The sequence below is a fragment of the Saccoglossus kowalevskii genome, chromosome 6 (assembly GCF_978046115.1).
Source record: "Saccoglossus kowalevskii chromosome 6, keSacKowa6.1, whole genome shotgun sequence".
NCBI classification, from domain to species: domain Eukaryota; kingdom Metazoa; phylum Hemichordata; class Enteropneusta; family Harrimaniidae; genus Saccoglossus; species Saccoglossus kowalevskii.
Window position 1 is genome coordinate 39,243,897 of NC_140646.1, and position 144,179 is coordinate 39,388,075.

Consider the following 144,179-nt stretch of genomic DNA (forward strand, 5'->3'; position numbering starts at 1 on the left):
ATTCCTTGTACACCTAATTCAGTTCTCATTTGTCCAGCAGCAGACATTTCACTTGTATCTTCACCTGTAGTTCAAATAAAAATACAAATTATATTCACTGCCCTCAGATTATACATGGTCATACATCAATGATTTTTTTGATTTTTAATGTTAAACGTTCAACTTGGGACAATCTGAGATTATGTTACATGGTCACTGAACCCCCTCCCCACCACTACCACCACCACCAACATCAAAGGACAATAACAGATTTGAGTTGAGTGATGGATAAATCCTACCGGGTAATATATTGACATAATGCCAATAGATGAAATATTCTTTTGCACAGTATAGCACATGACATGATTCCACCATTGTTTATTTTGTATTTTTCACCTTGTAAAGTGCCAAAGTTGTTATTTCATATTGTGTTCGATGAGACATACAACACACTTAAAAACATTGTTTACATGAAATTTGAATTTGTACTGTGTGGTGAATATGGTGCTTTAAATCTAATATATAGAGCCAAGTGACTGCATATATAACAGAAAAACAAAACCAAGTTGGCTTGGAAACAGAATCATCAACACCGTCACACTAATTGACATGTGCACATCACAAAACTTCAAGTTGCAACTTGTATAACATTTTGGTAATTTAAATATTTGAGTTGGGAAAAATATATTTTCTAAGAACATTTTTAGTTTTATGTAATATTGGCAATAAGTTTTATTTTCTTTATTTGACTAATATCAGAGGTACATTACTTGTGGTTTGCAACTACGGTGACATGATACCAAGATCCTGTTTCAATCTTGCTCTCGCATAAGCGTTCCAACTCAGAAAAATGCGAATGTGCATTCCTGAGGTAACTGGGATGTCCAGGTGGATCAAAATAGCTGCTCATGATATGAAGGAATACGATAACTATATTTTCTGTACATTTTCAATATATTACATTTTTTCACTATGAATGTGGTATTACATGTTTTATTGATTATTACAAACCGGCTATGTCATGTCAGAAGGTCGTAGCATCAGTCTCGCTATCTACGAGATGAGACTTGAATGGGATCTTGGCATGATGTCACCATACAGTACGATGCACGTTGCAAACTCCAAGTAATGTACCTCTGCTAATATCAACATTTGGATTTATATTTTATTAAAATCATACACACCTACAGCTGATGATCTCACAGCAAATAGTTTATTTTCCAATTCCAGTCCAAATATTTCTGATAATTCATCTTGTATACATTTTTTGGCGATATCTGTCATTTCAACAATTTCAAATTGTCCACTACATCTATTGTAGTTTCGTAAACAAAAAATATTAAATAAATATATAAATTTAAAAATTTCTGACAGACCTCAAAGCACAATTTAGTATACAGATAGGGTTAGACAAAAGTGTAGCAACAACCAAATAAATAGAATAAATAAATATGACATGAAATAAATTAAAACCTACATTTGACAAGCAACTTCCAAATCTCCTTTTTTCAATCCATGAGAAACATTTTCAATTTCTTCCAGCAATTTCTGTAATTTGTCAAACTCCTGAAAAGCCATATTACTATTTTAAAGTCACTGCTTCTAATTTCAACAACAACGAGCAGTAGTAACAGTTCTACTGCCTCAACAACATACAAAATAAAATACATGTATGTACAACATGATACAGAGTTGATAAAAGGCAGTGGTTAAAATAATAATAAATTTAGGAAGCAATCAATTTCTGTATTGCAATAATATCACATTATAATAGCATAGAATGTTAGATTTGCCATTGTCATTTTAACTACAAATTCAGACAAATGACTCTGAACTATACATGTATTGTGGAAGTTACACACATTAAATTCAGTTGTGTGATAACAGAATTGTTACATTAACAGTCGGCCATGTTGAATCTGTTTCAAAAAAAATTGCCCATGCATGCCTGAATGGGGATTGATTAGTATCACATCTCTTGTACTGAACAGTATCCTTACCTGTATATGTTTTTCAAATGCTGTCATGGTAACACAGATACCATTAGGTACTGAGAACTGCAATTAAATAGAATTAAGTAACTGTAAATGTAAAAGTTTTTGACCAGCGCAACAAGTATCAAAGATAATTAATTTCAACCAACTGGCTATGAATAAAAATTGATCAATTTAAATTTCTTTATTTTTTTAACTTCACATAATATTTGTCAAGAAAATGATCAAATGGTACAAAAACACAAAATAAAATAATTAATTTGAGTTAATTGAAATCAAAATCAATCAATTCTTAATGTTTCATAAACAAAATGCTAATTTGTTAGCCTCTAAACAAATTTGCAAATATATTGCTGAAAGGGTTGCTCATACATTATGCCTAAAAGTGGTCACTAACCTAGGTGGCTTTATTTAGAGGTGGTCACTAACTAGGTGGTCTTTATTAAGAGGTGGTCACTAACTTGGTGGTCTTTATTTAGAGGTGGTCACTAACTTGGTGGTCTTTATTTAGAGGTGGTCACTAACTTGGTGGTCTTTATTTAGAGGTAGTCACTAACTTGGTGGTCTATATTTAGAGGTAGACACTAACGAGATGATCTTTATTGAGAGGTAGTCACTAACTAGATGGTCTTTATTTAGAGGTAGTCACTAACTTGGTCTATATTTAGAGGTAGTCACTAACTAGATGGTCTTTATTTAGAGGTAGTCACTAACTTGGTCTATATTTAGAGGTAGTCACTAACTTGGTGGTCTATATTTAGAGGTAGTCACTAACTAGATGGTCTATATTTAGAGGTAGTCACTAACTTGGTGGTCTATATTTAGAGGTAGTCACTAACTTTGTGGTCTATATTTAGAGGTAGTCACTAACTTGGTGGTCTATATTTAGAGGTAGTCACTAACTAGATGGTCTTTATTTAGAGGTAGTCACTAACTAGATGGTCTTTATTTAGAGGTAGTCACTAACTTGGTGGTCTATATTTAGAGGTAGTCACTAACTTGGTGGTCTATATTTAGAGGTAGTCACTAACTTGGTGGTCTATATTTAGAGGTAGTCACTAACTTGGTGGTCTATATTTAAAGGTAGTCACTAACTTGGTGGTCTATATTTAGAGGTAGTCACTAACTAGGTGGTCTTTATTTAGAGGTAATCACTAACTAGGTGGTCTTTATTTAGAAGTAGTTACTAACTAGGTGGTCTTTATTTAGAGGTAGTCACTAACTTGGTGGTCTTTATTTAGAGGTAGTCACTAACTAGGTGGTCTTTATTTAGAGGTAATCACTAACTAATTGGTCTTTATTTAGAGGTAGTCACTAACTAGATGGTCTTTATTTAGAGAGGGGTGGCAAGGGGGGTAGCTGGTACAGTTTTACGGGAAATAAAAAGGGCTTTTTACAATTTACAAGGAAAAAAAGACGTTTTTACAGTGTACAGTCAAAATTGAATTTTGCAGTAAATTGTGTCATCTAGTCGTTTTACAGTTTCCTGGAATATTCTTTACGACTTTTTTTTTTTTTATGTAAATTCTTGTACGTACCGAGAAAAATGACACATGTTTACAGTGTACGAAAAAAATATTTGATTGATTATGTTGTATGTCTAGCCTGTGATTACAGGATTAGGAAATTTATTTTTTCTATTTACGTTGTACGAACAAAAAAATATTGCAATTACGTTGAACGAAAATAACCCTTGCCCCCCCCCCCTTTTAGAGGTAGTCACTAACTAGGTGGTCTTTATTTAGATGTAGTCACTAACTAGATGGTCTTTATTTAGAGGTAGTCACTAACTAGGTGGTCTTTATTTAGATGTAGTCACTAACTAGGTGGTCTTTATTTAGATGTAGTTACTAACTAGATGGTCTTTATTTAGAGGTAGTCACTAACTTGGTGGTCTTTATTTAGAGGTAGTCACTAACTTGGTGGTCTACATTTAGAGGTAGTCACTAACTAGATGGTCTTTATTTAGAGGTAGTCACTAACTAGGTGGTCTACATTTAGAGGTAGTCACTAACTAGCCTAGGTGGTCTTTATTTAGAGGTAGTCACTAACTAGCCTAGGTGGTCTTTTTTTAGAGGTAGTCACGAACACAGGTTTGACTGTAGGTGGTGGGTGTTTCAAAGCAACCAGGTTATATGTCTATTGTCTATTGCAACCACCAAGAAAACATATTTTAGAACAAACATCCATGACTGCTCATAACAACCAAGTTATATGCTTAGCACCCCTACATTGCTGCTTACAGCTATGTTTTACCTTGTTACTTGTGATTCTCTGTAGTTGACTTAATACTGCTAGTTGAGATCCTTTACCTCCTACTGCATGACTATTTTGACAGTCAAGTGAAGCCAATGGTAAAACCAGTTTGTCCTCATCATATTGTCTTTTCTGATCTACAATGGAAAAATATGAATTTGTTATGAGTAGTCATAATATCGTTTATCTTCAGTACCAGTCATCACCTGAGATTGAATTTTATGTTACTGGTTAATTTGTCTTGTTTTTTTAATTTATATTTTTATTCTGACATTGTCAATAAATAAATTAATTGTTCACTTCATGGAAATCTTTTTTATTTTTCTACAATTTTGAAAAAAAACAACCTTACCTGTAGGTAAAGGAGCAGGTCGAGTGACTGGACAACCATCACGGTATCTATATACAGTATTGAGATACAGCATTTCAACAATGTATAGTTATGTAGAATGCACAGTGCACATGTCTCACAATGTATAGTTATGTAGAATGCACAGTGCACATGTCTCACAATGTATAGTTATGTAGAATGCACAGTGCACATGTCTCACAATGTATAGATATGTAGAATGCACAGTGCACATGTCTCACAATGTATAGTTTATGTAGAATGCACAGTGCACATGTCTCACAATGTATAGTTATGCAGAATGCACATTGCACATGTCTCACAATGTATAGTTATGTAGAATGCACAGTGCACATGTCTCACAATGTATAGTTATGTAGAAGGCAGTAAGTGCACATGTCTCACAATGTATAGTTATGTAGAATGCACATTGCACATGTCTCACAATGTATAGTTATGTAGAATGCACAGTGCACATGTCTCACAATGTATAGTTATGTAGAAGGCACAGTGCACATGTCTCACAATGTATAGTTATGTAGAATGCACAGTGCACATGTCTCACAATGTATAGTTGTGTAGAATGCACAGTGCACATGTCTCACAATGTATAGTTATGTAGAATGCACAGTGCACATGTCTTACAATGTATAGTTATGTAGAATGCACATTGCACATGTCTCACAATGTATAGTTATGTAGAATGCACAGTGCACATGTCTCACAATGTATAGTTATGTAGAATGCACAGTGCACATGTCTCACAATGTATAGTTATGTAGAATGCACAGTGCACATGTCAACAATGTATAGTTATGTAGAATGCACAGTGCACATGTCTCATAATGTATAGTTATGTAGAATGCACAGTGCACATGTCTCACAATGTATAGTTATGTAGAATGCACAGTGCACATGTCTCACAATGTATAGTTATGTAGAATATACAGTGCACATGTCTCACAATGTATAGTTATGTAGAATGCACAGTGCACATGTCTCACAATGTATAGTTATGTAGAAGGCACAGTGCACATGTCTCACAATGTATAGTTATGTAGAATGCACAGTGCACATGTCTCACAATGTATAGTTATGTAGAATGCACAGTGCACATGTCTCACAATGTATAGTTATGTAGAATGCACAGTGCACATGTCTCACAATGTATAGTTATGTAGAATGCACAGTGCACATGTCTCACAATGTATAGTTATGTAGAATGCACAGTGCACATGTCTCACAATGTATAGTTATGTAGAATGCACAGTGCACATGTCTCACAATGTATAGTTATGTAGAATGCACAGTGCACATGTATCACAATGTATAGTTATGTAGAATGCACAGTGCACATGTCTCACAATGTATAGTTATGTAGAATGCACAGTGCACATGTCTCACAATGTATAGTTATGTAGAATGCACAGTGCACATGTCTCACAATGTATAGTTATGTAGAATGCACAGTGCACATGTCTCACAATGTATAGTTATGTAGAAGGCACAGTGCACATGTCTCACAATGTATAGTTATGTAGAATGCACAGTGCACATGTCTCACAATGTATAGTTATGTAGAATGCACAGTGCACATGTCTCACAATGTATAGTTATGTAGAATGCACAGTGCACATGTCAACAATGTATAGTTATGTAGAATGCACAGTGCACATGTCTCACAATGTATAGTTATGTAGAATGCACAGTGCACATGTCTCACAATGTATAGTTATGTAGAATGCACAGTGCACATGTCTCACAATGTATAGTTATGTAGAATGCACAGTGCACATGTCAACAATGTATAGTTATGTAGAATGCACAGTGCACATGTCTCACAATGTATAGTTATGTAGAATGCACAGTGCACATGTCTCACAATGTATAGTTATGTAGAATGCACAGTGCACATGTCTCACAATGTATAGTTATGTAGAATGCACAGTGCACATGTCTCACAATGTATAGTTATGTAGAATGCACAGTGCACATGTATCACAATGTATGGTTATGTAGAATGCACTGTGCACATGTCTCACAATATATAGTTATGTAGAATGCACAGTGCACATGTCTCACAATGTATAGTTATGTAGAATGCACAGTGCACATGTCTCACAATGTATAGTTATGTAGAATGCACAGTGCACATGTCTCACAATGTATAGATATGTAGAATGCACAGTGCACATGTCTCACAATGTATAGTTATGTAGAATGCACAGTGCACATGTCTCACAATGTATAGTTATGTAGAATGCACTGTGCACATGTCTCACAATGTATGGTTATGTAGAATGCACTGTGCACATGTCTCACAATGTATAGTTATGTAGAATGCACAGTGCACATGTCTCACAATGTACAGTTATGTAGAATGCACATTGCACATGTCTCACAATGTATAGTTATGTAGAATGCACAGTGCACATGTCTCACAATGTATAGTTATGTAGAAGGCACAGTGCACATGTCTCACAATGTATAGTTATGTAGAATGCACATTGCACATATCTCACAATGTATAGTTATGTAGAATGCACAGTGCACATGTCTCACAATGTATAGTTATGTAGAATGCACAGTGCACATGTCTCACAATGTATAGTTATGTAGAATGCACAGTGCACATGTCTCACAATGTATAGTTATGTAGAATGCACAGTGCACATGTCTCACAATGTATAGTTATGTAGAATGCACAGTGCACATGTCTCACAATGTATAGTTATGTAGAATGCACAGTGCACATGTCTCACAATGTATAGTTATGTAGAATGCACAGTGCACATGTCTCACAATGTATAGTTATGTAGAATGCACAGTGCACATGTCTCACAATGTATGGTTATGTAGAATGCACAGTGCACATGTCTCACAATGTATAGTTATGTAGAATGCACAGTGCACATGTCTCACAATGTATAGTTATGTAGAATGCACAGTGCACATGTCTCACAATGTATAGTTATGTAGAATGCACAGTGCACATGTCTCACAATGTATAATTATGTAGAATGCACAGTGCACATGTCTCACAATGTATAGTTATGTAGAATGCACAGTGCACATGTCTCACAATGTATAGTTATGTAGAATGCACAGTGCACATGTCTCACAATGTATAGTTATGTAGAATGCACAGTGCACATGTCTCACAATGTATAGTTATGTAGAATGCACAGTACACATGTCTCACAATGTATAGTTATGTAGAATGCACAGTGCACATGTCTCACAATGTATAGTTATGTAGAATGCACAGTGCACATGTCTCACAATGTATAGTTATGTAGAATGCACAGTGCACATGTCTCACAATGTATAGTTATGTAGAATGCACAGTGCACATGTCTCACAATGTTGTTTAATTTTACAGTACAGTAGTTATGAATAGCATATATACAAAATTCAAAGTTTGTAGTTGGGTTTTCCAAAAGAAACAAAAATGGCCACAGACAGATAGACAGACGGACAGACGGATGGCCAGATAACCGGCATCGCACCAGCCTATAAATGCTCATATGATGTTGGGCTAGAAACTCAATTAATAATTTTTGGCATTAAGGATCTGAAATGGTTAGATAATTGTATGTGTTTTATGTTTGTGTAAGCCAAGGAACATGAGTGATGAAAGTATATATATATAGACATACCTATACTGAAATTCACTGATACCCCAACCTTTGACCCCATTCAATGTAAAATGACACATTCTTTCATGAACAACAGCATCCCATTCAAGACCACAATAAAATACTGCACTGTTGTACACTTCTGTTCTCAGATAATAAACAGTGCCACCTAAAGCAGAAGGATCAAGCATTATAATAGAATGTGACAAATAGTAGAAGATATGAGTATCTATAACCAAAGTGATAATAATACTGTAAATAAGCATACACAGCAAAATGATCATGAAAAAACAAATTATTGGGCCATGAGTTTTTAACATTCTGTGGTAAAAAGCAAGGAGATAACAAGCTAATACTTTTATAGTTTAATATGTGATGGTTAGTTGACACTGACCTACACAACTAGTCTTAATTTTAAAAATTGATTAATACTACTCTTTCCATTTCATTTTAGACATAAACTAATTAAGTTTACATAATTATGGGCTCTTGTCTGTCATTCATTATTATTTATTATTTCAACAATTATTTCATGGTTATTAATTTCATAATCATTGAGGCAATGACAAATAGGTTTACAAAGATACTGTTCAAATATGTTATACACACCTTTCAAAATGAGTTGATGTGGTAGGGTGACCAAACCAAATGGCAGGTGTCTATTAAACTAGAAATGTCAGTAGCTAACTACAAATTACAGTTACCTATAGCTACAAATGGCAACTGTCTAACTATTAATGGTTGTTGCCTAACTATTAATGGTTGTTGCCTAACTATTAATGGTTGTTGCCTAACTATTAATGGTTGTTGCCTAACTATTAATGGTGGTTGCCTAACTATTAATGGTTGTTGCCTAACTAATAATTGTAGTTGCCTAACTACAAATGATTGTTGCCTAACTTCTAATGGTTGTTGCCTAACTACTAATAGCAATTGCCTAACTAATAATTGTAGTTGTCTAACTACAAATGATTGTTGCCTAACTACACACTGTAATATGTCTAACCACACATACCATAACCCTATTGAAATAGACTTATCACTTACCTGCAACAAAACTTAGTTTATACTGCCTCGGTGGATTGCCATCTTCACCTAACTCAGCAATTGGCATATCTATTGATGATACCAGTATTTTACAACCATTGGGTTTAAATATGTAACCAATACCAAGACTACAACAAAATATACATAATTGGTAACATACAAATCAGCCAAATTTGGATAATAGTATCCAATAAGTGTATAGGATTATTATTTCAAGATGAGTAACATGTCCAATGTATCTTGTAAAGGATTCCTATAGAACTTAAAGTACCCCAATATGATAAACTGGCCCAAAGTTACTGTAGTGATTCCTACCTCTACTTTGATCAATGCTACTCAATTAATACCAGTGTTATATTACTTAATAGTTTAATATTAATGTGAATAAAAAACATGATTACTTACTATGATGTTGTGTCTGGAAATGATACAACACCCACATGAAATGTACTACCGTCTTCCATATAACCCATCTGTACTGCATATCGATGGAAATATTGCCAGCCTCGTACACCTGAAAAATGAATGCTAACTTTGTGTAGTTCTTCTTCCACTGACTTTACATTAACCTGCTCGTAATTTAGTGGGTACCATCAATACCAATCTGATTAAAATCTGATGTAGTGTACGGGCTTTAATTATTTTGGCCATAAACTTATTTTAATTTTATTTTTTATTACTTTTGTTATTAATGCCCTTTTATTTTATTTTTATTTTATTGAATAAAATTAAAATAAGTTTATAGCCAAAATAATTAAAGCCTGTACACTACATCAGATTTTAATCAGATTGCCTCAATACTTACACTTAATAAGCAGTTTTGCTGCAATAACCAATCACAATTTATATTTCTCGTTTCTTTGTATTAGTAGTATGTGTGTTTTTTGGACTGCCTTGTCTGTTTGGAAGTCTTATATATAAATTATATATTATATAAATTTGATTACTGATATTTGGAAAACAATAATCAAAGACCCGGTTTTATGGTTTTAGACAGTCAAACTTGATGCATTTTAGAGGGGATGGGTGCTTAGCCAAATCTTACACATGATACACCTTAACTAAAATTGTCATTTGCATAGTTTTTTAAGTGGGGTGCTCAGCTAAGCTCCACCCCTTGAGACACATGATTTGGAAGCTGAGTACCATTGGCGATGAGTCAGATGAGTAGAGTAAAACCTCATTGTCTGCTTACCATAAGTATGGTCTCTAAGCCCTCTTAACATAACATAGTGCTCATCATGGCCTTCAATGTAGATCTTTCCTTCAATCTGACCCCATTGTTCATAATGAGTTTGATGTGTTCTGTGTATCATACAGAAGAAATACAGGAAAGTACAGGATATTATTATCATACACTGTTAATGCAGGAACTGTATGTTGACTCTAGAAGTTACTATACAGTATGATTCCTTTACCAATTAGTTATTTACATGCCATGATAAAAGTTAGGACAAACTTTCTATCTATTGCTGCATTATAAGGATCAACCATCAAATGAAAAGTCAAATCTCTCATGTACAATACGTAATAAATGTGTAATTGAATCTCTTGTGTACAACATGCAATTATTTTTTTCTAATTACAACCCAGAAACTTCACGACAAAGCCCAAACATGTCTGTGCCATTCTGTAACCAATTTATATTTGTGTCCAAAAAGTATCATCTGAGATTATACTACTAGTATTCCAAATATGAATAAGGCTAGTCCTATTTCGGTAAGAGAGAGCAGGATATCTAAATTCATGCAGACACATTTATAAACAATGATGGCAGACTCGGAAATCTCAGTTTTAGGTGACAATTCACTTTTATCATGCCACAGCTATAGCTGACTATTGTGTTTCAGGACTCAAGCAGTGGCCACTGCATGATAAAAGCAAATTAAACACCAGGCTGATATCATCAATAAAAAGATATCAATGTACCTACGTGTAAGTCAATGTACTTAAATAAAAGAGTTAGCTGGGTTCTAATAAATAATGCCACTTTTGCTTACAGTTTTAACTTGTCAAAAAATTCTCGTGACCAATTTTCTCTTGCAATTGAATCAGCCAACAGCATGGGATGTAATTCAGTGTCAAAATCAAATGGCGCTGTATAAGCCTTCCACCTTGACATCACAGAAAACAAAAAAAATTACATGAGATATTAACAACCACATATTAAGACCAACAACTTGACAACAACCATTTTATTTACATCACATGGCCTATTTTAAATCACATAACACTTTATTAGCAATCCAATTAGATGTATCATATCACATGACACTTTATTAGCAATTCAATTGGTCTGTATCATATTACATGACACTTTATTAGCAATCCAATTGGTCTGTATCATATCACATGACACTTTATTAGCAATCCAATTGGTCTGTATCATATCACATGACACTTTATTAGCAATCCAATTGGTCTGTATCATATCACATGACACTTTATTAGCAATCCAATTGGTCTGTATTATATCACATGACACTTTATTAGCAATCCAATTGGTCTGTATCATATCACATGACACTTTATTAGCAATCCAATTGGTCTGTATCATATCACATGACACTTTATTAGCAATCCAATTGGTCTGTATCATATCACATGACACTTTATTAGCAATCCAATTGGTCTGTATCATATCACATGACACTTTATTAGCAATCCAATTGGTCTGTATCATATCACATGACACTTTATTAGCAATTCAATTGGTCTGTATCATATCACATGACACTTTATTAGCAATCCAATTGGTCTGTATCATATCACATGACACTTTATTAGCAATCCAATTGGTCTGTATCATATCACATGACACTTTATTAGCAATTCAATTGGTCTGTATAATATCACATGACACTTTATTAGCAATCCAATTGGTCTGTATCATATCACATGACACTTTATTAGCAATCCAATTGGTCTGTATCATATCACATGACACTTTATTAGCAATCCAATTGGTCTGTATCATATCACATGACACTTTATTAGCAATCCAATTGGTCTGTATCATATCACATGACACTTTATTAGCAATCCAATTGGTCTGTATCATATCACATGACACTTTATTAGCAATCCAATTGGTCTGTATCATATCACATGACACTTTATTAGCAATCCAATTGGTCTGTATCATATCACATGACACTTTATTAGCAATCCAATTGGTCTGTATCATATCACATGACACTATTAGCAATCCAATTGGATGTATCATATTACATGACACTTTATTAGCAATCCAATTAGATGTATCATATTACATGACACTTTATTAGCAATTCAATTGGTCTGTATCATATCACATGACACTTTCTCAGCAATCCAATTGGCCTGCATTATATCACATGACACTTCATTACATACTTACAAAAATGAAAACTTTACATGTACCAAATCACTGTCTTCAGTTTGATCACTCCATGTATTTCGGATACCAAGTCTAATAATATCAGTAAAATGCAACAATTAATAAACAAATACATCATATAGGTCACACAGTTTTAACATATAAACATCATAATATATATAAGGTAACATAAAGTATTACAAAAAGTTTATTTAATTTCAATCTTTTCATTCATTTGGTCTTTTTGGCATGAACAATAAATGTTAATTTCACTTGGAAACCAAATAATGGCCTACTTGTCATTCAAGACAATGTATTAGTTGCCCCAACTGCTATGTCAGATTGGAAGTTCTCTGTTGAACCATTAATTTTCAGGCTAGTTTAGCATGCAACATTTTCATGTGTGCGTACAGATGGTTTAAAGAAATTGCCACCCCCCCACCCCCCCCCCCCCCCCATTGTCAATAGATACTTATTTTACTGATTGGTGGAATTACAACACAATCAGGTATCTTATTTGCATAATAAGGAGCAGATCATCGTGTTCTAAAATCTTCAATCTTCACTCCTCAAGAACTAGTCATTCAGGGACGAATAATTAAATCTAGCACTGACTTCCCAAAACTAATATCATAGCAATCTAATTAACCACTTAATAAAGAAAACACAAAAAAATCATGAACAAGTTTTCCTGGTAGTTAAATTTCACTGAAATCCCAAAATAACTCATGAGAACATGCAAACCATTATGTTTTGCCTTAAACAAAATCTGTGAAAATGTCTCTGATAAACAGTTAGAAGACTTGTAAAACATAAAATGGCCACCAGTCAGCCATTTTAATTCATATCATGAAACAAAATAATGTACAAGAGCAATCTATCTTGTGTAATGTTCATGCCAAGTTTAATAAAATCAACCAAGGCATGTGCAAAGTCCTCATTAATCTACTGGTTGAATGTCGTTATCTGCAATGGTGCTTCAAATTAGATATTTATGCATTTTTAATTAGGTTACATGACCATATATGGTCATAAATCATGTATATCAGATGTAGTGTGCAATGTCTTCAATAAAGCACTGGTTGAAGTGTCCATCTGCAATAATGCTCCAGATATGATTTTATACAGATACATGTTCAGACAGACAGACACTTGTAACCCTCATTACGTGCCGAGGGATAATAAAAACAATAAAATAAAATTACTTAATAGTTTTGATAAGTGACCATTTTCTAAAAATAAAAATTCAAGTGTATTTTAAACAAGATACTGTCCGTATTGTATTTTTTAAGCCTTTTCCTGGTTTGGTCAGTTTGTCAGTTGATACAAAACATTACCTGCAAAGTCCATTGTAAGTAATTTTCCATATCTTCATGGCTTCTACAGGTTTTATTTCCAAACCAAGAGCATTATATCCTTCATTCAAGTTATTGCACACCATACTATCAGGGTGTTGAGCTAGCTGCAAGCTACCAATTCCTGGTATATCAATCAGAAACCAAATTTCCACAATATTGTTGTGTCTGCGTGCTATTCGTAATACCAACCCAGTTCCTGTATCGCTGAAACCATTGAAATATATTGAGTCCATAGCCTAGGGATTGAAAAAACAGCATAAGATCTAAATAAATTATGTTTCTGGTCAGCACCCCACCAAAAAAAGTGAAATATTTCAGCAAAAAACATTTTTGAAAAAAAGTTCATAAAGTAAAGCAAAGCTCATCTCAAATGTCCCATGCAAGCATTGTCACCATACATTTAATCTACCAGTACAATAGCAACTACCGGTAAGTTGATTTGTTGTCTGGAAATCCAGAGGTCAAAATTTTGGCCTGTTCACATATCCCAGGCAGGCAGTTTTTAACAGGGACAGGTAAATGTAGAAATCTGAAATAACACTTGGAATAAAAACATCAAGTTTTTACTAACTGTATTCCTGAGTTGGTAATGTCTAAGAAATTGTTTTTAAGACCTATACAATAATTATACATCAAGAATGACAATTTTATTTTAAACAAGGTTTTAAATTATCTTGCTTGGGACAGGTATATTATCAACCGAGACAACACTTTTATACCAATGGAAGGCAATTTTAATTTTTAATTTCAACACCTGAAATCTCAATTAAATGATCTGATGGTCTAATCTATCAATTAAATGATCTGATGGTCTAATCTATCAATTAAATGATCTGATGGTCTAATCTATCAATTAAATGATCTGATGGTCTAATCTATCAATTAAATGATCTGATGGTCTAATCTATCAATTAAATGATCTGATGGTCTAATCTATCAATTAAATGATCTGATGGTCTAATCTATCAATTAAATGATCTGATGGTCTAATCTATCAATTAAATGATCTGATGGTCTAATCTATCAATTAAATGATCTGATGGTCTAATCTATCAATTAAATGATCTGATGGTCTAATCTATCGATTAAATGATCTGATGGTCTAATCTATCGATTAAATGATCTGATGGTCTAATCTATCGATTAAATGATCTGATGGTCTAATCTATCGATTAAATGATCTGATGGTCTAATCTATCGATTAAATGATCTGATGGTCTAATCTATCGATTAAATGATCTGATGGTCTAATCTATCGATTAAATGATCTGATGGTCTAATCTATCGATTAAATGATCTGATGGTCTAATCTATCGATTAAATGATCTGATGGTCTAATCTATCGATTAAATGATCTGATGGTCTAATCTATCGATTAAATGATCTGATGGTCTAATCTATCGATTAAATGATCTGATGGTCTAATCTATCGATTAAATGATCTGATGGTCTAATCTATCGATTAAATGATCTGATGGTCTAATCTATCGATTAAATGATCTGATGGTCTAATCTATCGATTAAATGATCTGATGGTCTAATCTATCGATTAAATGATCTGATGGTCTAATCTATCGATTAAATGATCTGATGGTCTAATCTATCGATTAAATGATCTGATGGTCTAATCTATCAATTAAATGATCTGATGGTCTAATCTATCAATTAAATGATCTGATGGTCTAATCTATCAATTAAATGATCTGATGGTCTAATCTATCAATTAAATGATCTGATGGTCTAATCTATCAATTAAATGATCTGATGGTCTAATCTATGAATTAAATGGTCTGATGGTCTAATCTATGAATTAAATGGTCTGATGGTCTAATCTATCAATTAAATGATCTGATGGTCTAATCTATCAATTAAATGATCTGATGGTCTAATCTATCAATTAAATGATCTGATGGTCTAATCTATCAATTAAATGATCTGATGGTCTAATCTATCAATTAAATGATCTGATGGTCTAATCTATCAATTAAATGATCTGATGGTCTAATCTATCAATTAAATGATCTGATGGTCTAATCTATCAATTAAATGATCTGATGGTCTAATCTATCAATTAAATGATCTGATGGTCTAATCTATCAATTAAATGATCTGATGGTCTAATCTATCAATTAAATGATCTGATGGTCTAATCTATCGATTAAATGATCTGATGGTCTAATCTATCGATTAAATGATCTGATGGTCTAATCTATCGATTAAATGATCTGATGGTCTAATCTATCGATTAAATGATCTGATGGTCTAATCTATCAATTAAATGATCTGATGGTCTAATCTATCAATTAAATGATCTGATGGTCTAATCTATCAATTAAATGATCTGATGGTCTAATCTATCGATTAAATGATCTGATGGTCTAATCTATCGATTAAATGATCTGATGGTCTAATCTATCGATTAAATGATCTGATGGTCTAATCTATCAATTAAATGATCTGATGGTCTAATCTATCAATTAAATGATCTGATGGTCTAATCTATCAATTAAATGATCTGATGGTCTAATCTATCAATTAAATGATCTGATGGTCTAATCTATCAATTAAATGATCTGATGGTCTAATCTATCAATTAAATGATCTGATGGTCTAATCTATCAATTAAATGATCTGATGGTCTAATCTATCAATTAAATGATCTGATGGTCTAATCTATCAATTAAATGATCTGATGGTCTAATCTATCAATTAAATGATCTGATGGTCTAATCTATCAATTAAATGATCTGATGGTCTAATCTATCAATTAAATGATCTGATGGTCTAATCTATCAATTAAATGATCTGATGGTCTAATCTATCAATTAAATGATCTGATGGTCTAATCTATCAATTAAATGATCTGATGGTCTAATCTATCGATTAAATGATCTGATGGTCTAATCTATCGATTAAATGATCTGATGGTCTAATCTATCGATTAAATGATCTGATGGTCTAATCTATCGATTAAATGATCTGATGATCTAATCTATCAATTAAATGATCTGATGGTCTAATCTATCAATTAAATGATCTGATGGTCTAATCTATCAATTAAATGATCTGATGGTCTAATCTATCAATTAAATGATCTGATGGTCTAATCTATCAATTAAATGATCTGATGGTCTAATCTATCAATTAAATGATCTGATGGTCTAATCTATCAATTAAATGATCTGATGGTCTAATCTATCGATTAAATGATCTGATGGTCTAATCTATCGATTAAATGATCTGATGGTCTAATCTATCAATTAAATGATCTGATGGTCTAATCTATCAATTAAATGATCTGATGGTCTAATCTATCAATTAAATGATCTGATGGTCTAATCTATCAATTAAATGATCTGATGGTCTAATCTATCAATTAAATGATCTGATGGTCTAATCTATCAATTAAATGATCTGATGGTCTAATCTATCAATTAAATGATCTGATGGTCTAATCTATCAATTAAATGATCTGATGGTCTAATCTATCAATTAAATGATCTGATGGTCTAATCTATCAATTAAATGATCTGATGGTCTAATCTATCAATTAAATGATCTGATGGTCTAATCTATCAATTAAATGATCTGATGGTCTAATCTATCAATTAAATGATCTGATGGTCTAATCTATCGATTAAATGATCTGATGGTCTAATCTATCGATTAAATGATCTGATGGTCTAATCTATCGATTAAATGATCTGATGGTCTAATCTATCGATTAAATGATCTGATGATCTAATCTATCGATTAAATGATCTGATGGTCTAATCTATCAATTAAATGATCTGATGGTCTAATCTATCAATTAAATGATCTGATGGTCTAATCTATCAATTAAATGATCTGATGGTCTAATCTATCAATTAAATGATCTGATGGTCTAATCTATCAATTAAATGATCTGATGGTCTAATCTATCAATTAAATGATCTGATGGTCTAATCTATCAATTAAATGATCTGATGGTCTAATCTATCAATTTAAATTTAGAGGTTTGCCATTAAATATTTTAGGAGCGAAAAAAAAAAACAGTACAAATTGATTTTTTTTTCAAAATGATAATGCTATAATATTTTTACTATTGCTCTGTTTTTTCAGTCACTTTTTTTGTACATTTTTCTTTTCGATGTCTCAGAGTGATCAAATTTAATACTACAAGTATAACAATTTTCATGCATAGCTCTAATAATAATTCAAGGTTTATTCAAAAACAACAGGATAGACATAAACTGAGAAACAATGTATTAATGAATGTTTGTTGACTGCATTGTTCGAAAGCCCCAGATACACACGAATCTTTAATATAGGTCAAACAGTGTGACCTGATCATTATCAGTTTATCCAGTCACTTGTAAAACACAATCAATTATTATACATTATTATATTCCAGTGTAGAATGGGGTTGATATATAATGTCCGAGATTTACACAGCCTTACGGCCTACCGCGTATATTTATATATTTAAGCCTGTATTTATCGGATTAAAGATTAATATTATCCACTAGTACACTAGTACTTTCATTTCTGGTTATCACATCTCAAGCATACATAGATATATTGAGAGAAATACGTCAGTTGTCCTGTGGAAACCGTTAGTCTTTGTAGACAGGAACAGCAGGACCGTACACTGACAATATGAACAGTGCACGGGACAGACAGTTTTACGTCCCCTGCGAAAGAACACCATACGAATGCTGCGTGTCTGATGAGAGTGCAGCCGACCATGGGAGTTTAACCCACAATCACACAGAGAAAATCCAACATAACAGAAATGAGAAAAAAATATGAAAAATCATGACGGAAAATCTAAGAATTTGGTTATCGGGCGACATCAATATTATTTAAAGGAGGTGTTATTGACTCAAAACAGTTCTCTGTGACTGTGGTATATGGTATAGTATATTTATCAGTAACTCCCGCCTTGGTTCAAAGTTCAGTCAGATATTTCCATTAAAAGATTAAATTGACGTGTTTTTCAAATGATTTTGCACTTTACCTCCGAGTGGTCAACAAGAGGTTGGACTTTTTCCATTTCTTCGACGTTATCCTTTGATCTTTGGCCGTACCCAGTTGAGTACCTCGTCTTCGTGGCGCGCTGGCTTGACCATCGCCTGAATATATACAAACAGGCAAAGCAAATTTTCTTCAATTCAAACCATCTACCTGGCAGTTTGTAAACACCACGAACATTGCCAGCGTCTGGTTGAAAAAAACCTCGTATGATGTAGGCCGCGATGAGCGTGAGGAGACAGATCCAAAACAACATCATGCATATGATATACTCAGAGGACCGACAAACAAATATCTTAGCGCCGCAGATTGTACACTGAATGATAATTGCTTTTAACGTTTGAGAACTTAATCATAAAACTAGAGTTATACACTCCGTGTTTCCCTGAACTTGGTAGGCAACGTGTCACAGACGCTTTATCACTGATAGACAAACCTCCCGTCCGTTTCATTAGAAGTGCATTTCCAGTTTACGCATGCGCATATCAGTAATTGTTAGACAGCTATATGCTATTTTCAACGACCAAAATAAACGATTTTTATTTATTTAACATTTTCTGCAATAGCTTTTTTGCGTCAACATTATTTCAATTATTATAATTATATACAACAATTTAACTAGTTCGCATCAGTACTTCTAAAGCTGTGGATGAAATCATTTTTGGCGATCCGCTCCGCTAGGATTGCCCTTATAATCACCTTTGTCGTTTTGTGTGTGTGTGTGTCTGTGTGTGTACATTTCCAGTGTTCACGTATTATTTCTTCTGTGATTTTTTTGGCTTGGTCACACCTTAACCCTAGTTATAAGGAAAAATCTGGAAAATTTTTTTGGCCCACCGTTGCCATAGCAACAGCCAAAAAACTGATTTTTGGATAGCTTCGCGCCAAATGTATCTCCTCCTACAAATTTGGGATAAAATACTTCAAACATAGCTCATTCTACTCAGCTTGAGTGTGGGCACAAAGTTACCATTTGAATTTTTGATATCTGTTTTCATTACCGAGAAATTTGACCCTAAAGTTGGGGTAACTTTTCACCAGCAACGGCTTTTAACTCCTCTGTGATTGTTTCCGCTCGGCCGGTTTTGTTCATACTTCACAGGTAGGTCGTGCCGTCACTAATTGGAAAACAATCCTGGCCCACCACTGCCTTTGCAACATCCAAAAACTGATTTTTGAATACTTTCGCCCCAAATGTATTACCTCCTACCAGTTTTATCAGTGTCGCTGGGTGTATATGATAAAGGGAAGTTGTGCAACCAAATTTGCCGAGTTCGCAGTTTTTCGCCAATAAAAAAATAACTAAGGCAACAACTCACGGTTTTTCAGCATTTTTGTAATAAAGACATTATTCTCCATCAATAATCCGCCCAAAACGGGAACATTTCTACTAATTCTTGTGTTTTTTCGATGTTTTTCGAAAAACCTGCGATTAGGCTGTGAAAGTAGAACATTCCAGAGGGGGCGAAATGGAAGAGCCATATTTAACGCCTAAAAATAGAACGCGTATTTTGACCTCTATGCGGTCGTCGCCAAAGAGCCCCACGTCCATCGCCTGGCAATGCTCTTCCGTTTCACCAGTTGCGTTTTTTTGACTAAAATTTGGGCAGTACTGTCAGTCACGAAAATTGATGAATAAATTAATACACATAAAATATGAATCACGGGCTAATTCAATGGTCACGAACACTCCACTGTGGCAAGATAGTAGCGTACTGTATATTTGACCCAGATTTGACAAGCGTGGTACAGTTTTTTGCGCGTGTCCATAATAACGCGCACAAAGGATTGTGGGGCAGAGTCCTTTATTTGCTGGCATTCTTGACTTTTGACTGCAGTTCTTTTTTCTAGGAAACAAATATCATTTTTATGATTTATTTCACCAATAATAATAACAATTCTAGTAATCTTATTATAATAATAATAATAATAATAATAATAATAATAATAATAATAATAATAATAATAATAATAATAATAATAATAATAATAACAATAATAATAATAATAATAATTTCTTGGTGTGGACCACAGAGGTAGTTCATCCGAACTAATCTAGTCTGTGGCCCAATCCTAACCAATATACATTTCTATGCAGGCTATATATACATATATATATATATATATATACATACACACATACACACACATATACATATATATACATATATATACATATACATACACATATACATACACACACACACACACACATACATATATATACATATATATACGCATACACACGTGCACACACATACATATATACACATACAAACAAAAAACTAAATCTCCAGAAATAAATAAGTAAAATAATAATAATTAAAACAAATGAGAGAAAAAAATATAGAAAAAAAAATGGAGCTGTTAATGCGCTACTCTGCACATCATATTATTAGTGGAACAATCGTGGGCAAGTACAAATAAAGTTTAGCTGCAAATAATATTTGTATCATACATATGATAAAGCTAGTATTTAAATATTAAAGTACGGTGTTCAGTATATGTTGTTTTAGGGAACTTTTGAAAGTTATTCTATTAGTAATTTGTTTGATTGGCTCAGGTAGAGAATTCCAATGTTTTACGGCTGTATATTTTAAAGTATGTTGGGAAAGTGAAAGATTCATCCTGGGGACATAGTAGTTATTACCTGACGCAAGTCGTGTTGGATATAAATGAGGTAGAGGGGAGAGATAGTCATTGATAGTATGGGCATAGCGGTTGCTTTTCAGATCATAAATGAACAGACATATCTTAAATTTACACAACTTGTGAATATCAAGTATGCCCAGTTTTTTAAATAGAGGGGCAGTATGTGCATTGTAAACAGCAAATGAGATAAGCCGTACAACTTTCTTTTGCAAAAGAAGGATAGGCTCTAATAGTGTATGATAGGCGTTTCCCCATACTTCTAAACAATAACTAATATGCGGGAGAATCAGGGAATTGTATAACAAAAGTAAAACTGATTTGGGCACATAATGTCTGATCTGGGAGATAATACCAACTTTGGGGGCAATTATTTTTTTTACTTTTTCAATGTGAGGTTTCCAGTTGAGGTGCTGGTCAATGGACACGCCAAGATAATTGATTGAACAAACGCCCTCTATCTCAAACCCATTTATATCCAAGCTGCCCTCAATGCTCAGGTGTTTATGAGGCGTTTTAATAGTCATGCATTTGGTTTTTTCTACATTGACTGTAAGTTTGTTGGCACTGCACCATTCACAGACTCTTTGAAAATCGTTGTTAGTATGTGCAAGTTTGATTGTGTTACTTTTAATATACTGAAAGAGGTTAGTATCGTCTGCAAATAGGCGAAAGTCAAAAGCATTAGTTGAGTTATTGATATCATTTATGTAAATTAGGAATAAAAGTAGGCCAAGAATCGATCCTTGTGGAACACCACACTTTATTGGTTTATATGTAGATGTAATATTGTTAATTTTCACTGATTGATAACGGACAGAAAGGTAGTTTTTAAACCAGAGTAGCGAGAGCCCTCTGATCCCATAATATTGTAATTTGTGGAACAGAATATTGTGATCTATAGTATCAAAGGCTTTTTTCAGGTCGATAAAAATTCCAAAAGTAATATAACCTTTGTCCAGTTTCTCGGCTATGTCTGAGATCAGGTCGGCTAGGGCAAGTGTTGCGCTGTGTTTTTTACGAAAACCAAATTGTGTTTTGATAAGTATACTTTTTTTCTCTATGAAATTAATCAGCTGTTTATTAACAATTGATTCAACAATTTTACTAAATGTAGGCAGGATAGATATGGGTCTGTAATTATTGGTATCTGTAGTAGGTCCTTTTTTATAAATTGGGGTAATTTTAGCAGTTTTGAGAGAGTCTGGAAAAATGCCTTGGCTCAGTGAACAATTGATAATATGTGCGAGAGGATGAGAGATTAGGTGCGCGGCGTCTCTTGCTAGTTTTGGGTGAATGCTTATATTTTAGAGTAAATGCTTTTGATATGCTCTTAGGTTTCTTAATATCCGTCTGAAATTCTGGACTGTGGTCAAATTTTTCGATTAGGAGTCGTATATTTAAATAACTCACCGTGACTAATGTTTTGCATTATGAAGTATATTATTATGAAGGTCAACACACTGTACTTTAGGTAAATATTTACCATCTCGTTATTTCATTATTTCGCTTTCCAGCATTTACAGGAAACGCTTCATTCTAGAAAATGCTATCGCAAAACGGTTGGAAATAATAAATGTAACAGCAGAATACGTCCTAGCGCAGTCACTCGACTAGGAGAGTGATTGTGGTCCTTGTAATAAACTAAGTGACTTCCAAAAACTGAATGGTGTTTGCGAACTTCGTATTAGTTATAAACCGACGTTAGCTTCGCGTTTATGTCACACCATGGAAACAGCCAAAAACATGGTGCTTGTTTTTGAGCGGAGCGGATCGCCAACCAGCCTACCGGCTTGTCTCAATGTTTTGCAGCAGGTGTTGTGTTATGTTACTTATAATACTTAAAATTAAAATGGTGAACAACGTATACTAATTTTTAAAAGAAGATAATTTGTAGAACGAGAAGGTAACATTTTAGCATGGATGTAAATATTATATACGGTACCTCACATACTCTAGCAGGCCTGGAATCTGTTACCTCATGTGTCCACCTTATCTCAACATTGAAAATAGCCATTATTATTGAATGCTGCATACAAATATCTCATAATACCATTTGTTGATTTGTTCATATAACATTGCAGTGTTTTTTTAGTTAAGCGATTGAAACGGATACAGTGGCATCCAACCGTTGTATATATTACAGGGTTGCGTGCTTAGGGCTAGGGTAACAACGAGGCTAGGGGTTATGTGAGTTGGCCGGTTGTCCCGGGTCTAACGGGCCTGTATGTCAATTTGTTTATCATAGGGTCATCACGTGGTCACTGGCAGCTATGGCCACTTCGATCTTTGGAAATGTTCTTACCACATGCGTTACAGCGAGGTCCGAAACCACCGGACAAATCACGTAACCCCTAATCCTAAACACGATTTATTACTAAAAGTCAGCATAATCTGTGCTTTATGTATACCTATAATTGTAGTCATATTTATTTAATGTGTAGTCATCGATTTTTCAAAAATGGATATGATTTCTAGGTAGAGGTCACGGTAGAAGATACAACTTCTAGCAACGTTTCAAATGGTTAGTGACAGAATGCGCGTAATGGTATGGATTTATAGGATGCATTTAGTAGGCGCAACTTGGCTCACAATAAATGGTGAATAAAACCAAAATATAGATTCAGATATTCAATAGCAATGTTTGGGCTTGTATACAAGTCTTAGATTGTCTTCTCTGGAAGAAAGAAGAGAAAGGTGAGCCCTTTGCCAAGAAGACTCCCAACAGGCGCGTGATGGCGCCCTGTGTAATACACCTATTTCGAATATACACAAAGTCGGTGATCCCAATCTTTACATCTACGTTGTTCCGAACACATTTGGTCGTCATTTAATATTGAGGAATATAATAAATATGTACACCACAAATACATTTTTATCCGCTATTAATTTTAAAAAATGGACTTAACACCAAAATTGAGGGGGTGAATGTAGTTTAAAATAAACTTGGCCATCAACGCCGCAAATCCAACACAATTTAATATCACACTTTTGTATTATTAGCGAAACTAAATATTTGAACACATTTTAAAATCTGAATATGAAAAAGTAGTAAAAATTATGAACATGATAGCAATATTATGTCACTAATTACACGTGTGCGCTATTCGGAGCTCATTTGACTGTCGTTTATTGTTTTATTGAAGAAATGTGTGTTAATTGTGGAAAAATACTGGAATGATTAACCATAGAGTTTGACACGGAATATTTTCAATGTTATACTTATGAGCACATGTCAGAAACTAAAAAATAATATTCTACTTCAATAAACTGTCAGCACGTAGGCCGCTCGCTAGGCATTGCTTGCAACATATTATTGAATGAAAGCTAGTGTTTACTGAATTTTGACAGCGACATAATGTAAATGTGTAAGAATAATAAGAGATAATTCATGTATATTTTTCTCGTGGTTTAGTGCCAAACCCCAGGCTATTCACATCTGAAGGCAAATATCTAAAATTCATTCGACGCCAACTTATAAAACCACAAATCGTTGAGAATGTCAGAATAATCTGATTGGTACTGATCAATTTGTTAGTAAATTATATCATTATGCCTAAAAACAAACCTTTTTAGTGAAGAAAAAAAACGACCAGCGAAGATAAACATAACATTGGCAGTACATAGGAGTCAATAAAAAGAGCCAGTCACGGTGAATTTCAACCACCATGGAGCTTTTCAGCTCAACGGCTCAACTAAGTCGGAGTAACACATATGTAATAATGTAATCATGATGCTGGAAATATGTGCAAGATAATTATTTAGTGCTCACTTCGTTTTTTGTTTTATGATGTTGTATGTTTGTTAATACCTTCTGGAGTATTTTATAAAGTTATCATGAAAACGAATTCCTCCATTGTTTGTGAATCAGGCCCGTAGCCAGCACTTTTGAATAGGGGGTTCGAAAACAACAATAAATGATATATTTGATGTGAAACGTGTGAATTTTATAATATTCAAAAAGTGTGTTTGAGCTCTGTTACATACATTTTTATATGCTCGGTTTTAAATTCAATTGGTTTACTTTGTGTTACGTTGGTAAGTTATTCCACATGACATTTTTGAACTATTTTACCATTTTAGAGAAGGGGTCATAGGCCATTCCCCACCCACAGACAAACACACCCGCACCCTTGATCCATTACGGCAAAATGTTGTACACAAAATAGACAAGACTGTACGTATCTTAGCATCATTGTCTAAACATTTTATAGTAGAATGCTACTCATGAGCTTGTTCGCTCTTCACAGATGTTAACGCACATAAAAGTGACACAATTTCATGTCGAAATCTGTCTACAATTATTCATTTTAGTATTAGTCAATTATGTAATTTTATTTCTGTACAGGGCCTCGCCACAACGTACAAAATGTAATGGGTAGAAAAGTGCATATCACGTTTTAAAAACAATACAACATGTAAACATATGGTACTAAGTTAAGCTGGATTCATATTTATTTCGTCGCTTGAAAACTTTTAAAAGATACAGAGCTAGTTGATATATGGTGTGGCAGTTTGTGTAGCGACGAAGTAAGCCCAGACTTTCAGTATAGCATAATTGCATAAAATTATTGACAAAAGATCAGCCCTTAGATCATTATAAAATGAACATATAAAAACAAAGTGAATTTCATTTTCTACCATCCTAAATTCAAACGTATCACTGCAAAAACTAAAAATTTATTGATCTAACTGTATTTTTGTGTGTCGTCTAATTCAACATTATGTTCATGGCCAAAACAGCGAAAACTCGTCAGTATATATTTTAGTCTATAATTGCTTGCCAATAAATCTCCCAGGTTATAATACTACATTGATTTTTCCGAAAGTACACAGCCTGGATGATTGTGAAATTGAGACATGCCATTCTTGCTGACAACATTATTTTTATTTTTTAAGTAAATATCCCTAAGAAATTTGCAGTATCTGCAACTTGTTTTCCAAACCAGGCAATGCCGAAACCATATTTGAACAGGAGATTTTTATGTGGGTTTCCCAAGTAAGTCTGCCGGTCTTATCTAATCGTTTAAGCATGATATAACATGTGTTGGGGTTCCAGCTATTTATTATTTAATTCACCAATATAAGATACAACGCTTGAAATAACCACAGCATAATGGCAGCCTTCCACATTCGTCCAACATCGCTACATTGTTTGTACAACTATTAATGCTAAGTAGATATCTGCAAAATGTTGTCTGTACCCTCTCGATTTCCGAATTTTGGTACCCCCATATCGCTACCATAAGAAATAGCTGGCACAATGATTGCATCAAACAAATTAAATTCACTAACCAATGGCATACTACCAAGTTTCTTGCAGTACGTAAATTTGTTGGTTTACTGTAAATCTGTTTTCAGAGGGCGGTAAAATAATATGCATATAGTGGCAGTTTAGCAGCGGTCTCAATAAACTTCAACTTGACTACATCTCTTTTTTATGAACCCACTAAAAATATAGAAAATTTTCTAAGACATCAAAAAAACGTGCAAAAAATATGATTTATCGCATAGTTTCAGTGCTGAAGCAACACTGTTGGATAAATTTTTGGCTGCAAGAAGCTCTTCAATCTATACAACTCGTGATGATAAATCTTCGTCTTTTCTTTAATGATGTTTTCAATCCTTAGCTGTACACTATGTCCAATAACACAGGCTACACGTACTAATACAATAAGTTGACTACATTTGGCTGATACACTTAGAACAAAACAGTATATATGCCATCATTAACTTGAAGAATACAAAACTAATGAACCAAACTAGGAAAGTACAGTGTCGTGTTGCTGTCTCAATCCCGTTCGAACCCCACACTTTACTAACTGAGCGAACACTAGCACAAAACAAACGGACCTATTCAGGACCACCACATCTTTCAGAGAGTGACTACCATTACATTATTGTTTCAATGTTGCTTTAATATTTAACATCAGCTGCTTGAACGCGATCTTCAATACATCATCTCGGAATCACCGAATAAAAGCTTGCCCATTTATAACAACCTGTTTTGATTGGCTGCTGTTGAGCTGAGACGGCGTAACGATTGACATTTAAAGATCATTACTATGCAATTTCGACCGAGTCTGATAGTTACCTCACTGAGTCAAGTGATTTAAACAATGATAATTATTTTAAAAAATACTGTTTGATTTATTATGTTATAATCTACGATCACAAATCTATTCACTTCCAAAATTTAGGGGGTTCGACTGAACCCCCCCCCCCCCCCAAAAAAAAAAAAAAACTACGGGCCTGTGAATCAAACGGGTGAATATATTGTTTAGGAATATTGTGTAATAGAAAAACATCTTAGACAGGTATATTCTGGCATGTTTTGTTGTAAGACTGAACACAAGTAACGCATCCATAAACAAATACGACATGTTATGGTGTACGGTGATTGGTTTGAAGTTTTGTTACTAGAACCCCTAAGTGCATGCTCATTGTATAAGATGGATTCAAAGTTGTCACCGTAGTTAACTCAGAAAAAAGAAGAAATCGTTTCAGCTACTTGCGACCCGCAGGTCATAGCACATGCGCATGCGAATTGCAGCGGCCATATTTATTTCTGTGAGAACAGCATGAGGATGGTGCCAGTGGTGATACGTCTTTAATTTTGATAATACTGCTTCTGCAACTTATTGAGAGGCTGTAATGGCTTACCGATCTGTTACACTAAGTCGCACATTAGAGGTGTTAGTGCAAAGAAACTGCCTTCCGAGGGTGTTGATGGGTCAACGCTGCTCACTAGTCGGCTGTTGCAAATCAAGAAGGGTAAGCAAAAGTAAACGTGATATTTGTTTGTGTACAGTTCAATCAGGAATGACGATGACCAGTACCTGCGCATATTATCGTGGAAAATTATTCTAAGACGTGTATACAATGTTTTTTCAATCGTGTGTGTGCTAAACGACTGTGGGAATACTGGTAGTATTGTCATTACCATGTCTCCTGTCTCGCGACAACTATAGCCTATAGTATAGGATCAATACCTCGCCGACTAATGACACTCATGCCAGAAACGCAACCCCATTTGCGGTACGGTGATACACCCAACCAACATTTTAATTAATATGTTAACTATATACTGATGTTTGTAATATGATGTTCTGAGTAAGACCATCCATAATCTGTTCAAATTATTTGTAACTTGCAAAGTTGGTTGCATCATCATTTAGTTGCTGTTTTCAACCATTGTTAACTGACAAGGACATGCAGCTGATGTCATATGCAATGAACATCCCATGCGAATTGCGAGACAATCACTAAATTGCAAAACAAACTTCAAATGAGTCAGTGAAAGAACTGGTTAGTGGTCATCGCAGGCTGCAGATTCCACTGCTCACTAGAATTTATGATAAATACAAATGTGAAAGTATTTATTGGGATTTACTCTTAGGCCAAAAAAAAAATATGGCCATGAAAAAAATGATGTGAAATCACAATTAAGGCTTGAATGAAAGTGAATTTATTATTCAGAATTTTAGCAAAATTGGGAAACATCATTAGATATGAGTTTTGTTAAGTAATTAACAAGCAAGGGTGAATAGTGTGATATTAAAAAAAAAAATCTGACCTACCTTACCTGTTTTTGAAACTCATGTTTTCAGAACCACGTAATTTAATTATTTGTTGGCATTAGATTGTATTTATTGAGTGTGTGTTTATTTTGTTAATGAAACACTGTTGAAGTAGAGCCAGGCCAAGCCCATGTACTTGTATTAAATTGAAACTAATCTCCATCACTTTACAGCTTCATAGTACTACTAGTTTATCAAAAGTTGTTCAAGAATGGAGGCGGTTTTGCTCCAAACCGCCGAAAGGTTTTGAAAAGTTCTTCAAGGGTCGTAACAAAGAAGCACCAAAATCTAAATCATCACAATCAACAAAACCTAAGGAAGTGAAAGGTAAGATTGCTTTGATTTCATTACACATGTTGCTGAGGCATTATAGATAACATATATGCTCTACTAGAAGTGCATCTACAATCTCCAAGCACTGATTATCCTGTCTGGAAACTGACATATTTTGCTGTGTATTGATCACATTATTATCGTCTTCAATCAATTCTGCCATGCATTGTTGTTTTGATTTCTGCATTGGGTTTACTCTAAGTGCAATTAACTTAGTACATGATACTAATGTCCAAAACATAATTTTCGATATATAATGTCCAATTCAAAGTTTGCTTGGACGCAGAAACAACATGAGTGGGTCATCCTCTAACTCCTAAATGGTTGTATGAGAAACAAATCAAGATTCTGGTCTGTGATGCACATCAGGTCTGTGATGCACATAAGATCTGTGATGCACATCAGGTCTGTGATGCACATCAGGTCTGTGATGCACATAAGATCTGTGATGCACATCAGGTTAAATTAACTCTTTAACGTGGTACCAAACACTAGTATAAAACAAATATCTTGGCCACCATACTCGTATGACATCTCAAGCTTTCTGTAAACTCATTGGACATATCCTGTTTTTTTCCAGAACCAGAGAAACCTCCTCCATCTAGAGCTAGTACAGGAAGCAGTAGTCGCAGTAGTGAAAATAAAACAGATAATATATGGAATTCTTATTTTGGTAGTAATAGTGGTGGCACTCCAAAGGGGAGAAAACCAATTGATGATAAGGAGAGACAGCAGTTAATTTACAGTGTCTTGGCAACTGCAGCTGGGGCTGCTTTTATTAGTTATTTTATGTTTGGTGGTAGTGCTGTGGAAATTACATGGAAACAGTTTGCCCAGGAGTATTTACCAAAGGGTTCGGTAAGTACATGAATTCATGTAGCTTAGTTTTATCTATATAATGATAACTGTAATTGGAGGAGTCAGGGGTTCCACGAATGTATTAAATAGCAGGCCATAATCATGTAACAACAGGTAAAAAATAAATAAAAAGGCTCTCAGCAGTGCAAAGCGCTGCAGTGAGGACAACGTAGGCGATGGGGGAGAAAGTGGACGGCCAATTTGGGTTTGTAGCCGGCCATAAGGCTGACAGCCGACTCTTCAGGAGTGCTTGACAGCATCATCTGATTGTAGTGTTGCTTACAACAGTTAAACTCTCCTATTAGACAACAATGTAAACTTGATCAGCACAACTATTTTTGATCTCGTACAACTCTCATATATGACAATATGGAAAGCTTAAAGCAGTTATATTTTAGTTCTTATGCTTCAATTAAATTCTACATTGATAACAATGTAAAAACTTAAAAAGCAGTGGTATTTTAAGTGCCCATAGTGGGGTTTGTCAAATTTATAAAATCGAGTAGTAATCAGCATCATAGCGGTTGAAAATCTCAAAAATTAGGCCAATTCAACCTTACTGGCAATGTTTATATGAGGAATTGATTCTAAGAGTTATAATGTAAGAGTTACATATTATAATTCCAACAATATTTCCTAATCTAATTTTGATTTGGTAGTACTAGTTTAGACGCAGTCAGAATGTGTTCATCTGTGCATGCATCCATGCATCTCCACCTAAATCTTGCACATGCCTAGTCTGATCACATTCAGACTTAACAAATACATCACATATTTTTGTTTCATGATCCAATCCTAGATGGCCGAATGGCAGCCATTTTTGCTGCTAAAAATTCATCAAAATCAGGCATTTTGATCATTCTTGAACCAAATCTTGGTTGTGTATGGATAGATTTTGTACTTGACTGACTTGATTTTGACATTATAGGGCCTTGATGTACGTCATTTTGTTTTTCAGATCAGATTCAAAATAGCCAGCTAGTGGCCATTTTGTTTTAACAAATTTGGTTCCAGAGCTATATCACAGTCATTCCCTGAACATATTCTAACTTTAGATGTACCGTATTACCCCGGGCACGCGCCCCTCCCTGGGCAAGCGCCCACCCCCCTGTTTTCACAAAAGTTACATGTTGGGGACATCCTCGGTTAAACGCCCAGGGTGATTTTTAGCCAAGAATTAGGTCAACAATAAAGTTTGATTTGTCAAAAACGAACGCGTTTGATTTATTTAAATAGTGTGTTTGTTACGGTAGTTCTCTTTTTGGAGTGTGTGGTGGCCCTGAAAAGGGCCGTTTTGTTTGTGTTTTTACGTAAAAACTCATTGGAAGAGCTTCACCAGGCGATGGACGCGTGGCTCTTTGGCAACAATTAAAAACGTATCCGTGTCCAGCCATTGGTTGGCCACGTAGAGGTCAAAATACGCGTTCTATTTTTACGCGTTAAGTTTGGCTCTTCTGTTTCACCCCCTCCGGAATGTTCTACTTTCGCATCCTAATCGCTGGTATTTCGAAAAACGTTGAAAAAACACAAGAATTAGTGGAAATGTTTCTATTTGGGGCGGATTATTGATAGAGGATAATGTCTTTATTACAAAAATGCTGAAAAACCGTGAGTTTTTGCCTTAGTTATTTTTTTATCGGCGAAAAACTGCGAACTCGGCAAATTTGGTTGCACAACTTCCCTCTATCATATACACCCAGCGACACCGATGCCAGCTGACTGTGAACGGGAGCTAGCACTTTTGAGACATTGCTACTTTCTTTCCATCCCTCATCACAGCTATGGCATTACGGTCATGTGGATTATTTTTCTGTCATTGAAGAAAAAAAACATTTTGTCGACCTCAAGTCCATTACGATAACCATAATGAGGCATGCCGACGATGGGAACTTGTTGCATCATAATTTTGTCATGTGTGTGGGTGCGTGAATAAATCATGTTAATGAGGTCTACCAGAGTTTATTTTCAGTCTGTTTTTTATGTATCGCCATTTGGATATGTTTATGTATTCACACTAGTTTATAAACATTTCACATCAGTAATAAAATGTTTTTTGGTTTCATAACCCTGTCTGCTATTCTTCAGTAATTACGATGCGATGTATCAATACGTGCGTGAACAAAATTATGCTAATGAGGTCATCGCCTTCTTGGATTACAAGCGTTACTTTTTCCCAGCCATTTCAACTTGCACTGATCACGGTTACTAAAAATGTAACCGTGCATTGATTACAATATTTACCATAGTTTGTAGTCAATTTCAGTGAGTAATACAACTTCATTCGCTGACATAAAACAAGTTTTATTCTTGAAATTCAATCCTGTGTTTTAGTGTTCCCACAGATCTTGACCGAGTGCTCACGTTTATTGAAACCTCGCATAAATCAAGAAATAAGTACGTGTACAAAGTGTACGAAACCATTCCTTTATTTGACCTTATCATACAATCACAAAAACAACTTTTTAAAATCTTTTTTGGGGTGGTCCTCGGGTAAGCGCCCTGTGGGGTATAATAATACGCTTCAGTTGAACTTGATGGCAGAATAAACAGTCAATGTGGATGCAAAACACGGTATGGTTTATTGCTGGATAAACTGGCATAGAAACATGTAACACATGAATAAGGAGCCCCGTAACTCCGAAACTAGCCCTTTATATAGGTGCGTATCGAACGTGAGAGAAAACACGTAAGCGGGAAATACAAAATGTAAGTACGCGGGAGAAAAAGATACAATACAGAGTAAAATGATTGGCTGAAATTAAATGATTCTAATTGGTCGAGAAATACTCAGAGGAATCCTTCATGCGAAAGGTAAACGAATTAACTATAGCGAAATGACATGTAATAATAATATTAGCAATATGAAAACGAATACAAATATATATTATGAATCTCCGACATTCTCCCGACTTTGAGAAAAAGTACACATTCAGGAATAATATATATATATGAGAATAAACGAATAACGATTGATAAAAGAGTTCACTAATAATTATTAGTTCATTTTTTCAAGTTCAGGGGAACACAAATTGAACTTGTAAACTTCTGATCTAGTGCGATTTTCACTAAAGTTCAGATTAAATCTTTGAGTCTGACGTTGGCGGCAGCTGCGGCGTCACGATGTGATCTGCGTTGTGGCAATGGTATATCATCTGTACTTCCACTGGTAGGCATGTTGATTTCATCATGTATGTTAGTGATACCATCTGTGGCAGTGGGTTGCGTTGTGTCATCGCTGGATGATGTCAATTCCTTCGATACAATTTCCAGCGGGAACAATTTATGAATAGGGCGGGACATATGACCATTGGAAGTTTTCACCTCAGCTGACCGGACAAGTCCATCTTTGCCGTAAACTAGACTGTTTACTATAGCAAGTTGCCACTTTACTCGGCGATTAATGTCGTCGTGTACTATGACAACATCACCTACTTTAATAGTATTGTTCTTTGTACCGGTAGTAGGGTGACGTTCGCGTAGTGCGGTGAGATATTCTGTCTGCCATCGACGCCAGAATTGTATGTGTAGACGAACTAAATGTTCATATCGTTTGTTGACTTTCGTATGACTGTCATAATCGGGGTCATAAAGTTCATCGTCGGTAATGTTTATGTATGGTAACTGTGTCAATGACCGGCCGTTGAGCAGATGAGACGGTGTCAAACTGACGTTGTCTTCGATGCTGGAAGACACGTATGTTAATGGACGATCATTAACAGTAGCTTCGATTTCGGTAACTATGGTAGAAAGTTCATCAAAGGTGATTAGCGCACGACCCAAAACCTTTTTGATGGCGTTCTTGGTTATGCCGATTAACCTTTCCCAGAATCCTCCGAACCATGGAGCTCGTTTCGGGATGAACGTCCACTCGACGCGATGCGAAGCGAGATATTCGCGAACTTCTGAAGTATCGAGTAGTTTGCGTATTTCTTCCGCGGCGGATATATAAGTGGACGCGTTGTCGGACAACATACGACTGGGTAGTGAACGTCTTGCAGCGAAGCGACGGAAAGCGTGTAGAAATGTCTTTGTTGACAGGTCGGGTATAACTTCCAAATGGACGGCGCGTGTCACTGCACAAGTGAATAAGCAAACGTAGGCTTTATTTCTTTTTCCATCAGGTGTTTTGGTTATGAGACTTCCAGTGAAGTCAACTCCACACACGGCGAATGGGGGCATCATATTTACGCGATATGATGGTAGCGGTGCTTGAACGGGGTTGGAAAACGGTTTTCCATCGACCTTGCGACACGTCACACAACTTCTCAGTATACTCTGTACAACCTGGCGTATTTTGGGTATCCAGTGTTGTTGCCGAATCTGGGTCACTGTAGACTGGACACCAGAATGTTTATTTAGTTCGTGTGCTTTCATCACAATTAGTCGTGTATATGCATGGTATGACGGTAACAGTATTGGGTATTTCGTCACATAGTCGAGCGGTGCGTTGTGGATACGACTTCCACAGTGAAGTATTTCCTTCTCGTCTAGAAATAAGTTCAATTGACGAATGAGCGGTCCGAACTTGCGTCGTTGTTCGCGTAACGCATGGATAGTATCCCCGTAATGTTCAGATTGGACATTTCTTGTCCACAGAAGTTCAGCGTTCTTGAGTTCTGTTGATGTGATTATATCGTTGTTATTGTCCGAGTTTGGCTGGCGAGTGATTTGTTTTATACGGTTAACAAATCGCAGTACGTAGACGGTCACACGCAGCAGTTTATCGAGTGAATTGTACCTGGAAATGTCAATAATACGTTGAACACCGGAGTTGTCACTTTCATCAGTCTCTTGACGAGCGGTTTGTGCGTTGATGACTGGCGAAGTAGTATCCGGGTTGACGAGGTCGTCATCTTCCTTCGTGATGTTGACATGTAGTTGAGTAGCATTGTTCACATCCCATGTTGGCCACATTTGTTGATCTGGTAACCATGACGGCCCATAATTCCATTTGGGGTTTGAACGGAGGTCATTAGCTGATATACCTCTCGTTAGTAAGTCCGCGGGATTGTCCACGGTTGGACAGTATTTATATTCTTGTGTGAAGTCGCGTATTTCTTGCACTCTATTTTGAACAAATACTGGCAACTTCTTACTGCTATTCATCCAATGCAAGGTCGCTTGACTGTTGGACCACAGGAAATGTTCAGTTATATTGAATTTGTCCGATAAAGCATTCAGTACGAGTTTACCGAGTCTCGTAGCGATCAGTACAGCCATTAATTCCAATTTCGGCAGAGATAATTCCGATTTAGGGGAGACTCGTGTCTTTGACATGACAAGAGCCGTTTCGTGCTGACGACGAAGAAACACAACAGCACCATACGCGGAAGTGCTCGCGTCTGCGAAAGTGTGCATTTGATAGGTATCACCTGGAGAAGTCTTGTCAAAATATTTCCGGTTGATTTGATTATCACGAGCAGCGGTTAAATCCTCAGCAATTAAAATCCATTGTTCGTAAAGTTCAGGACTTAGTGGTTCATCCCCCTCCAATTTCAACTTCCACAAAAGTTGAATAAATAGTTTGGCGCGTACCAATACCGGTGAAATTAATCCAAGCGGGTCGTATACACTTGCTGTGAAACTTACAATGTCACGTTTTGTAATAAACGACGCGACTTGAGGTTGACTGTTAACACGAGAATGTGTCAACACGTCGGATGTAATTTTCCAACGCATACCAAGCACAGAAACTTCGTCGGTGGGCTCATATTTGTTATCTCGGGTAGCAAGTTCACACAAATCAGGAGAATTCGATGACCAAGCACGTAAATTAAATCCACAAGAATTCATGAGGCTCGTAGATTCACTGTAGTATTTAACAGCATCTGCTTCCGAATAGACTCCATCAATGACATTATCGACATAGATGTTGTCTTTCATTTGATTGGCAGTATTAATATCACAGTTATTATCCAAATGAGTTTTGATCACAGCATTCAGGATAAAAGGTGAGCACACAGCACCAAACAGCACAGATTTAAATTGATACACTTTGAGTGGACTGTCGATATTGTTCACGTCTGTCAGCCACAGAAATTTGGTAAATTTCCGTTCATCGGGATGCAGTCTCACGTTAAGGAATGCTTTCTCAATATCACTACAGATCGCAATATTGTTAGCACGGAACTTCATTAAGATGGCTGGCAAATCATTAATCATAGAAGGCCCGGTTTGGAGACAATCGTTCAAACTCGGGGAATTGGCGTTTCGGCGGCAAGAGCAATCGTACACAATGCGAATCGGGGTTGTAGTAGAGTCCTTTGCTACCGAGCGATGGGGTAGATAATGTCTGACAGTATTGTCATCATTGTAGACTTCTTCGATGAAGTCGCGGTTGAGTTGCTGTTTGATGATAGAGTTGTATGCGTCGAGTAACTCAGGAGACAAACGTTTGAGCATGGCGCGCGTTCGACTAACTGTGACGTCGTAATTGGTAGGCAACGGTGGGTGGTTATCACACCATGGTAATCTCGCAATGTATTTGTTGTTTTCAATTTGCAAATGAGTGTCACGATAAGTTTCAAAATCCATACGTAATTCTGCGGAGGGGTCGTCGGTCACACCGATACTTTCTAAATCCCAGAGACGCTGGAGTTTGCTGTCGAGTTGTTGCGATTCGGTAGAGACGTGTAGTATGTTTACATCTGCGTTCGTTGACCTTTGACCCTTGTCAACTGGCCCTGATAATAAATATCCGAATTTGGACGAAACCGCTGTAGGACCATTGCCGCGGATAACGTTATCCCCGACGTAATTCCAATACTGGTCAGCGCCGATAAGTAAATCAATAGAGAATGATTTATCTTCTGTGACTGGATGCGCAAATGTTAGTCCGCGCAAATAATCAACATGGTGAATAGATTCAGTGATGTGGTTTGTCAGTTTAGTCGATATTTCGGAGATGAACAGTACGTCAATATTCGAAGTATGTCCCGACAAATCGTGTGCTGTGACACTAGCGAAGTCTAACGCTCGTGAGTGATCAGTATTGTCGCCAAATGTAGAAAGAAATACTTGTTCAGTGCGTGTAGGAGATAAGTTTAAATCGTTAGCAAACTTACGAGAGATAAATGAACGGCTTGCCCCTTCGTCGAAAAGTACGTTAGCTTGTAGTGGCTGGCTATTACCTACAGATATCGGAATAATAGCAGTCTTGAGAAGTACGGGACGCAGACATGTATTATTTGGCGAGTTCCTGTGGGTGTCGTTGAGTTTTGTCAATGTCACATGAACCGGTGAATTTGGATTTGTATCAGATGTTGCAACGTCCGTCGCGGGTTGGCTTTCTTGGTGTAGTGTTGAGTGGTGTCTTCGTTTACATGTACGACAGTTGAACTTAGATTTACATTCCGATGCTCGATGTCTTCCCAAACAATTGTAACAAAGTTTGTCACGTTTGACTATTTCCCAACGTTTGTTTATGTCCGTTACTACGCGACATGCAGAAGTGAAGTGTGTTCCTTTACAGTAGGTGCATTTGGCGCTGGTGTTACGCAATTTTGGATCGCGTTTTGGAGATCACACATTTGTATGAAATGTAGCAGTAATGTCCGGTTGATACCGTGAATTGTTGATTGACGATTCGTCGAGCGGGTTCCCGGATTGGATCGTGGTTATTTCGCGTAGCAGTGCTTTACGTAGATTAGGTAAACTCCAAGCTTCTCCCCCGATTTCGCGAGCGATTTGCTTTCGAATGGTTGCCGGTAGTTTGTCGCGGATGATCGGAACGAGGAGGTCACCGTAAGAACTTTCCGGTTTTCCGAGTGTTTGTAGACCACGGATATGTCCTTCCAGCGCGTCATAAAATCTACGCAGACTTTCTATGTCGCTGGTGGGTTGTTGCAATTGCCAGAGCGAAGTCATATGTGCCTCGGTAACTAGGTGATCACGTCCGTATCGTTCCAAGAGCAGTTCAATAGCGTGGTGGTAGTTACCATCAGTGAGAGATAGTCCAGCAATAGTTCGCGCTGCCTCGCCCTTTAGCATGGTGCGTAGGTAGGTGAACTTTTGTACGTTGCTGAGAGAGTCGTCATAATGAATCGAAGATCTGAAAATGTCATAAAAGCTAGCCCATTCCAGTACGTCACCTTCAAACTGTGGTAGGACGATCTTGGGTAGCGAGACGGTCTTTGTTGAGGAGGTAGACGATGTACCTGTCGATGAGGTGCCTCTAGATGAGTTGGCGGATGCGATGCTTGCGGTGTCAAGTAGCGGTTCGTTTTCTGTCTTCATCTTGCTAATGAAAACGTTCAGAGCGTGATTCTTGCAGAATACGTCGTCAGTATATTCGGAGCTCTCTTCGCTGACTGAATCAAAGAGTGCTTCTTCAGTGAGTTCGAGAATTTGTTCTTCGAGCGTGATGAGCGTTGCGTAGCGGTCGGTCAGGAGAGAGTGGAGCGCGACGAGTTGTTCAATCTCTGTAAGCTTATTTTCCCGGCCTTCCGCGTCGGTGATTTGCTTCTTCTGGGTTTCGGCTTTGTTGAAAAGTCGTGTGAGCTGCCCTCGTTGACTCCTTCGCTTCAATTTCAGTTTTGCCAATGCGTTTGTCGTCTCCACTGCTTGGGCATCAGCAGCGGCGTTCTGTGGTGGCTGTTCTTCTGACATCGTGTTGAGCTGAGGTATCCTGGTCTAGGTCACCAAATTATGTGGGGTATAATAATACGCTTCAGTTGAACTTGATGGCAGAATAAACAGTCAATGTGGATGCAAAACACGGTATGGTTTATTGCTGGATAAACTGGCATAGAAACATGTAACACATGAATAAGGAGCCCCGAAACTCCGAAACTAGCCCTTTATATAGGTGCGTATCGAACGTGAGAGAAAACACGTAAGCGGGAAATACAAAATGTAAGTACGCGGGAAAAAAAGATACAATACAGAGTAAAATGATTGGCTGAAATTAAATGATTCTAATTGGTCGAGAAATACTCAGAGGAATCCTTCATGCGAAAGGTAAACGAATTAACTATAGCGAAATGACATGTAATAATAATATTAGCAATATGAAAACGAATACAAATATATATTATGAATCTCCGACACGCCCACCCCCAATTTTTCCCGATTTTGTACGTTCAGGCCCCTGGGCGCGTGCCCGGGGTAATACGGTAATCAAAATCAAGCATTTCTGCCATTCTTGAGCCAGATCTATCTTGTCATGGTTGGATGGATTTTGTTAAAACTTGGTACATGTATGTTCATTGAACACTATGGAACTTTAATGCATGTTACATTGTCAGATCAGACTCAAAATGACTGCTGGCCATTTTGTTTTAGTGAATGCAGTTTTGGAGCCATACATGCATCTCTGATATTCTCTGACTATTCATGTTCATGTTCAACTTGAGAACACATTGGGACTATTCATGTTCAAACTTAATATATTTCTTAAACTTGAGAACACATTGGGACTATGTAATGCAATTACTTGTTCTAAGTAGAATGGTGAGTACAGTAGAAATACTTGGCAGTTCTGGAACATGCATGTTTGCAACTCTCTATGCCAAAACACCTAGACTACATTTCCTGATTTCAAGTCACAATATTATGCTAATTCAGAGTAGATGTAAAATGTAATAGTGACTGATAAATAATGTAAAGCATTATAATTATAATGATAGTGCATTTTAATATCTGCTCTATCAGTAACGCTTACATAATTGCAAGGGACTGTCATTACAATGACTTTTCAATAATAATTTTTTTCAGGTTGAAAAACTAGAGGTTGTTAACAAGCGATATGTTAGAGTATGGTTGCGACCAGGACAAGACTCAATAGGGGTAAGACACATCTCGGCCACTAAAACATATATTTTTGTAAGTTATCTAGAATTTTGATGTTCCACTTGATAGGTGTAGCAAACTGAGTTGCCATGCATTTGAGCCCTGTATAAGGTATAGGTCAGTTTGAGGGACACACAAATAGTTGTCATTTTAAGATTTCTGATCTAATGGACAGATAAACTGAGTACTTGTGAACCAGGGATATCATTTGTTATCGTATTGCATCAAAATAAACTGAAAAATTCTTCTAACTGAAAACAATAGAATTCAGCCTATTTGGGTAAACTTTGTCACCAGCATTGAACCTGTTCCAGATTATTTATGACAGATTCAAACATTTGTTTGTCAAATGATGCAATAATATGTCACATAATTAAAATACACAAATGGTTGCACAGACATTACGGTAATCTTAAAAAATGCTTTCCACTGGTGTTTTGGCTGTTGTCTTCCTGCAGATGTATGATAGTAAGGCAATCTCAAGAATCTTGCAAAGTATGCACTTTGTCAGGACAGGGTCAATGCAATGCATCAGTCGGTATACAGATATGCACACTTTGTTTCTTAAGATTACCTTGTATTATTTTGATTTGAAGTATTGTGAACTGCCATTTATCAAAGATTCTCATTCGTCAACGCCTACCATGTGACCTGTTATTCTCACATACAGCAATATGCTCACATGTTTGACAGTAGTTTCATCTTTCTCTGCAGAGATATGTGTGGTTCAACATCGGAAGTGTAGATACATTTGAAAGGAATTTAGAAAGTGCTCAACAAGAACTGGGAACTGAGCCTGCCAATCAGTTATCTGTGGTGTATTCCTCTGAGAGTGATGGGTGAGTAATTTTCTCTCACTGCATGGCCAATCAGTTATCTGTAGTGTATTCCACTGAGAGTGATGGGTGAGTAACTTTCTCTCACTGCATGGTCAATCAGTTATCTGTAGTGTATTCCACTGAGAGTGATGGGTGAGTAACTTTCTCTCACTGCATGGCTAATCCTTTATCTGTAGTGTATTCCTCTGAGAGTGATGGGTGAGTAACTTTCTCTCACTGCATGACCAATCAGTTATCTGTAGTGTATTCCACTGAGAGTGATGGGTGAGTAACTTTCTCTCACTGCATGGCCAATCAGTTGTCTGTAGTGTATTCCTCTGAGAGTGATGGGTGAGTAACTTTCTCTCACTGCATGGCCAATCAGTTGTCTGTAGTGTATTCCTCTGAGAGTGATGGGTGAGTAACTTTCTCTCACTGCATCGCCAATCAGTTATCTGTGGTGTATTCCACTGAGAGTGATGGGTGAGTAACTTTCTCTCACTGCATGGCCAATCAGTTATCTGTAGTGTATTCCACTGAGAGTGATGGGTGAGTAACTTTCTCTCACTGCATGGCTAATCCTTTATCTGTAGTGTATTCCTCTGACAGTGATGGGTGAGTAACTTTCTCTCACTGCATGGCTAATCAGTTGTCTGTAGTGTATTCCTCTGAGAGTGATGGGTGAGTAACTTTCTCTCACTGCATGGCCAATCAGTTATCTGTAGTGTATTTCACTGAGAGTGATGGGTGAGTAACTTTCTCTCACTGCATGGCTAATCCTTTATCTGTAGTGTATTCCTCTGAGAGTGATGGGTGAGTAACTTTCTCTCACTGCATGACCAATCAGTTGTCTGTAGTGTATTCCACTGAGAGTGATGGGTGAGTAACTTTCTCTCACTGCATGGCCAATCAGTTGTCTGTAGTGTATTCCTCTGAGAGTGATGGGTGAGTAACTTTCTCTCACTGCATCGCCAATCAGTTATCTGTGGTGTATTCCACTGAGAGTGATGGGTGAGTAACTTTCTCTCACTGCATGGCCAATCAGTTATCTGTAGTGTATTCCACTGAGAGTGATGGGTGAGTAACTTTCTCTCACTGCATGGCTAATCCTTTATCTGTAGTGTATTCCTCTGAGAGTGATGGGTGAGTAACTTTCTCTCACTGCATGACCAATCAGTTATCTGTAGTGTATTCCACTGAGAGTGATGGGTGAGTAACTTTCTCTCACTGCATGGCTAATCAGTTGTCTGTAGTGTATTCTTCTGAGAGTGATGGGTGAGTAACTTTCTCTCACTGCATGACCAATCAGTTATCTGTAGTGTATTCCACTGAGAGTGATGGGTGAGTAACTTTCTCACTGCATGGCTAATCAGTTGTCTGTAGTGTATTCCTCTGAGAGTGATGGGTGAGTAACTTTCTCTCACTGCATCGCCAATCAGTTATCTGTGGTGTATTCCACTGAGAGTGATGGGTGAGTAACTTTCTCTCACTGCATGGCTAATCCTTTATCTGTAGTGTATTCCTCTGAGAGTGATGGGTGAGTAACTTTCTCTCACTGCATGACCAATCAGTTATCTGTAGTGTATTCCACTGAGAGTGATGGGTGAGTAACTTTCTCTCACTGCATGACCAATCAGTTATCTGTAGTGTATTCCTCTGAGAGTGATGGGTGAGTAACTTTCTCTCACTGCATGGCCAATCAGTTATCTGTAGTGTATTCCACTGAGAGTGATGGGTGAGTAACTTTCTCTCACTGCATGGCCAATCAGTTATCTGTAGTGTATTCCACTGAGAGTGATGGGTGAGTAACTTTCTCTCACTGCATGGCCAATCAGTTATCTGTAGTGTATTCCACTGAGAGTGATGGGTGAGTAACTTTCTCTCACTGCATGACCAATCAGTTATCTGTAGTGTATTCCTCTGAGAGTGATGGGTGAGTAACTTTCTCTCACTGCATGACCAATCAGTTATCTGTAGTGTATTCCTCTGAGAGTGATGGGTGAGTAACTTTCTCTCACTGCATGACCAATCAGTTATCTGTAGTGTATTCCACTGAGAGTGATGGGTGAGTAACTTTCTCTCACTGCATGACCAATCAGTTATCTGTAGTGTATTCCTCTGAGTGTGATGGGTGAGTAACTTTCTCTCACTGCATGACCAATCAGTTATCTGTGGTGTATTCCACTGAGAGTGATGGGTGAGTAACTTTCTCTCACTGCATGACCAATCAGTTATCTGTAGTGTATTCCACTGAGAGTGATGGGTGAGTAACTTTCTCTCACTGCATGACCAATCAGTTATATGTAGTGTATTCCACTGAGAGTGATGGGTGAGTAACTTTCTCTCACTGCATGGCCAATCAGTTGTCTGTAGTGTATTCCTCTGAGAGTGATGGGTGAGTAACTTTCTCTCACTGCATGACCAATCAGTTATCTGTAGTGTATTCCACTGAGAGTGATGGGTGAGTAACTTTCTTTCACTGCATGGCCAATCAGTTGTCTGTAGTGTATTCCTCTGAGAGTGATGGGTGAGTAACTTTCTCTCACTGCATGGCCAATCAGTTATCTGTAGTGTATTCCACTGAGAGTGATGGGTGAGTAACTTTCTCTCACTGCATGGCCAATCAGTTATCTGTAGTGTATTCCACTGAGAGTGATGGGTGAGTAACTTTCTCTCACTGCATGACCAATCAGTTATCTGTAGTGTATTCCTCTGAGTGTGATGGGTGAGTAACTTTCTCTCACTGCATGACCAATCAGTTATCTGTGGTGTATTCCACTGAGAGTGATGGGTGAGTAACTTTCTCTCACTGCATGACCAATCAGTTATCTGTAGTGTATTCCACTGAGAGTGATGGGTGAGTAACTTTCTCTCACTGCATGACCAATCAGTTATCTGTAGTGTATTCCACTGAGAGTGATGGGTGAGTAACTTTCTTTCACTGCATGGCCAATCAGTTGTCTGTAGTGTATTCCTCTGAGAGTGATGGGTGAGTAACTTTCTCTCACTGCATGGCCAATCAGTTGTCTGTAGTGTATTCCTCTGAGAGTGATGGGTGAGTAACTTTCTCTCACTGCATGACCAATCAGTTATCTGTAGTGTATTCCACTGAGAGTGATGGGTGAGTAACTTTCTCTCACTGCATGGCCAATCAGTTGTCTGTAGTGTATTCCTCTGAGAGTGATGGGTGAGTAACTTTCTCTCACTGCATGACCAATCAGTTATCTGTAGTGTATTCCACTGAGAGTGATGGGTGAGTAACTTTCTCTCACTGCATGGCCAATCAGTTGTCTGTAGTGTATTCCTCTGAGAGTGACGGGTGAGTAACTTTCTCTCACTGCACGACCAATCAGTTATCTGTAGTGTATTCCACTGAGAGTGATGGGTGAGTAACTTTCTCTCACTGCATGGCTAATCAGTTGTCTGTAGTGTATTCTTCTGAGAGTGATGGGTGAGTAACTTTCTCTCACTGCATGACCAATCAGTTATCTGTAGTGTATTCCACTGAGAGTGATGGGTGAGTAACTTTCTCACTGCATGGCTAATCAGTTGTCTGTAGTGTATTCCTCTGAGAGTGATGGGTGAGTAACTTTCTCTCACTGCATCGCCAATCAGTTATCTGTGGTGTATTCCACTGAGAGTGATGGGTGAGTAACTTTCTCTCACTGCATGGCTAATCCTTTATCTGTAGTGTATTCCTCTGAGAGTGATGGGTGAGTAACTTTCTCTCACTGCATGACCAATCAGTTATCTGTAGTGTATTCCACTGAGAGTGATGGGTGAGTAACTTTCTCTCACTGCATGACCAATCAGTTATCTGTAGTGTATTCCTCTGAGAGTGATGGGTGAGTAACTTTCTCTCACTGCATGGCCAATCAGTTATCTGTAGTGTATTCCACTGAGAGTGATGGGTGAGTAACTTTCTCTCACTGCATGGCCAATCAGTTATCTGTAGTGTATTCCACTGAGAGTGATGGGTGAGTAACTTTCTCTCACTGCATGGCCAATCAGTTATCTGTAGTGTATTCCACTGAGAGTGATGGGTGTGTAACTTTCTCTCACTGCATGACCAATCAGTTATCTGTAGTGTATTCCTCTGAGAGTGATGGGTGAGTAACTTTCTCTCACTGCATGACCAATCAGTTATCTGTAGTGTATTCCTCTGAGAGTGATGGGTGAGTAACTTTCTCTCACTGCATGACCAATCAGTTATCTGTAGTGTATTCCACTGAGAGTGATGGGTGAGTAACTTTCTCTCACTGCATGACCAATCAGTTATCTGTAGTGTATTCCTCTGAGTGTGATGGGTGAGTAACTTTCTCTCACTGCATGACCAATCAGTTATCTGTGGTGTATTCCACTGAGAGTGATGGGTGAGTAACTTTCTCTCACTGCATGACCAATCAGTTATCTGTAGTGTATTCCACTGAGAGTGATGGGTGAGTAACTTTCTCTCACTGCATGACCAATCAGTTATATGTAGTGTATTCCACTGAGAGTGATGGGTGAGTAACTTTCTCTCACTGCATGGCCAATCAGTTGTCTGTAGTGTATTCCTCTGAGAGTGATGGGTGAGTAACTTTCTCTCACTGCATGACCAATCAGTTGTCTGTAGTGTATTCCTCTGAGAGTGATGGGTGAGTAACTTTCTTTCACTGCATGGCCAATCAGTTGTCTGTAGTGTATTCCTCTGAGAGTGATGGGTGAGTAACTTTCTCTCACTGCATGGCCAATCAGTTATCTGTAGTGTATTCCACTGAGAGTGATGGGTGAGTAACTTTCTCTCACTGCATGGCCAATCAGTTATCTGTAGTGTATTCCACTGAGAGTGATGGGTGAGTAACTTTCTCTCACTGCATGGCCAATCAGTTGTCTGTAGTGTATTCCTCTGAGAGTGACGGGTGAGTAACTTTCTCTCACTGCATGGCCAATCAGTTATCTGTAGTGTATTCCTCTGAGAGTGATGGGTGAGTAACTTTCTCTCACTGCATGGCCAATCAGTTATCTGTAGTGTATTCCTCTGAGAGTGATGGATGAGTAACTTTCTCTCTTTGCATGGCCAATCAGTTATCTGTAGTGTATTCCTCTGAGAGTGATGGGTGAGTAACTTTCTCTCACTGCATCGCCAATCAGTTGTCTGTAGTGTATTCCTCTGAGAGTGATGGGTGAGTAACTTTCTCTCACTGCATGGCCAATCAGTTGTCTGTAGTGTATTCCTCTGAGAGTGATGGGTGAGTAACTTTCTCTCACTGCATGACCAATCAGTTATCTGTAGTGTATTCCACTGAGAGTGATGGGTGAGTAACTTTCTCTCACTGCATGGCCAATCAGTTATCTGTAGTGTATTCCACTGAGAGTGATGGGTGAGTAACTTTCTCTCACTGCATGGCCAATCAGTTGTCTGTAGTGTATTCCTCTGAGAGTGATGGGTGAGTAACTTTCTCTCACTGCATGGCCAATCAGTTGTCTGTAGTGTATTCCACTGAGAGTGATGGGTGAGTAACTTTCTCTCACTGCATCGCCAGTCAGTTATCTGTAGTGTATTCCTCTGAGAGTGATGGGTGAGTAACTTTCTCTCACTGCATCGCCAGTCAATTATCTGTAGTGTATTCCTTAAAGAGTGATGGGTGAGTAACTTTCTCTCACTGCATCGCCAGTCAGTTATCTGTAGTGTATTCCTCTGAGAGTGATGAGTGAGTAACTTTCTCTCACTCACTGCATGGCAAATCAGTTATCTGTAGTGTATTCCTCTGAGAGTGATGGGTGAGTAACTTTCTCTCACTGCATCGCCAGTCAATTATCTGTAGTGTATTCCTCTAAGAGTGATGGGTGAGTAACTTTCTCTCACTGCATGGCCAGTCAGTTATCTGTAGTGTATTCCTCTGAGAGTGATGGGTGAGTAACTTTCTATCACTCACTGCATGGCCAATCAGTTATCTGTAGTGTATTCCTCTGAGAGTGATGGGTGAGTAAATTTCTCTCACTCACTGCATGGCCAATCAGTTATCTGTAGTGTATTCCTCTGAGAGTGATGGGTGAGTAACTTTCTCTCAGTGCATGGCCAATCAGTTATCTGTAGTGTATTCCTCTGAGAGTGATGGGTGAGTAACTTTCTCTCAGTGCATGGCCAATCAGTTATCTGTAGTGTATTCCTCTGAGGGTGATTGGTGAGTAACTTTCTCTCACTGCATGGCCAATCAGTTATCTGTAGTGTATTCCGCTGAGAGTGATGGGTGAGTAACTTTCTTTCACTGCATGGCCAATCAGTTGTCTGTAGTGTATTCCTCTGAGAGTGATGGGTGAGTAACTTTCTCTCAGTGCATGGCCAATCAGTTATCTGTAGTGTATTCCACTGAGAGTGGTGGATGAGTAACTTTCTCTCACTGCATGGCCAATCAGTTATCTGTGGTGTATTCCACTGAGAGTGATGGGTGAGTAACTTTCTCTCACTGCATGGCTAATCCTTTATCTGTAGTGTATTCCTCTGAGAGTGATGGGTGAGTAACTTTCTCTCACTGCATGACCAATCAGTTATCTGTAGTGTATTCCACTGAGAGTGATGGGTGAGTAACTTTCTCTCACTGCATGACCAATCAGTTATCTGTAGTGTATTCCTCTGAGAGTGATGGGTGAGTAACTTTCTCTCACTGCATGGCCAATCAGTTATCTGTAGTGTATTCCACTGAGAGTGATGGGTGAGTAACTTTCTCTCACTGCATGGCCAATCAGTTATCTGTAGTGTATTCCACTGAGAGTGATGGGTGAGTAACTTTCTCTCACTGCATGGCCAATCAGTTATCTGTAGTGTATTCCACTGAGAGTGATGGGTGAGTAACTTTCTCTCACTGCATGACCAATCAGTTATCTGTAGTGTATTCCTCTGAGAGTGATGGGTGAGTAACTTTCTCTCACTGCATGACCAATCAGTTATCTGTAGTGTATTCCTCTGAGAGTGATGGGTGAGTAACTTTCTCTCACTGCATGACCAATCAGTTATCTGTAGTGTATTCCACTGAGAGTGATGGGTGAGTAACTTTCTCTCACTGCATGACCAATCAGTTATCTGTAGTGTATTCCTCTGAGAGTGATGGGTGAGTAACTTTCTCTCACTGCATGACCAATCAGTTATCTGTAGTGTATTCCACTGAGAGTGATGGGTGAGTAACTTTCTCTCACTGCATGGCCAATCAGTTGTCTGTAGTGTATTCCTCTGAGAGTGACGGGTGAGTAACTTTCTCTCACTGCACGACCAATCAGTTATCTGTAGTGTATTCCACTGAGAGTGATGGGTGAGTAACTTTCTCTCACTGCATGGCTAATCAGTTGTCTGTAGTGTATTCTTCTGAGAGTGATGGGTGAGTAACTTTCTCTCACTGCATGACCAATCAGTTATCTGTAGTGTATTCCACTGAGAGTGATGGGTGAGTAACTTTCTCACTGCATGGCTAATCAGTTGTCTGTAGTGTATTCCTCTGAGAGTGATGGGTGAGTAACTTTCTCTCACTGCATCGCCAATCAGTTATCTGTGGTGTATTCCACTGAGAGTGATGGGTGAGTAACTTTCTCTCACTGCATGGCTAATCCTTTATCTGTAGTGTATTCCTCTGAGAGTGATGGGTGAGTAACTTTCTCTCACTGCATGACCAATCAGTTATCTGTAGTGTATTCCACTGAGAGTGATGGGTGAGTAACTTTCTCTCACTGCATGACCAATCAGTTATCTGTAGTGTATTCCTCTGAGAGTGATGGGTGAGTAACTTTCTCTCACTGCATGGCCAATCAGTTATCTGTAGTGTATTCCACTGAGAGTGATGGGTGAGTAACTTTCTCTCACTGCATGGCCAATCAGTTATCTGTAGTGTATTCCACTGAGAGTGATGGGTGAGTAACTTTCTCTCACTGCATGGCCAATCAGTTATCTGTAGTGTATTCCACTGAGAGTGATGGGTGTGTAACTTTCTCTCACTGCATGACCAATCAGTTATCTGTAGTGTATTCCTCTGAGAGTGATGGGTGAGTAACTTTCTCTCACTGCATGACCAATCAGTTATCTGTAGTGTATTCCTCTGAGAGTGATGGGTGAGTAACTTTCTCTCACTGCATGACCAATCAGTTATCTGTAGTGTATTCCACTGAGAGTGATGGGTGAGTAACTTTCTCTCACTGCATGACCAATCAGTTATCTGTAGTGTATTCCTCTGAGTGTGATGGGTGAGTAACTTTCTCTCACTGCATGACCAATCAGTTATCTGTGGTGTATTCCACTGAGAGTGATGGGTGAGTAACTTTCTCTCACTGCATGACCAATCAGTTATCTGTAGTGTATTCCACTGAGAGTGATGGGTGAGTAACTTTCTCTCACTGCATGACCAATCAGTTATATGTAGTGTATTCCACTGAGAGTGATGGGTGAGTAACTTTCTCTCACTGCATGGCCAATCAGTTGTCTGTAGTGTATTCCTCTGAGAGTGATGGGTGAGTAACTTTCTCTCACTGCATGACCAATCAGTTGTCTGTAGTGTATTCCTCTGAGAGTGATGGGTGAGTAACTTTCTTTCACTGCATGGCCAATCAGTTGTCTGTAGTGTATTCCTCTGAGAGTGATGGGTGAGTAACTTTCTCTCACTGCATGGCCAATCAGTTATCTGTAGTGTATTCCACTGAGAGTGATGGGTGAGTAACTTTCTCTCACTGCATGGCCAATCAGTTATCTGTAGTGTATTCCACTGAGAGTGATGGGTGAGTAACTTTCTCTCACTGCATGGCCAATCAGTTGTCTGTAGTGTATTCCTCTGAGAGTGACGGGTGAGTAACTTTCTCTCACTGCATGGCCAATCAGTTATCTGTAGTGTATTCCTCTGAGAGTGATGGGTGAGTAACTTTCTCTCACTGCATGGCCAATCAGTTATCTGTAGTGTATTCCTCTGAGAGTGATGGATGAGTAACTTTCTCTCTTTGCATGGCCAATCAGTTATCTGTAGTGTATTCCTCTGAGAGTGATGGGTGAGTAACTTTCTCTCACTGCATCGCCAATCAGTTGTCTGTAGTGTATTCCTCTGAGAGTGATGGGTGAGTAACTTTCTCTCACTGCATGGCCAATCAGTTGTCTGTAGTGTATTCCTCTGAGAGTGATGGGTGAGTAACTTTCTCTCACTGCATGACCAATCAGTTATCTGTAGTGTATTCCACTGAGAGTGATGGGTGAGTAACTTTCTCTCACTGCATGGCCAATCAGTTATCTGTAGTGTATTCCACTGAGAGTGATGGGTGAGTAACTTTCTCTCACTGCATGGCCAATCAGTTGTCTGTAGTGTATTCCTCTGAGAGTGATGGGTGAGTAACTTTCTCTCACTGCATGGCCAATCAGTTGTCTGTAGTGTATTCCACTGAGAGTGATGGGTGAGTAACTTTCTCTCACTGCATCGCCAGTCAGTTATCTGTAGTGTATTCCTCTGAGAGTGATGGGTGAGTAACTTTCTCTCACTGCATCGCCAGTCAATTATCTGTAGTGTATTCCTTAAAGAGTGATGGGTGAGTAACTTTCTCTCACTGCATCGCCAGTCAGTTATCTGTAGTGTATTCCTCTGAGAGTGATGAGTGAGTAACTTTCTCTCACTCACTGCATGGCAAATCAGTTATCTGTAGTGTATTCCTCTGAGAGTGATGGGTGAGTAACTTTCTCTCACTGCATCGCCAGTCAATTATCTGTAGTGTATTCCTCTAAGAGTGATGGGTGAGTAACTTTCTCTCACTGCATGGCCAGTCAGTTATCTGTAGTGTATTCCTCTGAGAGTGATGGGTGAGTAACTTTCTATCACTCACTGCATGGCCAATCAGTTATCTGTAGTGTATTCCTCTGAGAGTGATGGGTGAGTAAATTTCTCTCACTCACTGCATGGCCAATCAGTTATCTGTAGTGTATTCCTCTGAGAGTGATGGGTGAGTAACTTTCTCTCAGTGCATGGCCAATCAGTTATCTGTAGTGTATTCCTCTGAGAGTGATGGGTGAGTAACTTTCTCTCAGTGCATGGCCAATCAGTTATCTGTAGTGTATTCCTCTGAGGGTGATTGGTGAGTAACTTTCTCTCACTGCATGGCCAATCAGTTATCTGTAGTGTATTCCGCTGAGAGTGATGGGTGAGTAACTTTCTTTCACTGCATGGCCAATCAGTTGTCTGTAGTGTATTCCTCTGAGAGTGATGGGTGAGTAACTTTCTCTCAGTGCATGGCCAATCAGTTATCTGTAGTGTATTCCACTGAGAGTGGTGGATGAGTAACTTTCTCTCACTGCATGGCCAATCAGTTATCTGTGGTGTATTCCACTGAGAGTGATGGGTGAGTAACTTTCTCTCACTGCATGGCTAATCCTTTATCTGTAGTGTATTCCTCTGAGAGTGATGGGTGAGTAACTTTCTCTCACTGCATGACCAATCAGTTATCTGTAGTGTATTCCACTGAGAGTGATGGGTGAGTAACTTTCTCTCACTGCATGACCAATCAGTTATCTGTAGTGTATTCCTCTGAGAGTGATGGGTGAGTAACTTTCTCTCACTGCATGGCCAATCAGTTATCTGTAGTGTATTCCACTGAGAGTGATGGGTGAGTAACTTTCTCTCACTGCATGGCCAATCAGTTATCTGTAGTGTATTCCACTGAGAGTGATGGGTGAGTAACTTTCTCTCACTGCATGGCCAATCAGTTATCTGTAGTGTATTCCACTGAGAGTGATGGGTGAGTAACTTTCTCTCACTGCATGACCAATCAGTTATCTGTAGTGTATTCCTCTGAGAGTGATGGGTGAGTAACTTTCTCTCACTGCATGACCAATCAGTTATCTGTAGTGTATTCCTCTGAGAGTGATGGGTGAGTAACTTTCTCTCACTGCATGACCAATCAGTTATCTGTAGTGTATTCCACTGAGAGTGATGGGTGAGTAACTTTCTCTCACTGCATGACCAATCAGTTATCTGTAGTGTATTCCTCTGAGTGTGATGGGTGAGTAACTTTCTCTCACTGCATGACCAATCAGTTATCTGTGGTGTATTCCACTGAGAGTGATGGGTGAGTAACTTTCTCTCACTGCATGACCAATCAGTTATCTGTAGTGTATTCCACTGAGAGTGATGGGTGAGTAACTTTCTCTCACTGCATGACCAATCAGTTATATGTAGTGTATTCCACTGAGAGTGATGGGTGAGTAACTTTCTCTCACTGCATGGCCAATCAGTTGTCTGTAGTGTATTCCTCTGAGAGTGATGGGTGAGTAACTTTCTCTCACTGCATGACCAATCAGTTATCTGTAGTGTATTCCACTGAGAGTGATGGGTGAGTAACTTTCTTTCACTGCATGGCCAATCAGTTGTCTGTAGTGTATTCCTCTGAGAGTGATGGGTGAGTAACTTTCTCTCACTGCATGGCCAATCAGTTATCTGTAGTGTATTCCACTGAGAGTGATGGGTGAGTAACTTTCTCTCACTGCATGGCCAATCAGTTATCTGTAGTGTATTCCACTGAGAGTGATGGGTGAGTAACTTTCTCTCACTGCATGACCAATCAGTTATCTGTAGTGTATTCCTCTGAGTGTGATGGGTGAGTAACTTTCTCTCACTGCATGACCAATCAGTTATCTGTGGTGTATTCCACTGAGAGTGATGGGTGAGTAACTTTCTCTCACTGCATGACCAATCAGTTATCTGTAGTGTATTCCACTGAGAGTGATGGGTGAGTAACTTTCTCTCACTGCATGACCAATCAGTTATCTGTAGTGTATTCCACTGAGAGTGATGGGTGAGTAACTTTCTTTCACTGCATGGCCAATCAGTTGTCTGTAGTGTATTCCTCTGAGAGTGATGGGTGAGTAACTTTCTCTCACTGCATGGCCAATCAGTTGTCTGTAGTGTATTCCTCTGAGAGTGATGGGTGAGTAACTTTCTCTCACTGCATGACCAATCAGTTATCTGTAGTGTATTCCACTGAGAGTGATGGGTGAGTAACTTTCTCTCACTGCATGGCCAATCAGTTGTCTGTAGTGTATTCCTCTGAGAGTGATGGGTGAGTAACTTTCTCTCACTGCATGACCAATCAGTTATCTGTAGTGTATTCCACTGAGAGTGATGGGTGAGTAACTTTCTCTCACTGCATGGCCAATCAGTTGTCTGTAGTGTATTCCTCTGAGAGTGACGGGTGAGTAACTTTCTCTCACTGCACGACCAATCAGTTATCTGTAGTGTATTCCACTGAGAGTGATGGGTGAGTAACTTTCTCTCACTGCATGGCTAATCAGTTGTCTGTAGTGTATTCTTCTGAGAGTGATGGGTGAGTAACTTTCTCTCACTGCATGACCAATCAGTTATCTGTAGTGTATTCCACTGAGAGTGATGGGTGAGTAACTTTCTCACTGCATGGCTAATCAGTTGTCTGTAGTGTATTCCTCTGAGAGTGATGGGTGAGTAACTTTCTCTCACTGCATCGCCAATCAGTTATCTGTGGTGTATTCCACTGAGAGTGATGGGTGAGTAACTTTCTCTCACTGCATGGCTAATCCTTTATCTGTAGTGTATTCCTCTGAGAGTGATGGGTGAGTAACTTTCTCTCACTGCATGACCAATCAGTTATCTGTAGTGTATTCCACTGAGAGTGATGGGTGAGTAACTTTCTCTCACTGCATGACCAATCAGTTATCTGTAGTGTATTCCTCTGAGAGTGATGGGTGAGTAACTTTCTCTCACTGCATGGCCAATCAGTTATCTGTAGTGTATTCCACTGAGAGTGATGGGTGAGTAACTTTCTCTCACTGCATGGCCAATCAGTTATCTGTAGTGTATTCCACTGAGAGTGATGGGTGAGTAACTTTCTCTCACTGCATGGCCAATCAGTTATCTGTAGTGTATTCCACTGAGAGTGATGGGTGTGTAACTTTCTCTCACTGCATGACCAATCAGTTATCTGTAGTGTATTCCTCTGAGAGTGATGGGTGAGTAACTTTCTCTCACTGCATGACCAATCAGTTATCTGTAGTGTATTCCTCTGAGAGTGATGGGTGAGTAACTTTCTCTCACTGCATGACCAATCAGTTATCTGTAGTGTATTCCACTGAGAGTGATGGGTGAGTAACTTTCTCTCACTGCATGACCAATCAGTTATCTGTAGTGTATTCCTCTGAGTGTGATGGGTGAGTAACTTTCTCTCACTGCATGACCAATCAGTTATCTGTGGTGTATTCCACTGAGAGTGATGGGTGAGTAACTTTCTCTCACTGCATGACCAATCAGTTATCTGTAGTGTATTCCACTGAGAGTGATGGGTGAGTAACTTTCTCTCACTGCATGACCAATCAGTTATATGTAGTGTATTCCACTGAGAGTGATGGGTGAGTAACTTTCTCTCACTGCATGGCCAATCAGTTGTCTGTAGTGTATTCCTCTGAGAGTGATGGGTGAGTAACTTTCTCTCACTGCATGACCAATCAGTTGTCTGTAGTGTATTCCTCTGAGAGTGATGGGTGAGTAACTTTCTTTCACTGCATGGCCAATCAGTTGTCTGTAGTGTATTCCTCTGAGAGTGATGGGTGAGTAACTTTCTCTCACTGCATGGCCAATCAGTTATCTGTAGTGTATTCCACTGAGAGTGATGGGTGAGTAACTTTCTCTCACTGCATGGCCAATCAGTTATCTGTAGTGTATTCCACTGAGAGTGATGGGTGAGTAACTTTCTCTCACTGCATGGCCAATCAGTTGTCTGTAGTGTATTCCTCTGAGAGTGACGGGTGAGTAACTTTCTCTCACTGCATGGCCAATCAGTTATCTGTAGTGTATTCCTCTGAGAGTGATGGGTGAGTAACTTTCTCTCACTGCATGGCCAATCAGTTATCTGTAGTGTATTCCTCTGAGAGTGATGGATGAGTAACTTTCTCTCTTTGCATGGCCAATCAGTTATCTGTAGTGTATTCCTCTGAGAGTGATGGGTGAGTAACTTTCTCTCACTGCATCGCCAATCAGTTGTCTGTAGTGTATTCCTCTGAGAGTGATGGGTGAGTAACTTTCTCTCACTGCATGGCCAATCAGTTGTCTGTAGTGTATTCCTCTGAGAGTGATGGGTGAGTAACTTTCTCTCACTGCATGACCAATCAGTTATCTGTAGTGTATTCCACTGAGAGTGATGGGTGAGTAACTTTCTCTCACTGCATGGCCAATCAGTTATCTGTAGTGTATTCCACTGAGAGTGATGGGTGAGTAACTTTCTCTCACTGCATGGCCAATCAGTTGTCTGTAGTGTATTCCTCTGAGAGTGATGGGTGAGTAACTTTCTCTCACTGCATGGCCAATCAGTTGTCTGTAGTGTATTCCACTGAGAGTGATGGGTGAGTAACTTTCTCTCACTGCATCGCCAGTCAGTTATCTGTAGTGTATTCCTCTGAGAGTGATGGGTGAGTAACTTTCTCTCACTGCATCGCCAGTCAATTATCTGTAGTGTATTCCTTAAAGAGTGATGGGTGAGTAACTTTCTCTCACTGCATGGCCAGTCAGTTATCTGTAGTGTATTCCTCTGAGAGTGATGGGTGAGTAACTTTCTATCACTCACTGCATGGCCAATCAGTTATCTGTAGTGTATTCCTCTGAGAGTGATGGGTGAGTAAATTTCTCTCACTCACTGCATGGCCAATCAGTTATCTGTAGTGTATTCCTCTGAGAGTGATGGGTGAGTAACTTTCTCTCAGTGCATGGCCAATCAGTTATCTGTAGTGTATTCCTCTGAGAGTGATGGGTGAGTAACTTTCTCTCAGTGCATGGCCAATCAGTTATCTGTAGTGTATTCCTCTGAGGGTGATTGGTGAGTAACTTTCTCTCACTGCATGGCCAATCAGTTATCTGTAGTGTATTCCGCTGAGAGTGATGGGTGAGTAACTTTCTTTCACTGCATGGCCAATCAGTTGTCTGTAGTGTATTCCTCTGAGAGTGATGGGTGAGTAACTTTCTCTCAGTGCATGGCCAATCAGTTATCTGTAGTGTATTCCACTGAGAGTGGTGGATGAGTAACTTTCTCTCACTGCATGGCCAAACAGTTATCTGTAGTGTATTCATCTGAGAGTGATGGGTGAGTAACTTTTTCTCACTGCATGGCCAATCAGTTATCTGTAGTGTATTCCACTGTAAGTGATGGATGAGTAATTTTCTCTCACTGCATACTATCATTTTATCCACTATATTCTTTGACCAATTGCAATCACTGTATGGTATTATATATAATGGAACACAAGTACACATAACACATACATTTTTATATAAGCTTACAATGAATCATACTTCATATTACAGTACATTTATTTTCATCTTTTTTTTCAGTTCATTTCTTCTCAGTCTTATCCCAACTGCCCTGATGTTGGGTTTCTTTTTTTACTTATTTCGAAATGCTGCATCTGGAGCAGCAGGTAGTACCCGAGGTGGTCGCAGAGGTGGTATATTTGGTTTTGGCCAAACAACTGCAAAAATCTTGAAAGAGGATGTTGGTGTACGTTTTAGGTTAGTATTGCTTTAACCAATTCAATTCAAAGATAGTTTGAGTTTGTGTTTTCTGTTGCTGTATTTTTGCCAATTATTCTAAAATTCAGGAATCCATAAAGTGTGTATAAAAATGTTAATGAATAATTTATGAAACAAAAAGTGATTTTCAAAAAATAGAAAATAAGTAAAAACACTGCAGTGCGTCAGTGATCAGAAAACACTGACCGATTGCCACCTTTATATTACATACACTGACAGTTATTTTTCACTTTTAGGGATGTTGCCGGATGTGAAGAAGCCAAACTTGAAATCATGGAATTTGTAAACTTTTTAAAGAATCCCCAGCAATACATTGAATTGGGAGCAAAAATACCCAAGGTAATGAATCACTTTCCTATGTACACACAACCACAGTGATATTGTGTGTCAAGTATTCTTGTATTCAAATGATTAATTATCCTCTGGTACATAGCTAGCCTGGAATACAGTGGTTACCAGTATCCATCAGTCAGTGTGAAGTCACATTAGGAGCACCGTTGCAGATAGACATTCGTACAGTGTTATATAGACATTGCACACTATAACTGATCAACATATTTAATGACCAAATATGATCATGTGACCTCATTAAAAGTATCATATCAGGAACACTACTGTAGCTAGACATTGAACCAGTTTTTTATTGAAGATATTGCACACTAGATCTGATCAACATATTTAATGACCATATATGGTTATGTGACCTCATTCAAATGTATAAATATCATATCAAGAACATTATTGTAGAGAGACATTGAACCAGTGCTTTATTGAAGATATTGCACACTAGATCTGATCAACATATTTAATGACCATATATGGTTATGCGACATCATTCAAATGCATAAATATCATATCAAGAACATTATTGTAGATAGACATTGAACCAGTGCTGATTTGAAGATATTGCACACTAGATCTGATCAACATATTTAATGACCATATATGGTTATGTGACCTCATTCAAATGAATAAATATCATATCAAGAACATTATTGTAGAGAGACATTGAACCAGTTTTTTATTGAAGATATTGCACACTAGATCTGATCAACATATTTAATGACCATATATAGTTATGTGACCTCATTCATATGCATAAATATCATATCAAGAATATTATTGTAGAGAGACATTGAACCAGTGCTTTATTGAAGATATTGCACACTAGATCTGATCAACATATTTAATGACCATATATGGTCATGTGACCTCATTCAAATGCATAAATATCATATCAAGAACATTATTGTAGAGAGACATTGAACCAGTGCTTTATTGAAGATATTGCACATTAGATCTGATCAACATATTTAATGACCATATATGGTTATGTGACCTCATTCAAATGCATAAATATCATATCAAGAACATTATTGTAGAGACATTGAACCAGTGCTTTATTGAAGATATTGCACACTAGATCTGATCAACATATTTAATGACCATATATGGTTATGTGACCTCATTCAAATGCATAAATATCAAATCAAGAACATATTGTAGAGACATTGAACCAGTGCTTTATTGAAGATATTGCACACTAGATCTGATCAACATATTTAATGACCATATATGGTCATGTGACCTTATTCAAATGCATAAATATCATATCAAGAACATTATTGTAGAGAGACATTGAACCAGTGCTTTATTGAAGATATTGCACACTAGATCTGATTAAACATATTTAATGACCATATATGGTTATGTGACCTCATTCAAATGCATAAATATCATATCAAGAACATTATTGTAGAGAGACATTGAACCAGTTCTTTATTGAAGACATTGCACACTAGATCTGATCAACATATTTAATGACCATATATGGTTATGTGACCTCATTCAAATGCATAAATATCATATCAAGAACATTATTGTAGAGAGACATTGAACCAGTTCTTTATTGAAGATATTGCACACTAGATCTGATCAACATATTTAATGACCATATATGGTTATCTGACCTCATTCAAATGCATAAATATCATATCAAGAACATTATTGTAGAGAGACATTGAACCAGTGCTTTATTGAAGACATTGCACACTAGATCTGATTAAACATATTTAATGACCATATATGGTTATGTGATCTCATTCAAATGCATAAATATCATATCAAGAACATTATTGTAGAGACATTGAACCAGTGCTTTATTGAAGATATTGCACACTTGATCTGATTAAACATATTTAATGACCATATATGGTTATGTGACCTCATTCAAATGCATAAATATCATATCAAGAACATATTGTAGAGAGACATTGAACCAGTGCTTTATTGAAGATATTGCACACTAGATCTGATCATCATATTTAATGACCATATATGGTCATGTGACCTCATTCAAATGCATAAATATCATATCAAGAACATTATTGTAGAGAGACATTGAACCAGTGCTTTATTGAAGATATTGCACATTAGATCTGATCAACATATTTAATGACCATATATGGTTATGTGACCTCATTCAAATGCATAAATATCATATCAAGAACATTATTGTAGAGAGACATTGAACCAGTGCTTTATTGAAGATATTGCACACTAGATCTGATTAACATATTTAATGACCATATATTGTCAACTATCATATCTGGAACCCTACTGCAGTACACATACATGTAAACATCTTTGACTTCCTTGTTTTTTTTTTATAATAAGTAGTGATAGCAAGTGCTGGTTTAGGCTGGCATCCATCTAAGATATATCACTTTACAACTGTTAATTGGTTATTCTGTTTACAGGGTGCTGTTTTAACTGGCCCACCTGGTACTGGTAAAACATTATTAGCAAAAGCCACTGCAGGAGAAGCCAATGTTCCATTTATTACAGTAAATGGATCAGAGTTTTTAGAAATGTTCGTTGGAGTTGGCCCTTCAAGAGTGAGTATTAGTGTATATAGTTTCCATGGTTATAATGTTACCGTTAAAGTCCTAATATAAACCGCATACGTAATAGTAACCGCACCCCCAATTCCGGCTTCGGGGTTAAAGAGTTCTTAACAAAAATTGAAAACTTGAAAAGTACCTATTACTAACCGCACCCCCAATTCAACAAGACCGTGACTGACTTCATTGTTTTAACCAGCTGTTCCAAAACGGCATTGTTCCTAATCCTATTCATTTGTTTCGACAACATGCCTACAAATATTCACACTTATTTATTGTTCAGCGGTGATAAGATGTCAGACAGGCAATGAAACTGCTTTTGTTCTGGCGGCGACCTCTGTCAATACTCTTTCTGAATACGTCTGTGTTTCGTAAGTTTTAGACAATGAGCTTTTATCACCGTAAAAGTATTAAACTGAGCATTGAAGAATAATTTATCTTTCGAAAACAAATAATTTCTTGATTTAAAAAAAAAATCATGCTGTTTTCCCATGGAAATCAAAGGCAAAAGATTGCACTACATTATCGGTAAATCTCTTTCGTGTTGCGTTCACCATGAGGTCACTGAACTGTCATTAACATATTTAAATGAGCTATGTAATTTAGACACGTGGGCACCATCCAGCATTTTGATTGGTTAATTAGCGACTTGATCTATCCGGTCAATGATACGTCACGTGAGCATTCAAAAACATGGCAGATATCGTATCGGCTGTTTACATGTGACTGAAATCATTCGCTTACGGGGAAACTAAGTTGAATTTTACTTGCATTTTATAACAATTCAACGAATTTATTTTTCGTGCGTTATTGTAATCACTACTAAATAATAATCACCAATATCAACACTTCCAAAACAAGTAAGTTATTCACTTGTGACCCGCAGCATGGCCGGATCGAGCTACATGTGATCATTTGCTACTAAGCAGTGCATTCGTGTTTTTATTTGAAACTTCTGTTAGAATATACTTTTCGTTACCAAGAAAATTAAAAAAATAAATGCATATTACATTAAAAATACTGAGTATTTTTTGTATCATGTATCATTTTTGATTGACTGTAATTTTTCAACATTTCGTAACACCTATTTTAGAATCAAAATAAGGCCTTTCACTCTTCCCCGACGCCTATTCAAGAGATTGTACGGTGTATTGTTTGTTTTATGCATGTGTTGTGGACAAAAAATGACCACGCCCATTTAGTGATTGCAATATGTACGTAATAGAAACCGCACCCCGAACTTGAGCTTTTGATCCCAATTTTTAAATTGATACATTGTAATATAAACCGCGGTTTATAATAGGACTTTAACGGTACTAGTATGATCATTGATGTATGTATATGCAGTAATGGTTTGTTGGTGTATGTATAGGGCTGATTCATATACGCTGTATTTAGTTTTTTGTTTTTGTTTTGCATTATTTCTGGTGTATGCTTGTGACAGGAAAAACTCATGAGAGAAATTTTAATAGTGTGAAAATTATGTCATTGTGTTTTAAACATGCTACTCAATTGTAGATTTGGGATTTACAGTGTTTTTATCTGGTAGAAGTCAAGTTTTAGAGAAAATCGTGTTACAGAATGCTAAAAATGAATATTTTTGGAACAATTATACCCATCTTATAATGTATTTTATCGAAATGTAGTTCCATGACCTTATATGTTTTTGTTACATAAAAAACAAAGTGAAAAATAAAAACCCACAAACATTAAAAAGACTGGATACTTGGAGTATTTTTAAATAATTTAATAATCATTTAATAATAAATATGATTTATTGTAAAATAAATTAATATTTTGGCTGCAAATATATTTGTTTTGGTTTGGTTTTGATTTGTTGGTAAATCTTGAAAACATGTGTTTCTAGTATTCTGTTAATTTTACTGATGAATCATATCCTAATGTTTTTATCAACATGTAACAAATAAATACCTTCTCAAAAATACTCAGTTATCTAATTGCTTTTTCAGCTCCGTTGTCGACTTCGTCGAGTGGAGCTTATAGTATTACTGTTTGTCCACCGGCGTCCGTTGTCGTCAACTTTATATTTTCGACTTCTTCTTAAAAACCACAAACTGTGTATAGCTGTGAAACTTTCTAGGAAGGTACCTTGGGTGGTTCTCTCTCAGATTTGTTCATTTCGTGTGGATATGTTTATAGCGAATATTTTTGTCATTTTTGGTACAAAATTATATTTTCGACCTCTCCTTGAAAACTGCTAGTCTGATTGCTTTGATATTGTATGTGTAGGTGTATCAGGTGGACCTCTGTCAGATTTGTTGATTTTGTGACAATATCTTCAATTCTCTAATTTTGATGAATATTTTTGTCATTTCGGGTAAAAAATTATATTTTCGACCTCTCCTTGAAAACTGCTAGTCTGATTGCTTTGATATTGTATATGTAGGTGTATCAGGTGGACCTCTGTCAGATTTGTTGATTTTGTGACAATATTTTTGGTCAAAAACGTTATTTTAACTTCTTCTTGAAAACTGCTAATCCAATTGCTTTGTAACTTTATTTGTAGGTACCTTGGGTGAATCTGTCTGATTTGATTTTTTTATGATGATATCTTCAAATCTCTAATTTTAGTGAAATATTCTCTGCAACAAAATCAAGAAAGTTGGTGTCTTGCGATATTAAAGCAGCTAGCATTAAGTTTAAATTGCTTCTTAGTTATTGCTTTCAGAGTATGCATCACAAACAATGGAGCTATATCAGCCAATAGGCTGCTAGTATGTCCAAACAGTGGAGCTATATCAGCCAATAGGCTGCTAGTATGTGCAAACAGTGGAGCTATATCAGCCAATAGGCTGCTAGTATGTGCAAACAGTGGAGCTATATCAGCCAATAGGCTGCTAGTATGTGCAAACATTCAGGTGTAACTCATGCTAAAAAAAATATGTATTTTTGTATATTTACTTAGGTTCGTGACATGTTCTCAATGGCAAGAAAAAATGCACCCTGTATACTGTTTATTGATGAAATAGACGCAGTTGGTCGTAAACGAGGTCGGAGTAATTTTGGTGGACAGAGCGAACAAGAAAACACCTTGAACCAACTGCTGGTAGAAATGGATGGTAAGTGAATCCATTGGTGGAAGACGGGCTTGGGACCAACCATTATTGAATGGGGTAGGGAGTACATAAAGCAGCAATTGGAGAGGATGGGACTAATCCGTGTTTAAGAGAATGAAGAAGTAGGTTGGGCCATTCATTAGTTGGGGGGAGGGGTCAGCTGGGAATAGAACAGTCTGTTGGTTAAGGGGGTTGCAAGAGTGTTAGTAATCTCTAAGCTGTACATTGTGTGTAAATTGACATTACCCAATAAGTGAGTTTCAAGTTCCCTGGTTGACACATTAGTTAGCATCTGCAGAAGAAGATGGGGTGATTCTATAGCCAGTTATGAGGCTGTTTGCCCCAGTTGTTAAGTTGAAAAGATATTATGACTGTTCAGAACTGAAGATTATATAGTAAAACCTCTATTCAATGGTGTATTTACAATGCTGATGACTACATGATGTGTACCCATATAATAGCATAACACTTTTTATATTCTACCAAAGGTGCTGGTTAACTGGTAGCCATTTATTCAAAAGCTTATTTGATTTAATGAATCGTAGCACATACCTGAATCACACAAGGTAGTTTTACACAGTTTGATTTGCTCAAATCAGACAACTGCTAATTGTGACAACTTATTTCTATTCAGGTTTTAACACCACTACTAATGTGGTAGTTTTAGCAGGAACAAACAGATTAGACATATTGGACCCAGCGCTGTTGAGACCGGGTAGATTTGATAGACAGATATATATTGGAGCTCCTGATATCAAAGGAAGGTAAGTGAAACATGCATGTGGTAGAACATTAAGTCAGTATGTTTTTGCTGTATTATAAAATTCATTTTAATTTCTTCTTTTCTCCTATTAGGGCTTCAATATTTAAGGTGCATCTTAAACCTCTTAAGACTGAGGTTAATAAAAATGATTTATCTCGAAAACTAGCAGCATTGACGCCAGGTTTCACTGGTAAGTAGAAATTACATGAAATATAACATTGAAACATGAAAAAAACATCCTGTCAGATTGGGTCAGAGTCATGTATAAATGGATGACTGCTACAGCCAGCAATGGGTGACTGCTGCGACCACCAATGGATGACTGCTGCGACCACCAATGGATGACTGCTGCGGGCAGCAGTGAATGACTGCTAAGGAAAACGTTGGTGACTTCTACCATTCAAAAAAAATCTTGATTCCCAACCTGTATCTATACATTGACTACCACAGCGACTATATAACAAACCGAAATTTGTCTGTTCAATATTTCAAAGTTCGAAACGAGGCTCATAATTTGGTCTCTGTCCATCCGACCATCCTGAGTCGTATTTCAGAACCCTATGGACCAAATCTTATTTACATGTGCCTAGTGCTTTATCTGGGACTTATGCACATGCAGTTGATTACTGATTCAATCAAAGATGGCTAACTGGTGGCCATCTTGCTTTTTGACCTTACTACTATATCTCCAAGGCTTTGGGACTATTTTCAATCTCAATTGGCACATACATCATACATATTGGAATAAATGTTCATGTCAGTTTGTTCCATAATCAGATCAAAGTTGGCCGACTGGCATCCATCTTGTTTTTTTTTAAATGTGGTGTCTTGGACAGGATTTGTCAGTTTGCATTCAAATTTGATACAAACATTATACATGTTAAATAACATGTCTATGATGATTCGTTTCGTGTTTTGTATCTCTGTACATGAGCCTGGACAAATGAAATTCAGTTTGGATACAAAAAATGCATGAATACCATATCCTGTTTAATTTCTTACCATATATTACAATTTATAAAGAGTCATTTAATACACTAAATTATTAACTATGCCTTTTGTCCATGTTACATTATTTTTGGCATGAATAACTCCAACAGGGACTATGTCATTAACAATGACTTGTTTACGTCTCCATTGTAGGTGCTGATGTTGCCAATGTATGCAATGAAGCAGCGTTGATAGCAGCAAGACATCTCAATCCAAGCATTCTTGAGAAGCATTTTGAGCAAGCTATTGAAAGAGTTATCGGCGGTAAGTAAACACCGATAAAAAGTAAAGTTTGTGTTTTCACAAAAAGTAAATGATTGAAATAAAAATTGAATTTGACCAGAAGGGCTGAGGAATAAAGTGTATTCACATGTCTGCAATTATGTGAATGCGTGGAGGGTGCTGAAATTGGGGTTCTATGTACATGTCTGCAATTATGTGAATGCGTGGAGGGTGCTGAAATTGGGGTTCTATGTACATGTCTGCAATTATGTGAATGCATGGAGGGTGCTGAAATTGGGGTTCTATGTACATGTCTGCAATTATGTGAATGCGTGGAGGGTGCTGAAATTGGGGTTCTATGTACATGTCTGCAATTATGTGAATGCGTGGAGGGTGCTGAAATTGGGGTTCTATGTACATGTCTGCAATTGTGTGAATGCGTGGAGGGTGCTGAAATTGGGGTTCTATGTACATGTCTGCAATTGTGTGAATGCGTGGAGGGTGCTGAAATTGGTGTTCTATGTACATGTCTGCAATTATGTGAATGCGTGGAGGGTGCTGAAATTGGTGTTCTATGTACATGTCTGCAATTGTGTGAATGCGTGGAGGGTGCTGAAATTGGGGTTCTATGTACATGTCTGCAATTGTGTGAATGCGTGGAGGGTGCTGAAATTGGGGTTCTATGTACATGTCTGCAATTATGTGAATGCGTGGAGGGTGCTGAAATTGGTGTTCTATGTACATGTCTGCAATTATGTGAATGCGTGGAGGGTGCTGAAATTTGTGTTCTATGTACATGTCTGCAATTATGTGAATGCGTGGAGGGTGCTGAAATTGGGGTTCTATGTACATGTCTGCAATTATGTGAATGCGTGGAGGGTGCTGAAATTGGGGTTCTATGTACATGTCTGCAATTATGTGAATGCGTGGAGGGTGCTGAAATTGGTGTTCTATGTACATGTCTGCAATTATGTGAATGCGTGGAGGGTGCTGAAATTGGGGTTCTATGTACATGTCTGCAATTATGTGAATGCGTGGAGGGTGCTGAAATTGGTGTTCTATGTACATGTCTGCAATTATGTGAATGCGTGGAGGGTGCTGAAATTGGGGTTCTATGTACATGTCTGCAATTATGTGAATGCGTGGAGGGTGCTGAAATTGGGGTTCTATGTACATGTCTGCAATTATGTGAATGCGTGGAGGGTGCTGAAATTGGGGTTCTATGTCAGGCTTCATGTAAGATAACTCGATTAAATTTTATCTCAATCTCTTCAATTTTGGATTGAAGTTTGATTTGTATGTGTGCTTGAAGATGTGATTACAAATATGGCTCAAATATCCATGCATTTCCACCTGACCTAGAACTAAGTGCTTAGTTCATCCAGCAGTGAATCTGTTTACTGGTCTTCATGCTTGCATTCACTTCAATGTGAAGACAGTGTGATTCATTCACTCTCACAAAATCCATGACATGTCCATTCAGGCGTGACCAATTTCACTCTTACATCTAACCCCAATCTTATAAAAATCTGTTGTGGGTGGAGGTTTGTGGCTGCTGGTGTACATGCCTCAAACTACATCTGACTAACTACTAATACCCTTGCAGAATCATGTTTGGCAACACTCCTTCTTAGAGTACTTATCAACCAATTAGAGCATGCCAAACTTGTGTAGAAAAAGCAGTTTATAAGTTCTGATTGGTTGCTAATCCTGACAGACACTATTTGCATATGAAATTAGAATCATGTGACCACAAACCGGTGACGAAATATTTAAAGTAACCTGTCAGCTTAACCTAACCCCAACTTCTTGGCTTAGAATAAGAAACTAAACTGTCCAAATGATTACATTATGGTCTATGCTCAGTCACAGTGCTGCTTCTATTAGTTACTTCTGTTCTTTGTTAAGTAGTCTAGTTCATTCTATATTGTACTTATTGACATTGAGTGGTTCATTTCACTTTGTAAATGATATAACTCAGTATTTCAATAATAATCTCCAGGTCTTGAAAAGAAAACACAAGTGTTGCAGCCTGAAGAGAAGAAGACTGTGGCTTATCATGAAGCTGGCCATGCAGTAGCCGGTTGGTTCTTAGAACATGCAGACCCATTGCTAAAGGTATCTTTTTGCTTCTTTTCAAAATGAGAAACCAACAAACACTTTGAATGCAATTGCTTTCACCATGTCTTTTATGTCATAGTAATAAAACTATTTAACAAATCTACAGGCCTAATAACAGACCCCCAAATATCATTTATAGGAATGTGTGTTAAATTTAAAAACAATCAAAATTATGAATGAGTCATTTGATCAAAAAAAAACTTTATTGTGGCAGTGGGTTATGGTTTATGTGATATTATGTTTGAATACGTCAACAATTTATAGGTTTGTTCAACGTTGTTTCATGACGCACACATTCACTGTCTCGTGCTAAACAAGTGAGCAAAATGAAACAACATCTTTCAGGATTCTTACACTATTTCAAATCATACATTTACAAAAATACTACATAATACTAGAATTCAAGCCATAAATCGTCTTTTGTGATATTTTCATTACGTTTGCTATTTTCTTGTAGGTATCAATAATCCCTAGAGGTAAAGGTTTGGGTTATGCTCAGTACCTTCCAAAAGAGCAGTATTTATACAGCAAAGAACAGTTACTGGATAGAATGTGTATGACATTAGGTGGTAGAGTATCAGAAGAGTTAGTCTTTGGTAGGATTACCACAGGTGCTCAAGATGACCTCAAGAAGGTTACACAGACTGCTTATGCACAGGTTAATAACTTTTCACTTTCTATGTAGGTTACCTTTTTTTTTTTGGAGTCTGTGTGCCAAGTACAAAATGATTCTGAATTTGTGTAGGTGTGTATGCATGCTCATGTCCTTAATTTCTAGCATTTTCATGTGATAACTTCTCGTTACTAAGTAAAAAAAGTTTCAGTTATCATTTGCTTGCTTGATTTTATTAAATATTGTCTACTTTCAATTTATTTAATAAGTTGCCATTCATTTTGAGATAAAAAAAACAAGCGTTTCAGGTCAAGCTTCTTTCACAAATTGGTGGTTACCCCGGTAGATGGTTGTTTTTTTAGTCCTTGTTCTGATGTAGTCTGAAAACAGAGACTTATGGATTGACCTTTGTGTGTTTGTGCATCTATGCATGCATCTATATCTTAAACATGCCTGGACTGATTACATTCACACTTCAAAAATGGCCAACTGGCGGCCATTTTGTTTTTATGAATGGGGTTCTAATTTTAAATATTCATTATACATCATCTCATAGATGTATTGATTCGACGATCCATTTCGAAATGGCCGAATGGTTGGATATTTTTGTGCTAAATAATCATCAAAAATCAAGCATTTTTGACATTCCAGAACTGGATCTTGGCGTTTATGGATAGATTTCGTTCAAACTTGGTACATACATTACACATTATGGGTCCCAGATGCACATCATTTTCTGATGGGATTCAAAATGGCGGACTATTGGCCATTTTGTTTAAATGAATGTGATTCTAGAGCCATATTTCTGACATGCTTTGACTGATGTTCAAATTTTATATATTCATTATAAATCATGTCATAGATATACAGATGTTTTGGTTTTAACAATCCGATTCAAAAAAGCCGACCAGTAGCCGTTTAGTTTTAATTGTTGCTGTTCCAGAGCAGTATCTCTCAATATGGACAAGTACTTGTACTACATTACTAAATAACTTAGATTTGATAACTAACAGGGACTATGCCATGCATGGCTTGTTATCTTTATTTTCTTGCTAAATTATTTTATAGCACAAACATTTTGAAGGTTGAAATGGCTGGCAAAATAAGTGATCGGTGCACACTTTTTTAGTGATCGGTGCACACTGACCAGAAACATTTGTTTAGCTTTATACTTTCAGTTTTTGCCTCCACTAAACTTGCCTATTACTACCCATAACTACAGTTTTCTTTGATTTTTGCATAGCTTTTAGCTCAAAATGATCATTATTTAATTTCTGTTGCAGGTGGTACAGTTTGGCATGAGTGAAAAAGTTGGCAATGTTTCCTTTGATATGCCTCAACAAGGTGAGATGGTTATGGACAAGCCCTACAGTGAACAGACAGCTCAATTAATTGATAATGAAGTCCGGAGTATAATAAGGAGTGCCTATGACAGAACTGTCAGTCTGTTACAAAATCATAGAGAAAACATTGAGAAAGTGAGTATAGCTCCCGATTCCCGTCTGCAAACCAGGGCAGCCTGTATCCTTGATATATTTGCTGGATTTTATTTTCACTGAATCATCCCATCAGCTGAAATAAATTCTGAGCGAAAATAAAGTATTTTACTGAAATCACTGTTTTTTTTTTTTAAGATGCTCTTTATTATTATTATACTTTATTTATTTCATGCACATATTGGCAGTTAGCCATTCTGTCCATAAGGTTTTATCTGTGGGAACATATTACCAAAAATCTCATTGTTTTGTCACAAGTCTATTAAAAGTAGATGATAATAAAATACCCGACCCATCCCATCCATGGGAATAATAATGCTATTTATGTGGATCTGTTCACCTTATTTTTATCAATGTGATAGAGACATTTAATCTTTTCTCACAAGAACATGGTACATTCAAAACTGTGATATTTGATATTGTAACATCGCGATATTACAAATCCATTATTGTATGCATGTTCCAACAATATGCTGACAAAAACAAATTGTACCATTTCTAGAACAGTGATAGGAGAATTACAAACTTGATAACTTGCACATTGCATTAATGATATCTCACAATAATGCCTGTTAAAAGTTTATTTTAAAATGAAATCACTAAGAAGGGTGATATTCCTGCTGATAATCAAAAACAATAACTGCAAATGCATGTTCACTGACTTGCCTAGTCGTCTGGCTCATTTAGCAGAAATTGGCATACGATTCATTGTTGTGATTTCATAAAATTATGATTTCTTCGTTATTTGGACTTTCATATTTGGTCATATGATAAAAAGATTATCACCTGATATCATTTATTCGTAAAACTGTCTGATAATGTGTGGCATCACTTCGACAGCTCTACGATTACAATTATTTTAGGTGATAACATCATATAACCATTTTGGGTTGTTTTGGTTGGCTGAAATGTACACATGTGTAGCAAAGCAATAATTGAAATGAACACGTTAGTAAACAAAAGGAGTTTCACCAAATATGTAAATTTTAAGGTCTGTTTTCGTTTTTCAGGTGGCACAAAGACTTCTTAATAAAGAAGTCCTCAGCAAAGAGGATATGGTAGAACTGCTTGGAGAGAGACCATTTGCTGAAAAATCTACTTATGAACAATTTGTTGAAGGAACTGGTAGTTTTGAAGAAGAGACAGAACTGCCTGAAGGACTGCAAGACTGGAACAAAGAGAAGAATGTTGGTAATGATGATAATGATGATGATGATGAAAAAATAAAAGAAAAAAGTGTTGAAGAATCTCACAAACCATCAGGAGTTGCCTGAATATCCATTATGTTTGTAATAAATTGACTAAATTAACAAAAAAAACTGAAAATACATCATCTGTTTTGCTTGCATCCTGAGCTGGAAGTTGTCTGAGTCCTGTATGAATTGTCATCTGAATCCTGTACTGGAAATGGTTGTCATCTGAATCCTGTGCTGGAAATAGTTGTCATCTGATTCCTGTACTGGAAATAGTTTTCATTGGAATCCTGTACTGGAAATAGTTGTCATCTAAATCCTGTGCTCGAATGATTTTTTTCCAAATCCTGTGTAAACAAATTTTTTTACATAAATCCTGTGTTGGAAATAGATGTCAGCTGAAAAGATTTTACCTGAATCTTGTAAATGTACAGTAAATTGTCTTGACTGAATTGGCTGTGCTTTATTATAGAATATTGTTTTGAAATAAAATAATATTTTCAAAACTTAGCTGGCTTGTCCTTTATACATGCAGGTGGAATTTGTAACCATAGATATGGGGAGTTGGGGGAAGGGGGGGGGGGCACTTGAAATAAATATTTTGACTAAGGTCAATTACCCAGCAAGTAAAGTTGTTGCATTTTCATTGACTATTTCATGTTCCTATACTTCTAGAGAATGGACAATTTTAAGTTTTTCTGCTGATATTTTAAGTACTCATCAGTACATTTCAATTTAACTTTGTTCATAGATGTTCTAGGACAATGCACAGATCTGATTAGTTTTTGGTTGAAATCTGAGCATATTCATGATCTAATTTGCATAATAATTTTCTTTTCGGCTTCCCATGATCACATTGTAATGAAACTTGGTACATATGTGCCTTGGATATCTGTGCGGGTGAAATTTCTGACTTTCAATTTGAAAGGAATACTTCTATAACAGGGTTATATGTAAAAAATTGTCTTGAGCAAAAATAAGGCAGACTAATGCAGTAAATAATAGAGTATATTACGTATACATATTTAGTTTTAATTTTACTGATATGAAACCAAAACCAATATAAGCATTGAGTAAATAATGAATTCTTATTACATGTATATGTATATTATTAGTACTTAAAATAGTCTTAATTTTTTTCCCCACTGGGATGACTCCGGCCTAAATTTAGAGCCCTGGAAAATATTGTCCCTGTATTCAAATGAAATAAGATTCTTTAGATGTAGTATTAGATATGATTTTATGTGTACATGTATTTTGTTCTTGGGTGTTACATCATTGGCCTTAGAAATGCATGTTGTAAGGTGCATGGTTATACGAACTACGTGTGCATGCATTGGCAACAGCGCCCTCTATCAATGTAGTTTTTTTTGCTCTGGTTTGGACAATACACTGCAAATAAACCATTAAAAGGGTATTAATATATGCATATAAACAGGGTTTTAAATTTACGAATTACAGTGGAAACGCAAGTGTCAGTTTAGTTTTATATTTATCATGGCAGATTAAAGTAAAATTAAAACCCAGTGTTTAATTAATGTTGACCAGGGTTCTCCCCGGCCTGATTCGAGTGCCAGTCAACTTGACAGTAATTCTGATTGGATACAATATTCTACCTTTGCTACATGCAAACGCCTTATATACCATTTTTTACTACAAACCTTATTCAAAAATGAAAAAGAAAGAATATCTGTTTCCAATTACTAACATGATTGTATCGTATATCGTTGTGCATGCTTGGTCTATATCATGACACATTATTTAATGTTATTATTATTTTAGCAAGCTTTTACATGTATTTTTTTTGTTTTTGTTCAGAAGTTCATCAACCCACCCAGAACACGTTATGTAAATTAGTTCGCATTTCTGTTGATTGGTCACCAATGTGTGACGTCATCTTGTATTTTGGTCACAACATAGACAGGAAAACAAAATGGCTGCCTTTGGTTATTGCGTTACTGACTACAAGTCATTATTTACCGCCGTTTCTATCTAAATGGAAGTACGAAACGCTTATTTCATGTATGCGTAACGGAGTTCCGATCCCTATGCTGCATTCTGAGGCTTTATTTTAGAATAATACAGAGATGGGTGCCAAACCAAGCACGAGCAATCCACGTCTTCGGACTTACTCTGGTGCTGGACCGAGTGGTGGCTCAACTAGCAGTACCACAGCTGGCGGTGCCGGGGTGTTCTCTTTTGGTCAACATCATAACATATTTGGTTCTAACTCTTCAAATCCTCGTGGTCGTGCGAGATCACTTGGGAGTGTACAGAATGGACTAGGTCAGCAAAATATGCATGGTTTAACTATAAGTGGTAATGGTGGTTTTAGTCCTGACTCAGATAGCAGTTCACCCGATGTTGAAGCCAGTCAGCTGTTTGCCGTACAAGCGGCCCAGTCTTTACCAGCACATCTACTTTCACCGACATTTTTGACTGGTAAATGATTTTTTTTTTCAGTTGGGTAACGTTAGCTGTAATATGGTGGGCTCTTTACATGTTATATTTGTGTTTGTGTATTTTCCTCGTGTGATTGTTGCGTTTTCATTGAGTGGGTTCGTCTCATAATAAGATAGATAATACTAGTAGTTGATAACCGGTTGTGAAACTCGCTTGGACAATGGTTTAATAGTCTTCTTATACCCCCATTCCCGGACCGTGCTTTGTTGTTCACGGCCACGTTTGAATTAAGTCGGTACAGGATAAAAGAATAATTCTCTCTTGTCTAAATGATTACTAAAGTCAAAGTCAACTAATAAATAAACTTTTATAATCTGCACTGTCCTGTATTGTATTCTAAAAAGCACAGAAAGTTTAATTGTTGAATAAGCCCATTATCCGATATCGTATATTGCTCTGACTTTTAATGTAGTCAGAAATCTGTTTAGCAAGCCAAGCAAACAAGATTCCAATAATATATATTTAGCTACAAAACAATGAACTTCCTTAAAAAAAATGTATTTGCATGAGTTCCAATATTCATTTTTTTTCCTTATTAATGTGTTGTAATCAAACATTTCTCTTTGTTTACATTGGACATGTACCACAAAAGCGCTCAAATGGAACCAGTCACTAAATGCATGATTCTCATAAAACATTTTTCACCCACAATTTTGGACTTAATTACTGGTATAACTACAAGTATGGAAAACATGTATATTATATCAGGGAGCTGATTACCGGGGTATACGATATGTATAGTTTAAAACTTGAGAATGCCACAAAGTTTGCACTCAGGCAGTACAGGGTCCATGTGCCGTTCTATTTGACCACTGTACTGCCTTTGTGCCTAATTTATTTAACCATACTAGTTTTTGGACAATTTTTTTCCTTTGTGGTTTGATGCAATGAGCATGTGCACACTACTTGCATTGTCACATCTTGATAGTATATTGGCATCATGTGGAATTCAAATTTGTTAAATATTGGTCAATTAACTAATACTAAGTAACAGAAATTTATTTGGGGTATTCAAAAGATTATATGGTTACACATAAGAGTAGCCAGTGTCTCCCAGTGAGGATGGTATGTGGTGATGGTATGACAAACCAGAGCAGGAAGTCAGTAGAAGAAAAAAAAAATTTTCGTTGGCGTGAGGAAAAACAGTTAAACAGAGGTGTTAATCCCCCAAAAATTCATTGTTTATTCTTGTTTGTGATTGGTCCTGGCAACGTTAGGGATCGCGTCATAGCTCCGTCTTATAGAATTCACTTGTATGATAAAGTGGTGAAATAGTTTGAAATAATCAAAAAAAATTTGAAATTTTTCATCATAGTAAAAGGATTACCCTGTTCATTACATGGTAGTAACCCCCCATCCCTAACTCTAACACTCACTCCCAGTTACCCAATTCATTTGCCCCCTCTAGATGTCCTTAGGAGGGGCATTTACAATTAAATGGGGAGTGCTGGAGGGTAGGGTTTGGGGTACAAAAGGAATTCTTTCCTTTTTTATTCAAAATGTGGTGCTAGCTAAAACATGCCTTTTTTGTACATCCCATCTTATAAAGAGTTATTTCAGAGCAAATTTACTTAGCATTTTTGTACATGGGTTGAATTGACAATGTAAAACCATGGTTTTTTGTTTTTTTAGGTCAATGCAAAGCTACTTATAAGATATTGCCTGATTGGCTACTCAAGCCCAACTTCTGACAATCAGACCAATCATAGAGCAGCTTGTTCATTGATGTATCAAATTCCTTTTATATTTGCTTTGACTCAATTGGTTTATTGTACTAGTCCACTTGGTTTTGAGTTCTATTATGTTTAGTATGGAATCTAAACTATGGTAGATAATGAATCCCTGAAGATAGTGAGTTGAAACAGTTGGTATTTGCATGTTGTTGGGATGTTTCCTGTTTATGCTCAACTAATGATGCAATAAGGTGAAACTCTGTGTTACTCTGATGATCCTTACATGTAGTTAATTCACTTGATTGCCCTGATCAATTAACATGACTGATAACATTCATGTAATGATAATTTTATGATTAACTCGTTAATATCCAATTACACATTATTGATGATGAAGGCATAATAACTTTCATACTATGTTGATGATCTTGACTTAATATTTATATAATATTTAAATTGTGTTCAATTTGGCAATATGACTTGCTTAATCCATGGAGGTAAAAGACAGACCTCCATGCTTAATCTAACTTCAAATATATTTACACAACAACAGAATATATATAGCTTTTTTGTTTTATCTCATTTAAACCAATGCAATGATTCATATTGTGACCCAGTTTGCAAATAATTTACTCCCCATTATCAAGACCATATTGCATAATAATAAAATACAAAACAGAAAGACTCTAACTGCCATCTTATCTGGTATTAACTGATTGATTTAGTTTACTGAGTGATAGCTGGTTTAGTTAAATATTAGAAGTTAATGGTAAATGTCAGCTAGAGAATGCGAAGTAAAATCAACAAGTACTCTGTGAACCTTCAATCCAGAATGAATATAGTACCTTGATCTCCAGTTTGATTTTAATGCCTTGGGTGACAGCGGTTAGTACTCTGAAAATTGATTAGTTCCAGGGCTATTACAAAGGTGCTTGGTGACTCAGCATAATGTAGGTCTGAGCATGTTTAATTGCAGGCTTACATTGGCTTGTTGTTACTTGAAATAATCATAATAAATTATGTACAACCCAGTGCATTGAAGAGAAATTCCACTGTACTGGTTATATTCGATAGGCTGAATTATTGATCATTAAATTATCCAGTAGACATATCTCCTATATCAGCATTTCATTTATAAATTATTCACTGATGTCTAGGCTTTATCTAAAACCTCCAAAAAATGGTTTTGCTACTTTGCAAATGAAGAGAATAGCTTTTTGAAAAACTCTAATTTTTCAGATCCCGAGTTTTAATTTATTCTTCTGTTGGTGATGACATGTTTTCTAATGGTTTAAAATTACCCTTTGCCATTGATTGCAACTGCGAAAAGTTTAGCTGTACATAGTATGGCTTTGATAGCTATAGAGATTTTGATAATATGGTGGTTCTTTTAATGAACAATTTGTTCTATGTGTTGTTACCTGTAAATAATGCACAATTAAAATTAAATAAATATGTCTCATAAATAAGTCTGTTAAAATCACCCAATTTTGTAGCAGTGAAATTACCCAGGGGGTGGTTTGTTAAGTCACAGTGAATTTTGCAAAACTTTGTTCTTGCAAGAGTGCCTTTGCCCCAGTAAAAACAGTATTTTATAGTATTTCCAGGTCTCTCTTTTGAAGTGTGTGTGCTCATATAATAATGAATGTACATGTATTTTACTGCAGACCTTACTTTCTAGTAATAGTCTAGACTAGGAAGAGCAGTTTCTTGCTTGCCAGCCATTTTGTTTTACCAGACTTCCTCCTTTCCTTATAAGTCATGCCCTTAGTAAAATGGGTGTGAGCCGGTCACTGCAGCATTGATATTGTTTTGAACCATGGTTGTACCATAATAAATTTTTTTTTTGGAGATTCACTTATAATTAAAGTGATTCTACATTGCTTGAAATAGTGTGAGGAAACTGCTTATTTTGTGGAAACAAAATCCATAAATGTATGTGTAAGGCCATACAATGTTTGATTGACGTGATATTGTTAAACACAATGAAATTCCACAGGGAGAATGACTAAAAAAATAAAAATTAAAAAAAACATCCACATAAATTAAAATCTACATTGTAATGGTCTGTCCCGAACACATAAAAACATCTATTGCAGAAATTCTATTCTCTATTCTCAATCCATTGGTTCACTGCTCAAGAATATTTAGTCAGGACCGTAAAACTGTTGTCTTTGTTTCTGAAACCTGTTACATTAATGTAGCTTATTCATAACAAGAGTGCTCTCAGATCTTTAGCATCACAGCTTATTAATAGTTGATTTGACAAATTATACACAAATTGAATAGGTTCAGCTGTTTAAACATTTATATGAAATTTGTATGCATTGTACTTTTAAAATAAAATTATGTAGAGTTGATTGTAAAACTATTCCTCAATGGAGAGCTGCAGCTTCAAATATATTCCCATAGTGTAAAAACTGTTAATTTTTTGTCAAGAAACAATAACAAAAACTATAACAATTTCTATTCATAAAATAATCATCTTTTTTTCCCCTTATTAACTTTAATGGATCCCATTTAAGAGTTCTGACAATAGTATCGTTTAGTGCTTGTATTTGCATCATTTAAGTTAATTGGTTAAAAGTGACTGACTACAAGATTAGAATCATCCATGTATTTGTAGCTGTCAACCGACATTAAGTTATGGAACAGTTTGATGCGGTAATGACACATTTTTCATGTTTAGTCGATCAACTTTTTAAAACTTTTTTTTTGGTTGTGTAATTTCACCTTTACTCTAATGATTTTGACCTTGATAGAAAGACTGTTAAACATAAGTTTGTTAAATTGAAGCGTATTGAGGCCCTGACCTTATTTTGTTCTGTTCATTTGTTCAATTGATTTGAAGATATTATTGTTAAATATCTACAATTAACATTGATCTGAAAGAGTTACTGTTAAATATCTACAATTATCATTGATCTGAAAAAGTTACTGTTAAATATCCACAATGAACATTGATCTGAAAGATTTACTGTTAAATATCTACAATTATCATTGATCTGAAAAAGTTACTGTTAAATATCCACAATTAACATTGATCTGAAAGAGTTACTGTTAAATATCCACAATTAACATTGATCTGAAAGATTTACTGTTAAATATCTACAATTATCATTGATCTGAAAAAGTTACTGTTAAATATCCACAATGAACATTGATCTGAAAAAGTTACTGTTAAATATCCACAATTAACATTGATCTGAAAGAGTTACTGTTAAATATCCACAATTAACATTGATCTGAAAGATTTACTGTTAAATATCTACAATTATCATTGATCTGAAAAAGTTACTGTTAAATATCCACAATGAACATTGATCTGAAAAAGTTACTGTTAAATATCCACAATTAACATTGATCTGAAAGAGTTACTGTTAAATATCTACAATTAACATTGATCTGAAAAAGTTACTGTTAAATATCCACAATTAACATGGATCTGAAAGAGTTACTGTTAAATATCCACAATTAACATGGATCTGAAAGAGTTACTGTTAAATATCTACAATTAACATTGATCTGTAAGAGTTACTGTTAAATATCCACAATTAACATTGATCTGAAAGAGTTACTGTTAAATATCTACAATTATCATTGATCTGAAAAAGTTACTGTTAAATATCCACAATTAACATTGATCTTAAAGAGTTACTGTTAAATATCTACAATTAACATTGATCTGAAAGAGTTACTGTTAAATATCTACAATTAACATTGATCTGTAAGAGTTACTGTTAAATATCCACAATTAACATTGATCTGTAAGAGTTGCTGTTAAATATCCACAATGAACATTGATCTGAAAGAGTTACTGTTAAATATCCACAATTAACATTGATCTGAAAGAGTTACTGTTAAATATCCACAATGAACATTGATCTGTAAGAGTTACTGTTAAATATCCACAATTAACATTGATCTGTAAGAGTTACATTTTTGTACTGTTAAATATCTACAATTAACCTTGATCTGTACGAGTTACTGTTAAATATCCACAATTAACATTGATCTGTAAGAGTTACTGTTAAATATCCGCAATTAACATTGATCTGTAAGAGTTACTGTTAAATATCCACAATTAACATTGATCTGAAAGAGTTACTGTTAAATATCCACAATTAACATTGATCTGAAAGAGTTACTGTTAAATATCCACAATTAACATTGATCTGAAAGAGTTACTGTTAAATATCCACAATTAACATTGATCTGTAAGAGTTACTGTTAAATATCTACAATTAACATTGATCTGAAAAAGTTACTGTTAAATATCCACAATTAACATTGATCTGAAAGAGTTACTGTTAAATATCTACAATTATCATTGATCTGAAAAAGTTACTGTTAAATATCCACAATTAACATTGATCTTAAAGAGTTACTGTTAAATATCTACAATTAACATTGATCTGAAAGAGTTACTGTTAAATATCTACAATTAACATTGATCTGTAAGAGTTACTGTTAAATATCCACAATTAACATTGATCTGTAAGAGTTGCTGTTAAATATCCACAATGAACATTGATCTGAAAGAGTTACTGTTAAATATCCACAATTAACATTGATCTGAAAGAGTTACTGTTAAATATCCACAATGAACATTGATCTGTAAGAGTTACATTTTTGTACTGTTAAATATCTACAATTAACATTGATCTGTATGAGTTACTGTTAAATATCCACAATTAACATTGATCTGTAAGAGTTACTGTTAAATATCCGCAATTAACATTGATCTGTAAGAGTTACTGTTAAATATCCACAATTAACATTGATCTGTAAGAGTTACTGTTAAATATCCACAATTAACATTGATCTGAAAGAGTTGCTGTTAAATATCCACAATGAACATTGATCTGTAAGAGTTACTGTTAAATATCCACAATGAACATTGATCTGTAAGAGTTGCTGTTAAATATCCACAATGAACATTGATCTGTAAGAGTTACTGTTAAATATCCACAATGAACATTGATCTGTAAGAGTTGCTGTTAAATATCCACAATGAACATTGATCTGAAAGAGTTACTGTTAAATATCCACAATGAACATTGATCTGTAAGTTACTGTTAAATATCCACAATTAACATTGATCTGTAAGAGTTACTGTTAAATATCTACAATTAACATTGATCTGTAAGAGTTACTGTTAAATATCCACAATGAACATTGATCTGTAAGAGTTACTGTTAAATATCCACAATGAACATTGATCTGTGAGAGTTGCTGTTAAATATCCACAATGAACATTGATCTGAAAGAGTTACTGTTAAATATCCACAATGAACATTGATCTGTAAGAGTTACTGTTAAATATCTACAATTAACATTGATCTGTAAGAGTTGCTGTTAAAAATCCACAATGAATATTGATCTGTAAGAGTTACTGTTAAATATCTACAATTAACATTGATCTGTAAGAGTTACTGTTAAATATCCACAACGAACATTGATCTGTAAGAGTTGCTGTTAAATATCCACAATGAACATTGATCTGAAAGAGTTACTGTTAAATATCCACAATGAACATTGATCTGTAAGTTACTGTTAAATATCTACAATTAACATTGATCTGTAAGAGTTGCTGTTAAATATCCACAATTAACATTGATCTGCAAGAGTTACTGTTAAATATCCACAATGAACATTGATCTGAAAGAGTTACTGTTAAATATCCACAATGAACATATATCTGTAAGAGTTACTGTTAAATATCCACAATGAACATTGATCTGAAAGAGTTACTGTTAAATATCCACAATGAACATATATCTGTAAGAGTTACTGTTAAATATCCACAATGAACATTGATCTGTAAGAGTTACTGTTAAATATCCACAATGAACATTGATCTGTAAGAGTTACTGTTAAATATCCACAATGAACATTGATCTGAAAGAGTTACTGTTAAATATCCACAATAAACATTGATCTGTAAGTTACTGTTAAATATCTACAATTAACATTGATCTGTAAGAGTTGCTGTTAAATATCCACAATTAACATTGATCTGAAAGAGTTACTGTTAAATATCCACAATGAACATTGATCTGTAAGTTACTGTTAAATATCCACAATTAACATTGATCTGTAAGAGTTACTGTTAAATATCTACAATTAACATTGATCTGTAAGAGTTACTGTTAAATATCCACAATGAACATTGATCTGTAAGAGTTACTGTTAAATATCCACAATGAACATTGATCTGTGAGAGTTGCTGTTAAATATCCACAATGAACATTGATCTGAAAGAGTTACTGTTAAATATCCACAATGAACATTGATCTGTAAGAGTTACTGTTAAATATCTACAATTAACATTGATCTGTAAGAGTTGCTGTTAAAAATCCACAATGAATATTGATCTGTAAGAGTTACTGTTAAATATCTACAATTAACATTGATCTGTAAGAGTTACTGTTAAATATCCACAACGAACATTGATCTGTAAGAGTTGCTGTTAAATATCCACAATGAACATTGATCTGAAAGAGTTACTGTTAAATATCCACAATGAACATTGATCTGTAAGTTACTGTTAAATATCTACAATTAACATTGATCTGTAAGAGTTGCTGTTAAATATCCACAATTAACATTGATCTGCAAGAGTTACTGTTAAATATCCACAATGAACATTGATCTGAAAGAGTTACTGTTAAATATCCACAATGAACATATATCTGTAAGAGTTACTGTTAAATATCCACAATGAACATTGATCTGAAAGAGTTACTGTTAAATATCCACAATGAACATATATCTGTAAGAGTTACTGTTAAATATCCACAATGAACATTGATCTGTAAGAGTTACTGTTAAATATCCACAATGAACATTGATCTGTAAGAGTTACTGTTAAATATCCACAATGAACATTGATCTGAAAGAGTTACTGTTAAATATCCACAATGAACATTGATCTGTAAGTTACTGTTAAATATCTACAATTAACATTGATCTGTAAGAGTTGCTGTTAAATATCCACAATTAACATTGATCTGTAAGACTTACTGTTAAATATCCACAATTAACCTTGATCTGTAAGAGTTACTGTTAAATATCTACAATTAACATTGATCTGTAAGAGTTGCTGTTAAATATCCACAATTAACATTGATCTGAAAGAGTTACTGTTAAGCCTTTAAAATTTTAATTATTTTGACCATTGATCTATTTTTGTAAATCAGCTTACTGATTTTCAACAGATTGTCACAAAACATTGCGAGCACACTTTGGCTGTATAAAACAGTATTCATAATGTTTCGCATCACTTCCAGTTAACAGAGGTGTTTATATTCAATATCATGGCGAGGGCAGATTATTGCTACATGTCTGACAATGATTCTCATCAATTTCGTAGCCGAAAATGTGAAAGTGGACATTTATAGTAAAATATTATCCCTGATTGATGTTGCACACATTAGACAAAATGCAACCTTTGATTGATAAACACTGTGTGAGCCAACAAGATAAACAACCAACGATGTCCGGTGCAAAATAAATAGCAACTTGTAGGCTTGTGTATCACATATTGAACCTTGCATAGCAACAAGTGTCAAACAATATTCATTGAACTAAGAACATAGTTTTGCAAAATTTGAAATGGTATTGAAATCATGATTGTATCAAAAAGACAAGGAATGAAACGATGAGGATGTGAAAAATGATAATGTAACTGGAATTGTTCAAATTTCAAAACAAAAACACCTCCATAATCGCAAAAACAATTTTTCTGCTTCTGCTTATGCATGTGGTTTGTAGTTCCCTTTGGCACCTATTGATTTGCTATTGGCAGAAAGCAAACAACATAAACCTACCCCAAGATGAATAGAAACAAAGGAGATGAAAGGATTAATTTTATACATTACTGCAGCATTTGTCCATATACTGTATAGCTGCACTTCCCTCCATAGTCATGTCATACTAGTATGAATCAGTATATGTTCTCTTTTATTCACCACCAAGGGTCATGATTTTGGTTCATGCTGAGTGTTCAGGAAGCAAATCTTGGCATGTGCAGTGTTTCGGTCCCGGGCACTCATTACCATAGCACACTTCCAGTAAATACATGTATGACATTGAAGTGCAGTTAGCTTGTTATGGTTGGATGCTGGAGGAAGAGCACCTATCAACATATGCAGAGAATTTAGTTTCACATTGACAGCTCAACATGGAACAAAATACAGGTGTATGAGCGCATTATTTTGACATGAACCAATGGGTCTCATGCTGGTCCGATTAACCTGAACACAACTGCTGTTCAGCATGTGCAGAGATCTTGCAACGTGGCTTATATTTGATTGTTTATTGTGTCTAATCAGATGCACTTAAACTACATGTACTGCTTATTTGTAAACAGTCAAGAATTATTCTTTGAATTTGTTTGGTATATTTACATATCAATGAATATTAACATTTATTCTTTAAACAGCATGGTTATTATATTCTGCAGTAGCAATGGTCAATAATACATCGTAACACTGATCAGTATTTTGTTGTAATATTAGAACAAATCATTCAGTTTTAGTAGTTGCTGCACTTTTTATCTGCAACTCTCCTATTGGCACCCCTATCATAATACTACATTGGAGCCACATGTTTTAAATCCATATCAATGATTCTCAAGACAATGAGAGATGTAAATATGTCTGGGTTTTGAAATACAATTTAATGCAAAGGTGATAAATTGTGGTAAATTGCTGGGCTGAAAAACACTTCTTTGTAAATGTTTAAAAAAATGGGTTCATAAAACAGTCATGATACAATTAAGTCAGTCATGTGACACTTATGTAAATAAATCATACCCTGCTTAAGATCTAGATTTAATACAATAAAGTTTCAGATGCATTCAAAATGGCAACAACAAAAATACAAATGAAGACAAAATGAAAGCATAATAAAATGTGCCCAAAGTAGTTTAATTAGGAAACCATTGGAGGGCTATGCCAGGTACCTAAGACAGTTGAACTAAGAAACCATTGGAGGGCCATGTCAAGTGCCCACGGTAGTGTATTTAGGAAACCATTGGAGGGCTATGCCAGGTGCCCAAGACAATTGAACTAAGGATATTGAGGGGTACACTCCATGCATACATGTACTAAGTAATATATATTGAATAATGCATGCAATCTATTTTTCTTTTCTCTGTTTTCAGGAATCAAATGCCCAGTATGTTCTAAGTTTGTACCACCTGATGATATTGAGTGCCACCTTGTTATTTGTTTAACTAAACCAAGAATAAGTTACAATGGTAAGCATAACTAAGCCTGGTTACATTTGTTGCCTACATGTTAAGTACTCGTAGGAGGCTATAATGCAGCTGTCAGGAGGTGGGTTTGTTTATCATTGCCTGCACATTGTGGCTCCCATAGACAAGAGGTGGGTTTGTTTATCATTGCCTGCACATTGTGGCTCCCATAGAGAAGAGGTGGTTTGTTTATCATTGCCTGCACATTGTGGCTCCCATAGACAAGAGGTGGGTTTGTTTATCATTGCCTGCACATTGTGGCTCCCATAGAGAAGAGGTGGTTTGTTTATCATTGCCTGCACATTGTGGCTCCCATAGACAAGAGGTGGGTTTGTTTATCATTGCCTGCACATTGTGGCTCCCATAGAGAAGAGGTGGTTTGTTTATCATTGCCTGCACATTGTGGCTCCCATAGACAAGAGGTGGGTTTGTTTATCATTGCCTGCACATTGTGGCTCCCATAGAGAAGAGGTGGTTTGTTTATCATTGCCTGCACATTGTGGCTCCCATAGACAAGAGGTGGGTTTGTTTATCATTGCCTGCACATTGTGGCTCCCATAGAGAAGAGGTGGTTTGTTTATCATTGCCTGCACATTGTGGCTCCCATAGACAAGAGGTGGGTTTGTTTATCATTGCCTGCACATTGTGGCTCCCATAGAGAAGAGGTGGTTTGTTTATCATTGCCTGCACATTGTGGCTCCCATAGACAAGAGGTGAGTTTGTTTATCACTGCCTGAACATTGTGGCTCCCATAGACAAGAGGTGTGTTTGTTTATCACTGCCTACACATTGTTGCTCCCATAGAAATGAAGTGGGTTTATTCATCACTGCCTACACATTGTGGCTCCCTTAGACAAGAGGTGGGTTTGTTTATCATTGCCTGCACATTGTGGCTCCCTTAGACAAGAGGTGGGTTTGTTTATCATTGCCTGCACATTGTGGCTCCCATAGACAAGAGGTGTGTTTGTTTATCACTGCCTACACATTGTTGCTCCCATAGAAATGAAGTGGGTTTATTCATCACTGCCTACACATTGTGGCTCCCTTAGACAAGAGGTGGGTTTGTTTATCATTGCCTGCACATTGTGGCTCCCTTAGACAAGAGGTGGGTTTGTTTATCATTGCCTGCACATTGTGGCTCCCATAGACAAAAGGTGGGTTTGTTTATCATTGCCTGCACATTGTGGCTCCCATAGACGAGAAGTGGGTTTGTTTATCATTGCCTGCACATTGTGGCTCCCATAGAGAAGAGGTGGTTTGTTTATCATTGCCTGCACATTGTGGCTCCCATAGACAAGAGGTGGGTTTGTTTATCATTGCCTGCACATTGTGGCTCCCATAGAGAAGAGGTGGTTTGTTTATCATTGCCTGCACATTGTGGCTCCCATAGACAAGAGGTGAGTTTGTTTATCACTGCCTGAACATTGTGGCTCCCATAGACAAGAGGTGTGTTTGTTTATCACTGCCTACACATTGTTGCTCCCATAGAAATGAAGTGGGTTTATTCATCACTGCCTACACATTGTGGCTCCCTTAGACAAGAGGTGGGTTTGTTTATCATTGCCTGCACATTGTGGCTCCCTTAGACAAGAGGTGGGTTTGTTTATCATTGCCTGCACATTGTGGCTCCCATAGACAAGAGGTGTGTTTGTTTATCACTGCCTACACATTGTTGCTCCCATAGAAATGAAGTGGGTTTATTCATCACTGCCTACACATTGTGGCTCCCTTAGACAAGAGGTGGGTTTGTTTATCATTGCCTGCACATTGTGGCTCCCTTAGACAAGAGGTGGGTTTGTTTATCATTGCCTGCACATTGTGGCTCCCATAGACAAAAGGTGGGTTTGTTTATCATTGCCTGCACATTGTGGCTCCCATAGACGAGAAGTGGGTTTGTTTATCATTGCCTGCACATTGTGGCTCCCATAGAGAAGAGGTGGTTTGTTTATCATTGCCTGCACATTGTGGCTCCCATAGACAAGAGGTGGGTTTGTTTATCATTGCCTGCACATTGTGGCTCCCATAGAGAAGAGGTGGTTTGTTTATCATTGCCTGCACATTGTGGCTCCCATAGACAAGAGGTGAGTTTGTTTATCACTGCCTGAACATTGTGGCTCCCATAGACAAGAGGTGTGTTTGTTTATCACTGCCTACACATTGTTGCTCCCATAGAAATGAAGTGGGTTTATTCATCACTGCCTACACATTGTGGCTCCCTTAGACAAGAGGTGGGTTTGTTTATCATTGCCTGCACATTGTGGCTCCCTTAGACAAGAGGTGGGTTTGTTTATCATTGCCTGCACATTGTGGCTCCCATAGACAAGAGGTGGGTTTGTTTATCATTGCCTGCACATTGTGGCTCCCATAGACGAGAAGTGGGTTTGTTTATCATTGCCTGCACATTGTGGCTCCCATAGAGAAGAGGTGGTTTGTTTATCATTGCCTGCACATTGTGGCTCCCATAGACAAGAGGTGGGTTTGTTTATCATTGCCTGCACATTGTGGCTCCCATAGAGAAGAGGTGGTTTGTTTATCATTGCCTGCACATTGTGGCTCCCATAGACAAGAGGTGAGTTTGTTTATCACTGCCTGAACATTGTGGCTCCCATAGACAAGAGGTGTGTTTGTTTATCACTGCCTACACATTGTTGCTCCCATAGAAATGAAGTGGGTTTATTCATCACTGCCTACACATTGTGGCTCCCTTAGACAAGAGGTGGGTTTGTTTATCATTGCCTGCACATTGTGGCTCCCTTAGACAAGAGGTGGGTTTGTTTATCATTGCCTGCACATTGTGGCTCCCATAGACAAGAGGTGTGTTTGTTTATCACTGCCTACACATTGTTGCTCCCATAGAAATGAAGTGGGTTTATTCATCACTGCCTACACATTGTGGCTCCCTTAGACAAGAGGTGGGTTTGTTTATCATTGCCTGCACATTGTGGCTCCCTTAGACAAGAGGTGGGTTTGTTTATCATTGCCTGCACATTGTGGCTCCCATAGACAAAAGGTGGGTTTGTTTATCATTGCCTGCACATTGTGGCTCCCATAGACGAGAAGTGGGTTTGTTTATCATTGCCTGCACATTGTGGCTCCCATAGAGAAGAGGTGGTTTGTTTATCATTGCCTGCACATTGTGGCTCCCATAGACAAGAGGTGGGTTTGTTTATCATTGCCTGCACATTGTGGCTCCCATAGAGAAGAGGTGGTTTGTTTATCATTGCCTGCACATTGTGGCTCCCATAGACAAGAGGTGAGTTTGTTTATCACTGCCTGAACATTGTGGCTCCCATAGACAAGAGGTGTGTTTGTTTATCACTGCCTACACATTGTTGCTCCCATAGAAATGAAGTGGGTTTATTCATCACTGCCTACACATTGTGGCTCCCTTAGACAAGAGGTGGGTTTGTTTATCATTGCCTGCACATTGTGGCTCCCTTAGACAAGAGGTGGGTTTGTTTATCATTGCCTGCACATTGTGGCTCCCATAGACAAGAGGTGTGTTTGTTTATCACTGCCTACACATTGTTGCTCCCATAGAAATGAAGTGGGTTTATTCATCACTGCCTACACATTGTGGCTCCCTTAGACAAGAGGTGGGTTTGTTTATCATTGCCTGCACATTGTGGCTCCCTTAGACAAGAGGTGGGTTTGTTTATCATTGCCTGCACATTGTGGCTCCCATAGACAAAAGGTGGGTTTGTTTATCATTGCCTGCACATTGTGGCTCCCATAGACGAGAAGTGGGTTTGTTTATCATTGCCTGCACATTGTGGCTCCCATAGAGGAGAGGTGGTTTGTTTATCATTGCCTGCACATTGTGGCTCCCATAGACGAGAGGTGGTTTGTTTATCATTGCCTGCACATTGTGGCTCCCATAGACAAGAGGTGGGTTTGTTTATCACTGCCTGAACATTGTGGCTCCCATAGACAAGAGGTGTGTTTGTTTATCACTGCCTGCACATTGTGGCTCCCATAGAAATGAAGTGGGTTTATTCATCACTGCCTACATATTGTGGCTCCCTTAAACAAGGGGTGGGTTTCTTTATCATTGCCTGCACATTGTCGCTCCCATAGACGAGAGGTGGTTTCTTTATCATTGTCTGCACATTGTGGCTCCCATAGACAAGAGGTGCGTTTGTTTATCATTGCCTGGACATTGTGGCTCCCATAGACAAGAGGTGGGTTTGTTTATCATTGCCTGCACATTGTGGCTCCCATAGACGAGAGGTGGGTTTGTTTATCATTGCCTGCACATTGCGGCTCCCATCGAGGAGAGGTGGTTTGTTCATCATTGCCTGCACATTGTGGCTCCCATAGAGGAGAGGTGGTTTCTTTATCATTGCCTGCACATTGTGGCTCCCATAGACAAGAGGTGCGTTTGTTTTTCATTGCCTGCACATTGTGGCTCCCATAGACAAGAGGTGGGTTTGTTTATCATTGCCTGCACATTGTGGCTCCCATAGACGAGAGGTGGGTTTGTTTATCATTGCCTGCACCCTGCGGCTCCCATAGAGGAGAGGTGGTTTGTTCATCATTGCCTGCACATTGTGGCTCCCATAGAGGAGAGGTGGTTTGTTTATCATTGCCTGCACATTGTGGCTCCCATAGACGAGAGGTGGGTTTGTTTATCATTACCTGCACATTGTGGCTCCCATAGAGGAGAAGTGGTTTGTTTATCATTGCCTGCACATTGTGGCTCCCATAGAGGAGAGGTGGTTTGTTTATCATTGCCTGCACATTGTGGCTCCCATAGACGAGAGATGGGTTTGTTTATTGTTGCCTGCACGTTGTGGCTCCCATAGACATGAGATGAGTTGTTCATTGTTGCCTGCACGTTGTGCCTCCCATTGACATGAGATGAGTTGTTTATTGTTGCCTGCACGTTGTGGCTCCCATAGACATGAGATGGGTTTGTTTATTGTTGCCTGCACGTTGTGGCTCCCATAACATGAGATGGGTTTGTTTATTGTTGCCTGCACGTTGTGGCTCTCATAGACATGAGATGGGTTTGTTTATTGTTGCCTGCATGTTGTGGCTCCCATAGACATGAGATGAGTTGTTTATTGTTGCCTGCACGTTATGGCTCCCATAAACATGAGGTGAGTTTATCACTTCCTGCAATTTTTGTCTCCCATAGATGATTTTCTAGGAGATCTATATAATGAGTGAAATGCTCGACTGAACACCACAATTGTTTAGGTCAATGTCAAAAAGCAGATCTTTCAGGAGAGAATATGAAATACCCTCAACATCAAATGTTTATAGCGCATTATTAAGCATGAAAATATCCACAAAATGCATGCGATGTTTTTACATTTTTTTTGTTTACATTCGATTTCATGCATAATGTGTGGAATCTTGCAGTGAACCGAAAATGGTCTATTGACATGAAAACAGCTTGTACACACATGGGGTGTTCCATCACATCTGGTACATCACTATCAGATTAACGTTTTTATTGCTAGACTTATTTCTATGTTGTCACATCACTGCACTTTCAGGCTTAGTTCATTAAAATGTTGTTGTTTTAGTGAAATACTTTAGTTATACTCCAAGATAATTTCCAGAGCTTTATTAGGATTTTGTGGCTATTATGTGAAATATAAAATTTTCCAGAATTTTCTATAATTACAACAATGCAGTGGTAAAAAATAAAACAATGCATGCCACTGCATGACATTCCCATGGCGATACCTGGAATATGTTCATATTGTGTTCTTTTACAGAGGATGTGTTGACCACTGATACAGGGGAGTGTGTCATATGTCTTGACGATTTACAACAAGGCGATACTATAGCACGTTTACCTTGCCTCTGCATTTACCATAAAAGGTATTTTGATTACTTTGTAACCAAAGATATTTTCAAAATCTGTGATATTTGGGTGAAGGTTATTTATTTTAACATTTAATCTTTTCACTACCAATACCCCTTTTTCAGCACAAATTCACAAAATAGTCCTGTTTATAATCTGCTTTTTCCTTCAAAAAATTGAGACAAAAATAGCCAAATTTTTTGAATAAAAACTAAAAATTGACTCAAATTATTAGATTTCATTTCCTGAAATATTGACGAATATAAGAAAAAAGTGTAAAAAAATTGGCCGAGAAAGTCTGGTGGTGAAAATGTTAATTTAAAATCATACAAATTTAACATAAATTTTACAACAAGTTGGGAAATTTTGTTTTTTTATCAATTGAATGCATATTTGTATATTTTTATGTATTATTGAGAATAATTTAGATATTATTGACCTACCGGTATATAAATAAATACCTTTTTACTGAATATCGTTAGATTTTCCAAAAATAGTTGCTTTATCTGTTTATTGTGACATGTGTATGGTCTATATTCATGTGCTTTATTCTGTATTGTTGAAATCTATGATAACATTTCATTTTGAAACAAATGTTTTTTTAACAAATTCTGATTGAATGAATTTATGAAATCAGTTCCAATGATAACTGATGCTCGAAAAAAATATACACTAAATCAGATACCGGTAGTTGACAATACATGTTTAATCATGTTATTGGCTATAAATTGTCAGTCTTATTACATTGTTGCTATTGACTACTATTACCATGTCAACCATCTGTACTAGGCAATATTATTGCCTTAAAGGTAGCAGTCAATGCTTATACATTAGTACTTAGTATATTGTCACCAAACTGTTTGATAATTAAACTATTTCTTTGCTGAATAACACTCTGCAAGTCAGCGTTACTATATTATGTTTTTTGTTTGTGTCAACTGCTGCACAGTAGGAAATTAGAAAGCACTGCCACCCAGATGGTGACATGGCAGTAAATAACACACGCAAAGACAGTGTTGATAACTTTATTACACATGTTTCCAGATTACAACGCACATGTTAGTCTGTCCTCTGTTGTATTTTATCTATAATATTATTTCAACAGTGAGTCAAAGGGAATAACTTAATTTAGCCTTGATGAAACACAAACATGTTTTTTCTTCTCTTTTCTAGTTGTATTGATTCATGGTTTGAAGTGAACCGATCATGTCCTGAGCACCCCAATGATTAGAGTATTGAGAGGTATGTACAATTTGGTTGAAGCAGCTAGGAGAAGAGTCCCCTATCTATTGGCTACTTCTCAACATCATCATTTTTGTGTCAATATTGATCTGATTCTCACCTGAACTAACATTTTATGTAGCCATGGGTGATGTGTAATTTCTGGACACCGCATTGTCAGTGTAAATACTGACAATTTTATGGTTGTGATAAATTTCACAACTCATCAGTTTGGGGCATAATGAATAGGAATTTTTCTGATTGTATGAACAAATCTTTTCTGTGATGATTTCCACAGAAAAGCAGTAAATGATTTCATCTCAAAGATGATGCCCTGGACTTATACCCAGGCAAAATAGGAGAGATCAGTAGGACACCGTACAAAATACACGCCAAACAATAAACGCCTCTGCTCTGTTTGACTTCAAAAACAGGCTATCCCTAATGGCATTGACCACACTCAAAGATTGTCTAGCATCTTACTTTACTAATTCAAAGTTTTGCTAATTCTCTGCAGTACCTCTGAAACCACCAACTTCATCAACCACTCTTCATCGCCACTTATTCCACCATCTTAGCCCCACCTCTCTAAATTCTGTCATAGTGGCCACACGTTGCAAAATCACATACACAAATAATAATTACAATGAATATAAAGATAAATAATAAGAATTCATGACACCATGAATAAAAAAAAAATTTTAGTGAATTGATATGCAAGCCTACAATAAAACTCAGCATGCTGTTTTTAACACTCATAGTGGACGACACAGTATGGTTTAAAATTATAAACACTATTTGAAAAATGAGAGGATTTGAGCAGTAACACGGGAAATATTATCAGCACCACTGTGCATAACTGTGTTAGAGTTCCTGGTGATATATATGTGTACAGCTTCAGTACGGGGTCAAAGTATGGTCATTCTGACAGCATACTAAATCACTACATGAATAACTTGATATCACTAACTCTTTCTGTTTTACTTGCTCACGTTTAAAGTAGTAGTTATAAATAATTAACATTTTGTGTGCACCACACTTCCTTCACTGTGGGACGTAATGCGTTTGTCCCCAAGAATGGTAAACTTGTTTGCCTGGAAATGAGATCTTACTTTGTATTAGTTCAAAGCTGGTTAAATAATATTTATTATTATATATCTGTCACTGCCATACTTCTGCAGTATTTTACAGGGTATTTTCATCCTACCATATTAGGAAATACGAATTCAAAATGTAGAATGATTATGTGCGTAAGCATCCTCTAATAATAAAAACAAACATGGCTGCCACCAGAGTTTGACCGGACTCCACACAAAGTCCGCTGATTCTGTTCTAAACATTTTGGATTTCGGCATTCCTGTGATCTATTCTTGTAAGGAAAAGATGTATAATAATAAGGTTATTACAAGGATACATCAAAGTATGCACTCAGACAGTACACCGCGCATCGACCTCCGCTGCACGTTGGTGAATACCTTTGGGATACCTCTGCAATGCATTCATTCGCACACACATGCATGCATCCATTTTCTTGTGGCTTCTGTTTTCATATGTGAGGTAATGCAAAATGCATTTGTTTTTGTCTTTGCAGATTACAATTTAATAACCAAGAAGTGCATGAATAAAAACAAAATGGTTCAACACCTGACGTATTTTGTTACTGATTTCTTTTAGTATGATTTGTCATCGTCTGTATGTTAAAACTGGACCACTTCCATACCATGCCAACTTGAGATTTTTTAGATATAATAAATATGAAGAAATTAGCAGGGAGATTGCTTTTCGTAATGAGAGAGACATTTTACGATATGAAGTTCATGTCTTTTTGATATTTTAATAATGTCAAGACAAAGATGTGTTTGTTTTTTTCAATTGGCTTTGTAAATTGTATAGATTTGTGACAAAGTATTCTGTTTTATTGTTGATTACCTATCATGTCTTGATATTCTGTAATATATGACTTTGCTCTATAGTAAGAGAAATAAAAATGATATATTCAGTAGATTTCCTGTGTGTGTGTCTATTCATATTAGAATGCATTCACATTTCATCTCTGCTCCATCAGAAGCACACATAAATTACTTACCGATACACACCTATGTCATGTACTAAAGTAAATGAAGTAAATACAGATCCAAGTTTAGTATACTTAAAAACAGTTTTACGTCTCGCATGTGAACTATCCAAATGTGCTGGTACATCAACAAATCTTTTGATGAGTCATGAAGATTACTATGGGTCACTGTAAAATAAAAAAAACTTTCAGAATGCTTATAATTACTTGCATGAAGTTAAAGCATTATCTAGTATATATTTAGTTTATTTATTGCCATTTGATTTATTGATGTGAATTGTGCTATGGGTATCTCAACTGTTCATAATAAATAATAAAGATATCGCTGTCATTACTGATACCAAAATTATTATGTTTTTCTGCTCTGTTAGCACCCAGTCATCAAAGTATTTTTAGCAAATATTTTTGGTCCAAAATGCTAGTTGACTTCTACTTGATAACTGCTAGTATGATTGAATTGATACTTGGTATATATGTACATAAACCTTGGATTAGATCATTTCGTGACATGAGGGAACTTCCTACTAATTACATATCCTGTAACTGGAGTTGATGAATCCAAAAATTACTATTAAACTTGTCTGTGATAAGATCTAAACACAAAGTTGTAAGAGTTAAATGTTAACCAAGCCATGGTTATTTATTTCTTAATTATGGTAACTATATGTATTTTTATTGCTAGACAGCACTGCTGAAGCAGCAAGGCTGCTTCATCTGTAAGGTCGTTAAATAAGGTCACTAAGATTTTCCAGTCAAATTTGTATGATAAATTTTATCATCAGCATACATTGAGAAAAGTACACCAGTATCTTACTCGTAAAAATTAGTTGCTGAGTTTAATCCTACTCGTATCATACATCATATTTATTTAATTATTTATAGTGAAATTATACTGGAGGAGGGAGGGGGTCATCTTTAAAGCATAATGGGTAGGGGTTTGTGGCTCAACTATTTATGACCCCACTTGCTTCCAGACCACTGTTTTTTTAGTAGTTTCATACCCTCTTCTAGACCAACATATTTCAGTACTGCCAAACCATGCACAGTGCCATGGCATAGTGTCATATATTAATATTAATCTTAATTAAAACCGTATCCTGATGTGGGGTCTTGGTAGAGACAACAATAAAATAACAACAGAAAAAAATGATAAAAACAAAATGTTACATATATATATATTATGAAAATTTATATTCACTATTATTACGTTTTTCTGCACAACCTATATACTTCATTTGTTCATTTTATTTTATTTTTCCTTTGCATTCATGTTTTCCCCTGAAATCAGAATACTAGTAGCATTTCACTATGTTCGAATCAAAGTGAATAACTCCAATAAATTATGATTATTATTATACCGGTATATAGAACAGGTCGAAGTTCAAAATGCGTACAGCACTATGCTTTGGGAACAGTCAGAGAGGCTTGCGAATAATAGTATTTCAAGGGTTTTTCCCAAGATTTTTTGAAGATTAGCTAATACATGTATAACAGTAATAAAACACTTGTTCCTTCTTATGTTAATTCGGAATTAGAAATATAATGAAAAAGTTGATATCAGTTTCTTTCTGTTTTTATGTGCATCACTTTTTAAACGAATAAATGATTGCATCGAGGACACAAGGACAAAGCAAATCTAAAATCACGCTCTCTATTCAACGTGAACTCGTAGGTCACCAGGCAAGTTTCTTTCAGATTATTTTGTGTTGTTATCTTATACAACTATAAGATTATTCAAAATAACAAATATTTAACTAATATCAAGCTGAGAACGAAAATGAAAAGTACTGTAAAACACTGTGTTGAAATAGTTATATACCACTTCTAGGGAGTTTAACTCAATTAATTTAATTATTTTTTATTAATAAACAATCGGTAACCTGAATTTTGTCATTTATACACTCACATAATATTTTTTTGAAAAAACCACTAAACAATTGTCACATGTGTGTGTAGTGTCTGATTGTAATGTTAAAAATGGATACAAATTTAAATCTTTCACGTAACACTGATATTGAGTGAAACATGAAATGACTGATTATCTGTGGCATGGCAAATTTAACAATTTAATTACGAATAACTCAAAATATATGTATTATTATTTTTTTACCTTGCCCGTACCATCAAAGATGGAAGGGAAAGGTATATTAAGGGAAAAATGTTGTCCGGCGTTGTCGTCGTCGTTGTTGTTGTCGTCATCGTCGTTAATAATTGTTATTGTGTGCATAATAACTTTACTAATTATATTCCAAACTTTATCAAACTTGGTCACCTTATTCATCAGTATAAAGTCTTTCCTGAGTTTGAACAACAGATGTCCTGTATGAAAATATCATGCAAAAATTGAGAAAATCTGATAAAATATTTTGACTGTTTCTACTTGACTGATCACTGGTGATACACATCAAAGGTCACTGATCTCAGTGGGAATATGCATTGTTGTATGTGTTCAATGAAGCAAATGATTTATCTTGTAATAATATCCTTGGTAATGTATCTCAGAATCCCATACTGGGTTTCAAAACCAACTCATGGAGAGATTGCACAGTCTGATACACATTTGCAAACCTACCAATAAAATCTTTACAGAAAACAAGATGTCAGAAAATCAATATAAGCACTCCTATGAACTGGGTGCCTAACTTTGATCAAGATCTGAAGCTAATAGAAAATCTGTTTAGTTCAAAATTATCAAATCAAAAACAATACATAAAAAATACATTAAAAGCAAAACATTTCATCCACATTTTAAAAAGAAAATTATTCTAAAATATATGTATTCTGTATTTGACAAACAGTTCATTCGACAAATGAAAACTCACAGGAATATGTTTCAGCTATTAGAACAGAATGATAGAGTTTTTATAATACTAGTTTAAAAACGCACTTCAAAGATTGCAGTGTTTGAAGATGTAGATTCTCAGGAGGCACCAGTACTGTTGACTTCTCCCTCCACTGGACACCAACTAACTATTTAAGTTGATTTGCATACAAAGTAGAGCTTGCAACATGATAGCTATTCATAAAGGGTGTTTTTTTTTACTTTTCATATAATACAGTAGTCACACAATGAGGCAGTTCATATTTGTCTCAGTGAATCATTAATTTTTGACAGACACCTGTACACAAAATACTTGGACTAAAGCCAGCTAAAATTTTCTGTTATCTTGCATGTTTTATGAATCTATTCACATCTAAATGCAGCACTTTTTTTTTTCAATGAGACATTTGTTTTTATACTAAAATATCTGAATTACTTTGAAGAAAGCTGGAAATTATGTCCCTTAAAATAATTAAACAAATAAGGCACCAATGTTTTTGTAAGATATTTACATCTTATAAGGACATTCGGTAGACTGATTCCCCACTGTTGGTTCAACCCCAAAACTTGTTTGTATTCAAAATTAATTATGACAATGCTTATTTATATTGAAACAAACTATGATAAAATGAATTATATTATATAACAAAGGGCAAGGTCACCAGAGTTCAACTATGTTTTAATTTTGTTAATATAAAAATTTATAGAAGTGCGCTACAAAAACTGGCGCAAGTACATTTGATTTTAATGAAAAATTAGAATTTTATAATACATATTGGACATTATAGTGGTCCAAAATCGTAGTTCTAATTTGTGTTTATTTGTAAACAAATAGCGAAATATGTTCAGTATGACTATATCTAGCCGAGGGCCAGAATTAAAACGTTGAGGGCGCTCTTCAAATACTACTAGTATTTTCGATGATCTCTCTGCCTGTCTCCGCTGATACGCACAACTTTCGAATACTAGAAACCAGTTTTATTTCGGCTCAACACTTAGCAAACAAACGTTGGTCTGCAGTATTGTGCCCCCCCCCCAAAAAAAGGCCACGAATTGAACCGAACAAAAACGACGTAATGAACATGATGGTCTACAATGGTTCACTCAAACCCCGGTCTAAAACCACACCGTCGTTGAAACAGTACTAGTATTTTACCACCATTTTACCAAACCACCATCATGTCATATTTTAAACTAATAGTTGCTGTTGATATAGGAAGTAAAGTAAGCAAATAACACCGAATAAACGGCAAGGTAAAGACTATGTCTAATTATAGTAAACCATAGACTGTTTTCTAAGGTCTACAGGCCCGTAGTTTGGGGGGGGGGGGTTCGGGGGGTTCGGTCGAACCCCCTAAATTTTGGAAGTGAATAGATTTATGATCGTAGATTAGAACATAATAAAAGAAACAGTATTAATTAAAATAATTACCATTGTTTAAATCACTTGACTCAGTGAGGTAACTATCAGACTCAGCTGAAATTGCATAGCAATGAGCATTTTGGTGGCAACGAGCTTTAAATATCAGTCGTGAAGTTACGCCGTCTCAGCTCAACATCATCCAATCAAAAACGATTGTTATAAATTATGGGGTGAGAACACCGCCAAAATTATCTTGGTGTCTTTATGTGGACATTATGTCATCATTGTGGTCATTATGTCATCATTATTATGTCATTATTGGGTTGTTTGGTTGTTATTTGGGCATTATGTTATTATTATTATTATGTCATTATTTCATTGTTATTGTTTTGTTATTCAAATATTTGGTTATTATAATGCTATTGTATGGTTATTTGGTCGTTATTGTCCAAATATGCATTTAATTGGTTGTCTCGACATTTAATTGTTTTGATATTCCCCCGATATGTGATTGTCTTGACATTCTCTCAACATTGTCTTGACATTCTCTCAACATTGTCTTGACATTCTCTCAATATTGTCTTGACATTCTCTCAACTTTGTCTTGACATTCTCTCAACTTTGTCTTGACATTCTCTCAATATTGTCTCCGCATTCTCTCAGCATTGTCTTGACATTCTCTCAGCATTGTCTTGACATTCTCTCAACATTGTCTTGACATTCTCTCAACTTTGTCTTGACATTCTCTCAACTTTGTCTTGACATTCTCTCAATATTGTCTCCGCATTCTCTCAAATTTGTCTTGACATTCTCTCAACATTGTCTTGACATTATCTCAACTTTGTCTTGACATTCTCTCAATATTGTCTCCGCATTCTCTCAAATTTGTCTTGACATTCTCTCAACATTGTCTTGACATTATCTCAACTTTGTCTTGACATTCTCTCAATATTGTCTCCGCATTCTCTCAAATTTGTCTTGACATTCTCTCAACATTGTCTTGACATTCTCTCAACTTTGTCTTGACATTCTCTCAACATTGTCTTGACATTCTCTCAACTTTGTCTTGACATTCTCTCAACATTGTCTTGACATTCTCTCAACTTTGTCTTGACATTCTCTCAACTTTGTCTTGACATTCTCTCAACATTGTCTTGACATTCTCTCAACATTGTCTTGACATTCTCTCAACATTGTCTTGACATTCTCTCAACTTTGTCTTGACATTCTCTCAACATTGTCTTGACATTCTTTCAACATTGTCTTGACATTCTCTCAACTTTGTCTTGACATTCTCTCAATATTGTCTTGACATTCTCTCAACTTTGTCTTGACATTCTCTCAACATTGTCTTGACATTCTCTCAACTTTGTCTTGACATTCTCTCAACATTGTCTTGACATTCTCTCAGCATTGTCTTGACATTCTCTCAACTTTGTCTTGACATTATCTCAACATTGTCTTGACATTCTCTCAACTTTGTCTTGACATTCTCTCAACATTGTCTCCGCATTCTCTCAGCATTGTCTTGACATTCTCTCAGCATTGTCTTGACATTCTCTCAACATTGTCTTGACATTCTCTCAACTTTGTCTTGACATTCTCTCAACTTTGTCTTGACATTCTCTCAATATTGTCTCCGCATTCTCTCAAATTTGTCTTGACATTCTCTCAACATTGTCTTGACATTATCTCAACTTTGTCTTGACATTCTCTCAATATTGTCTCCGCATTCTCTCAAATTTGTCTTGACATTCTCTCAACATTGTCTTGACATTCTCTCAACATTGTCTTGACATTCTCTCAACTTTGTCTTGACATTCTCTCAACATTGTCTTGACATTCTCTCAACATTGTCTTGACATTCTCTCAACTTTGTCTTGACATTCTCTCAACTTTGTCTTGACATTCTCTCAATATTGTCTCCGCATTCTCTCAAATTTGTCTTGACATTCTCTCAACATTGTCTTGACATTATCTCAACTTTGTCTTGACATTCTCTCAATATTGTCTCCGCATTCTCTCAAATTTGTCTTGACATTCTCTCAACTTTGTCTTGACATTCTCTCAACTTTGTCTTGACATTCTCTCAACATTGTCTTGACATTCTCTCAACATTGTCTTGACATTCTCTCAACATTGTCTTGACATTCTCTCAACTTTGTCTTGACATTCTCTCAATATTGTCTTGACATTCTCTCAACTTTGTCTTGACATTCTCTCAACATTGTCTTGACATTCTCTCAACTTTGTCTTGACATTCTCTCAACATTGTCTTGACATTCTCTCAACATTGTCTTGACATTCTCTCAACTTTGTCTTGACATTCTCTCAGCATTGTCTTGACATTCTCTCAACTTTGTCTTGACATTATCTCAACATTGTCTTGACATTCTCTCAACTTTGTCTTGACATTCTCTCAACATTGTCTTGACATTCTTTCAACATTGTCTTGACATTCTCTCAACTTTGTCTTGACATTCTCTCAACATTGTCTTGACATTCTCTCAACATTGTCTTGACATTCTCTCAACATTGTCTTGACATTCTCTCAACTTTGTCTTGACATTCTCTCAACATTGTCTTGACATTCTCTCAACATTGTCTTGACATTCTCTCAACTTTGTCTTGACATTCTCTCAACTTTGTCTTGACATTCTCTCAACTTTGTCTTGACATTCTCTCAACATTGTCTTGACATTCTCTCAACTTTGTCTTGACATTCTCTCAACTTTGTCTTGACATTCTTTCAACTTTGTCTTGACATTCTCTCAACTTTGTCTTGACATTATCTCAACATTGTCTTGACATTCTCTCAACATTGTCTTGACATTCTCTCAACTTTGTCTTGACATTATCTCAACATTGTCTTGACATTATCTCAACATTGTCTTGACATTCTCTCAACATTGTCTTGACATTCTCTCAACTTTGTCTTGACATTATCTCAACATTGTCTTGACATTCTCTCAACTTTGTCTTGACATTCTCTCAACATTGTCTTGACATTCTTTCAACATTGTCTTGACATTCTCTCAACTTTGTCTTGACATTCTCTCAACATTGTCTTGACATTCTTTCAACTTTGTCTTGACATTCTCTCAACTTTGTCTTGACATTCTCTCAACATTGTCTTGACATTCTCTCAACATTGTCTTGACATTCTCTCAACTTTGTCTTGACATTCTCTCAACTTTGTCTTGACATTCTCTCAGCATTGTCTTGACATTCTCTCAACATTGTCTTGACATTCTCTCAACATTGTCTTGACATTCTCTCAACTTTGTCTTGACATTCTCTCAACTTTGTCTTGACATTCTCTCAACTTTGTCTTGACATTCTCTCAACTTTGTCTTGACATTCTCTCAGCATTGTCTTGACATTCTCTCAACATTGTCTTGACATTCTCTCAACATTGTCTTGACATTCTCTCAATATTGTCTCCGCATTCTCTCAAATTTGTCTTGACATTCTCTCAACTTTGTCTTGACATTATCTCAACATTGTCTTGACATTCTCTCAACTTTGTCTTGACATTATCTCAACATTGTCTTGACATTCTCTCAACATTGTCTTGACATTCTCTCAATATTGTCTCCGCATTCTCTCAAATTTGTCTTGACATTCTCTCAACTTTGTCTTGACATTCTCTCAACTTTGTCTTGACATTCTCTCAACATTGTCTTGACATTCTCTCAACTTTGTCTTGACATTATCTCAACATTGTCTTGACATTCTCTCAACATTGTCTTGACATTCTCTCAACTTTGTCTTGACATTATCTCAACATTGTCTTGACATTCTCTCAACTTTGTCTTGACATTCTCTCAACATTGTCTTGACATTCTTTCAACATTGTCTTGACATTCTCTCAACATTGTCTTGACATTCTCTCAAATTTGTCTTGACATTCTCTCAACATTGTCTTGACATTATCTCAACATTGTCTTGACATTCTCTCAACTTTGTCTTGACATTCTCTCAACATTCTCACACTATTTCCTTGATATTCGCTCCATAAATCTTCTCAACATTTATCCTCACAATTTATTGTCGTTATATTCTCCTGACATTTCATTGTCTTGAAATTCTCTCGACATCCACCTGTTTTGGCATTTTCTTGATAATTACATATATATATGTACTAGCACCCAGAAATCTTTGCCCAACATGGCGACGATTTCAGAACAGTTGTTTGATATTGCTGAATCACTTGATGCAGTTACTAGGCCGAGTGAATTAGAACCTATATTTGACGATGTAGTTTTTCTAGAAGAGGAACTTGTTGAATTCAGCACCAATGCCGATGTCCCGGACTATGCTTTTTCCCAACTGAATCTTGCCATAAGAATTTTGAAAGATTTTATTGACAATCAGAATAACATTTCTGATCCTAGTACAAATTGGCCGTATTGTTCAGACAAATTATTTTCCGGAGAACCAGGTAGGCCGCAGTTCGACATTTCGAAAGAGCAGTTGCAGTACTTTACAGTAGAAGGATTTAGTGTGCCAGCAATGGCAAAAATGCTCGGGGTTTCAATCCGAACCATACAAAGACGTATGGTTGTGTACGGCATTTCAATTGCTGAATCATATGCAGAGTTGTCTGATCGAGAACTTGATGGAATTGTAACTGACATAATTACTCGTCTTCCAAATACGGGCATGAAAAGGTTACATGGGTTGTTACGTGCCGAAGGCAAACGTGTGACAATTTTTCGTGTCCGAGAAAGTCTCAGACGTGTTGACCCGAATGGAGTTGTTAGTAGAAGAAGAACTGCAATACGTAGACGACAATACAACGTCCCATGCCCGAACGCATTGTGGCACATTGATGGAAATCACAAACTTATAAGGTTTGTACAGTGTTGCTGGTGTTTGTAAAAAAACGTGGCATTGTCTATATCCATACAAATATGTGACAAGTAGTAATGGAATGTTCAAATTATTCGTAAAAATGTTATGCACTATTGAAGCCAAGCATATTTAATAACATTTTGTTATTTGACCGCATTTAATTTTCGAATTTCGTTTAATCATTGCTCGTTAAACACATCGTTATAACACGCATACCTTGGCCCTTTAGGGTCTCTGTTCTCAGATACACCAACGTTTCTTAACAAGTTGTTTCTTCTATATTGTCCATAGATGGAAGTTTGTAGTACATGGCGGAGTTGATGGTTTTTCGCGATTGGTGGTCTATTTGTTATGTAGTGACAACAACAGATCGACTACAGTCCTTGAAAGCTTTGAAGATGCAACTGAACGGCTTGGAGTTCCCTCTCGAGTTAGAGGTGACAAGGGTGGTGAAAACGTAGATGTTTCTTTATTTATGCTTAGTCATCCGGACAGAGGAACAGGAAGGGGTAGTTTTATATCTGGCGGGAGTGTACACAATCAGAGGATTGAACGTTTATGGCGGGATGTTTTTTGTGGTGTTTTATTTAAATATTACCAACTATTTTACTACCTGGAAGAGAAATTACTACTCGATATAGACAATGATGTTGATATCTTTTGTCTACATTTTACATACTTGCAAAGAATAAATCAAGATCTTAATCACTGGCAAGAAGGGTGGAACCACCACAAACTTAGCTCAGCTAATAGCAGATCACCAAGACAGCTATGGATTCAAGGTTCTATGCAGATGGCCGACTCAAGTAATATCCCAATAAGAGAACTATTTGAACCACGAACTGAGGTTTGTATTACATCATCTTTGCCAATTATATTTTCACAAAAAAATTATACATTAATAGTTTGCCATGCATATTCCTTTAATTTGCTTACAGTGGATGCACCCTGTAAATATTGAGAATAGTATTTGGGCAGTATGCGATAATGATCTAAATGTCAAATATATGACCCAACCTTGTATTAGTAACAAAATAAATATACCTAATCTACTGTGCAATATAAAAGAACATATTAAATACGTATGTGTCTTCTGAGTATCTTACACTAATTGTTCTTCCGCTTAAAAGGTTGAACTCGATGAGTATGGAATTGACTGGGACGGACCTCTTCCTGAAGATACAACAGATGCAACGGTTGAAATTCCACAAATTCATTGTCCCCTACAAGACAATGAATTGGAAGATCTTTATAGTTCCATTGACCCCTTAAGAGACGATAATGCATATGGTATATCAGTGTATCAAAACGTCATTGCCTTTGTAAATACAGTGCTCGACAGGAGAGAATGAATATTATTAGTAAGTCATTTGTAACAACCAGTACAGAGCACATCACAAGATAATCAAATCTGACCACACCGGATTTCTCATAACACTGAATCTGTTTATCAGAACTGTTACTGTGATAGCAATTTTGGATGTTACACAAAATCGCCTAATTGAGTGATGATAAGCAGCACATTAGAAGCCTGTATATGTATTATTTTAATAGCACCTGAAAACAAAACCGTGCGGTTGGCGTCACCCAAAACTTTTCCACAATTCAAATCGGGGCTAGTAAATGTTTTTGAATCGGTGAATCAGCCATTATTGCAATCACAGTAATATCAGAACAGAGATTTCTGCCCACGAATAATTTCAAATTTTTACATAACTAAATTGTGGATTTGATAGATGAATATTCCTCAGATTTGTTTATTTACCTTCTACAACAGACTAATGGTGTTTGGCGCTATCGTCTGACTTATATAACTAGTTAATGTGCATTGAAGTATTGGCTTGTTAATCGTCGGCAATGAATCATGATTACATCAAAACTCCTGAATCCTATTGATGATCGATTTCATATCGTCTTTTATGTACACCTTCTATTGTGTAAATGCAGATTTATTTATTTTGTAAATAGTAAACTGATTTATGTAGATTCTGAGTATTGCAATTCTGAGCTTACTGGAACAAAACAAAAATATGAGTGTGTTCTACGGTGTATGGTTTTTTTTATGATTTTAATTACATTTTATTATAAACTATACATAATTCTTGGACTGGCAACTGCGAAGAGATTTTAGCTCTGCTGTCATTGAAGATTCATATGATTGTGCTGATGATGACGATAGGTGATTGTCCGGCCATTCGTCAACTATTGGAACTTTCAACTTCTTCTTGAATACCAATTTCTTTGATAACTTTGGTGGATCTGTCAGATTTATTCATTTTGTGATGAATCATATCTTAAATTGTCTATTTTTAATCAATATTTTTATCATTCTTATTCTTGAAAACTGGTATTTCGAATGCTTGGATACTTGGTATGCATGTACCTTGGGATGATCAGAATTGTTTCATTCTTTATTTTTAGTGAATAGTTTTATCCTTTTTGGTCAAAATAGATATTTTCGACTTCTTCTTGAAAACCACTCACACTGGTGCATCATGATTCAGATACCTTGAGTGGTGTACTATAAGGTTTGTTTATTTAGTGATATCTTCAATTCTCTATTTTTGGTGAATATAATTTTTATGTATTTATGTCAATTTTGGTCAAAACATATTTTTGAAAATCACTAGTCCGATCGCTTTGATACATGTACTTAATATGTATGTATATATCATGTAACCATGTATGAACTATGGTTGATTTATTTCAAGATCAATGAATAAAATTCTTTATGAATAGTCACATTTTGCAAATGTGTTATCTATTGTTTAATTTCATTCTACCATGTTTAACACAAGTTCATGACTTTCGCAATGCAACTTTGGTGTCCAGTGCAGTATTTGCAATGCACAGCCTCATGAACTGTCAAAATCTCTAGCTAATCTGTATTTGAACAATTGTTACAATTTACAAGATCAACAATATCTGATTGTGAAGAAATCAAGAACAATTAAATAAAAAAAAAGCTTAGAAAGAAATCCCATGTGGAGATACATTAAAAATAATTTGAAATTACTTATTTATTATTTGCTAAAAAAAATAATTATGCAAATCAGAAAATTAATATGAACAGATTTGAGTGTAAAACTAATGAGGTCTGTGCAATATAACAGACCATCTATGTACCAAGTTTTATTGAAATGCGATTAGGACCAAAAAATTATGAATTATTATGCTAATTAGGGAATTAATATGAACAGATTTTAACCCCAAATTAATCAGGTTTGTACATTATCCTAGAGCATCTTTGTACTATGTTTCATTAAAATGTGATTAGTACTTGAGATATCAGTGTGAAAGTTGAAAATCGAATAATTATGCAAATTAGGTAATTATTATGCACAATTATTAACCCTAAAACTAATAAGGTCTCTGCATAGTCCTTGAGTATCTATGTACCAAATGTCATTGAAATGTAATGCTTACTACTGGAAATATCAAAAGCTGAAAATTAATTATGCAAATTAGGTAATTAATATGTACTTATATTACCCTAAAAACTATCAGGTCCGTGCAGTGTCCTATGATACCTATGTTAGAAGTTTCATTGAAATGTGATAATTAGTACTTGAGGTATCAGTGAAAAAACGAAAATTGACTGATAATTATGCAATTTAGGTAATTAATATGCACAGATTTTTACCAGAAATTAATCAAATATGCGCATAAGTTCAGAGCATCTATGTTCCAAGTTTCATCAAAATCCAATGAGTGGTTCTTTAGATAGCAGTGGAACAGACGGACACACATACAGACAAACTAACTGCAAAGACTCACATTGTGTTCTTGGCACATGGGGGTCAATCACTAAAATTAAATTATATTGTTACCAACAACAAAGACACCAGAAATCCATTTTGGGTTCAAAATGCTGTTTTAATCACAATTGACACAAAACTGCTACAAGCAGCTAGTGAGCACCAACATTACATGAGCACTTTAATGCAACAAACAAGTGACATGCGTTCAATGAATCAAGCAACACATACAACGCACACTAACCAATTTTGCTCTGTGCAAATTCTGTTACAGAATGAATAGACGAATGTAAACAGTCAAAACAAGTAAACTAATAAAAGCATAAACATGTACAAATGATACTTGATAATTATAACACAGGAAATATTTGAGACTGCAACTAATCTATATTGGACTCAATCCTACTATAAAACATTTTAACTACTGCAGAAAAAAAAACCCATATATCATATCAATGATGCTAACATGGATAACGCAAAACGCTTTCAAAAATACACATGTATAATATACAAGTTTCATTTAATATATTTAGTTATGTTGACAGAACCTTACCTACTATAACAGCCACAAATTAAAGAGAAAGTGCATGATATATCAGCATTGTTTCACCTCAGGTGGACTACATTTTACATGCTGCAGATTACTACATGCATGTAAAGTTGGCCATACATGTGCAAAAAAAAGAACTATATTTATGCAGTACAAGTTATACTATGCAGTTCCTTTTTGCAGTTAGTGCACGAGTATCAACAATATTAATATAATATTATATTTTAAGTTTGTGATTTTCCAGGTTGTCCATGTAGTGGTATAGAATATCAATTTGGAAATGTTGTCAAGACTTTTTGAGATATTAGAAGATTAAAGTGACAAGTTACAAATTAAGCTCTCGTAGATCACTTACTTATAGTAAGTTCAATGCTATTACACCTGTGTATGTTGTCTCTAGACATTGCCAAAATCACGACAATTTGATAAAGCAAACGTAAATCTTTCCGAAAAATCTTCTATGCAGCTGAAATTTCTAGGTAATCGCAGAATATTGGGACATGTATTTGAGCTTGGAACAGTAGAGTTTGTGATAAATTCTATGAATGGACTTTCTGTGAAACCTAAAGGGGGAATTGAATGAGTGCCAGTGAAGAATGCGAAAATGTCACCAAGTGTTATGACTACTTCTATGGGTTGATTATCACTCCCAGCAAACAAACATGCCTTCTGATTACCTGTTAAGACAAAATGTAAATGAATGTAAGATTGAGGTTCCACTTGTCAAATTGTGATATCATTTAGCATTATAATAAATAATACTATATTCTCAGTGGGAATTGATAACGAAAATCTGATATACAACTTTTCTCGACAAATTACATGGACAAATTTCAATGAAGTCAGTTGAAAATTGGCAAATGTATCGGTATTTAGATTTTTTAAATTCATAGGCAAACTAGGTATAGACTAAAGTGTCAAGTATTACATCCCAGGGGGGATTGACACGAGAGGGTGCCATTCGTCCTGAATGAAAAGTTCAAAGTCAGTCGTTCGTAGCTCATCGTCTAAGCTACTACCTTTTACGAACATATGAAACCATTTCAGCGATTTCTTTACAGCATAAGGCCAAAAAAACAAACTTATGTTGCCCTTAATTCGGAAAATTGAAAAATTGGGTCAGTCGGTCAGATTTTTTTTTTTAAACTCGTGAAAACTAAGGGTATCGTAAATAGCCGAGGTATATGGGAATCAATGCAAGAGACGTGTTTGCTCTTCAGACTTCATAGTATTCGGAACATGTAAGAGAAATACAGATCAACCCGAGGTTCAAAGTCGCCCTTATCCCCCCCGGGACCCTGGGGTTCAAACAACAGTCTGGACACTTTTTACTGCTCAAAATGTTGAGTTTTTAATATATATAAAAAAAAATGCGACCTGATATTTCAGACCAAGTTCTACACATGATTTTATTTCATTCAAAATTGTTCCATTTCAAACTGCACATGCACACACACACTGTGGTTTCTCGAAATGCATACTAATTAGGTTACTTGTCAGAGACACAAGTCACTGAAAATATTTTGAGCAAATTTGTACAATAGTACTTGAGTGAAATATAAACATTCCTCTGCATTCTCCATGAATTTCATAGGTTGCTATGATCAGCGTATAGAAAAAACCTGTGGTTACTTCAACAGTTTGCTGGAGTCTGGTAAAAATTGTGTCTCAAAAAACACCTTTACATCAGTTTTTTGATTATTTTTTCAGCTCGTAAACATAGAATCACTCAATTTAGAACTATCATGTATGCTTTCGGAAAGCATTTTGGCACAAATTTACTGAAAAAAACGAGTTTTCCATTGCCCATTAATTATGAATTATGCAAATGAGACATTTATTTTGACCAATTGTGTCATGGAACTCCCCCCCTCCCCCCGTAATTCACCTTATCCACAGAAACAGTGACATAGAAAAAAAGCTTAAACATTTACAGTACATGTAGATTACAACATTTTGTAGTTGTCTAACCTTTAGCACATTCATCAATAAATTCAAACCAATAGTAGATGGTAGTTTCTTCTTCTATCCTTTTATTTGAGCCACTTGGACTATATTCCACATGGATTGATTTTAAGTAGTCAGCTGATGGGAGTAGCTTTTTACTCAAGCACATGAAGTGCTCCATAGATCCTAATTTAAAATAATAAAACATAGTAAAAACCATGAGGGCATTGCCCTTGTTCAAGCTTCTCAGAGTTTCATGTTATAACTTCTTTGGAATTAACACTTTCTTTTGATACACTATGTGTAAGCTTCCCTCACATTTATAAAATCATTAAAACTGGGGAGGAGATTACCAATTTGGATTGGTGGCACATAATTTGTGATTAAAAAACAAAATACAGTAAATAGGCTTAAATGTGAATGTACTGTTTAACAAGAACAGCGCTGGTAAATGCCTTGGTTAAAGCAGAGTGTAAGATCAGCTATGGTTTACAAGGTATTACAAGGGGGCTCATAGCAGTGCAATTCAGAATTGCATATGGATAAATGCTAGGTCAAAGGATGCATCTTTTCAGTCTCTTGTGAAATGTTTACAATAAAGCACCGGTTGAATGTCTCTATCTGCAATAGTGCTCCAGATATGATAGTTATGCATTTTTAATTAGATTACATAACCATATACATGTATGGTCAATAATTTAATTGGTCATATCTATCTGCAATAGTGCTCATCTGCCAGTAAGAACTGTTGCCATACCCATGTTAACGTATAGGAATTTTATAAGACGTATTTTCATCAATATCTTGAAAACTCCTGTCCAAGATTTCATGGATGTGAATAATATCGGAAAGCTTAAAAGTAATCAAATCAAAACTAATCAAGTTATTGCGACCAGAAAAAAGGTCTATGACGATGACAGTATTGTCTCTAATACTTTGTCCCTCAATATTTATTTTGGACAAGGCAAAACCAAACTTAAAATGTATATGTGTAGACTAGAGAGAGATATGCAAGGTAAATCTTAAAGTTTGACCTAAACATTAAACCAATAAAACAATCTTTGCACAGCTGGGCTTCTTAATACATTAAGCAGTTACCTATGATTTGTATGCATATTACACATTTAAATTAACTTGAGCAATCTGCATTTGAACTTTGCAAGTTGAAATTAGTTGTAGAATTAACTTTTATCACACAGCTACAGAAGCCATAAAAAAGTAGGATGTTAAATATTTATGCATATCACCTCATTAATATACAAGTTTGAGGTAAATTATTCGCAACTTTTCATTTTCATCCCCATCCATACAGTGTGTCCAGTGATAGACACCATCGATTACCAAACAAGTTTGAGCACCCTCATCACCGATGTTGAAAATTTTAAGAGCAACTGTAAACTTACCTGGTTCGGCCTTTACCAAGTCTGCTATGTGCAGAACATTCATTCCATCTAAAAATTGGTTTATCTCAGGTATGGATTTATAAACACAGTGATGTGTAGTGAGATTTTCAAGAATGGGAGCCTTCATATCCAATGTAATTGTACTCATCGGATCTGTAAATCCTGTGATATTAGCGACACTTTCTTCTCCAATACGCGATACAGCTATTCTGAGTTCCTCATTAGTCTCACTAGACTGGATCTGCATAGGATATAATACAAGGTTATATAATAAGTCATGAAGGACATTCCCCGAGAATTATCAAATTATCATGACCATTGTAGTTGCACTGCAATTCTCAGACATGCACAGGTGAAGCAAGGCCCTCCCTCCCCCATCTATAGTAAAAGACTATTCACACTAACTAGAAGCTCGATAGTCTCTTAGGGAAAGATACTATTAATTTATATTAGTTTAGTTCCATGTATATATTTCCATTGCGAGATGTATAGAGTACTTGTTGGCATGAAATAGGTCAATACACACAGTGGGTATGAAAAGTGAAAATAGCTAGTTTTGTTTGACACATTTTTAGCATTAAAATGGTTGTCTTACCTCTATCTTGAATTGGATCATGAAAAGTATATACATGCATATGAATCCCAAATGTGGTTCTTTTACAGACTGGGGTGGACTGGAGGACAGACCAACAGACAGGCATACAAGAAGGGTAACTTGCAAAGACTGCACATGTGTTTCACGAATAAGACTATAAATCTCACCTGTTTGGCTATCAGCTGAATGTCATTATCTGGAATTTCATCAATGGCTATCGGTTGTTCTACACACCCTCTTGCCATATATTGGAATGTTGCTTGGCTCAAACAGTGTAATCCGGGACCACCATGGCAAAGAGATATAGCAACCATCTTTCCTGCAGTGAAATATCTTCTTTCAGCAAGAAAGCGCAAATCATGAGAAAAGCTCAGATTGTTTTCCTTGCCTTCAAGCACGCCACAGGTTTTTACAGAATTTATTAATAAACTACAAAACTCCCTTCTGGGCCCCCCATCGTCCACTGCACTTTCTCCAATGAATGACACTTTAATTAATTTGTTTGGGAGGAAATCTGGTCGATTTATGGCTCTAACAGCAGTTTTCCAGAACGTTGACCTTAAAATATTCACACGTTGATAGTCCTGATCATCATAATCATTGTCTTTATTGTAGTCCATATGTATTCGATCCACCACATGGTGACTTAGTAATGTGACAGCATATTCCAGAGTACATCTATAAGAATATAAACATAAATAAAGTCAAAGCAATATATAGTGATTCAGTCTGATCTGTTTTTGCTAATTTTGTTTTTAATAAAATGGATCATAAAATGATGTTACTGGTATGATTTGTGAATGAGTAATGAACTTAGAGTTTTGTCATTTTTAGTCATTTGCATATTCTAATAGACACATTGTATGAATCATCGTTGATCAGTATAGTGGTTTTCAAAAATAAGTTGAAAACATCAGTGTTGACTAAATATGACATAAATAATTGCCAAAAACTGAAAATTGAACATACCATCCAAACTGTCTACATATAAAATCTTGAAGCATTCATGTGAGCACTTTCCATGATAAAGTTGAAAATAACATTTTTGGCCATGAAATAAACAAATCTGACAGTGATTTACACAAGGTATCTACATATCTAGAAATTGGACTACCAGAAAATTTTAGTCAAAAGCCTCAAATTGTTGATGGATAACAACAGATAATGACTTATATGACGTACACCTGCGCACTGTCATCTTCGATGACAATGGAGCTAATAAACCTCAAAACTATCTGAATTAATATTAGTGGATAAATGGCTCAACCAAATCTCTGCCTACCTTGGGTACAATGTAGTGTTGTTAGCCACTGTGTTTTCTTCTTCTGCAACATTATCTTCTTGAGATTCAATACACCCTGCACTATCAAATATCTGTGAGTAACTCCTATGAATAATAAAATCAATTAATCTACACTGTACAATATGACAATATTATTATTGTGCTATTAGCAACATTTGCTTGAATAATGAAGTTGGTCTCAGGTCAGAAAATTAATTAACTACTTTAATGAATATAAATAAACTTTGACTCTCCTGGAAACAAGCTATAATTTTTACAAGCCGGTAAGCTGGTTGGCGATCCGCTCCGCTCAAAAACAAGCACCATGTTTTTGGCTGTTTCCATGGTGTGACATAAACGTGAAGCTAACGTCGGTTTATAACTAATACGAAGTTCGCAAACACCATTCAGTTTTTGGAAGTCACTTAGTTTATTACTAGGACCACAATCACTCTCCTAGTCGAGTGACTGTGCTAGGACGTATTCTGCTGTTACATTTATTATTTCCAACAGTTTTGCGATAGCATTTTCTAGAATGAAGCGTTTCCTGTAAATGCTGTAAAACGAAATGGTAAATATTTACCTAAAGTACAGTGTGTTGACCTTCATAAAAATATACTTCATAATGCAAAACATTAGTCACGGTGAGTTATTTAAATATACGACTCCTAATCGAAAAATATGACCACAGTCCAGAATTTCAGACGAATATTAAGAAACCTAAGAGCATATCAAAAGCATTTACTCTAAAATATAAAAAAGAACTGCAGTCAAAAGTCAAGAATGCCAGCAAATAAAGGACTCTGTCCCACAATCCTTTGTGCGCGTTATTACGGACACGCGCAAAAAACTGTACCACGCTTGTCAAATTTGGGTCAAATATACAGTACGCTACTATCTTGCCACAGTGGAGTGTTCGGTGACCATTGAATTAGCCCGTGATTCATATTTTATGTGTATTAATTTATTCATCAATTTTCGTGACTGACAGTACTGCCCAAATTTTAGTCAAAAAACGCAACTGGTGAAACGGAAGAGCATCGCCAGGCGATGGACGCAGGGCTCTTTGGCAACGACCGCATAGAGGTCAAAATACGCGTTCTATTTTTACGCGTTAAATTTGGCTCTTCCCTTTCGCCCCCTCCGGAATGTTCTACTTTTGCAGCCTAATAGCAGGTTTTTTCGAAAAACGTCTAAAAAACACAAGAATTAGTAGAAATGTTCCTGTTTTGGGCGGATTATTGATAGAGAATAGTGTCGTTATTACAAAAATGCTGAAAAACCGTGAGTTGTTGCCTTAGTTATTTTTTTATTGGCGAAAAACTGCGAACTCGGCAAATTTGGTTGCACAACTTCCCTTTATCATATACACCCAGCGACACCGATGCCAGCTGACTGTGTACAAAACTGGTAGGAGGTAATACATTTGGGGCGAAAGTATTCAAAAATCAGTTTTTGGATGTTGCAATGGCAGTGGTGGGCCAGGATTTTTTTCCAATTAGTGACGGCACGACCTACCTGTGAAGTATGAACAAAACCAGCCGAGCCGTTGCTGGTGAAAAGTTACCCCAACTTTGGGGTCAAATTTCTCGGTAATGAAAACAGATATCAAAAATTCAAATGGTAACTTTGTGCCCACACTCAAGCTGAGTAGAATGAGCTATGTTTGAAGTGTTTTATCCCAAATTTGTAGGAGGAGATACATTTGGCGCGAAGCTATCCCAAAATCAGTTTTTTGGATGTTGCTATGGCAACGGTGGGGCAAAAAATTTTTTCAGATTTTTCCTTATAACTAGGGTTAAGGTGTGACCTACCTGCCAAGTTTGAACGAAATCGGCCAAGCCAAAAAAATCACAGAAGAAATAATACGTGAACACTGGAACACTGGAAATGTACACACACAGACACACACACAAAACGACAAAAGTGATTATAAGGGCAATCCTAGCGGAGCGGATCGCCTACAAAAGTGATTATAAGGGCAATCCTAGCGGAGCGGATCGCCAATATCTTTCATAATTGTAATGAAGTCCCAGGAAATAACATTTTCTTTGTTGTTGTTATAGTGATGTGAAAAGTTTATAGGAAGGCACAAAGAAATTGGGCATATAAGTACAGGTACTCACAATAGAGTGTTGGTAATATTAATGGACTGATACTCTATAACAACATTGTTAATTGCACATGACCTTTCCCTTTCTTACTTATGTGAAAAATAAATGGTGCGGCCATGCAATGCTCTATTTTGTACAGGTCCATGTGCAAGTTTTACACAGAGAATTAAATCTAAATGTTCATGTGGCAAGCTGTAACAAAGTCTTGGACAGGATCAGAACACAAATCAAACTGAGAATGAGTAGTCTGCCTTTGTACCCAGTTTGAAAAATTATACGCACATATCATCAAAAATAATCATTTCTAACATACTAGTTGTGTTCACATTAGTATGGGCTAATATAGTATATATAGTATAGGCTAGCATCTGTACAACAATCACTAGGGCTAATAGGTGTCATGTAAGATGTATATGAAAGCGCTATACAGGAGTGCAATAACTGTGAGCCGGCCAATTTTGGACTCATAATGTCCAGTAATTAAAAACTTTACCTGTCCACAAGCGAGTATTTTCAATATTTATCTGAAGCAGTCAAAATCAACCTGTTTGAGACAGGCAGATAGGACTAAATATTGACCAATAGAAAATATGATAGATGAACCACCACGTATGTAACCTAATCCAAAAATCCTCGGACTGTGCTCAGAAAAAATTAAGGTACCACCACAACAAATCAGAGAAAGGTACTTCTCCTGAAGTTCTGATGATTTAGTTTACAAAAATAGGCCAATGGCCTGTTGCTCAACGGCTATTGTACAAAAGATTAGTGCTGTATATGCCACAACTTTTTGTTTAAATTTGTACTTTTAAATGAAATATCGCCAAACAACCACAAAAAGTTGTCAATGGAATAATAAACACATGTATGCCTAACACCAAAGCATTGGAAATAGTGGTTAGTTGAAATTCCATTTTTAACCAAAAATGACAAAAATATTCGCCAAAATTAGAGAATTAAAGATATGGCCATGGGATGAACAAATCTAGTAGATGTCAACACAAGGTACATACGCGCCAAGTATCAAAGCATTCAGGCTACCGGTTTTGAAGAAGGAGTCGAAAATAGAATTTTTGACCAAAAATGACCATTTTAAAATAGTCTGAACTGAAATCAGGTTGGATCGTAACAGCCGTTTTTTTTTCATTATTTTCACCTTAAGTTTCTACTTTTCTACTGTCGATGGGTCCCGAAACTATTTCATCAATAATTTGAGGGCGATGGTCCGAAATTGGTTGATTTCACGACGAAAACCTCGTGAAATGGGAAAACTATGACGCCTCGTGGCGTCACGATGACTTATTCAAGATGGCGGCAAACACAGGGATTTCGCTATAGTTTTCCGCGGTTTTCGTCTTGAAAAGTTATTCCAACACCATACTATAGATGGCGCTCTCACTATAGACTGCCACAGTTGAGTTTTGGGGGGCTAATTTGCATACTTGTGGCAGATTGACTTCTCATGAACAAATTACCATCTACACTCATCAAGGCATCCACACCAAAAATCAAGTCAAATGGTTTGGCGGTTTTTGAGAAGAAGTCGTGCACAGACAGACAGATAGACAGATAGACGGAGGACAGAAACTAACAATGTCCATTCCACTGTATATTTGCCCCGCCCCAAATATTAGCTCAGAAATCTGAAATGACGATAAATGCATTCCAGTGGCCCAATACAGTTTTAATACTGACCTGTTAAAAGCCATTGATAATGAAGTGGAGGAACTAGTGGTAGTGTTGCAATTTCTTGCAGAAATGGTTTGGCTCTGATCATTTGAATGATTACTAGAAGAAGAAAAAAAATTCCAAATGAATAGGTACAGAATTATTAAATAAACTTCCAGGGATTTGCAGCTGACTACATTATACAAATGTAATTCAAAAAGTATGTAAAACAAAAAAAGCAGTAAACTAACCATCTGTGTGTATTTGATGTCTGCCTCATTGTAGATGTACTTCTTGCAGGACTCTCAATTACACCCCTGAAATCCAAGTATTTTAATTAATCCAACTATTAATTTTCTATAAACATTCAAGATTTCAAATCCTATCAGTTATTAAACACCACAAGAGGATTACCCCTACCCCATGTGCCAGACTCACCATGGAAGCAAAATATACATTGTAAGCAGCAATTCCAGACAGTAGTGAAGACAGCACAGAAACAGAGTACCCAGGCTATTATAATGCACATAAGCTTATTTGGGTCTGAACAAAGTCATTATTTCACAAAGACACTATTTATTTGACACCTCAAGATTTACATGTACACCATCATTTTCATGTACCAAATAAACACCTGCCCATCACTTTCCTCATCATCTATATCAAGGCCTTTACATGTTTCAATATGTTCTTTCAGCAGGGAAAACGGAATTTCAACATGGCACTGACCACAGATTTCTTTGGGAGCATTATTTATAGCCTATAAAATATAAGCAATAACATGTACCATTACAAACATATATACTCATATAACTGGTAAAACACATTATCAGGGTTGACGTCAGCCCCACCAACACATAATATATAATGAAATAATTATCAGAGCATGAAAAGAAAATGATAATAAATGATATCAACTCTTTTTTGCTGTACTTATCCTACGTAAATCTTTTTACACGGAGGCAATAAAGTTATTATTATTACTATTATTTTTATTATTATGAATAAATAAATACGATTAAAATTTAAAGAGCGGTGGTCGTCACTATAAACAATGTATTTTACACGCGTTGTATACGTCACACGGGCGCAAATCCAAGGGACGCGGCGCAACGGCCACCGCTCTTTAAATTACATTCCTGAAAATATTTAGGAAAGAACAGAGACGAGAAACGTACAATATACATTTGTGTACTCACTGAAATTGTGCTTGCCATTTCGGATGGAGTGGTAATAGTGATGGCTGGTGTTGTTTCAAGATTATTTTGTAGCGGTCTGATGTACAATTTGGCCTGTCCAGCCTCCGCTTTTAAGAATGGTTGAGAATACCCCTCGGATGGGCAACTTATAGGTACCATTCGTCTGCTTCCGTGAAATGCGCGGCAAATCTCATAACCACCACATTCACTCAGTTTTGGGAATTCGTCCAGAAGTTGCGCATGCACTTGAGCAGACGTACTGCCAATTGGTATTCGAATTTTGCGTTCTCCGAGACCTATTTTAGACAAGTCGGAACGCTGCTTCGGACTGGGACACCAGTCGTAATCAGTGCTGCCCACACACACAAAGTCATGTGTCCAAGTCGGCGCCGCAGACGTTGAACAGTTACTGACTACCCGTCGATCCTGAGAACCGAATCTCAGGCGGTTTCGTTGTCGTCTTACATGGCGTGAGCCGGCAGATCGTGTAAAAGTTTCTCGAAGTTCATGAGCAATATCATCACTGGCAACGGACGGGGCAAAAGTATCCCTTGATTGTGACGGTCGGTGAGTTACATTCTCTATTACTGTAGCAGCGGCTGTTATAGCATCTCGGAAGGCTTTTACTGCATCTGTTCATCGGAGTTATGAGGCCGATGTACAGAATACGCCATTTTAAACGCGACTACACGCGCGCCTTTTTCAGCTTTCACAATGTTGTACAATGATTTCTGGGTAGAGATCAAAGGTCAGAGAATGTTAAGATAATGTCGAGAGAATATCAAGACCATTGTCTTGAAGTTGATATTCTCTCGACATTATCTTAACATTCTCTGAGAGAATGTCAAGACAAAGTTGAGAGAATGCGGAAACAATGTTGAGAGAATGTCAAGAGAATGTCAAGACAATGTTGAGAGAATGTCAAGACAAAGTTGAGAGAATGTCAAGACAATGCTGAGAGAATGTCAAGACAATGTTGAGAGAATGTCAAGACAAAGTTGAGAGAATGCGGAGACAATGTTGAGAGAATGTCAAGACAATCACATATCGGAGGAATATCAAAACAATTAAATGTCGAGACAACCAATTAAATGCATATTTGGACAATAACGACCAAATAACCATACAATAGCATTATAATAACCAAATATTTGAATGACAAAACAATAACAATGAAATAATGACATAATAATAATAACATAATGCCCAAATAACAACCAAACAACCCAATAATGACATAATAATGATGACATAATGACCACAATGATGACATAATGTCCACATAAAGACACCAAGATAATTTTGGCGGTGTTCTCACCCCATAATAAATGGGCAAGCTTTTATTCGGTGATTCCACGATGGTGTAATGAAGATCGCGTTCAAGCAGCTGATGTTAAATATTAAAACAACATTGAAACAATAATGTAATTGTAGTCACTCTCTGAAGGATGTAGTGGCCCTTGTGCTAGTATTCGCTCAGTTAGTAAAGTATGGGGATTGACACGACAACACGACACTGTACTTTCCTAGTTTGGTTCATTAGTTTTGTATTCTTCAAGTTAATGATGGCATATATACTGTTTTGTTCCAAGTGTAATATAATAATAACAACCTTTATTGATATCGTATCCCTTCTGGGATCTAGATTAGAATACAATAAAGATATAAGGAACAATAAAATACATAAGTAATAATAATAATAATAATAATAATAATAATAATAATAATAATAATAATAATAATAATAATAATAATAATAATAAAAAAGAAATAAATAGTAATACTGTGAAAATATTATTATATAAATATTTTTTGGTGTTATTTTGAGGCAGCTGGTAAATTGCTTTTCATGAAATTCTCTCTTTTATTGAAACAGTCGCTGATAAACTTGGCAATTGCTTGGACGGTTTCAGAATTTTTGTTATTGAGAAGTGCTTTCAGATTACCGGATAAGTTTACGTTTTCAAACAAAGCATCTCTTTCAAATTTGTACTGGTTACAATTGAAGAGGAAGTGTTCTTCATCTTCAATTTCATTGGAGTCACAGACAGGGCATGTTCTATTTAAGACATCTATGTTGTGATATCGCCCAACTTCAATCTGAAGTATGTGGGCACTTATCCTCAGTTTAGTTATAGATGATCTGTGGATGGGGTTTTTAATAATTTCAAGGTATTTTTCAAGTGCAAAATCAGTTTTCAGCTGTCTGTAGGTACGAAGTTTGTTTTTGTGATTAGTGCCTTTATTGTCATTATACATTGTTTCTGTGCAGTGTTTCTCAAACATATTTTTTAGTTTTTTTGTAGCTAATGGGATAATACTGGTTTTTTCGCAAACATCACTAATTTCCAAAAGGTTCAGTAATTTTTTTATGCCTGTGGTCCAATTACTGACGTTTTCTTTGTCCAAATTGGTGCCAAGTTTGTAGGCCTCAGAGATCAGAGTGGTTTCATCCATATGTTTTATTTTCAGCCAGTAGTTAATCATACGTTTGATGCTTGAGATGATAAGTGGATATCTTCCCAGTTCAAGTAAACATGCCAAGTTTGTGGCTTTACAGTTTACTTGTAGTAGGTACTTGCACATTTTGTGATGTAATTTTTCCATAGGCAAGGATTGTTTAAACAAGTCTGTTGAGTGCATATTAATAATATCGCTTGCCCAGATTTCACTACAGTAGAGTAAAATTGGTTTAACCATAGCATCAAACAATTTCAGATGTGTTTTGATTGGAATATTTGGGTCTGCATAGAGTAATTGTTTTAGTTTAAAAAGTGCCTTCATTGCTCTGTGACTAAGGTCTTCTTGAGCTCTGTTCAGTTTACCAGTAGCATTGATTTTAACACCAAGGTAGGAGTATGATGAGACGTTTTCCAATTTTTGGCTATTGATTTGAAATCGGAACTTACTTAATATTTTACCTTGCTTGTTGAAAATGATAATTTTTGATTTAGACACATTGATATCTAGTTTCCATTGTTTGTGCGTATTGCATTTTGCAGACCATTTTTAGATTGTGATAGGAGGAGGAGGTCATCCGCATACATCAAACATGACAAATGATTGTTTACAAGTAAAGGGGGTTCATTATTGGATGATTCTATCTGGCATTTGATATCATTAATGAAAAGATTGAAAAGGAGTGGGCTTAAACCATCTCCCTGTCTGATACCCCTTTGAACTGGAAAGCTAGCAGTCAAACCACCTTTTAGTTTAACACAGCCAGTGGCATTCTGATAAATAGATTTAATTATGTTGTGAAATTTTCCTGAGATTTTGTTTTTGTGAAGTTTATATAAAAGACCGAGGTGCCAAAGTGTATCAGCCAAATGTAGTTAACTTATTGTATTAGTACGTGTAGCCTGTGTTATTGGACAATAGTGTACAGCTACGGGTTGAACAGATCATTAAAAAATGTCGAAGATTTATCATCACGAGTTGTATAGGTCGAAGATCATCTTGCAGCCAACAATTTACCCCACAGTGTGTTGCTTCAGCACTGAAACTATGCGATGAATTATATTTTTCAAACATATTTTTTACACGTTTTTTTGATGTCTTTAGAAGATTTACTATATTTTTAGTGGGTTCATAAAAAGGATATGTAGTCATTGAAGTCTATTGAGACCACTGCCACTATATGCATATTATTTTACCGCCCTCTAAAAACAAATTTACAGTGAACCAAAACATTTACATACTATAAGAAACTTGGTGGTATGCCATTGGTTACTGCATTTATTTTGTTTGATGCAATCATTGTGCCAGCTATTTCTTATGGTATATATATGGGGGTACGAAAATTCGAAAATCGAGAAGGTGCAGACAACATTTTGCAGATATCTACTTAGCGTTAATAGTTGTACAAACAATGTAGCGATGTTGGACGAATGTGGAAGGCTGCCATTTTGTTGTGATTATTTTAAGCGTTGTATCTCATATTGGTTAAAATTACTTGGAGTAAAAAATAGCTGGAACCCCAAAACATGTTATATCATGCTTTATAAACGATTAGACAAGACCAGCAGACTTACTTGGGAAACCCACATAAAAATCTCCTGTTCAAATATGGTTTCAGCATTGTCTGGTTTGAAAAACAAGTTGGAGATACTGTAAATTTCTTAGAGATATTTACTCAAAGAATAAAAAATTGCTGTCAGTAAGAATGGCATGCCTCAATTTCACAATCCTCCAGGCTTTGTACTTTCGGAAAAATCAAAGTAGTATTATAACCTGGGAGATTTATTGGCAAGTAATTATAGACTAAAATATATACTGACGAGTTTTCGCTGTTTTGGTCATAAACGTAATGTTGAATTAGGCAGACACACAACAATACAGTTAGCTCAATACATTTTTAGTTTTTGCAGTAATACGTTTGAATTTAGCACGGTAGAAAATGATATTCACTTTGTTTTTATATGTCCATTTTATAATAATCTAAGGGCTTATAATTTGTCAATAACCCTATGTAATTATGCAAATACTGTCAGTCTGGGCTTACTTCGTCGCTACACAAACTGCCAAGCCATATATCAACTAGCTCTGTATCTTTTAAAAGTTTTCAAGTGACGAGATGAATATGAATCCAGCTGAACTTAGTACCATATGTTTACATTGATGTTGTATTATTTTTAAAACGTGCTATGCACTTGTCTACCCATTACATTTTCTATGATGGGCTGAGGCCCTGTACAGAAATAAAATTACATAATACAAAATTGACTAATACTAAAATGAATAATTGTAGACAGATTTCGACATGAAACTGTGTCACTTTTATATGCGCTAACATCTGCGAAGAGCGAAAAAAATAGCATTCTACCTTAAAATGCGTAGACAATGATGCTAAGATATGTACAGTCTTGTATTTTTTGTGTACACCATTTTGCTGTAGTGGATCTAGGGTGTGGGTATGTTTGTCTGTGGGTGGGGAATGACTCAGGACCCCTTATCGAAAATGGTAAAATAGTTCAAAGATTGTATGTTGAAATAACTTACCAACGTAACACAAAGTAAACCAATTGAATTAAAAACCGAGAATATAAAAATGTCTGTATCAGAGCTCAAAGACACTTTTTGAATAGTATAAAGTTCACACGTTTCACATCAAATATATTATTGTTGTTTTCGAACCTCCTATTCAAAAGTGCTGGCTACGGGCCTGGATGCAATGCTATTATGACTGCTCACTGCTCACGAGGTTGGACAAGCAGAATTCATTGGTAGTGTACATGAACAACGACTCCCCTGGTATACTAATCAACAGGAAATTGAGTTTGGCAGTGACAATAAAATTGACGGACAATTATTTGTGCCTAAAAACAGTGGTGAATCCCGAAATGAAAAGACTCCTGCTGTTAACAGAACCGATAACATTGCGAAGAATATGGAAGGATTTGGCGAACTTGGTGAGACTGGTAGAGTTGAATGCTGTGAAGTTGTTCTCGTCACCTCACATGGAGACACTGCTGTGACTGATAAGGCAGAGAAAAACGGTTGCAACTCTTCCAATGATAGCGCCCTCACTAGCCCCAAAGACATCTTAAAATGCCTCACACGTAGACACCGCCATCATCGATGGAATATAGAAAGATGAGGACACAGTGGATCCGGAAACTGGCTCTCAAAAAGATGATCACGTGATCCAGAATGGTATGATATTACGTTTATTACTTGTGTATATTTAAAATGAACAAATACAAATGGTGCAGTGTCATGAATTAGGACTATTATTTTGTTTATTCACAGGTCACGGTAATGAACCTCAAATACAAGTAGCTAAAACAAAGTCACGCAAAGGACTCCGAAACGTTTGACGCGTGCCCTCAGGAAGATTTTCAGGAGAGTTAGTGAGTACGCTTTTCTTTTCTGTTTGATTTTATAACCTTATAGAATCCAGGTGTAACCATATACGTTTCTCGGGTTTATGAGAAAACATACACTGATTTATTTTACTATTTTGTATTAGTATTTCCATTTTCTTGACATGGTCTAAGTTTTGACTGACTCAAACTCCATCTTCTGTATTTTTTCCAGATTGTGTTCGGCCGTCTGAATCAGCACACTAAATCACCATCACTCTTATATTCCGCACTACTCTGGGATGTAACCCACCAAGCTCCATGTTGTCTCCGGGAGACCGCTCACACTGACAGGCGAGCGACTATGTGCTACGTCATATGTAGAAACTGTACTGCAGTGCTGGAATCCAAACGATTGGGTTCCTTACCCCGGGCCTATTTCACAGGTCGGCAACTTTTCACGGCGTGGCTGAATTCCGTGATTCTCATTCCTGTTGGTTCCTCTTATTTGACCAATAGAGAAAGTCATTTCATGATTTTTAATTGTATATAGAACTATTTAAAATAAATTTAACTTATACTCTTTTAAATTATGTATGTACGTTGTTTTATTTGTATATACTGCACTGTGTATATTGTCAGAATGTGTTGTCATAGTCGTGCAGCCTGAGTGCATTCTGGGCCATACCACACCCCTTCTCTCTCACACACACAAGTAAGATTTGTTATTCGCGTCTGATTCGCCGGCTTGTTGGCGATCCGCTCCGCTAGGATTGCCCTTATAATCACTTTTGTCGTTTTGTGTGTGTGTCTGTGTGTGTACATTTCCAGTGTTTTCACGTATGATTTCTTCTGTGATTTTTTTGGCTTGGCCGATTTCTTTCAAACTTGGCAGGTAGGTCACACCTTCACCCTAGTTATAAGGAAAAATCTGAAAAAAATGTTGGCCCACCATTGCCATAGCAACAGCCAAAAAACTGATTTTTGAATAGCTTCGCACCAAATGTATCTCCTCCTACAAATTTGGGATAAAACACGACCGGTTTTGTTCATACTTCACAGGTAGGTCGTGCCGTCACTAATTGGAAAACAATCCTGGCCCACCATTGCCATTGCAACATCTAAAAACTGATTTTTGAATACTTTCGCCCCAAATGTATTACCTCCTACCAGTTTTGTACACAGTCAGCTGGCATGGTGTCGCTGGGTGTATATGATAAAGGGAAGTTGTGCAACCAAATTTGCCGAGTTCGCAGTTTTTCGCCAATAAAAAAATAACTAAGGCAACAAGTCACGGTTTTTCAGCATTTTTGTAATAAAGACATTATTCTCCATCAATAATCTGCCCAAAACAGGAACATTTCTACTAATTCTTGTGTTTTTTCGACGTTTTTCGAAAAACCTGCGATTAGGCTGCTAAAGTAGAACATTCCGGAGGGGGCGAAACGGAAGAGCCATATTTAACGCATAAAAATAGAACGCGTATTTTGACCTCTATGCGGTCGTCGCCAAAGAGCCCCGCGTCCATTGCCTGGCAATGCTCTTCCGTTTCACCAGTTGCGTTTTTTTGACTAAAATTTGGGCAGTACTGTCAGTCACGAAAATTGATGAATAAATTAATACACATAAAATATGAATCACGGGCTAATTCAATGGTCACCGAAGACTCCACTACTAAACAATCTGTGGCAAGATAGTAGCGTACTGTATATTTGACCCAGATTTGACAAGCGTGGTTCAGTTTTTTGCGCGTGTCCGTAATAACGCGCACAAAGGATTGTGGGACAGAGTCCTTTATTTGCTGGCCTTCTTGACTTTTGACTGCAGTTCTTTTTTTATATTTTAGAGTAAATGCTTCTGATATGCACTTAGGTTGCTTAATATCCGTCTGAAATTCTGGACTGTGGTCATATTTTTCGATTAGGAGTCGTATATTTAAATAACTCACCGTGACTAGTGTTTTGCATTATGAAGTATATTGTTATGAAGGTCTACACAATGCAGTTTAGGTAAATATTTACCATTTCGTTTTACAGCATTTACAGGAAACGCTTCATTCTAGAAAATGCTATCGCAAAACTAATAAATGTAACAGCAGAATACGTCCTAGCACAGTCACTCTACTGGGAGAGTGACTGTGGTCCTAGTAATAAACTAAGTGACTTCTAAAGACTGAATAGTGTTTACGAACTTCGTATTAGTTATAAACCGACGTTAGCTGCACGTTTATGTCACACCATGGAAACAGCCAAAACATGTTGCTTGTTTTTGAGCGGAGCGGATCGCCAACCAGTCTACCGGCTTGTAACATTTACGTACAAGTTAAATACGGTCACGTGATTGTTATGACATATATGAGTGTCGTAGTTGTGAAAGAACAAAATGGTGTGTTTGTTTCTAAGTATTTATTGCTTACATATACAAACATATCACAACAATGTTTAAAATGTAACAGGTACAAGTAGAATATGATACTATTCTTGGTTTTAGATCACATGGAATTAAATAATAATTAATTTGTTAACAACTGTTTCCTAAATTCAAATGCTTTGAACACACACAAATATTTCGTATTGTTGCTTGAACGAGCCTTTGAAATTTATCCACGGTTGGTTGGAACACAGTCCTTCTATAGAGTGAATAATGTTGGGGGATTAACTCTCGTCTTAATGTGTTATAGGCTGTACAAATCAACAGAAAATGACAGAAAATTGTGTTGAGGACGATGTGTTTGTAGTGACTGTGGTCAATAAAATTCTTGCCAAGAATGAGATTAATATTATATTAATTAACAATTAATATTATATTTGATGTCAGTCACACAGACACAGACGAAATACACTTCTGCCACAGAACCAGAATGAATGACACATTGTATCAACTTATGTTTCATAGAATATGCATAGCGAACAACTTAGAATCCGCTTGCTCGATTTTGAATTGTTCAGAGTAAAACTGGAATATTCGAGTTCTAAAATTGATTGTACACTTAAAATGAGACATATCCCTTTAAAAAATTCTCTCCATTACATCATGGTTCAATTAATTTGTTGTATTTTATTACAATAATTGCAGAAATTCTTTAAACCAGTAGCTGAAAAACACAATAACACAACTTGAAAATTAATCGAAACTCCAAAAACTCTTTTGAATGTATTTTAGTTCCGCATTTTTTTTTGTAAATGTACCATATATTTATTGAGGTTTGTTTTAAAAGAGACGTTATCGATGATATATGAATTGTGCCAAATGATACTTTCAGAATGAATAACTAACTGGTCAGAATAAAGATTCCAAGAGTACCAAACTTTTACCATTTCACAATGAAAAGGAAACGTTCCGGACTTCGGAATACTGTATTCAGAGTACATTGAATGAGAGGTCGTTACCGTAAACACACACTTACATAACTGCATTAATGATTCCATTTTTTTAATTTTTTTTATTTATTTTTTATTAGACGCATAAAATCATTAGGAAAGGATAAAAAGGGTCTTACAGAAAGAAATAAAAAAAAAAAACTACATGTTAGTTCCATGTTAGTTAAAGCGCGGTAGTCGTCGCGCTACGCATGTGCGACATTTGTGTTGATAAACATTGATTTTCCCACAATCTAATGCGTTCTTCAAATGGAAATCACAAGTATGAGGTTTGACCTGGGCGCGACTTGCACTGATTACCGACGGTAACTCCTTCGATACCTTTCAATCACATGAAAATTGTCTAATTAAAACTTGGAAACGTCTCAGTTTGTACTCGTTGATCTGCGCAACAGTCAAAGTCGCCATCTTTGTTTATATGAGACTCATATATCTCGCACATGCGAATCAAAGAGCATTTTATTGTTCGTACTATTTTAATTACTATTAATGCAAGTTATATTACATCTCTAAATACCACAGAAACTGGACTGTATTTTATTGTAATCATAATATTGTTACTATGGTATACTTACAGTCTGCTAGCTGTGGCTGTGAGTATCTTCTATCGACAGTACATGGCACAAACACGGAATGTCAAAAATGTCAGGATATATTATGTAATTTTAACTTAAATTTTGGCTGACTTTACTAATTTCACTTGATACCTTTGTTATTATTGATAAAAACGAAATAATCAAAATGTTTTGATTTGCATTTACAGTAGAATGTTGTTTGTATATGCATTTTAGTTGAACTCACATGTAACATAATTTAGGTCGACATCGCAAACGTGAAGCAATAACGAATCGGAAGGATACAACATTATTCTAAAACGAGGACGCTAGTCACTGCTGTCAGGTTGACTGTGTAAGTTTTTTGAAATGGATTCAAATCATCAATATTGACAATTTAACACTTGTCGGATCGTGGTGAATTTTCTCTAGATAAAAGAAACAAAAAAGAAAACACTGAGGGTAAGTACAGTTCAGCAGCGTCAATTAAAAAACTCTTCATTTTCCTAGCACGTGACTGTTTGAGGTTATTATTCGGCGTTGAATAACATACTCTATGGAAGTATAAGGTGTTATGAGTTATTTTTAAAATAGTTTTAGAAAAAGTCTCCACACACACTAAACTAAACGTTTTTAGATCACGGCTTTTTTTGTTTCTCTCCGTTTATTGGAACACCCGGCCTAAAATTCATCGGAAGGATTTCAATTGGTTACATAACAAATACAAATAACTGAAGGACAAGAACACAAATACAGTACTGATTACACTCAAAGACAATATGGCTGTCCTTAAATTACTAATATTGATAGAATCAAAGAAACCAGATATCTAGGCTGGTAAAAATAAGTTATAAAATCGTGTCTAGTGATTATCACGATAAAGCAACAGCAAGCAAGTGTTTTACTTTTATTAATTAACGCATTCCGTGTCAGTACATGCTCTATTTTTCTTTATTTGTTTTTTTGTAACCGATCTAATTTTTAAAAAATTATTGTGTAATGTCTTTCTGACTGTACAAGTAGGTAGTTTAAATTAAACGAGTTTTCACATAACATAGTTATCGTGAGTTAGTGTTGCCCTTTTTTATAATGCATTTCACGTACATGGAATGGTATTTTTTTTATTTCATTGGTATTTCCGTTTGTGAAGTCTGTCACTGTATTTAATTTATACTTCTGAGCTGAGACTGAGAGATCAAAACATACTCGACCTGCTTCTCATTGCCCAGAATGCATTTCGAAATTTCCGGTAGCCATTTTGCCATTGGTCAACAATACTACGAAAACTTCGATAATGCGAGACATACGATAAATACCATCAGAGTGTGACATAAGCGGTTCTAGTTCACCAAATTCGCGTACACCATATCAGGTATGTTGTACTCTATAATCGCAGTGGAATATCCATTTTATACCTTCTCAGCCGCTGTATGCCCATGGCATCGTAAGCTGTGATCCATTCCCGGTAGTGTTACGCCCGACGCCGTGCTGGTCATTGTTATGTAAAGCTGTCTTCGTCAATTACTGGTTCTGAATATTCGTATTCACCATGGATGAATGGGCCATGCGAATATTGTAAAATTAATCCCCGTGGACAATGTTATCATGCGTTAGTAAGGCGAGAGCAGACGTGAAGTTTTCGAGACACACAACTTTCTCATTCCGACTAATTTTTGGGTTCCAAGGCTACAAAACTACAAATTCAATGGATTTCTAAATGGATTTCACTGAATCTATTCAAAAATATATCGGGTTTATTATTTTTAATATTCAGTATTACAGAATATAGACGGTGATTGTCTCGTAGTAAGCCCTGGCCAATAACAACTTATAGAATAAATTTATTACCAGCAAGTTTACAAATAAATTAATGATATTTCTAATATTTTACCCTGATACCATTGCAATCAATTTGATTTATGCATGTTATAATTACGCATATGTAGATCTATGTATAATATCGCTGTTATTGACTGCTAGGTTTTGGGCCTACTCTTAACCAGGTTGGTATGAAGAACATACATCTATGTTTTTTTGTAAGCTAATTCAGTTAATTCCTGGTGATGTGATTGTGCTTATTACATCCATGCTTACTTCTCGGTGAAAAGTAAAACAATGGAACACTGAAAATCCTCAATGGGGTCAAAACTCTCAATTTTTTCATGAAAGGGGCTGGGTCTGTGGGTGTGATGATTCATCAAAGCCAAGGTCATTATGTGAATTTCAATGAGTTTGTTTGCATAACTGTTTGTATCACATTAACTGTTTATCTAAATGGAGTTGTAATCCTATTTATGTGATGTAGTGTCTGACAAAGAACAATGGAATTGTGAAACTAAATGGCTTATTTTTCCATTTCATGCCCATTTAAAAAATATATCAGGATTTTCTAAGGATGTCTAATTTTGGATAAGCTTTTCTTGATTTTTTTAATGTACTTTTCTTTTATATTGTTGTTCATTGTATTTTCCTCAAAAAATGGTTAAAACATGAGAGAAAATGATAACCACTCATACGGTAAAATACTCGCATTATTTTTCAATATTTTGTTTGGTAACCTAGTTATAAAATGGTTATTTATGATTTCACAAAATTATTAGAAAATTTATATTTTATTTTTAAATTCATGTTAGTTTTTTGAAATAACATTTATCCTATTTCTAGGAAGACATCTGTTCTTCAATAAAATATTTTGTACTGGGTAAAAGAAACAAAAGCGGACAGCTTATTTTTTTTATGTTTATTTATTTTAGGCTGAGGGAAATTTATCGTGTTTTCACCAATTTTTTGGCTAAAATTGTTTTATTCATACAAATGATGGTTCCACCTACAAAAATTAATTTATTTGGCTCCCTTCAATGTAATGAATGACTGGAAGTGACTGTTAGGAAATCCTCAATAATGACGAACTGGATGGTCATTTGTGATGTATTAAAAATACATTGTTGTGTTCTAAACATAATTTTTAAAAAGGTACTCTATTAAAAAAAATCCTGCCAACCCATTTTGTTACTGGAAATGCAGAGATTTTTTACTTAGTCTTAGCAACCTCTTCGTTGTACTTGTATTGTTATTGAATGTGAAACTGCATCAACAAAAATGAATATGAAACTTACCACAAAATTATATGTGCCGACCACCACCAAGACCTATGTCAGCTCACTGAGCTTCCTATTGCTTCCAACTTATTAGAAAACAATCGTTTTTTTATATTTTAGTTCTGCTCATTATGAGTATGAAACGTGGCGGCGTGCCCAAAATGGGTGATGTGAGTCACGTTGGGGCAACCTCCAAGTCATACCAACCAGAAAAGGTACCACGAGGTGGACGAAGCAGTGGTAGTGTTGGCGGTGATGCAGTACCGCCAATGTTGCCCCAGACACAAATAAATAATGATATAGAGGACAAAGAGGAAATGCGTATGCGCGAGTTAGAAGAGGCCAGGGCAAGGGCCGCACAGATGGAAAAAACAATGAGGTGGTGGTCAGATTGCACCGCAAACTGGCGAGAGAAGTGGGGTAAGGTGCGAGCGGAGCGCAACAAATCGCGAGATGAATGCAGGCAACTACGAATGAAAGTTGAAACAACTGTCAAAGAATGTGCTGCGCTCAAACGTGAAAAAGAAGAACTGATTCGGGAGAATGAAAAACTTTGCAAAGAACTGCACAATGTGCAGCAGTCTGAGAAAGAACAAGCAAGTAGCATAAGTAGTGAAGGTAGCACTGCATGTAATAAACAGTCACTGAATATACCAGAAAGGGACACTGATCCCATACTCTTGAACGAAGCCTCTGCGGCACCAGACAATGAACTTTTTTTGCAAGGTATTAGCAAAACAGAGAAAGTCACAAAGAATGTGAATCAGGATAAAATTCAGTTGCCTTCCCCGGATGAAGAGTTAGCCGAACAGAAAGTACTCATGATTGAAATGAAGCTGGAAGAAGCAACAAAGACAATACAAGTAGAAAGAGAGTAAGTGTTATGATTTTCAATCAAATGAATGTCTTGTATATAACATTTTCATATAATGTCTTGTGTTAACATTTGCATGTAAGTCTGATTTACTGCAACCAAACAGATGTCTTGTGTTAACATTTGTATGTAAGTCTATGATTTACTGCAACCAAACAGATGCATTGTGTTAACATTTGCATGTAAGTCAATGATTTACTGCAACCAAACAGATGCATTGTGTTAACATTTGCATGTAAGTCAATGATTCACTGCAACCAAACAGATGCATTGTGTTAACATTTGCATGTAAGTCAATGATTTACTGCAACAAAACAGATGTCTTGTGTTCACATTTGCATGTAAGTCAATGATTTACTGCAACCAAACAGATGCATTGTGTTAACATTTGCATGTAAGTCAATGATTCACTGCAACCAAACAGATGCATTGTGTTAACATTTGCATGTAAGTCAATGATTTACTGCAACAAAACAGATGTCTTGTGTTCACATTTGCATGTAAGTCAATGATTTATTGCAACCAAACAGGTGCATTGTGTTAACATTTGCATGTAAGTCAATGATTTACTGCAACAAAACAGATTTCTTGTGTTAACATTTGCATGTAAGTCGATGATTTACTGCAACAAAACAGATGTCTTGTGTTAACATTTGCATGTAAGTCAATGATTCACTGCAACCAAACAGATGCATTGTGTTAACATTTGCATGTAAGTCAATGATTCACTGCAACCAAACAGATGCATTGTCTTAACATTTGCATGTAAGTCAATGATTTACTGCAACCAAACAGATGTCTTGTGTTAACATTTGCATGTAAGTCAATGCTTCACTGCAACCAAACAGATGTCTTGTGTTAACATTTGCATGTAAGTCAATGATTCACTGCAACCAAACAGATGCATTGTGTTAACATTTGCATGTAAGTCAATGATTTACTGCAACCAATCAGATGTCTTGTGTTAACATTTGTATGCAAATCAGTGATTTACTGCAACCAAACAGATGCATTGTGTTAACATTTGTATGTAAGTCAGTGATTTACTGCAACCAGATGTCTTGTGTTAACATTTGCATGTAAGTCAATGATTTACTGCAACCAAACAGATGCATTGTGTTAGCATTTGCATGTAAGTCAATGATTTACTGCAACAAAACGAATGTATTGTGTTAACATTTGCATGTAAGTCAATGATTTACTGCAGCAAAACAGATGTCTTGTGTTAACATTTGTATGTAAGTCAATGATTCACTGCAACCAAACAGATGTCTTGTGTTAACATTTGCATGTAAGTCAATGATTCACTACAACCAAACAGATGCATTGTGTTAACATTTGCATGTAAGTCAATGATTCACTGCAACCAAACAGATGCATGGTGTTAACATTTGCATGTAAGTCAATGATTTACTGCAACCAAACAGATGTTTGTGTTAACATTTGCATGTAAGTCAATGATTTACTGCAACCAAACAGATGTCTTGTGTTAACATTTGTATGCAATTCAGTGATTTACTGCAACCATATGTCTTGTGTTAACATTTGTATTTAAGTCAGTGATTTACTGCAACCAGATGTCTTGTCTTAACATTTGCATGTAAGTCAATGATTTACTGCAACAAAACAGATGCATTGTGTTATCATTTGTATGTAAGTCAGTGATTTACTGCAACCAGATGTCTTGTGTTAACATTTGCATGTAAGTCAATGATTTACTGCAACCAAACAGATGCATTATGTTAACATTTGTATGTAAGTTAGTGATTTACTGCAACCAAACAGATGTCTTGTGTTAACATTTGTATGCAATTCAGTGATTTACTGCAACCAGATGTCTTGTGTTAACATTTGCATGTAAGTCAATGACTTACTGCAACAAAACAGATGCATTGTGTTAACATTTGTATGTAAGTCAATGATTTACTGCAACAAAACAGATGTCTTGTGTTAACATTTGTATGTAAGTTAGTGATTTACTGCAACCAAACAGATGACTTGTGTTAACATTTCTATGTAAGTCAGTGATTTACTGCAACAAAACAGATGTCTTGTGTTAACATTTGCATGTAATTCAATGATTTACTGCAACCAAACAGATGCATTGTGTTAACATTTGCATGTAAGTCAGTGATTTACTGCAACAAAACAGATGCATTGTGTTAACATTTGTATGTAAGTCAGTGATTTACTGCAACCAGATGTCTTGTGTTAACATTTGCATGTAAGACAATGATTTACTGCTACAAAACAGATGCATTGTGTTAACATTTGCATGTAAGTCAATGATTTACTGCAACAAAACAGATGCATTGTGTTATCATTTGTATGTAAGTCAGTGATTTACTGCAACCAGATGTCTTGTGTTAACATTTGCATGTAAGTCAATGATTTACTGCAACCAAACAGATGCATTATGTTAACATTTGTATGTAAGTTAGTGATTTACTGCAGCCAGATGTCTTGTGTTAACATTTGCATGTAAGTCAATGACTTACTGCAACAAAACAGATGCATTGTGTTAACATTTGTATGTAAGTCAATGATTTACTGCAACAAAACAGATGTCTTGTGTTAACATTTGTATGTAAGTCAGTGATTTACTGCAACCAAACAGATGACTTGTGTTAACATTTCTATGTAAGTCAGTGATTTACTGCAACCAAACAGATGACTTGTGTTAACATTTCTATGTAAGTCAGTGATTTACTGCAACAAAACAGATGTCTTGTGTTAACATTTGCATGTAATTCAATGATTTACTGCAACCAAACAGATGCATTGTGTTAACATTTGTATGTAAGTCAGTGATTTACTGCAGCCAGATGTCTTGTGTTAACATTTGCATGTAAGACAATGATTTACTGCAACCAAACAGATGTCTTGTGTTAACTTTTGTATGCAAGTCAATGATTTACTGCAACCAAACACATGTATAACATCAGTTATTTTCACTGTGATCATGGTGGTTTTTTGGTACTTGTAATTTCAGCATAATTTCTTGAATGTAAAATTGTTCATTGACAAATTTGCCTCTCAAGAAATAATATGGTTTACAGTATGTTGAAAGTTTGTACACAGCCCATTATAAGATGTACATGTAATTTCAGTTTCAATGTGAGAGTGGGAGACAAATCCACCGTCCCACACAATAGTGATTATTTCATGTCCACATCTCTCAACACAAACATTTTGTTTGTAACATAACACAACATAACTTGACACAAGGGACTTTTATTTCCTTGTAAATTCATATTTTCTCAGTTCCAAAGAAGTCCTTCATAAAGAAATTGAAAAACTACAGAGTGAGTTGACAAGCTTAAAAAACAGGCAGGAAGAAATGAGGAAATGTAAAGATGAGACATTGAAAGAGGTGTGTGCTTCAGCAATAATATTTGTGTTTTCCTGAATATTGTAAAAGCATTTCATTTACATTTTTACTATTCTGATATTTGATCATATTATCTTTCAGTTCCTGGAGTTTAATTACATAGTTTTCTTTTTATTTATTTTTTATTTGAGTTTAGCAAATTTCACTTATCAGCAAAAATACAATAGCAAAATTAAAAGTGTTGTACACTACACTGAATGTGTATTTACTTAAAGTTTTTAAAATTAAGGGTATGCACTATATATATCAGGTATGGTGATGTACAATGAGGATCTCGCAAGAAACGTACTCATGCATTTTGCGATCACTTGAAAGCAAAAACACTATCAAAAATGGGTCTCAGATGAACACAAATCTTTTTTTCACAGGCTCACTAATTTACAAGAATTTCTTGAAATTATCTCACAATTTGTGTGACTATTTCAATTGCATGAGATCTTTATTGCATATCGCACTACTTACATATACCCTCTCATAAGTCATTGATTCACATCAAGCAACTCATTGAATGATCTATTTACCCACTATTTTAGTCTGCTTTTGCAAAACGAATCTGCTTAAGTATATATTTATTCAAAACTAATTATGAAACTATTTTACGAGAAAACTTGACATTACTTGTTTTTGTAGTTGAGATGTTTGTTAATGCTTTAATGTAATATATATTTCTATTCACCAGTTGTCTTTACTAAAACAAGAGCATGACATTGCTTTGGGCCGTATAACATCTGATTTGGAAGATGAAACTAGCACGCGTAGTAACATGGATAGAAGATTAGCTGATATGCGAAAACAGGTATACTAACTGTCAACAATGAGCAGTGCTCAAACCCAGGTGTTTCCTTATTTTGCTAAATTGTTAGCATGTTTTGATGATGAAAGAGGAGTGTTGTTCTAGCTGTCGCTGCTAACTACATGAATCATCTGTCATATCTAACTTCGTCATTCATTAAAGCTATTTAAATTGTGATAAAAATTGTTAGTGTTGATAGTAACTTAAATGTGTGAACTGTATAAAATATGTTGTACACCTCATCATATATTAGTCACCCAGAAATTCAAATGATACGGGTCCCATGCTACATTAACAATGCAAGTAAAATCTGAACGTACTATATGATGACACAATTTGTACAGTTTTTTTAGTATCAGTGTACCTTCATATTTTAACAGCTTGAGCGTCTACAAGCAGAGAATGCAGCTGAGTGGGGAAAGCGTGAACGACTAGAAACTGAAAAATTGGCCTTAGAAAGAGAAAACAAGAAGTTGAAAGCTCTGCTAGAAGACTTGGAAGAAAATTTATTGAAAAAGAATAAACTAGCAACAGCGGCGATGGATTCTGACTTCAAACAGAACCAAGCTGAATTATTCGAAAAAACTAAGGTATGTGTTCATGATGGATTAGAATTCAATTTCTGAATAAATTACCTGCAATTTAGACCTGAATTTGGTTTCTATGCAAATTCATTTTACATGTGAGTTATCTACATGAACAGAATGAAAACAAGGCTTAGGCCAGGAAAAAAAATTCTGGTGAGAGGTGGCGAGGCTTTTTTGAATACTGAGCTAAAATGGGGGAAATTTGAGACAAGTGCGAGTACAAGCACATTTTGGAATGCTTTAGAAAGAAAGCGTTTGTGGCGCATTGTGCGCAAAAACGAGAAACAGAGATATTTTTTTTTTCTCAGCCTTAGTATAAATGTATTCACTTGATTAATCACATGGTGATACTAGGTATGGTAACATACTATATATTTTCATAGACCTTCCAGTAGACCCTCCTCAACTGGAGGGTCTATGATATTTTCTACTAGTATTCAATAAAATTTTAACAGTAAAATTTTAATGATAATCAGTTCTCTACTGCTCCACATTGGATAAAAATAGTAATATTTTGTGACACAAGCACAATGTCAAGCTTTGATTCCTTACAGACTACTGTAAAACATATCTTTTAGGTAGTTTAAGATAATTTAGCATTTTATATACATGTAAAATGTAGCTAATTTAAAATAAAGTACATTCTCACAATAAGATTGTTGGTACTTTAGCTAAATTTTTAATTTTGTTTTCATACATTAAGTCAAACTCATTAAAATGGCATGTAGCTATTTGAAAGTGTTTTATGCTAATTAAACAAATATGTTAATGAGTCCTGGGTGTGAAATACTCTTGAGTTGTCATACGTTAGTATCTGTATTATATGATGACTGTGTGCTGTTGGTGGCATTTATGTTGTTACCTGATACATATACTTATTAACTTAGTTTCTTATACTATTGTTACAGGAAGTGGCTGATCTCAGACACAATCAGATTAAACTGAAAAAAATACTGCAAGATAAAACAGCTGAGCTTGGACATGCACAGCGACAGGCAGAACAGCATGAATCAGAAGTGAAAAAACTCAGAACCCGAATTGAGGAATTGAAAAAAGACTTTGCAAGATCTGAAGATGAGGTAAATTAAAAACTGGATTGATTCTAAATGTGACTTTCAGTTTTGTACTACTTGAATCACTATCCAACTTGTGAAGGATCGACCCTGCTTAAGGTAGCAAGACTATTATTTGTGTTGAAAATTACGATTTTCACATTTATTTATTAATTGATGAAATGCACTATAAACTTTCATCTGACAAAGTCAATGTAACCTAAAATGTCATGTAAGTTGGTTAAAATGTAGATTTTCTGAAGGGAAGCAAGGCAGCTTCAGTAGTGTTTTTTAAAATCAACAACACAGGTTTAATTTGTGTGCCTATAAGTTTCAAAGATTAACTCAAGACAAAGCAATGTTAGGATGTGTTATCAGTAGCTATCTGACACACAATGAGTGTTTCCAAACATTTGAGTGGTTTGTCTCCGCCCCTGTTTATTTCACAGATTAGTCATTTGCATATGAATATGTCAGACACAAGGTCACACAGCTACTGAAAAAAATCATTGATTTTAGTGTTTTCATCTGCCGATTTTATTGAACTATAGCTATCCCATTCCTTTAATTTGTTTTGGTTTCCAATAGCCTTATACATTTGGATGTCCCTACACATGTTAAAACAGACCTTGATGGGAAAACGAATCGCTTGTGCAGATAAACAAGCTTGAAAATCTTTGCTGTGACTTCATCAACGTTTTCTAGGAGTTTATGTTTTTCAAAATACAAGATCTTTAACAAAAAATAACGTATACTTATTGTCGTCGGATTAACACCAAATTTTCACAGCTTTAAGGTGACAATGAGAGGAACTTGAATGTGTCCAGACAAACTATTTCATGGATTATTTACCAATGTGTTGTGGTTTGAGTTGGGGTCAATGCGACTAAAACAGAAATTAAAATTCAGGACACTACTTTTCAAAACGCGTTACTTGAATAAAACTGTCCAGACACATTCAATTTACCAGACTATTGAACAACTAGGAAAAGTGAAAACAAAACTTCTATCACCAGCATAAATGCGTAATTATTTTTTTTACAAAAATAGTAATTTTTCACTTTTGATTAAGTAACGCACCGTAGAATGCAGATACGGGCATGACAAACACACTTTTGAAAAGCTTGAAGTCTGGCAATTCCAAAAATATATACTAAGTATATAGTGAAGTGAGTATATCATATTAAAGTAAATAGCAATGGTGCAAATGATGTATAGATGGGTACTGTGACAGAGCTCCATTGCCTTGTTCTGATGTTTGTCTGGTATGGGGTATGCTACGTCCGTATTTTCATAAACAAAACAAATATAAATGCAACATGGATAAACTGCGTCATACCAGAAAATTTATTATCACCGTTCTGCAATGTTTATAGAAGTGCGTTGACCTACATTAAATTCTATTCAGTGATTGGTTAACCAAGTGTTCCATTCAATCATAAGCAAATATTTTCAGATGCATCCCTGCTCACACTGTTAGCAATGAACATGTTGAATAATAAAGACAACAAACAGCACAAAATTGATACACTGTAATCCATCGCCATCGCATGAGACATGGTGACCTTCTTTAACATATTTTAACATTGGCATCAAGAAATAAATGTGTATTCATAAAACCCCGACATCCAGAGTTATGACTCCTGTAATTTGCTTGTCAATCATCAAATTTTAATTTGCGTACGCCATTGAAAATACCATTACAGTGAGTTATAACTATCAGAATCTTAAACATTCTCTCTTTACAGAATAACAGTGAGTTATAACTATCAGAATCTTAAACATTCTCTCTTTACAGTGAGTTATAACTATCAGAATCTTAAGCATTCTCTCTTTACAGTGAGTTATAACTATCAGAATCTTAAACATTCTCTCTTTACAGTGAGTTATAACTATCAGAATCTTAAACATTCTCTCTTTACAGTGAGTTATAACTATCAGAATCTTAAACATTCTCTCTTTACAGTGAGTTATAACTATCAGAATCTTAAACATTCTCTCTTCACAGTGAGTTATAACTATCAGAATCTTAAACATTCTCTCTTTACAGTGAGTTATAACTATCAGAATCTTAAACATTCTCTCTTTACAGTGAGTTATAACTATCAGAATCTTAAACATTCGCTAAAATCTAAAATCAACTAATTAATTGTTATGAGAAATTGCAAACTCACATATGCAGATATCCAGTGGAATACTGTAGAGTGGTTAATGTTTGGTGGTGTTTATTTTACGCGAATTACGCGTTGGGGTTTTGTGCGCGAAAAATAAACACCGCAAATTTGTGTTCCGGGTGGCCATCTTGAATTTTGTTTCACCCATTGAGGTTTCACACAAACTTGTAACACAGACAAAAAAAGATACAAGTGTTTTGGAGCATCAATATTTAGCTCCGCTGTCGACTTTGTCGAGCGGAGCTTATCATATGAGTGATTGTCCGTCGTCGTCGTCGTCGTCGTCGTCGTCGTCCGTGTCAATGTTTTACTTTTTCGACTTCTTCTTGAAAACTACAAGCCTGAATGCTTTGATACTTGGTGTATATGTACCTTGGGTAGACCTCTCTCAGATTTGTTCATTTCATGATGATATCTTCAATTCTCTAATTTTGGTGAATATTTTTGTCATTTTTAGTAAAAAGTGATATTTTCGACTTCTTGTTGAAAACCGCAAGTGCAATTGCTTTGATATTACATATATAGGTACTACATGTGGACCTCTCTCAGATTTGTTCATTTCATGATGATATCTTCAATTCTCTAATTTTGGTGAATATTTTTGTCATTTTTAGTAAAAAGTGATATTTTCGACTTCTTGTTGAAAACCGCAAGTGCAATTGCTTTGATATTACATATATAGGTACTACATGTGGACCTCTCTCAGATTTGTTCATTTTGTAATGATATCTTTAATTCTCTAATTTTGGTGAATATTTTTGTCATTTTTGGTAAAAAGTGATATTTTCGACTTCTTGTTGAAAACCGCAAGGTTAATTGCTTTGATATTACATATATAGGTACTACATGTCGACCTCTCTCAGATTTGTTCATTTTGTAATGATATCTTCAATTCTCTAATTTTGGTGAATATTTTTGTAATTTTTGGTAAAAAGTGATATTTTCGACTTCTTGTTGAAAACCGCAAGTCCAATTGCTTTGATATTACATATATAGGTACTACATATGGACCTCTCTCAGATTTGTTCATTTTGTAATGATATCTTTAATTCTCTAATTTTGGTGAATATTTTTGTAATTTTTGGTAAAAAGTGATATTTTCGACTTCTTGTTGAAAACCGCAAGTCCAATTGCTTTGATATTACATATATAGGTACTACATGTGGACCTCTCTCAGATTTGTTCATTTTGTAATGATATCTTTAATTCTCTAATTTCGGTGAATATTTTTGTAAGTTTTGGTAAAAAGTGATATTTTCGACTTCTTGTTGAAAACCGCAAGTCCAATTGCTTTGATATTACATATATAGGTACTACATGTGGACCTCTCTCAGATTTGTTCATTTCATGATGATATCTTTAATTCTCTAATTTCGGTGAATATTTTTGTAAGTTTTGGTAAAAAGTGATATTTTCGACTTCTTGTTGAAAACCGCAAGTCCAATTGCTTTGATATTACATATATAGGTACTACATGTGGACCTCTCTCAGATTTGTTCATTTCATGATGATATCTTTAATTCTCTAATTTTGATGAATATTTTTGTAATTTTTGGTAAAAAGTGATATTTTCGACTTCTTGTTGAAAACCGCAAGTCCAATTGCTTTGATATATTATACATATAGGTACTACATGTGGACCTCTCTCAGATTTGTTCATTTTCTAATGATATCTTCTGTTCTTTAATTGCCATGTGCATTGCTAACAGCGGAGCTATCTCAGCCGACAGGCTGCTTGTTTTAAATGTGATCATTAAACAACCTTAAACAAAACTGTCTAGAATTCCTGCTTTTAAAAATCCTTCTTTCAGTTCATCGTGTCGTTGGGAAATGATCTGTACGACAGTAACGAGCCATTTCGCGTGAAGCGATTTTAGTTCACTCAGCCGGAGATCGAGCATCGGGTCATCTACGCCGTCATTAATTCTTGAACACACACGCTCGCCGTACCAATTCTGGAATTCTCGCTTTATCGCATCCTTAAAGATCTTATTCACGGACAAGTCAAGGGGCTGAAGACGATCTGTGCAGCATGCTGGCACAAATACTACAGAGATGTTGTGATCATTCAACTTCTTTAACAGTTCTTGGCCGCGATGTGCTTTAAAAACATCAAATATGGCGACTGCTTGCTGGGTCTCTGGAAGTTGAAGCCTCGTCCTGGTTGCATTCATGTACGGTATAATGATGTTATCGACGCATCGCATCATGGAATTATGATTTGACCAATGACTTTCTGTGTAGAAAACAGCCCAAGCATCGGGAAAATTGTAGCCCGGGTGACAACGATCGGTTTTCTCCTGATATAATATCCGAGGTGGTAAAAGCAGTTGATGCAAACAATGCAGTAATTTGCCGCTTGTCATCGAGTCCTGCTATCGTGACTTGACGTGATCCTTGTTCTTCCATTGTCCACTCGCCTGCTGGAATTATTGCAACACCGATCTGGTTCCAGATTATAACAAGTTCTTGGGGAACATCGTGTTCTTTAACAGTCTTGGTTATCCGTTCAAGGAAAGCTGCTTTAACGGCGGGAAAGTCATCAACAATTTTTTTGACAGCTTTCGTACCTTTTCTCTTAACGTAACCCATGCGACGAAGCAGCGATTTTGCCCGGTCTACGGTCAAGTTGATGTGACCCCCAAACTCTTGTAGTAAATTTCGATTTCCATGTAGAAGTATACCTCGACCGATTGCAATACAAACGGCTGAATTAACAACACCGCCCTTGATGCGTAGCCATGGTACAAGTAACTGTACCTTGGAGTCTAGTTCACTACCGAGCAGTCTGGCACGTCCCCTTGTTGTCGGCAATGTGTTGACATTTTCTTTGCCACTCCGAATTGCTTTGAGATACGATTGTTTCATTCCTCGAACCCTGCTCTCACCAACATGCCTACCAAGTTCTTTAGTGAATTTTCTAGCAGCATTCATCACTCCATTGTTTACTGCATATTTGCCGATTTTAGCTCAAATATTTTCATCATAGTGCTGATAATTTCTGCGTTTTCGTTTCCGACTAGCGGATGTTATCTCTTCATTGACAACGGTAATTACTTCAGGTGACAGTTCGCACTGTTCGACGTCGTTGATGTTATTAGGATCGAGCAAGTTGGTTCACTTGGTGACAGTAATGGTGCTTTTTTCAACCATTTTATGAGATCGGTAGCCATGTTGTAGTGTCGGTAAATTGCAAACGATGATTCATGTACGTGTACTACACAGGAGACTGATTTTGGGGGAGAAACAAGCCCACTTTTATACACTCATTTCTGTCATGTCACCGCTTCGCACGAGCCATGTATTGTTTAATATCAAATTTACAAGTGCGAAATACATAATAGTCTGAGTGCATACGATCGTCTGACACTGTGTTGATTCCATTGTATTTGTTTTGCCACATACGCATTGTTTACAAAGTGGGACGGAAATGGGCAAGATGTTTCCTGCTTAGTTAGATAAATATAAAACCTCTGTCGCGCGAATTTAAAACACCGCTAAGCTGTCCGAAATTAGGAATGCGTGATTTTTTAACACCGCAAAAATTAACCTCCTTACAGTACTACTCAGGCATCAAATAAACAGATGGGATTGTTTTTTGGTTCTGTTTTTGCTCATTTGCATATCAACAATGAAAATATTTTCAAAGTAAACTACAGTATGATAACTCAATATCAATGAAAGTAAACCTTCAGAAATGTGGATTTATGTATAATGATGAAACTTACATGTACATATTTAACATACTCAAACATAAACTCTCAGAAGTTGGTTTACTCTGCTTTATGAATAATATTGTACTATACAGATGTTGTTGTCTTTCAATAACTCTGTTTTGTTGATATGAAGGTGGATTCCCAGGCCAATAATATTCGACGTTTACAAAGAACTGTGGATGAAATACAGGAACAGAATGAAGCGTACACTGTACAGGTTGAGCACCTGCAAAATAGGTAATACACAAATCGAATAATTTATTTTATTCTTGAAGGATGTTGATCATCATGACAGTGTTTGTTCAATTTGAATCCCATATTGTGGTAACCTTGTACGTCAATTGTTTATTTCTTTGTGTGGGATATATTCCAAAATGGGAACATGTGTTTCAAGTTGATTTGTCCATTCAACGTCATTTCTAATGCCTTGATCTATTTTATTCAAAATTGGTACCATAACAAGTCATAATTTGGTTTTTTAGTCCTTATTTGGAAAATGGGTATTTATGGTTTACTGTCTGTGCAGGCTTCCCTCGACCAATTCATCAAATTTTACACATAGCTAGTATCTTATCAGGAGCATATACATTTTCTTGATTTTGTGATCTGATCAAAGATGGTTGACTGCTAGCCATTTTTATTATCTGAAAATGCACTAAAATGTATCAAACTTGGTATGAACGTTGTACACGTTGGGTTCTGTTGTATGTCCAATTTTCCTATATTTTGATTCAAAATGGCCGATTAGCAGCTGTGCTGTGTTCTGTCCATTCATCTATCTGATGTCATTACACAGGCATGCCTGGACCAATTATGTTGGTACAAAACTAGACATACCGCTAATCATATACATGTATACATCTTAGAATACAATACTGTATCTAATATTATTTCAAAGGTCACAGAATGCCTTTATCTTTGTCAAGCATTGATGTGATAAATTTAACTATGAAAACATCTTGTTTTTGTCACACAGATTACGTCGCCAAGCAAATACAGCAGTACTTTTCAAGAAACGACCATCAAAACCTTACGATGCTAATGACACATCAGTAATGGTATCAGATGACGATTATGATGATTGATCATTTCTTTGCCGCCCTTCTATCTTTCACATGTATGCAGCCGATCAGTGCAAATTGTAATGTGTAATGTATGTTGTCTGTGTGTCACTGGCAACAATATACCTTTATTATTTGTTACTGGTATTTCACTGATTGGGGGGGGGGGGGTCGAGGGAGTGCCAGGAAGGAGGGTCATGGGAGTGTCGGGAAGGGGGGTGTCAAATTGTACCATGTCACATGATATTAGTATAGTATTATAAGTCACATGATATTTGTAATCTACGTAATTTCTGATAGTCTGAAACTGTCAGTCATTTATATATATTAAAGTGCCTGTGAAATGGCTGCTATTTTCACGCCTAAAATTATCCATTGATACATAAATATTATTAATTTTTATGTTTCTAAGCATGAATTATTTTTTAAGTGAAAAAATGTGTTTTAAACTCAATCTACGGCAACTTTATTTCTGTGTATTTTAAAACGAGGCTCCTCATTAGCTTCTTATTTGCATACAGAAATTCCCCTTGTGACGTCAGAAGGGGAAGTCGCATAGCAGCTTGCATTGCCGATACGTGTAAATAAGGCAAATTTCTTCTGCAGTTTTCTCGTCTTTGACTAAATTTTCACTTATGTACTTTTTCGTCGAGAAGGAATGGACAATAATGAACACATAGTATCAATTTTTACCTTGCCCGTACCATCAAAGTACTTGGACAAAAGCCAGCTAAGATTTTCTGTTATCTTGCATGTTTTATGAATCTATTCACGTCTAAATGCAGCACTTTTTTTTTGCAATGAGGCATTTGTTTTTATACTAAAATATCTGAATTACTTTGAATAAAGCTGGAAATTATGTCCCTTAAAATAATTAAACAAATAAGGCACAAATGTTTTTGTAAGATATTTACATCTTTAAAGGACATTCGGTAGACTGATTCCCCACTGTTAGTTCAACCCCAAAACTTTTTTGTATTCAAAATTAATTATAACAATGTATAAATATACATTGTCATAATTAATTTTTATATTGAAACAAACTATGTTAAAGGGAATTATATTATATAACAAAGGGCAAGGTCACCAGAGTTCAACTATGTTTGTTGCATGGGGTTGAGTTAGATGCGAAATATGTCCGTTCTGGTGTAGCTGGTCACCGTGATCATCAGCGGCGCACGTTTGTACACTGTCGCTGAACAAAAGAGAATTTGACGTCGGAATTATCTCGTTATTTAGCAGGTCAATAGGCACGTCACTACACTGTTCTTTTTCATCGATCGTCTGAGTAAAACTTTTAAAATTAAAATAAAAAAGAACATATTTTGACATTCTAAACATTAGACTATAGTGATCACTATAAAATAATTAAAAAAAAACGACAAATCACAGTTACTAAATAAATGACAGCCGCGTGGAAATAAATTGAAATTTTGTTGAAATAGGTGAACGCGTCGGGTCACGACGAGGGCAAGTGCGTTACAGTCTGGAAAAGCGGCGTTTAATTGGATAACAAAAATAATCGAGATCGACACACATACAGATAAATTCAGAGTGGATTCGAGTTAGCGTGATCCATGGCGTGATTGTCATAATTATAACATCATATTAAAACTTTATTTGGTGGAAACACATTGACCAAGCCCGGATTCTTATTTCATAAATTATTACGCAGATCAAGCTGCAAG

The 144,179-nt window shown here is 36.1% G+C and overlaps 6 protein-coding genes across 6 annotated transcripts; 5 read left to right on the forward strand and 1 right to left on the reverse strand.

Annotated features, from left to right (window-relative positions):
• Window positions 1–28,194: 28,194 nt before the first annotated feature.
• LOC100367333 (mitochondrial inner membrane m-AAA protease component AFG3L2) lies at window positions 28,195–70,449 on the forward strand. Its single transcript, XM_085500518.1, has 16 exons — window positions 28,195–28,418; window positions 29,398–29,551; window positions 30,138–30,415; window positions 40,130–40,201; window positions 40,919–41,043; window positions 56,364–56,540; window positions 56,798–56,900; window positions 59,321–59,458; window positions 62,391–62,544; window positions 63,176–63,305; window positions 63,397–63,494; window positions 64,448–64,558; window positions 66,519–66,634; window positions 67,095–67,295; window positions 68,534–68,728; window positions 69,757–70,449. The coding sequence occupies exons 1-16, from the start codon at window positions 28,299–28,301 to the stop codon at window positions 70,018–70,020; spliced, it is 2,436 nt and encodes an 811-aa protein (XP_085356644.1). The 5' UTR covers window positions 28,195–28,298; the 3' UTR covers window positions 70,021–70,449.
• A 1,406-nt stretch (window positions 70,450–71,855) lies between these two features.
• Window positions 71,856–92,380, forward strand: LOC100367186 (E3 ubiquitin-protein ligase znrf2-like). Its single transcript, XM_002741156.3, has 5 exons — window positions 71,856–72,381; window positions 83,245–83,340; window positions 89,067–89,172; window positions 90,329–90,397; window positions 91,968–92,380. The coding sequence occupies exons 1-4, from the start codon at window positions 72,027–72,029 to the stop codon at window positions 90,384–90,386; spliced, it is 615 nt and encodes a 204-aa protein (XP_002741202.1). The 5' UTR covers window positions 71,856–72,026; the 3' UTR covers window positions 90,387–90,397; window positions 91,968–92,380.
• Window positions 92,381–100,804: 8,424 nt separating this feature from the next.
• On the forward strand, window positions 100,805–102,278 carry LOC146742772 (uncharacterized; the record flags this gene model as incomplete). The annotated part of the gene is made up of 2 exons (XM_085500704.1): window positions 100,805–101,490; window positions 101,783–102,278. Coding segments are annotated over exons 1-2 (1,182 nt in total), but the record flags the coding sequence as incomplete, so codon positions are not given.
• On the forward strand, window positions 102,279–103,247 carry LOC146742773 (uncharacterized). Its single transcript, XM_085500886.1, has 2 exons — window positions 102,279–102,338; window positions 102,622–103,247. Exons 1-2 carry the CDS (start codon window positions 102,279–102,281, stop codon window positions 102,841–102,843), a joined length of 282 nt encoding a protein of 93 aa, XP_085357012.1. The 3' UTR covers window positions 102,844–103,247.
• Window positions 103,248–106,195: 2,948 nt separating this feature from the next.
• On the reverse strand, window positions 106,196–116,643 carry LOC102808478 (uncharacterized; the record flags this gene model as incomplete). The annotated part of the gene is made up of 9 exons (XM_085500888.1): window positions 106,196–106,476; window positions 107,771–107,932; window positions 109,150–109,390; window positions 109,912–110,422; window positions 111,027–111,131; window positions 114,836–114,928; window positions 115,060–115,125; window positions 115,441–115,568; window positions 116,008–116,643. Coding segments are annotated over 9 exons (2,223 nt in total), but the record flags the coding sequence as incomplete, so codon positions are not given.
• Window positions 116,644–126,994: 10,351 nt separating this feature from the next.
• LOC100367486 (coiled-coil domain-containing protein 102A-like) lies at window positions 126,995–142,632 on the forward strand. The gene is made up of 8 exons (XM_085500519.1): window positions 126,995–127,117; window positions 128,964–129,717; window positions 132,982–133,090; window positions 133,788–133,904; window positions 134,282–134,491; window positions 135,397–135,567; window positions 141,564–141,667; window positions 142,407–142,632. The coding sequence occupies exons 2-8, from the start codon at window positions 128,975–128,977 to the stop codon at window positions 142,513–142,515; spliced, it is 1,563 nt and encodes a 520-aa protein (XP_085356645.1). The 5' UTR covers window positions 126,995–127,117; window positions 128,964–128,974; the 3' UTR covers window positions 142,516–142,632.
• The last annotated feature ends 1,547 nt before the right edge of the window (window positions 142,633–144,179 follow it).

What these genes read in the sequence shown, in the direction of transcription:
- LOC100367333 (XM_085500518.1), top strand. Translation starts at nt 28,299, where the DNA reads ATGGCTTACCGATCTGTTACACTAAGTCGCACATTAGAGGTGTTAGTG. An exon ending in TGGGAGCAAAAATACCCAAG is followed by an intron (nt 56,901 to 59,320) that starts GTAATGAATCAC and finishes TTCTGTTTACAG; the next exon opens with GGTGCTGTTTTAACTGGCCC. An exon ending in GCTCCTGATATCAAAGGAAG is followed by an intron (nt 63,306 to 63,396) that starts GTAAGTGAAACA and finishes TTCTCCTATTAG; the next exon opens with GGCTTCAATATTTAAGGTGC.
- LOC100367186 (XM_002741156.3), top strand. Translation starts at nt 72,027, where the DNA reads ATGGGTGCCAAACCAAGCACGAGCAATCCACGTCTTCGGACTTACTCT. An exon ending in TTCACCGACATTTTTGACTG is followed by an intron (nt 72,382 to 83,244) that starts GTAAATGATTTT and finishes CTCTGTTTTCAG; the next exon opens with GAATCAAATGCCCAGTATGT. An exon ending in ACCAAGAATAAGTTACAATG is followed by an intron (nt 83,341 to 89,066) that starts GTAAGCATAACT and finishes GTTCTTTTACAG; the next exon opens with AGGATGTGTTGACCACTGAT.
- LOC146742773 (XM_085500886.1), top strand. Translation starts at nt 102,279, where the DNA reads ATGCAGATGGCCGACTCAAGTAATATCCCAATAAGAGAACTATTTGAA. An exon ending in TATTTGAACCACGAACTGAG is followed by an intron (nt 102,339 to 102,621) that starts GTTTGTATTACA and finishes TCCGCTTAAAAG; the next exon opens with GTTGAACTCGATGAGTATGG.
- LOC100367486 (XM_085500519.1), top strand. Translation starts at nt 128,975, where the DNA reads ATGAGTATGAAACGTGGCGGCGTGCCCAAAATGGGTGATGTGAGTCAC. An exon ending in TAGCTGATATGCGAAAACAG is followed by an intron (nt 133,905 to 134,281) that starts GTATACTAACTG and finishes ATATTTTAACAG; the next exon opens with CTTGAGCGTCTACAAGCAGA. An exon ending in TTGCAAGATCTGAAGATGAG is followed by an intron (nt 135,568 to 141,563) that starts GTAAATTAAAAA and finishes GTTGATATGAAG; the next exon opens with GTGGATTCCCAGGCCAATAA.